Source organism: Choloepus didactylus, chromosome 1 (genome assembly GCF_015220235.1).
Source record: "Choloepus didactylus isolate mChoDid1 chromosome 1, mChoDid1.pri, whole genome shotgun sequence".
NCBI classification, from domain to species: domain Eukaryota; kingdom Metazoa; phylum Chordata; class Mammalia; order Pilosa; family Megalonychidae; genus Choloepus; species Choloepus didactylus.
Genome location: NC_051307.1, coordinates 81329926 through 81474104, shown reverse-complemented (window position 1 = coordinate 81474104; position 144179 = coordinate 81329926). Strand labels below are relative to the sequence as shown.

Genomic DNA, 144179 nt, shown 5'->3' with positions numbered 1-144179 from the left:
ACCTACAGAAGCTCAGAGGGGAGGCCACTGGAACCAGGAGCTGAAAGCAACAAGACCTGGGAATGAAGGAGCAGCAGTCACCAGCCATATGCCTCACTCTCTGACAGAGGAAACCCAGATACCAACAGCCTGTCTTCCCAAGTCCAGGTATCACGCTACTGATGCCTTAATTGGGACATTTTCATGGCCTTAGAACTATGAAGTTGTAAACTAATAAATTCCCATTGTAAAAGCCAATCAGTTTCTGATATATTAAATTCCAGCAGTTTTAGCAAACTGAAACACCTCCCATTCTTAAAATCCCTCTTTGGATCCCAATGTCATAATCAGTAAGTTTCAAACTTCTGGTGTACATAATAATCACCTGGGGAAATTGTTTAAAAAGCAGATTCTTTGGACCTCTTTATCAGAGAGTTGAACTCATTGGACATGAGTTTGGGCTCAAAATCTGAAATGTGCATATTCACCACTATCTAACTTTGATATAACTGGTCCTTGGACTGTATTTTAAGAATGGCTTGAAGAAAAAAGCTGAGATGGTTTGAAACTATATATACTCCAGAAAATCATGTTCTTAAAGTTAATCCATTTCTGTAGGTGTAAGTAGGACCCTTTGATAAGGTTACTATTGTAAGCAGAACCCTTAGATTAGGTTACTTCAGTTAAAGCATGGCCCAGAGTGGGTCTTAGTCCTCTTACTAGAGTCATTTATATGAGAATAAAATTCATACAAAGAGAGAGAAAGCCATGGAAGCAAGAAGCTAAAAGCAAGGAAACCGGAAGAGAAGGGAGAGACCAGCAGATGCCGCCTTGTGCCTTGCCATGTGACAGAGGGATTCCAGCATCGCCTGATGATGCCTTGATTTGGACATTTTTCTCAGCCTAAAAACTGTTAGAATGTAAGCTAATAAATTTCCAATGTTAAAGTCAATGAATTTCATGGTATCTGCTTTGAGCAGCTTAGCAAACTCAAACAAAAGCCAAGCTCAAATTCATAACATTCCTTGTTCTTTTCCAGCTATATACCTTCTACCTTACCCAGCGTCTTATTTTGACTTGGCTGCTATGGCAAATACCACATATTGGTTGGCTTAAACAACAGGAATTTATTGGCTCACAGTTTGGAGGCTAGAAGTCCAACCTCAAGGTATCAGCAGGTCATGCCTTTTCCGAAACCTTCAGTGTTCTGGTGATGATGGTTGCCAGCAATCAATTTCTGCCTCTGTCACATGGCAATCGGTCTCTTTCTGTCTCTTCCTATGACTTCTGTTCCTGGGTTCAAATTTCCTTTGCTTATAAGGATTCTAGTCATATTGGATTAAAGCCCACTCTGATTCAATTTGGCCTCATCCTAATGGGATCTTTGAAGATCCTATTTACAAATCAGTTCACACCCAGGGACTAGGGTTAGGACTTGAACATGTCTTTGTGGTGGACACCCAGTTTTACATTTTACTTTATAATGAAGTAGTCCAATATCCATCTTGTTTCATTACTTGGGGTTCATTCTATTCCATATACTTAGAACAACTTTCTCACTTCATAGGCGTCTTGAACATTGAAAAAGCATTAACTGGGTTAATTAGTTGTTTTTTCTGAGAAGCCTTCCCTGAAACGCCAGAACAGGTTCACTTTGCCTCTTCTGAGACTCCACAGCACACAGTGCATACTATTTTATTGTCCCTTACCATGCTATTATTGTTTACCGTCCTCACTCAAAAATAAACTCATTTTGTACAGGGACTCCTTCTTACTCATCTTAATACCCCTAGCTCCTATCTTAGTGGCTGGCATACAACAGGTACTCAGTAAATATTTTCTGATTGGACATGGACTAATAATAGCCTGGGATAATGCTGCCACACAGAGCCTGCCAAAGGCTTCCAGGCAGATACAGCTGCATTCAGTTCCAGGGAGAGGCTTACCTCTGTGATATGATGTCACCGTATTAATTAAGCTAATACCATTTCAGTATAGCCTCACTGCTGGATTCACCCCACAGGCAGACAAGAGTCGGAAGCCAGGACCTGGATGAGTTTTAGAACCTGCAAAATGTCCACCCACTTTCAAGATTTGCCTCAAGTCTTCACAGAGTTCCTTCTTTCAGTAGACACTGAAGGCCATCTGAATCTCTGAGTAGCCAATATCCCAGCATAAGGAACTCTCAGGAAGGGAAGCTCATGCTGGTGGCTCTGGAAGAGAAGATGATAGGCAAGTAGCCCATAAGCTAAGGCTCAACTCATTACTCACCTCCAGAGGAAGTTTGTGATTGAGCAAACAAATAGAACTCATTGTGTTATTGGGTGAATTAAACAACCGATATGAAAAATTACATTAAATTACATCAACTGCCACCAACACCACACCATCAGAAGGTGAACTCCAAGCATTTCATTTTATTTAGTCACTGAAATAGCCACAGAATTTTCTACATACCTCTTTTCTATTCCCCTTGTAATACTGTAATAGTTTGTTGACAAGCCTATCTGCTCTCTGGAATGCACATTTCTGGATAGCAAACACCATACCTTAGGTTTTTTGTTTGTTTGTTTTGGTGTTTCCAGCTGGGACATTTGTAGATTTTGTGGGGCCTAAAGCTTATACGATTTGGGGGATCTCTTTTAAGAAAAAATACAAGTTAAGTATGAAAGCGAATATTTATTTAGAATTAGAAAATAGATCTCAGCAAGTTATATATTTTTAAGAGTTGTTATATACCACAAAAATCATAAAATTCAGAAAAACAGCATAATATCTCAAATAACTGCCTGACTTTTTTTCCCTACATTTTTTGATTGCATGACCTTTGGTCACCTCTTCATATATAGCAATGCCTTTATAATATAATTTTCTAAAGAGGGAAGGGAAAGATAATTCAGTCATTCCTGTAACACATTTGATTGGAATTTGTTTTTATTATTGATATTGAGATGCTTAAAATGTGACTTCACATACAGATATTTTTGCTGTAGGACACTAACAGTAACACAAAACCCACAATAATTCTATGAAATTCTATTTCAAGCAACTGCCATCAGAAGAGAAAAATAAGTGTGAGACATTTATTATTGTATATGTGGCAGTATCAAATTTATTCCTGTCAGAAAAGAATTTCAATTTTGATCAGGCTTTTGTGGGAACTGAATCTTCCACTTAAAATTTTACACCATGGATGACTGGAAGAATTTTCCACAAATTAGCTTCTGGTTTCCGACATTTCAAACCATGTTTCTCATCTTTACCACATGTTTCAGGTGCTAGGTGATATAAAACATGTTCATACTGCAATTCAACCTCTGGTCCTGCACTTTAGGTCACAATGCCCAGTGAGTTAGCACACTGTATTCCTTGAAACCATGCCTACACCAGGGATGGCTAGCAGTAACTTAACCCTACACAGAAGTCTCTGGGAGCAATGTAAATATATCCCATTAAGCCCAATCTAAATGTAACACCTACACAACCTCAGCTCAGCTGACTCCCAAAACTTCCCACAGATGTTCAACTCAACTCACCATGGGGTGAAGTGTCACAGAAGGGAAGTTTCAGTGGAAAGAGAGTAAAGCCTTAATGGATTGCAATTAAAATATCTTACTGTTTGAAATTTTATACAAATGTACAACCATGTGGCTCATGGTCCATATAAGTGAGGAGCCCTGAAATGTAAGCTGCATTAGTTTCTTGGTAAATCTGCTTCTGGGTTTTAATATGAAGCACAGTGCCATTAAGTCTTCATTAAATAATCATTTAAAAATAATTGGAGTGAGGGAGAAAAGGAGAGAAGAAAAGTAGGGAAAAAGGAAGAAAGAATGAAGAACAGTGAAAAGGAGGGAATAAGGGGGAAAAGGAGGGAGGAAATTTGTTTGAACTAAATTTCAAACTGACTTTCAAGATCCCCGATTGTATGGGTTGCCAATTATTATTTTAAACTACACAGACATGGCTGTTTTTCTCACCATTCCCTCACATATCCTGAGTTTGTCCCACTCTAAACTTCCCTCTGGAATACACATGGCTTGGAAGAATGTAAAAATGTAGTCTGCCTGGTGAGCTCCTAACGTGAAGCTCCCCACTTGAGTTTCATTGACTGCTGTTATCACGTGGGAAATCGGAGAGACATCCTTCTCCAAAGACTTTACCTCTAGACTCATCACCCTTTTATTTCTCCCAGGTCTTAAGATACTTCTTTTACTATGATATCTTATGACACCTCCGTCTGAAATGCATGATTTTCTATAGTTTAGGGAAGTCTTGGGAGGTTTCATATACTATATAATTTATAGTTATGTAGTAAAATAAATTTTAGATTTTTAACTTCATAATTTTCCCAATCTTGGCTTGATACTTTGATACATTTCACTAAAACATTATTGATTTCATCTGCCATTCAAATAGAGATATTATAATACAATTGTGCTGGTTTGGATATATTATGTCCCCCAAAACACCATTATCTTTGATGCAGTCGTGTGTAGGCAGGAAACGTATTGGTGTTGACTGGGTTGCAGACTTTTGATTGGATGTTTCCGTGGAGATGTGGTCACTCAACTGTGGGCAAGATCTTTCACTGGATAATTTCCATGGAGGTGTGGCCCCACCCATTCAACATGGGCCTTGATTAGTTTACTGGAGCACTATATAAGCTCAGACAGAAGGAGCAAGCTTCCTACAACCAAGAGGGACACTTTGAAGAATGCACAGAAGCTGAGAGAGTAGCTGCAGATGAGAGACAGTTTGAAGACAGCCGTTGAAAGAAGAGTCTTGCTCCGGAGGAGCCAAGAGAGGACAAACACCCCAAGAGCAAAAGAGTGACATTTTTGAGGAACTGCAGTCTAGAGAGGAACGTCCTGAGAGAAAGCCATTTTGAAACCAGAACTTGAAGCAGATGTCAGCCACGTGCCTTCCCAGCTAACAGAGGTTTTCCGTACACCATTGGCTGTTATCCAGTGAAGGTACCCTTTGTTGGTGGACACTTCATGGCCTTAAGATTGTAACTGTTTAACCAAATAAACCCCCTTTATAATATCCAATTCATTTCTGGTGTTTTGCATTCTAGCAGCATTAGCAAACTAGAACAACAATCCTTTGGGTTATTTTTCTCTTGTTCCCTTTCCTCATGTGCACCATGATTTTGCCATGTCTAGAGCTGAACTTTTATGCTGAACAACCTTGGTCCTTTTTTATCTGGTCCTTTTATCTCAAGTCTATCCTCCTTGAGAGGATTAGAATTCTTCATAGTGAAGCCATCTGAGACATAACTAGGATGTCTAATGTACTCTGTCCACAGAATTTTTTTTTAACAAATTTATCCATTCTCTGACCTTAAGGCTCTGGAATATATATTCCAAATAATCCTCATCTGATCTTCTTTTCACTCACTTCTAGTACCTTCCAGTTTCTCCAAAATTCCTCTATTGATTTTAAGTTTCCTGCTTCAAGTTCTTTACTTCCTTCCCTTATCTCAGAATTCCAAACTCCTCTAAAATTCAACAAAAAATTCCATCATTCAGGCTTCTCACACTTCTCTGTTTGAATAACATGACCCTCTCTGACCTTCTCAGACAAAATTAGCATGTAACAATTCTCCCAAGCTATCTATAACTGTACTACACTTCAGTCCTCACCATGTAGTCTACCTAATCCACGTATAAATATTGAATACTGGAAGGTGATTTTATATTTGCATTCATTTATACTCTTTTTATTGAAATCAGAGCTCAAAAATATCCTCTTGACCATTTCCCGGCCAATAACTAAACACTCCAAAGATTTGTTTACTTTTTTAAATTGAGGGAATCTCTCATTAAATTTTTGTCATTCTCATTCCTAATATCACAATATTAGGAATCTCTTTCCCTCAAAATAGCAAATTGTCATCTTCTGAGGCTTCATTGAATTAGATGTATTTGATGGTCTGAAGGACACTGAGGAGATAGACTCCCTCTTAAAAAGTCCTTGAATAATTAGCTTCACAAAAAAAAATTGTTCCCTGTTTGCCTTTAGTCATTTGCATTGCATGCCACTAAACTTCAAAGATCCATGGAGGTTGGAGTGGACCTATAAGATCATACAGGGGGCAAGATGGCAGACTGGTGAGCTGTATGTTTTAGTTACTCCTCCAGGAAAGTAGGTAGAAAGCCAGGAACTGCGTGGACTGGACACCACAGAGCAATCTGACTTTGGGCATACTTCATACAACACTCATGAAAACGTGGAACTGCTGAGATCAGCAAAATCTGTAAGTTTTTGCGGCCAGGGGACCCGCGCCCCTCCCTGCCAGGCTCAGTCCCGTGGGAGGAGGGGCTGTCAGCTCCGGGAAGGAGAAGGGAGAACTGCAGTGGCAGCCCTTATCGGAAACTCATTCTACTGATCCAAACTCCAACCATAGATAGACTGAGACCAGACACCAGAGAATCTGAGAGCAGCCAGCCCAGCAGAGAGGAGACAGGCATAGAAAAAAAACAACACGAAAAACTCCAAAATAAAAGCGGAGGATTTTTGGAGTTCTGGTGAACATAGAAAGGGGAAGGGCCCTGAGGCACATATGCAAATCCCGAAGAAAAGCTGATCTCTCTGCCCTGTGGACCTTTCCTTAATGGCCCTGGTTGCTTTGTCTCTTAGCATTTCAATAACCCATTAGATCTCTGAGGAGGGCCCTTATCTTTTCTTTCTTTTTTTTTTTTTTTTTTAATCCTTTTTTCTTTTTCTAAAACAATTACTCTAAGAAGCCCAATACAGAAAGCTTCAAAGACTTGCAGTTTGGGCAGGTCAAGTCAAGAGCAGAACTAGGAGAGCTCTGAGACAAAACGCAATAATCCAGTGGCTGAGAAAATTCACTAAACACCACAACTTCCCAAGAAAAGGGGGGTGTCCACTCACAGCCATCATCCTGGTGGACAGGAAACACTCCTGACCATCGCCAGCCCCATAGCCCAGAACTGCCCCAGACAACCCAGTGTGACGGAAGTGCTTCAAATAACAGGCACACACCACAAAACTGGGCGTGGACATTAGCCTTCCCTGCAACCTCAGCTGATTGCCCCAGAATTGGGAAGGTAGAGCAGTGTGAATTAACAAAGCCCCATTGAGCCATCATTTCAGCAGACTGGGAGCCTCCCTACACAGCCCAGCAGCCCAGAACTGCCCTGAGGGGACGGCACTCACCTGTGACATAGCACAGTCATCCCTCAACAGAGGACCCGGGGTGCACGGCCTGGAAGAGGGGCCCATTTGCAAGTCTCAGGAGCCATACGCCAATACCAAGGACTTGTGGGTCAGTGGCAGAGACAAACTGTGGCAGGACTGAACTGAAGGATTAGACTATTGCAGCAGCTTTAAAACCCTAGGATCACCAGGGAGATTTGAGTGTTAGAGCCACCCCCCCCTCCCTGACTGCCCAGAAACACGCCCCATATACAGGGCAGGCAACACCAACTACACACGCAAGCTTGGTACACCAATTCGACCCCACAAGACTCACTCCCCCACTCACCAAAAAGGCTAAGCAGGGGAGAACGGGCTTGTGGAGAACAGGTGGCTCGTGGATGCCACCTGCTGGTTAGTTAGAGAAAGTGTACTCCACGAAGCTGTAGATCTGATAAATTAGAGATAAGGACTTCAGTTGGTCTACACATCCTAAAAGAACCCTATCAAGTTCAGCAAATGCCACGAGGCCAAAAACAACAGAAAATTATAAAGCATATGAAAAAACCAGATGATATGGATAACCCAAGCCCAAGCACCCAAATCAAAAGATCAGAAGAGACACAGCACCTAGAGCAGCTACTCAAAGAACTAAAGATGAACAATGAGACCATAGTACGGGAGACAAAGGAAATCAAGAAGACCCTAGAAGAGCATAAAGAAGACATTGCAAGACTAAATAAAAAAATGGATGATCTTATGGAAATTAAAGAAACTGTTGACCAAATTAAAAAGATTCTGGACACTCATAGTACAAGACTAGAGGAAGTTGAACAACGAATCAGTGACCTCGAAGATGACAGAATGGAAAATGAAAGCATAAAAGAAAGAATGGGGAAAAAATTGAAAAAATCGAAATGGACCTCAGGGATATGATAGATAATATGAAACGTCCAAATATAAGACTCATTGGTGTCCCAGAAGGGGAAGAAAAGGGTAAAGGTCTAGGAAGAGTATTCAAAGAAATTGTTGGGGAAAACTTCCCAAATCTTCTAAACAACATAAATACACAAATCATAAATGCTCAGCGAACCCCAAATAGAATAAATCCAAATAAACCCACTCCGAGACATATACTGATCACACTGTCAAACACAGAAGAGAAGGAGCAAGTTCTGAAAGCAGCAAGAGAAAAGCAATTCACCACATACAAAGGAAACAGCATCAGACTAAGTAGTGACTACTCAGCAGCCACCATGGAGGCGAGAAGGCAGTGGCACGATATATTTAAAATTCTGAGTGAGAAAAATTTCCAGCCAAGAATACTTTATCCAGCAAAGCTCTCCTTCAAATTTGAGGGAGAGCTTAAATTTTTCACAGACAAACAAATGCTGAGAGAATTTTCTAACAAGAGACCTGCCCTACTGGAGATACTAAAGGGAGCCCTACAGACAGAGAAACAAAGAAAGGACAGAGAGACTTGGAGAAAGGTTCAGTACTAAAGAGATTCGGTATGGGTACAATAAAGGATATTAATAGAGAGAGGGGAAAAATATGACAAACATAAACCAAAGGATAAGATGGCTGATTCAAGAAATGCCTTCACGGTTATAACGTTGAATGTAAATGGATTAAACTCCCCAATTAAAAGATATAGATTCGCAGAATGGATCAAAAAAAATGAACCATCAATATGTTGCATACAAGAGACTCATCTTAGACACAGGGATACAAAGAAACTGAAAGTGAAAGGATGGAAAAAAATATTTCGTGCAAGCTACAGCCAAAAGAAAGCAGGTGTGGCAATATTAATCTCAGATAAAATAGACTTCAAATGCAGGGATGTTTTGAGAGACAAAGAAGGCCACTACATACTAATAAAAGGGGCAATTCAGCAAGAAGAAATAACAATCGTAAATGTCTATGCACCCAATCAAGGTGCCACAAAATACATGAGAGAAACACTGACAAAACTAAAGGAAGCAATTGATGTTTCCACAATAATTGTGGGAGACTTCAACACATCACTCTCTCCTATAGATAGATCAACCAGACAGAAGACCAATAAGGAAATTGAAAACCTAAACAATCTGATAAATGAATTAGATTTAACAGACATATACAGGACATTACATCCCAAATCACCAGGATACACATACTTTTCTAGTGCTCATGGAACTTTCTCCAGAATAGATCATATGCTGGGACATAAAACAAGCCTCAATAAATTTAAAAAGATTGAAATTATTCAAAGCACATTCTCTGACCACAATGGAATACAATTAGAAGTCAATAACCATCAGAGACTTAGAAAATTCACAAATACCTGGAGGTTAAACAACACACTCCTAAACAATCAGTGGGTTAAAGAAGAAATAGCAAGAGAAATTGCTAAATATATAGAGACGAATGAAAATGAGAACACAACATACCAAAACCTATGGGATGCAGCAAAAGCAGTGCTAAGGGGGAAATTTATAGCACTAAACGCATATATTAAAAAGGAAGAAAGAGCCAAAATCAAAGAACTAATGGATCAACTGAAGAAGCTAGAAAATGAACAGCAAACCAATCCTAAACCAAGTACAAGAAAAGAAATAACAAGGATTAAAGCAGAAATAAATGACATAGAGAACAAAAAAACAATAGAGAGGATAAATATCACCAAAAGTTGGTTCTTTGAGAAGATCAACATGATTTACAAGCCCCTAGCTAGACTGACAAAATCAAAAAGAGAGAAGACCTATATAAACAAAATAATGAATGAAAAAGGTGACATAACTGCAGATCCTGAAGAAATTAAAAAAATTATAAGAGGATACTATGAACAACTGTATGGCAACAAACTGGATAATGTAGAGGAAATGGACAATTTCCCGGAAACATATGAACAACCTAGACTGACCAGAGAAGAAATAGAAGACCTCAACCAACCCATCACAAGCAAAGAGATCCAATCAGTCATCAAAAATCTTCCCACAAATAAATGCCCAGGGCCAGATGGCTTCACAGGGGAATTTCTTTCCAGAAAGAACTGACACCAATCTTACTCAAACTCTTTCAAAACATTGAAGAAAATGGAACACTACCTAACTCATTTTATGAAGCTAACATCAATCTAATACCAAAACCAGGCAAAGATGCTACAAAAAAGGAAAACTACCGGCCAATCTCCCTAATGAATATAGATGCAAAAATCCTCAACAAAATACTTGCAAATCGAATCCAAAGACACATTAAAAAAATCATACACCATGACCAAGTGGGGTTTATTCCAGGCATGCAAGGAGGGTTCAACATAAGAAAATCAATCGATGTATTACAACACATTAACAAGTCAAAAGGGAAAAATCAATTGATCATCTCAATAGATGCTGAAAAAGCATTTGACAAAATCCAACATCCCTTTTTGATAAAAACACTTCAAAAGGTAGGAATTGAAGGAAACTTCCTCAACATGATAAAGAGCATATATGAAAAACCCACAGCCAGCATAGTACTCAATGGTGAAAGACTGAAAGCCTTCCCTCTAAGATCAGGAACAAGACAAAGATGCCCGCTGTCACCACTGTTATTCAACATTGTGCTGGAAGTGCTAGCCAGGGCAATCCGGCAAGACAAAGAAATAAAAGACATCCAAATTGGAAAAGAAGAAGTAAAACTGTCATTGTTTGCAGATGATATGATCTTATATCTAGAAAACCCTGAGAAATCGACGATACAGCTACTAGAGCTAATAAACAAATTTAGCAAAGTAGTGGGATACAAGGTTAATGCACATAAGTCAGTAATGTTTCTATATGCTAGAAATGAACAAACTGAAGAGACACTCAAGAAAAAGATACCATTTTCAATTGCAACTAAAAAAATCAAGTACCTAGGAATAAACTTAAGCAAAGATGTAAAAGACCTATACAAAGAAAACTACATAACTCTACTAAAAGAAATAGAAGGGGACCTTAAAAGATGGAAAAATATTCCATGTTCATGGATAGGAAGACTAAATGTCATTAAGATGTCAATTCTACCCAAACTCATCTACAGATTCAATGCAATCCCAATCAAAATTCCAACAACCTACTTTGCAGACTTGGAAAAGCTAGTTATCAAATTTATTTGGAAAGGGAAGATGGCTCGAATTGCTAAAGACACTCTAAAAAAGAAAAACGAAGTGGGAGGACTTATACTCCCTGACTTTGAAGCTTATTATAAAGCCACAGTTGCCAAAACAGCATGGTACTGGCACAAAGATAGACATATAGATCAATGGAATCGAATTGAGAATTCGGAGATAGACCCTCAGATCTATGGCTGACTGATCTTTGATAAGGCCCCCAAAGTCACTGAACTGAGTCATAATGGTCTTTTCAACAAATGGGGCTGCGAGAGTTGGATATCCATATCCAAAAGAATGAAAGAGGACCCCTACCTCACCCCCTACACAAAAATTAACTTAAAATGGACCAAAGATCTCAATATAAAAGAAAGTACCATAAAGCTCCTAGAAGATAATGTAGGAAAACATCTTCAAGACCTTGTATTAGGCGGCCACTTCCTAGACTTTACTCCCAAAGCACAAGCAACAAAAGAGAAAATAGATAAATGGGAACTCCTCAAGCTTAGAAGTTTCTGCACCTCAAAGGAATTTCTCAAAAAGGTAAAGAGGCAGCCAACTCAATGGGAAAAAATTTTTGGAAACCATGTATCTGACAAAAGACTGATATCTTGCATATATAAAGAAATCCTACAACTCAATGACAATAGTACAGTCGGCCCAATTATAAAATGGGCAAAAGATATGAAAAGACAGTTCTCTGAAGAGGAAATACAAATGGCCAAGAAACACATGAAAAAATGTTCAGCTTCACTAGCAATTAGAGAGATGCAAATTAAGACCACAATGAGATACCATCTAACACCGGTTAGAATGGCTGCCATTAAACAAACAGGAAACTACAAATGCTGGAGGGGATGTGGAGAAATTGGAACTCTTATTCATTGTTGGTGGGACTGTATAATGGTTCAGCCACTCTGGAAGTCAGTCTGGCAGTTCCTTAGAAAACTAGATATAGAGCTACCATTCGATCCAGCGATTGCACTTCTCGGTATATACCCGGAAGATCGGAAAGCAGTGACACGAACAGATATCTGCACGCCAATGTTCATAGCAGCATTATTCACAATTGCCAAGAGATGGAAACAACCCAAATGTCCTTCAACAGATGAGTGGATAAATAAAATGTGGTATATACACACGATGGAATACTATGCGGCAGTAAGAAGGAACGATCTGGTGAAACATATGACAACATGGATGAACCTTGAAGACATAATGCTAAGCGAAATAAGCCAGGCACAAAAAGAGAAATATTATATGCTACCACTAATGTGAACTTTGAAAACTGTAAAACAAATGGTTTATAATGTAGAATGTAGGGGAACTAGCAATAGAGAGCAATTAAGGAAGGGAGAACAATAATCCAAGAAGAACAGATAAGCTATTTAATGTTCTGGGGATGCCCAGGAATGACTATGGTCTGTTAATTTCTGATGGATATAGTAGGAGCAAGTTCACAGAAATGTTGCTATATTAGGTAACTTTCTTGGGGTAAAGTAGGAACATGTTGGAAGTTAAGCAGTTATCTTAGGTTAGTTGTCTTTTTCTTACTCCCTTGTTATGGTCTCTTTGAAATGTTCCTTTATTGTATGTTTGTTTTCTTTTTAACTTTTTTTTCATACAATTGATTTAAAAAAGAAGAGAAAGTTAAAAAAAAAAAAAAAATAGAAAGAAAAACAAGGAAAAAAAAAGATGCAGTGCCCCCTTGAGGAGCCTGTGGAGAATGCAGGGGTATTCGCCTACCCCACCTCCATGGTTGCTAACATGACCACAGACAAAGGGGACTGGTGGTTTGATGGGTTGAGCCCTCTACCACAGGTTTTACCCTTGGGAAGACGGTTGCTGCAAAGGAGAGGCTAGGCCTCCCTATGGTTGTGCCTAAGAGCCTCCTCCCGAATGCCTCTTTGTTGCTCAGATGTGGCCCTGTCTCTCTAGCTAAGCCAACTTAAAAGGTGAAATCACTGCGCTCTCTCCTACGTGGGATCAGACACCCAGAGGAGTGAATCTCCCTGGCAACGTGGAATATGACTCCCGGGGAGGAATGTAGACCTGGCATCGTGGGACGGAGAACATCTTCTTGACCAAAAGGGGGATGTGAAAGGAAATGAAATAAGCTTCAGTGGCAGAGAGATTCCAAAAGGAGCCGAGAGGTCACTCTGGTGGGCACTCTTATGCACACTTTAGACAACCCTTTTTAGGTTCTAAAGAATTGGGGTAGCTGGTGGTGGATACCTGAAACTATCAAACTACAACCCAGAACCCATGAATCTCGAAGACAGTTGTATAAAAATGTAGCTTATGAGGGGTGACAATGGGATTGGGAAAGCCATAAGGACCACACTCCACTTTGTCTAGTTTATGGATGGATGAGTAGAAAAATAGGGGAAGGAAACAAACAGACAAAGGTACCCAGTGTTCTTTTTTACTTCAATTGCTCTTTTTCACTCTAATTATTATTCTTGTTATTTTTGTGTGTGTGCTAATGAAGGTGTCAGGGATTGATTTGGCTGATGAATGTACCACTATGTAATGGTACTGTAAACAATCAAAAGTACGATTTGTTTTGTATGACTGCGTGGTATGTGAATATATCTCAATAAAATGAAGATTAAAAAAAAAAAAAAAAAAAAAAGATCATACAGCCCTACAACCCATTTGATGTTATCAAGTGCTAAAACATCCCATGCTTGAAGGAAACTGTGCTATTTTCAAAGATTCTCATTTCACAATTTTAATAACCATTGGGATATTCTTTCCAATAGAAACTGGTATTTGTCTCCTTGTAAGGTCCACCTGTTAGTTCTGGTAGTATGTGCGAGTGCCACCCAGAAATGTCTTTCGCATATTCTTTCAGCAAGTGGTTGAATGCAACTCACCCATCATTTCTAAGTCTTTTCTTTTGCACACAATTACCTCTTGAGCTATTATTCATTTAACAAGATTTGGAGTCCCTTTATTCGTGTTACTCTCCTCTTTTCTTTTAACACACTACAATTTATCTATACCACTTAAAATTTGTACCATCGATAACTATGGATTTGAGGTGAGAAGGAGTAGATTGGAGGAGTAAATTACTTCCATAATTTTAGATACTGTGCATCAATAAATACTTTGAAAAACTGCAAGAGCTGTAGGAGTGTGTGTCCCACCATACCAATTAATTAGGAATTTGTTCAGTGGTATGTTAGTAAATGTTTAACAATCAGTTTTTCAGTAGAGAGCAGGGGAGAGGGAAGGGGAGATATGATTTGCAGCATTTCCAATTTCCATGGTGCAAATACTCCCCTGTAGCTGATTTCAAACTACGAATAAGGCATCTCTGAATGCAGAGCTGTGAAGGGATGCACAGTGTGGCAACATTATATAGTATTTCTACCAAACAGATACAATAAATGTAAATAACCTCATGAGCATAGATAACATAAAAATGTAATAAAATAATTAGGAAGTGAGGCATTTTGAATATTTATTGACTTTTTAATATAATTTATTTAACTTTAAGCTTATATAGTTTAATTTTTAGTAATGGCTATGCTTAACTACTGGCTCACAAAGTTACCAAAAATTTAACAATTGGTTCTAACAAGCTGGGATAAGCCATATCCAGCATACCACTAATTTACTCAAACTAAAATTCTAAAACATTTCATTATAAGTAAACTGTGTACCCTCCCCAACTTTCAGAAATTGTCTAGTTTTATTGTTAAGCTTTGGATTTTTTCCACAGGAGTAAAACATTGTCTATGTATTGTTGTTTAATTTTATCTTGTGAGAGTCAGTCAGTCACTTCACCCTGTCAACAACTCTTTGCATCCTAATTCTGTCATACAACATCTTTGTCATCTTTGTCCTTTCTGGCTTCATGTCATCCACACATTTGATGAACAAGTCTTGTGTCTCTGTATCAAAGACACTGAATTTTTTAAAAAATGCTTGACAGGATAGGGCCAAAGATAGAATCCTTGGCCATGTAAATATAATTCTCCCTCTGTATAAGCAGCAATCCATTAATCAGCACTGATTCAATGAGGTATTTGTCTACCGAATAGCTTTTGCATCCAGTCTAAATTTCTCCTCCTCGTCCATATGACTCTGAAGAGACAATTTATCAAATGCATAACAACTCTAGAGACCCTCACTTCCTTCCTTCTCGTATCAGAGAAAGAGATTACACTCCTATGCTGATCACTTCCTCTAGGATTTATCAATTATGTCTCCTCATTTCTGTCCTTTCAACCTGCCTCTTCTTCTTTCTCCAACCTCCTAGCATATAAGCATGCATTCTAAGCAGTACTTGAAAATCTTTGTTCCTCCATTCTGCTTATTCTCCCATTCTGCGTATTGGATATTTCTATTTTTTCCACTCTCCTTCAGCTTACTGTTCCATCTGCCCCCTTTATTTTCAGTGGATGACCAGTATCATGACCTTGCTCCTACTCAGAGTGATGCATTCAGGCAAAAACTCCACCAATTTGCTGCTTCCCAACATTTAGACTTACTTGCACTTCAACCTGGTGAATTGAAGGTGGATGTTTCTGCCTCCATATTCAGAATTCATCTTGTCTTAAATCCTCAAAGACTTTGTTCCTTCTATTCCAGATCTTATATCATCACCCTCTTCCTCTCAACTGAATATCCTCATCTTTTAAAAGAATCTAGCTTCTTCCCTCTCTTCATAAATAAAACATTCTTCAACCATAGCTCTCCAACTTACTGGCACATTTCCCCCTACTGACTTAACTTCTTCACCTCCTTTGCAATTCTTAATTCTCTGCAATTTACCTTTTGCCTTCACCACTCAGTTGGCCTTAGATAGGTCAACAGGAACCTCATAGTTGCCAGCTCCAAAACAAAACAAAACAAAATTGCATTTCTTACCTTAGAAGAGTTCTCCACAGCTCTTGGCAAGACAAATCATTCCTGTTTCTTTCTTTGATTTTTTTCTTTTATCATTGATTCAGGGACACCTCATTCTCCTAATTTTCCTTCCACATCTTGCACTGCCTTCTCTTTCTCCTTGTCGTATTTCTCCTTCTCATTCACCTCCTGTCTGGGCCTTCTCAGCAATGCCCATAGCATTGTGTACGACTATCAATTCTGCATTCTCAACCCAGACCTGAATCCTGCCTCAACTGCTGATCTCCACACACAATTCACTCTCCTAAAGTGAACATCTAACCTTCTCTCTGTACCCTGTCACCCAAATATGCTCCTCTTCCTGTAATCCCTATTCTGGTCAAATCTACTCACTCACTTGCACAGGCCAAAAATGTTCTGGAAATCTCCCTCTTCCTTTGTCTACATTTGATGTCACCAAACACTCTAGATGTCATTAAGTTCTCATTTCTTAATTCTTTTGTGATATTTTTCTAATTACCTTCCCTTCCTTTGGGCTCTTACTCCTTTAATCCATCCTCCAGCCAGAGTGATCTTTCTAATGGCCCTCCTCTATTAATACCCCACAGTGATATCCAGTTACCTGCAGGATAATCCAAATGCTTCATCACGTAGGCTGCCTACCTCTAAAACTCTCCCCTAATCACAAATTACACTGCTTTTTCTAGAGGGCTGTACTTCAATTATCTCTATTCCTTTACACATTCTTATTTCACTCAGAATAATTTTCTCCATTGTTTAGTGAATGAATCCTCATTCTTCCATATAATAGCTTAAATAAACTCTCATGACCATACTCCCACCCTACCATTTCTTATATGAACTATACTTCCTTATACAGACCCCTATCCAAGTACTTATCACATGCTATTGACAATATGTATTTACCTGCTTGTTTCCATCACTTGATCTCCAGTTCTTAGCATATGGCCTAGCACATCCTAGGTTATCGGTAAATGTTCACTGAATGAATGACTTTCTCTGATTTAATGCTTTATACCTCAGTCAAAGGAAGAAATGAGGAAACTGGCATGATTTATTCTTGGTGAACTGATGCTGGCTTTTTGGGTGCAGTACTTTTTTCCACCATCTATTTTCAAACCAGTATTTCAATATTCAACTCTAGATTAGTACATCAATATTAAAATCATTTGTTTGTGGGATTAACTTTTTTCTTCTCATTTTAATTTTTGAAAAAAGAAATTATAATTTCCAAGCTCCAGACCTTCTGCCCTAGAAATGCTATTATAGGTACAAGTCTCCCATTAACATAAGACTCACCACTGTTGATGAAAGTGTATGTTTATGTGTATGCATGTGTGTGTGTCTGTAAAACCAGGGACAAAAGGGAAGTATCAGTTAGGAATGTTTTAGAGCTATAAGTAACTAAGCCCAATTAGTGAAGACTTTAAAAATAAGAATTGAGGTTTGTTCTATAACAAGAAGTGTGGTGGCAGGTGATTGCTTGCATTCATTCATCTCTTCGATAGTGTCATTAGGGACCCAGGCTCTTTCCTCTTTCTGCTCTGCCATCTTTAACTGTTCTTCCCTTCAAATCTATGTGTGTTCCCTCCGGTAGTAAGATAATTGCTGCACTCCAGGTGTCACAGCTACTTTCCAGGCAGGTGCAATAGGGAAACGGCAACACCTGTATCTATTCCCTTTATAAGAAACAGCTTTCCCAGAATCCTCCCAGATTTCACTGTTTGTTTCATTGGCCGTAACTGAGTTGAGAGATTGTACCTAGACAGCAAGGGACTGGAAAAGTATCTTGCCTTTTTTAGCCTCCATAGTAAGAGAAAAGCAAGGGAGAAGGGGGTAGAAACCAACATCTGTCTGCCTTACTGGGTAAGATCAGGTGTCACTGTCCGAGCACTGCTGTGTTTCCCAGTTTAGTCTTTTTTCTTACATTACTTCATTGCTTTCTTAATTGAAAAGTTTTGACTAAACTCATCCCTACATATTTTGGACATTGTTTCTGCTGTCTTTCCCATTTGTGAAGAATCTGTTTCGAATATTTTTTCTCCCCTGATGTATTCACTTGCATTTTGTAGGCAAAGTCGTTTCCTTCTTTTCCACCCATCTTTCTAATCTCTTTTCGTCCATTTGTATTATTTTGTTTATACCAGTGCTGGTAAATAACTCAAAATTAAATATAATTTGCAAATTTTACTAGCACACTGCTTATTCCCTCTACTATTATCAGTAATACAATGCTAAATAGAAGCAAATCAGAATTCATAATACTGACCTTTGAGTCACCCTAATGGAAACATATTTCACACCAACTGTATACATCCTCATTTTAGAATACTTAACCTCTCTAAACAAAATCTTAAGTCTTTTCATACATAGAATTAAAGAAAATCAGAGCTAAAAAGAGCTTTCAATATTATGTACTCCTACACTCTTCATCTTACTGTTTAGATACCTGAGGCCAAGAAAGTCAAAATTACTAGATAGTGTTTGAGATAATGATAAATAGCCTGATTTTCTGGCCTCCAGTCTGATGTGCCTTCCCCTAGGTTGTGAGCTGTGTGGGTTTTGCATGAGAAACATGTTAGATATTAGGCACATAGGGCTAGTGGAGAAGGAGCCAAGGAGTCAGAACTATAAAGCTGGTCCTAGAAAAGGCAAAGTTCAGGCTGAAAAACACAGAGCAAGCTCAGGCATGATTCAGGCAATCTTGGGCACCAGATCTAATCTGTTAGGATGGGGCACAGCAGTGGGTGAGTCCCAGGAAGCAAGGCAGGTTGCGGTCACGATTCTGGGAGATGTGCCCATATATTGCAGAATCCCCACCAGAAGGCTGAGTTTTGGGCAAGGCTCCAGTTCTTGAAGTGAAGAGTTGACAGGTGCCAGGTGGGGTCCCATACCCCAGGCAGATGCACTGCTGTTCAGAGTGGGGCCCCAGTCCTTGGGAGAGGAAACCTGTCTCAGGACAATGGGTCATAAACCAAGGAGGTGAAATTAGGCAGAAGTAGGATAACATGGCCAGGGCCACTATCAGGGATGGTACTACATTAAGAGCACCACAGGCACCCAGAGTTCACCATGGAATTCAGTGCTTTGGTCTAATAGGCAGCAAAGGATACTTGTAAGGCCATGAAGGAAACCCAGAAGCCATAGCTGAATCTCCAGGCCTCAGGGCTAGGGATCAGTTTTTAATCCAAGGCCTCAAGAAGAACCTCTGGCAGCCATGGCTCATGATGAGAGAGAGGACCAAGTCTGTAGATTTGCAGCACCAGTGAATTCAGTAAGGAGATCAGAGTTTCACACCCTGCAGAACTAGAAAATTTAATATTTGATCTAAAATTATACTGGAGGGAGAGGGTTGTAAGAAGGCATGCCAGGAGCTACAAACCCTAATTAGATAATTCCATGGGAAAAGTTTATCTTGCAGCTTTTTTAAAAAAGGGTCTCAGTAGTAGGTGGTGTTCATGAATTCATTATCTACAATATGTTTACAGATTTGTGTGTCTTAATATAGTTACATTGTTGGTCTGTGTTAATTTTAGATCTTCTGTAGCTGCAGCACTTTAATTCTCTGAGACTTTAAATAAATAGAGACAGCACAGAAACAGCTCTAAGGATAGTAAATGGATAAGAATAAGCCAATTGGAGATGGAGAGAATGTATGGTGGTCAGGTTTCTGCACATTCAATACAACTGGGTCATTAAGGTGACCAAGATCACCAGACCGTGAAACACTGGGTCCAATCATTTCATCTATCTTAATGACCAAAACCAAACAACTGCACAATGATTCAATCAATTGTTCAGTAACTAGCCATTACGACGGCAGAAAAGAAAACAAACTGACAGTATTTTGGTCAGTTCAGTAAAGCTATAAAGTCAAGATTGCTAAGCATATGCTGGTTCCTAATTTTTTTCCTTTTGAGTCCAGATGCATTTCCTTCATTTGGATTACTTAGAAATACTCAACTGTCCAAGTGTGTATTGCCAACCTTGCTCCTTGCCATTAATTTCTGTCTACTTTCCTTTCCTTAATTTATCTTGCTAGTGATGAATTTTTAAAGCAATTGGTACTTCATTTTTAAATGAATGACAAAATGTATCATTCATTTTAATCCATTCTTACTTATTGTCTTTTTAGAAAACCTATTTTCTTCTTTTTCAGTTTCCACTCCCACATTTATATGAGACTTCCAATTTGACTTCCTTCTCTTTGAAAGCATTAACTCAAACACTGGTATAATTTAAGCTTTACATATAAGCAAACTTTTTTTTTTTACATTTACCTAAATATATATTTAGTTTCGATATATCCCTGCTTGTATATTTTTGGATTAGCTATAATACATATCCAAATACTTAGAAAGTCCATTCTAGTTATATCATATTCATATCTTGCAAATGAATTGATCTATTTTTTTCCCTTGACTTCTGCTTAACTCTATATAAAACTTTAATTTTCATATCTTTCTATAGTCTTCAGATTCTCCTGTTTTACCACTGCTTTGCATGCCTTAGCTCTTCTTGGCTGGGTCTACAAAACACTTCACCAACCAAAAATTAAATAGTCAAATAGTCAGTAATTAAAAATTGCAGTTCTTTTTTTTTTTTTTTTTTTTTTTTTGCATGTGCCTGCATTTGGGGAAAAAGGAAAACCAGACAAACTTTTTTATTCTTTACTAATTTCTTTACACTAATGAAATTATCAGAATTCAAAAATGCTTTGACACATATAGGCACAGAAAATGCTTTTGCAATCCTTTTTTCTTGAATAAAAAAGAAAAACTCTTTTGATTGAATAAAGTGTATTATTTTTAAGGCTATGGCTTTCCAAAAAAAAAAAAAGGAAATAGAATCAGAATCATCTCTAACTTTCTAACAATCTGATAACCTCTGAGTGTTGAACTGTTCCTGTGTATGTGAGCACATGAATGTAAGTGTACGGATGCATGTTCTTTTTCCTTGGCTGTTACTGTAGTAGAAGTGGTTATGATAGGGGACTCGCTGCAATAGTTAGAGCACAGAGATGGTGTGTGTTTGCTTCGGGCTGTTCTACAGGAACAGATGGTAGTTGAGGTCAGGTGAGGTCAGGTCCAACTAATTAGGGCAGAGAACTGATTATAAGGCTTAGTGGTGGACAGGTGAGGGTGTGATAGGGATCAAGATAGGCAGCTGCTATTAGGGATACTTGAAGTCAGAAAGACAAAATTCCAGGCAAGCCACTCAGGTAGGTGAATGAGCTCTGGATATATGAGAAAGAGAGGACCTTACACAAAAGATATCCATGATTTGGGCCACTGCCCAGAAGTAGCTTTAACAAACTTGATGGTCCCCAGAGACCTTTTATTTTTAGATCTTCATACTTACTGACTGGCTCTTCTAGATAGAAGAACTCCAGTTAGCATAGTTAACTCAAACCTCTGTCCTTTGTATACTTTTCTTCATATCCATAGCTTAGTCTATATGAACCTAAAGAATCATCTCCATAATTAAAAGAGTTGCCAATCTCCACAACACAGAAAAGCCATGTTTTCTGTCCTGAACTGGGCTGGCTACTCAGAGGTGTCAAAGACTAAAAGTTCCAACAGGTTGAGGTGGGCAAAAATTCTATCCTTCACCAATAGAAGATTAATCTTTAAGGAACTCATCTCTCTAATGTATATGCACCCAGGTGAAGAGCCTTTATGCTTTCCTCCAGATAAAATGTTTTCCATCTGCCTGAGGAAAACCTGGACTTTATGGGAGCTTGTTGTGGAAAAATCAGACAAGACAGAAGATATGACTTTTATCAACTAGTACTCAAGGATTCTCTGTAGAGTTGAAGAATTGTGTAGGAGTTGAGAATTTTATGAAGTTCATACTCATCTCATTCACTGCTGGGGAAAATATTCTGTAGACTTTGAATATATATCCTTGCTATGGTCAGCTAGAGGAAGAAAAAGGAGTACAGGAAGGCTAGTGTAGTAGTTTGGAGCGGTTATCTACTCCAGAAAAGGCCATGCTTTTTTAATCCATTCTTGTGGGTGCAACATTTTAGTTAGGTTGTTTCAATTGGGATATGACCCGCCCAATTCAAGGTAGGTCTTAATCCTTTACTGGAGCCCTTTAAGAGAAGATAAAAAGCAGAAACACAGAGAGAGAGGGCAGACAGAGAAACACCCAGACAAGCAAGAAGGACCCACAGGAGCTGAGACAGAGAGAGCCATTAAAACCAGAACCCAGGAGAGAAGGACCAGCAGACGTCACCATGTGCCTTCCCATGGGACAGAGGGACCCTGGATGCCAGCAGCCTTTCTTCAGAGAAGGTATCCTCCTGCTGATGCCTTAATTTGGACATTTTTCATGGCCTTAGAATTGTAATTGTAACCTAATCCCCATTGTTAAAAGCCAGCCCATTTCTAGTATATTGCATTGCAGCAACTTTAGCAAACCAAATAGCCAGTTTGAAGGCCATTGCAGAATGCAGTCAATTTATAGATTAAAAAAAAAAAAATGAAGCAGGTGCAGGGTTTTCACTTTAATAGAACCATAGATCTTTCTATAATAAAACTTGAAAAATCTTCAATCTACCTTATTAATAGAGTAAAAGGAATATACAATTTAAGGGCAATTTATGATAGATTAAGTAGCCAAATGTAATTTTGCCAGTAATAAAGTTTAATTTCTATTTCTTACCTCCAACAAGCCAAACTATCAGATGAATGAACTTACCCTTTATCATTTACAAAATGATAAAAGCAGGGGCTGCTTGATTGACACTAAATTACAGCTAGAGAGAAAAAGAAACCAACTCTCACATTGTGGCCCTACTTTTCACCTTCAATCTGCCAACTTTTTGAAGATAGGACTGGATTCCTAAGAAAAGGCGAGGATGCTATCTGTATTAGTTATGATTTATTTATGCTGTAGGTAACAGAAACCTGAAAAATAGTGGCATAAACAGAGAAGGCATTCATTTTTCTCACATAACAAAAAGGATGAAGGTAGACAGTCCAAGCTTGTATGGCCATTCAAAGGCACTCTTGGGGACCTAGGATCATTCTGTCTTTCTGCTTCACCATCCCAGCCTGGGACTTCCATCTCTGTGGTCACAAGATGACAGTTACAATTACCTGAATCCTATCCATGTTCCAGGCAGGAAAGAAAGCAAAATGACAAAAGCAAAGGGAAAAAGCAAGCTGTTTTTTATAAAAACTCAACTGTTCCCTTTCAAAGGGCTTTCCAGAAGTCCCTACAGTGTCTTCTGCTTACATCTCACTGGCCAGAACTGAGTCACATGACCACTCCTAGCTGAGGGCAGTTTTCAATAGTATTTTACTGAGCATATCACACCCTTAATAAAATTAGAGTTCTGATGGTTTGGATCAAGAGAAAATGGATGTTCTACCAACAGCTAGCACTGATGCTTTCACTAACTATAGTTAGTGACCACCTACAATATGAAAACATGGCTCCATAGCTCTTAAGAACATTCTGAGGTTCAAATGCTATTTTTTACTGTAATACCCACACCACAGAAAACTTACTCTTCTTCCCTTCTTTTCTTTTCCTCTTTCTTCTCTTCTTCCCATTTTTTTATCAGTTTTCCTCCTGACATCTAATCTTCCTTTCTAGATTTTTATTCTCTTCCAGTTTTACTTCTCTTCCTCTATTCTCCCCTCTATAACACTTACTTTCTTTTACTTTTAGTAAAATCTCTCACTTTCCCCATCCAACTACTTCGATGATCAGTTGCTGTCTCACAAATCATTGCAAAAGTTACTGATTTTAAAAACAGAATAGGCAAAAATTTTCTGTAAGAGGCCAGAGAGGAAACATTTTCAGTTTTGTGGGTCATGTCATCTCTGTTACAGCTACTCAACTTTGCCAGTATAGTACAAATCCATCATAGACAATATGTAAACAAATGGGTATGACTATTTTTCAATAAAATTTTATTTGCAAACAGGTGACAACATGAATTTGGCCCACAGACTGTGGTTTGCCAATCCCTGGCTTAAAACAACAATAATTTATTATTTCTCACAATTCTATGCATTGGCTGACTCAGGAGGGCAGTTCTTTTGTTCCACATGGTATAACTGAAGACACTCATGTGGCTGAACTTAGCTGATAGTTCAACTAGAGATGACCATCCAAGATGACTTTCATCTGTCAGGGCCTCTTTCTGCATAGCTTCTCATTATTCAGTAGTCTGGACTGAGCCCTTTTGCAGCATGGAAGCTGGCTTTCAAGAAGAGTGTTCCAAAACAACAAGTGCTTATCAAACCTCTGCTTGCATCATTCCTCTTAATGTCTCATTTGCCAAAAAATTCACAAGGAAATCCCAGAGTCAGTGTAGGAGAGGACTACACAGGGTGTGAACACTGGGAAGCATGTATTATTGGAGCCACCAATGTAACAGACCCGACAGTCCATCTTCAGGCCCTAAATCACCCATGTCTCTCCTACATTCAGAATATACTTACCTTCTTCCTAGGACCCACAAAATATCATCCAATTTCAGCATCAGGTTCAGGCTTGACATCCAGAATCCTGCCATCTAAATCAGGTTCAGCTGCAAATGTTAACCATTGGGTGTGGTTCCTCGGGTACAAAGACCTGTAGAGTAAAACAGCAAGTTATCTACTCTACACATTTAACATTCAATAGTGAAAAAGAGAAAGTATAACATAATAGACATTGCCTTTCCAAAAATGGCAGTGGGGATAGGGAATTAGGATATACGTAGTTATTACTCCATAGCAATTATGTCTTCTGTTCAGACACATTTCACTTGGAGGAAGGGAATTTTTGTTGTTTTCCTCAGAGTGGTTCCTTAATCTGTTGCTCTCCTCAACTCCTGGGTCTTCTGGGTTCTTGGTTCCACTCTGTGAGTAGGTGTTCATTTTCCATAAGGAATGCTTCACGTTTGCAGCTAAGTAGCTCTCTCAGACTACCTCCTACCCTTAATAAGTTGGTGGCCCAGAGACCTCTTCTTATTTTGACCTATCCTTTTGAGTCTGTGCTGCTATAACTCCTTTAAAATAGCTATGGGCTTTCCATGTATCAAATTTTTAAAATCCACTCCATTAGACCAAAGCACACTCAAAAATCTCTTGAGACAGGTCTATCCCTACTTTGGACTGATAACCAGTGCATTGTGGGGACATACCCTTAAGATTATTAGAAGCAATTTGTCTAGCTGAGAGGGTCTATGAAGCACTTAAATCTCTCAGTAGTCTAAACAAGGGGTCCTATAACCACAACTTTATGTCATATGTACCTTTAGACCTCATTTTACTGGCAGCATCCTAGATTTGACCTTTATCCCCGAGGCCACTTCTTACTTTAATACTTTTTGCCAACTAGAGAGGTTAGAAATTGGAAATAATTATATTGTTAAACCCAGAAAGACCTGAGTTAGAAATATTTCCTCAAAATTCTGCTTGTCATAAACAGTATGACTCTTTAGTTTCTCTCTCTCTCTCTCTGTCTCTCTCTCTCTCTTTCTCTACCTTAAAGCACAAATCAGCACACTCAATATTCTGTCTGGAAATCCCCTTGGATAATTCTGAAGTTTATAAGGTTTGCTATCTTCTAAGTTACCACAGGAGACAATTTCCTTCATTCTTCCACCAATAAGTAACATAGATCCCTTTTCTCCAGTCTCCAACAGCAATATGACTGATTTTCCAGGCCCGCTAACAATCTCCTCACTTTTTAGGTCTCCATCTGATGCCTGGTCTCAAAGCCAGAGCCATATGTTTTCTTTTTTTTTTTTTTTTAAGCAGCACCCCACTTCTAGGTATCCATTTTGATGTCAATTATGTATTGCTACATAACAAGTCACCTCAAGCCCCAGTGACTTAAAACAATTCTGTCGGTTGACTAGGCAGCTGAACAAGCTTCTGCTCCTTATGGTGGCATTGAGGACATGCAAGTGGCTGCATTCAGCTGGAAGCTCAGCTGGGACTGGAATGTCCAAGCTGGTTCTTCAGGGCATCTCTCTGCTTGACTTCTCATTATTCATTAGACAAAATTGAAGTTCTTTATAACATGGCAACTGGCTTCCAAAAGTGAACGTTCCAAAAGGCAAGCCTCAATGTGCACATATTTACCAAATTTCTGCTTGTGTCATGTTTGTTAGTATGTCATTGGCCAAACCATCAGCTAAGCTCAGACTCAGTATGAGAGGGGATTGGAATACCAGGAGGTCCAGGTCCTTGGGAGCCACCAAGTTAATAGTCTACCATGCTATGATGCATAATCCCATTCCAAGTGTTTGCCTTTTTTTTTTTTAATTGGGAGTAAAGAAGCCCTGGAGTGTAACCAAAAAAAAAAGTACACATCTAGCAATGTGGTGGAAACATGAATGTAGACAAAACAACCCCAATGGACTTGCTTTTTAATCACTCAACTTGCCAAGTTCATGTTCTATAGACACAAACTTTCATTTTCATAAAACACATCTTAAGATTAAATGGCATTGTACTGCCAATAAGCTTTATTTAGTTGATTTCCCCATCACAATCAAACTGGCCTATTGTGACTAACTTTACTACAGCCTGTGATAGAGATTTTCCTTCTAACTTTAAAAAATTTTTTTTATTGCTGTCATTGTTTCTATTTCATTTTCCTGCATCGGTTACACTGATGTTCAGCAATTACCCACACGGAAACACAGCTTACTTATGGCATCCTGCTCTTACTTGATTCCTGTCTTGCTAATTTTGGGAAATTGGTTATTTATGAATGATCACTTGATTACAGAAATAACTTGTTTAAGCTTAGAATTGTGTAAAAACTTAGACTATTAAGGTGATCTACATGAGCCTGAATCACTGAGAGAAAAGGGGGATACTCAATCAGCCATCTGGCTATTAAACCTCTAGATATTTGGAAACATAATTGGCTTTTGAATCACATAGAAAAAAGCCTAATGGGTAGCTGTATTTTGAGAGGCTTCTGCCCATCAGACTACTTGCTCCAGATTTAATCCTGAGCCAGGCCTTTCCTGATGAGAATTCCCACTATACTCTGTACCTTCAATGCTGCTTTCATCTTCTATTTATGATGCATTGCTGCTTTGGTGTCCCAGATTCATTTGGATTACCTCTGCCTTGGATTCCTCTGCAGGTTTTTCAAAGTAGAGTCCACCTATGAACATGCATGAAAATTACTTGAAGAGCCATTTAAAAATATAGATCCCCAGGCTATCCCTCAGATCAACTGCATCAGAGTGCTCAGGTTTAAATCCAGGATGCCGCATAACAAGTGTCCATGTTTGCTTCATGCACTTGAAATTTCAAGAACCACTGCTCTAAAGGAAAAGACAGAGATGGGTTTGAGACCTGACATGAATTAAGTAACCTCAAGGTTTGGCTTCCAGGAGAAGGGGCAAGATCTGGTTATAACAATATTCAGAATGGAGAGTTGTCTTGAGGACCTTCTCTTCTCCCTTTCACCCTTGCTCTCTCACATTCTTCAGTAGTTCAGTGGTAATCATTTGGCTAGCTTCCACTAGGAGCTAGGCACTTGGCCTTAAGCCTCACAAAATCCTAGGGTATTAGCAATAGTGTCATCCCCATTTTGCAAGTAAGGATACTGAGGCTTACTGAATTTAAGGAGCTTGTCCAAGATCACAAACCTAGGAAAAGGTAGAACTGGAATTTGAGGTCAAATCTGCTCTATAGTCATTTGCCTATGAAACTAATTCACACCACAGTGGTAGGGGTTGTGGATGATTGAATTATGTGCCCCAGAAAACCTATGTTCTTAATCTTAACCTATGTCCCTATGGGGATAAACCCATTGTAAACAGACCCTCTTAAAGATGTTATTTTTAGTTAAGGTGTGGCCCAGTGGAATGAGATGTATCTTAATCTGAATTACTGGAGGTGTTTTAAAGAGGAGCTGGAAGTCCAGAAGCCAGAAAGAAGGGGATGTTGCCATGTGATGTGAGGCAGGGATTCAAGCCAAGAGACCTAAGGATTACAGCTAGCCAGCAATCAAGATGCTGTGGACCCCAGGAGGAAGCGAGCCTTCCATCCTGTGAAACCATGAGACAATAAACGACTGTTGTAAACCAACCTATTGGGTGGCATTTGTCATAGCAACCTAGCAAGGGAAGACAGAGGAGTTAGGTTAGATGCCTGAACTTTCCTCCATCTGCTCTCTAGCCATCCCTGCTCTCCAGCACCTGCAAGGCCAACACCCCTTTGAATAACATTTCTCTTCACTTTTTAATCCACATCTAGTTTCCTTTATGTGTCTATTTCTTTCAATTCCTTGCACCAAAGGATAAGAGGCTGATGGCCATTCTTTCCTCCACATCAAAGAGACAAAATGCAGCCTCTATGATTACACAATTAGCTAAATATCTTTCTGAAAAAAAAAAAGTATCAGAGATCTTACTGCAGAGCCCTTTCAAAAATGACTCCACTAGAGTAGATTGTAAGCTCTGAGTCTCTTTCAGTCATTGTTCCATCACTAGCACCTAGAAGTGTGCCTGGTACACTGGTAGTCATGAAATATTAATTGAATAAATGGAAGTATATGCTGCATTTTAACATTATAACTCTCATCAGTATCTCAGAAGGTAGGATGGTTAAGATCTGGGTTAAAAGTGTATGGAAGGTAAAAGTTGACCTCTAGATAGTGCAACCCCTGTCCAGTGCATTGACTTGAGTAAACAACACAGCAGCAACTGGGTCCCACAGTGTGATCATGGGATGGAAAATTCCAGTGTTTCACTGGGAATATGTGGCCTAATGTTGGTGGGTGCCTGTTAAATATTAAAGCTAAGCTATGTACTATCTGATAAACTTTTAGCTTCATTAGACAAATATTTATTGAGCACCTGCTATGTGCCAGGCGTATTTCCAGGCACTGAGAATACAGCAGTTGACAAAAACGATCAAAAGCCCTAGCCCCCAAAGAGTATGTATTCTATTTAGGGATAGAAAGGAAACAATGACCATGACTCGGTCTGCTGAACAGAAGAAAACAGGCGAACACAGAGTCAGGTGAATATCGAAGCCACCTTTTTAAGTATTGGAAAAGGGAGAAGAGACCAGCTTAATCCTGAAACGTGAGAAAGTTGCACTGTGCACGGCCCTGTCTGCACCCGGGACCCTGAGCTCCACAGCTCTAGAAAGGACTGCGTTAGGGATGGGCTCTGACTGGGAAAAAAAAAAATGACAGCAGGAAGGGTGTTACCATGGTGATGCTCCCTTGATCTCCCCCCTCCTTTTCTCTGACCATCCCCCTCCTGCTTTGGAGCCTGCATTTCTACACTGAAAAGGAGAAAGGAGAAAGGATGTTTCCTGTTCACTGTGAAGCTTACAGGACAGATCCTGCTGCCTTGAATGCTGCAGAAACTCTGAGCCTTGAGGTCCAGGGACTATGCTTGTGTATTTTGGGGCTGCATGGAACGGGTGGCCTAGGCAGAGAGAGTCCGCTGCTTGCCTACCCTGGGCAAGTGGCAGCATCAGGTGGCACTGTGAGTGAATGCATGTATTTATTCTCTTGAGAAGGACTGGGTTTCCTGCTTCTCCAAATATCTTTTACCCTCTTTCCAAAAAATATCTTGATCCACTCCTGCTTGAAGGACTGGTACATTTTTATTGGTTTCTCACTCTCTATTTCCTCTTAAAAATGTAAATGTTCAAGTTAAATTGCTAAATTCCTAATACATGTGTGTGAATTAATTTCTCAGGTAGATGACCAGAGATTGGAGAATAAGAAAACTGCTAGAGTGGGTAAAAGGTGTATATGGGGTGTGTGTGTGTGGAGGGGGGGAACTGGGAGAAAGAGATGGAAAAGAGAGTAAAAATGCACACAAACACACACACAAGAATACGCCTGCTTAATCTAAGATCAGCTATTCTTGCTTGGGATATCTCCAAGGTGTGAAAGTGAAGCAGTAAATTGTAGGGGTAAGTACTCCAGCTCTAGAGTTGGGTCAACTGGGTTATAAACCTAACTTCATTTCTTATATACCTGCGTGACCTGCTGCAAGTTACTGAATCTCTCTAAGTCTTAGTTTCCTTATTTGTAAAAAAGGGATAATATCTATTTCTTAGGATTATTGAGAGGGTTAAATAAGATGATGTATGTTGAGTGATTGGCACAGTGCCTGGTGCATAGCAAATCAGATTAAAGGGCAGCCAGCTTCAGGGTATGTTTGGGAAGAATCCCAGCTGTAGGAGTGAAGTCAGAGGACCCTAAGGCCCTTCCATCATCTCTGTTGATTTCTTCCTTTGGAAGAGATTAAGAAGGAGGGGTGAGGGGCAGGCAAGACAGGGGAGCTAGCAAGGTCATATGCCATTGCTGGTCATGCTAGCCTGGCCAGAATCTGCAGAGATTTCTCTTTCAAACTGGATGGCACTGAGGCCATTTATCTTACTGCACAGTGACTTTCATCTCCAGCAACTGTTTCTCCAGCCGACACACAACTCAGCATGATTTCTAGTTCCTGTTCAGGCCCAGAACAGGAGGAGGTGTTACAGGTGAGGATGGAGGCACACTGCGTGGGAGAAGCTTTCTTGGTGAAGCCTTCTTGGTGCAGCCCGCCCCATCAGGGCCAGGAAACATTGCCTCTGCGACAAACATAAAGCCCCTCCCCCACAGCCAGCCTTCAGTTTATTCTCTTACTCTTCCTGCCTCCACGCAATACACAGGCACAGGCACATTTCCTCTCGAGTTCTATTTGCAAATCTCATTCACTTTTTTTTGTTCTCAGCGTCATACTTTTGACAGGGAGCATTGGAAAGTAAGAGCAGAATCTGAATTCACTCTTAGAAACAGAAGCAAAGAACCAGCTGCCAGTCTCCCCATCTTCTTGCTTGGGCCTCAAACTTTGTCCCTGGGTGGCAGGTTTCATTCACTTAAGGGCTTCTGTAAACTGGTGGCAACAGAGAGACCCTGGGGCAGCCCCTTTGAGCTAATGAGCAGGAAGAGAGCAGTTAAACCAATAATTCCTCAGCTCATTATCAATGGCAGCTAATAGATTCGTCAGAGCCTTCATTGCAAGCCTTGAATATTAGTTTGAAATTAGCCTGGTTGAATACCCAGGGCAGGAGTATGCATACATGTGCATGCATGAGTTAAAGGGGTTTAAGTGAGTCTTATGAAAAATGCTCTTTTCCCAAAGACTTACCTTCTTCACATACTCCCTGGGTCCCCTCAGCAAGGTACACGGTTTTAACCACATGGTGATACGCAAATCGGGCAGCCAAGCTGGAAACCTGTATGGGGCACTTATTCTTATGCAATTGACTCAATCACTCTAAGTCTGAGTTTCTTTGTCAGTAAAATGTTTGCTAATAGTATCTACCTTAGAGGGTTGCTCAAGGGTTAACTGAAGTAATGAATATAAAGTGCCAGCACAATGCAGGGCACATAATAAATACTTAATAAATGTCAGATGCTATTAATCCTCTCCGTTTTTATAGCACTTAATTATTTTCAAACTACTCTCACATAGTCTCACGTGATTCTTTTAACTACCCCATCAGGTATAAGATGCAGAGCCTGTAGTTTTAGCCTCATTTTTACTATTAGAGAATTGTGTTTGTAAATGATTAAGTGTCATAGCAGTAATTAATGAGAACCCAAGTCTTCTGGCAGATTGCCCCACACCCTTTCCACCACCCTACAGCTGCTTAAAAATTCTGATCAGAAGAACTTTACTATTCACATCAGAAAAGGCAGGAGATCTGAATTACAATGTGTGCTTCTTATCAAATCACAACCTCTTTGTGACTGGTTTTCACACTCATGGTATTGGAGGGCATGTTGCTCAAGGCTCTCCAGAGAAATGGAACCAACAGGATATGTCTTTGTGTGTGTTTACATGTATATATGAGATTTATCATAAGGAATTGGCTGACACGATTATGGGTATTGACAAATCCGAATTCTGTAGGGCAGACCGGAGGCTGGAAATTCTGGTAAGAGTGATGTTGAAGACTCAACTGAGTCAGGATTTCTTAGCTGAAATCAGCAGGTTGGAAACTCAGAGGAGTGTGGAGGACATAGTCTTGAAGCAGAATTCCTTCCGCTTCCCAAAACCCCTGGTTCTTTGCATTTAAGCCCTCCAACTGATGCAAGTTCCATCCACATTATAGAGGGTAATCTCCTTTACTTAAAGTCAACAAATTATAGATGATAATCCCATCTACAACATCTAGGTCAGTGCTCGACTGAAAAACTGGACACCACAACCTAGCCAAGCTGACAGGTAAAATTTACCATGACAGAGGACTCCCAGAGCTGATAATCTGGGATCTTAAACTCTCTCTTAACAATGGAGCTAGGTCTGAGATTTGCAGCAAGGAGAGATGGCTCACTGCTCACTGACCCTCACCCTCTTCCTCCCATGACCCTTAGAATATATTCATTGCCTATATGGTAATTCTTTTTTTGGTGACTATATTATCTTCCTTAGTTGAGTTGAGCTCCAGGAGAGAAGAGGTACTATTTTATTTAATTTTGTTTCCTCTAGAGCAACTAGCACAATACTTCACACATAGTCAGTACTAGATAACTACTTGTGGATTGATGATTTTAATAATTTGGGGATCTCTAATTCAGGCCTAATGCCTGTATCAAAGTCAGACTCATTACCCTATCATGTTTTTTTGCATTCTTATGAGCCTAGACATTTAAATAAGAAAACTGTAACTCAGGGAGCTTTAAATAGTTTTCACAAGAGGGTAGAAGGGGAATAAATTTATGTAAACTAACATATAAAAGAAAAAAATGTGGGCTGCTTCACAGACCCCAGGGAAGAAGAACCAAAAGAAAAGTATACACCAGCATTGGTCTTTCAAGACCTTTGTTAAAAATGAATGTGACCCTGAGACATGTACTACAGATAGAGCAGGGAGGACTCTTCATTCAGGGGGTAGGTGACAATCGTCTCAACTACCTGTTACATGTGAGGCCAGGGATTGCAAGAGCAGACACACTGTCACCCTCCACCAGGGCTCTCTTTACTGCACAGTTGCCCCAAACTCTCATAATGCTTTTGAACACAGTCTTAAGCAGCCAGATTAATGGAAATTGACATGTGAAGTGAAACCTATTTGCTATCCCTGTCCTACGGAGGACTTTTATAGGGAAAGGCAATTATAATGATGGCATTTTCCCCTCTATTTTGTAGACTTGAATTCCAATGCAAGCCATTTAGCATCTTTCATTCAATTCTGGTAACTTTCTCTTAGTTATTGATGGTATCTGTATGTGATGCTATAGACTATGATCATGGATAATTGAGGGACTAGATCATGGTACATGCTACAGCCAACTTTACCTGTCCTCTGAAGTTAAACTCTGTCATTAGAGATGGACATTGAACTTATTAGAAGATCAAATACAAAAATGATAGTCTGCTTGGAGGAATATAAACAGGTATATGTTAAAGCACTATAAATACATAATATAATATGATACCAATTGTTAACTCTTAAATGTTATCAATGCATGCTTATTTTAACCTGGTTCTAGCTTGGGAGGTCTGTAAAACAATTCATCTAGATCTTTTCCTTAGAGACAAAAACATTCTAGGACTCACACTTGGTTTCTGCTTTTCAGTGTGTTGGCTTGTTATCAACGCCTTCATGAGGAACTGCACTTTAATTTGCTTTGCAATCATGCCATCTAACATTTTGGTTGTTCTTCTTACCCTTTAAATTCTCCACATTGGAAAATGGTGATTTTCTAATTCCAAAAGCAGATAGACCCCAAGGTCCTATGTGAAATCCTCTTTCCAAATAGATTTATCTTCATCTAACAAATTTTCTTTACAGAAAAACCATTTTAGAAACCAAGGTCTGAACATCAGCTTTCAACTTAAGTTTGATTACTTACTACTTTTTACTAGTAGTAAGATTGCCAGCTAGGCCTCTGAACATAGACCTACTGCCAAAATGCTTCAAAGGTTACTTAAAAATATGCATTCAAACAGAATACAATTAGAATTTTAAAGAATTTTTAACTTACAATTTTTGAATAACTTCAAACTTACTGAAAAGTTTCAAGAATAATAAAAAGTAACTCATGTATTCCTTTAATCCAAATTTACTAATTAACAATTTGTCACATCTTATTTATCTTTCTCTGTATAATAAATATTATTTTTCCAAACTATTTGAAAGTAAGTGATAGAAATCATGCCCTTTTACCCCTAAATACTTCATTGGGTTTTGCTTAAGAACAAGGACTTGCTCTTACATAAATGGAGTATTTAATTGAGGAAATTTAATATTTACATAACACAATTATCTAATATAAAGTTCATTATCAAATTTTGTCGAGTATACCAATAATCCATTATGTCAATCCCCCTTTTCCTCTCCTCCAATCAGGATCCAATCCAGGATAGTACAGTCCATTGAGTTGTCATATTTCTTTAGTCTCATTTAATCTGGAACCATTTCTCAGCCTTTCATTGTCTCTCATGACATTGACATTTTAGAAGAGTACGGGCCAACAATTTGGAGTGTATCTGATATTTCCTCATGTTTCTATGTAGGTTATGCGTTTCTGGCAGGTCCACTACATAAGAGATGCTGTGTACCTCTTCCCAGTGCATCACCTCAGGAGACGCCCACTGTCAGGTTGCCCCATTGTTGCGATGTTAACTTTGATCACTTGATTGAGGTGGTATTTGTCAGCCTTCTCCATTAAAAAATTACCATTCCCCCTTTGCATTGACAAATTGAGAGATACTTTGAAATTATTTAAATATCCTGTTTCACGTTAAACTTTCGCCTGATCATTACAGAATCCCCTGATGATTCTTGCCAGATGACTCTGAGGATTGCAAAATGGTGATTTTGTAACTCTATCATTCTTTCTACCTTTATGGCTTGACATTTTACTGTAAGGAAGAGCTTTCCCTTCTCCCCTTTTATTTATTTATGTATTTATTTATTACTTATCAACGTGGACTCATGGGTTCTTATATTATTCAATGGATTATAGCACATCATTGAAGTTTTCCCTTTCAGTGCACAAACTGTCACAGATATGATCCAGATTTGATCACAGGGAGCCCTTTCAGGTTGACTCTTGTGTCCTTTTGATACATCCCCATCATTCTTTGATCACTTCCTTACTTTGCAGATTGGCAAGATGTTATAAGCTCACTGGACTTTCTCTGACCCAGCTCTGGAATCAGCCCTTCTCCTTTTTAGTGATAATAGCACTTAGAAACCAAACTTTAGACATATGATTAGATTTTTAAATACACACTTTAAAGGATATTTGTTGTTTTTTTTCTGTTATGTCTGAAGTGCTAGTTTGGGAAAAACTGTCCACAGAGTAAAATATTGGGCAATATATTTTGGAAGATCTAATGTTATAAATCGTAACAAAAATGTAAAGTACTATTGTACTTCTTTTTTAAGTTTACAAGATGCACCATAGTTTTAGTGACAGCTTTTTGGAGGTGGAAGGAGGGTAAAGAATGCTGTGTTCAGTGTTCACATTGATTGTAAGGCATCTACTAATTACAAAAACATCACAGTGTTAAAAATTTGCATCTTAATATCAAGAAAATAAGCAATTTGCCTCAAAGAAGATCACATCATTATAGCTACATGTAGAATCATTCAAATGATTTAGGGAAAGCATTGAATAATATTATAAAAAGCTTTGTTTATTTTTCTTCTTCCTCTTGTTACCCTGAACTATAGATCCTTTTATTTTCACTAGGTTATAATGAATGTTTAGGGGACAGGTCAAATGCTCTATTTTATTTTTTACAGACACATGAAAAATTAGAACAAATCAGAGTCAGATATTTTAATTCTCATTGATTGAGCTTGAAGATACATTATCACTAGAACCATGTTGATTTGTTCCATATGTTCTTATGCACCTAAATGTTAATAGGACAATTATATCATTTCAATGAGTCAGAAAACTAAATGGATATTAATAATGATAGCAAGAATATTTTATATGGATATGACTGGGTACTTAACAAAAACTTTGCAAAGGCAATCTCACCAAGGGTAATAGTGTACTAACTAGTCAGGGGCACCTGCCTGGGTACCAATTCTGGCCCTGCTGCTTACTAGATTTGTACCCTTAAGCAAGTTACTTAACCTCCCTGGGCTTCAGTTTTCTCCTCTATCAAAGGAAGATAATAGAAGCACCTATTTTAAAAGTCACTGTGAGTACTAAATGTGAGAATTCAGGGACAGTGCTTAGACCAGCGCCGGGTACCCAGTAAAATGCTCAATAAATGTTGGTTAATAAAAAGTAGTTCAAAGGCAAATGTCAGCTTCATTCCAGTATCTCACATCAATATTTTCCTTTGTACATCTCTCATCAGACAACTTGGTATTTTTCTTTTATTTAAGATCCCAAGTGGATTCAATAGGAAGCATCTTCTTAAGTTCTCCATCAAGAATATGAGTTAGGAAGCTACGCCACAGGTAGACAAGTGCAACTACCTAGAGTGATTTAGTTATCGAGTTCTTCATTTGACTCGCCACCAGCAGAGAATAGTTTGCCTAACTCCTAATCTTTTCTCATCTACTACTCTCCCTTCTATTGAAAAACCATGGTTCAAATGAGCTGTTTATTCAGAACACTAAAAAAATGATTTGAGCCCTAGATAAGCAAAGGAAAAGAGAAAACACAGAACCGGCAAGTTAAGATTGCCCTATCTCACAGGTTGTGTCTCCTCCCAGAAGACTTTCTCTGTCACAGTCCAGCTCTTAAGCAGTCCTGAGGGTACTTATCCTGAACAATAGCACACAGATGATTAACGACTTAAAGAGAGAAGAGGAAGAGATGACGCCCTTTAACGACTTAAAGAGAGAAGAGGAAGAGATGACGCCCTTTTATCTTCACCATTTCCCACTTAATTCTTCAATTGGCCTTTCTAATTAGAAGGATTTGCTGCTTTATTTTGCCACAGTTGGCTGTGATCTGTGTGTTTTCTGTAGTCTTGGGCCAGATTGTTTGCATCTTAAAAAAATATCTGGGGAATCCCTACTCCTTTGTAGGGTTTATTTCATGCTCTGAGGGTTTTAGAGAACGGAGGTCAAGGATGATACATTAGTGGGCAGAGGAAGGAAGCTGGGATTCCTCCATTTATTTCAGAGCAATTACATCACTCACTCTGGCTGGTGTCCTACAGTGTCATGTGATGCAGTAGATGAAGCAATATGAGTGATCAGACTGTCACAGGTCCCCTACTGTTTTGCCCAGGTCTTGTCCTATGAAGATTTAGCAGCAACACTACTATCTCTTGTGAGGCTCTCATAAGTTCATTCCACTAAATTGGTTTGCCCAAAGGTACACCTAACTAAAAGCTGGAAAAGAAAGGAATTCTTTGTTTGGAAAATAGTGAAGTATGAGTAACAGTGGAAGATAGTTCACTAGGGGTTACACTTCAATGCAGCATTAAACAAACAACAACATTAGCACAGAAAATATAATTATATGATCCTCATAAGAAGCAGTTTGTAGCAATTAACTCTTCAGGGAGGCCTGCTTCCAGTGCGTGCAGGAAGCCTCAGGTGTCTGTACAAAGGGACAAACCCACAAATTGTAAAATTTCCTTAGAACTAGGGAACCAACAGTGTTAGGTTTTGTGTTTTTCTGTACAAGCAGCTCCTCTGCCTCATTTACATTCCCCACCCCAAGGACCTATAGTTGCCTTGTCCCCTCTAGCTACTGGTTTACTGACCATGATCTGTTGTCTGACCTTTTGCTATTAGCACATCTCCCCAGCCCTGGGGTTTTTCATGGCTATTCTTGTTCTACGATTTTTGCCCTTGAGTTCAGCAGCTTACCAAAGATCTAATTCAGCAGCCTGTCGCCGCTGGCTCTTTAATTAGCTCCCAAGGGGCTTTTCTTGAAAGTCCTTCTGGATCATTTTGAAAGGGGGCATTTTCTATATGTAAAGCTCCCCATCAGGAGGTGTAGCTTAAAGCTTGCCTTCCCATCCTAACACAGCCTCTTAATTATGAAAACATGCTACTGGAAGGATCAAGGATGAAATGATTTCTCTATGCATGCCTTCATTTTCTTAACAGATGTGATTTGAACCCCTATTATGTTCAATGCACTGAAAAGGATAGAGTGATGAATATAATTCAGCTCCTGCACAAGAGAACTTACAGTCCAGAGCAGTAGTTCTTAAACTTCCTTGTGCATAAGAATCACCTGGAATGCTTGTTAAAAACCAGATACCCAAGCCCTGTTTCACAGAGATAATGATTCTGTTGGTGTAGAATAGGGCCTAAGAATCCATATTTTTAATAAATACCCAGGAAACTAATGTGAGGATCCAGGAAATACTTTTAGAAACAGTACTCAACAAAAGACACGCCTCAAGTTTTTGTCACCCCCCCCCCCACCCTGTACATAGTCTGGAACCAGTGGAAATAGGCAAAATGTGGACTAGATAATTGGTTTTCCTAAATAAAATGTGGATGTCATGTTGTTGCTGTATTGTTCATTCCTACAAGGATGTTCAAATTCTTTTATGTCCCTTTATCATAGGTATGGGCATTATGTGACTCTATTTTAGAGATGGAAACTGTTACTCAGATATTTGATAGTGGGATCAGGTCTCTAGAAAATAGATTCACCACCTTCACAACTAAACAAGACACTATTCTTTTTCATGTTCAGAAAATACAGTGGGTTCCCTAAGCTTCTGTGTGCTTGGTATTAATCAATCATGCATAAATAAGAAACAACTTGACTTTCTCAGATCCATCAAGTGATGGGTGGGATCCAGGAGTATGAAATTTTTGAAAAGTCTTCAGATAATGATGCTGCTGGGAAACGCTGTTGTGGGGGAGGAATGGGTAGTCAGGCAGGTACAGACGAAGGTGGGATGACTGTTCTAACCTGCTCATCCCACCACCCCTGTGCAAATTGAGTTCAGTGGATTTTGTGTTCCTATTTATTCTTATTATCTTCTGGGATCCTACTCACCCCCTCCTAATCCTTTTCTTTTCTTGTTTTTATTTCTCTTTGAAAATTACTCAGGGCACAATTGATTCATCTGCCTGCTTGGAACAATTGCTCTCTTTCCATATGTTGTTGTCTAAGCCCATTCATCTCTGGTGTGAAATATATGGATCCACTGGCATTATCTAAATTATGCTAGTGCTGGGATGCCCTACTTGGTAGTACAGAAAATTACAGGTAAGATAAATATGCATGTAATAAATAGGCATTAGATGCCTATGTATGAGATATATCCTTTGAAAATCTTAAAAGTAAGTACATTTACTGTCATTCCTTTTCTTTAAACCCCATCTACACCTTCAATTTCAAAATATAATGATGCTTATTTCAAAACAAATTCTTTTGGAAACTAGGATTTTTTTCTGGCTCTCATCCAAGTCAGAGAAATGCTTTGGAGATGGCAGTGTCAAACTCATGTCAGATATCCTAAAATGACAGAGGGAGGCAGTTTTTCTGACTACTGTGTATCTTAGAAAGTCCTTGTTTCCGTCAAATTTTTCATTCAGAAAAACTGTATGGTGCATATACTATGTGAATTATATCTCAATAAATTAAAATAAAGAAAAACACCCAATGGTTGTGTGCACTTTTCTATATGCAGGATGCTAAGATAGGTGGAGGGGCTACTAAGAGAAAGAAAGCACAGCTCCTGGCCCCAAAGTGTGAATGAAACCAAATCACAGAGCTCAGTTCAGTGTCCTGACTCACCATCCAACACATCCTTAGAACAGACTTCAGCTCTCCAAGGAGAACATGCCTGAATGAGTCGGTATCAAGAATGGTACATAAGGTCACTGTGCCAGTTTGAATGTATTATGTACCCCAAAACACCATTATCTTTGATGTAATCTTGTGTGGGCAGATGTATCAGTGTTGATTAGATTGTAATTCTTTGAGTGTTTCAGTGGAGATGCACCCCACCCAACTGTGGGTGATGACTCTGATTGGATAATTTCCATGGAGGTGTTGGCCCGTCCATTCAGGGTGGGTCTAAATTAAATCACTGGAGCCATATAAATGAGCTGACAAACAGAAGGAACTCAGTGCAGCTGAGAGTGACATTCTGAAGAGGAGCTACAGCCAAGAGGGACACTTTGAAGAATGCACAGAAGCTGAGAGGGGAGATGCAGATGAGAGACAGTTTGAAGATGGCCGTTGAAAGCAGACTTTTGCTCCGGAGAAGCTAAGAGAGGACAAATGCCCCAAGTGCAACTAAGAGTGAAATTTTTGAAGAACTGCAGCTTAGAGAGGAACATCCTGGGGAAAAGCCATTTCAAACCAAGAACTTTGGAGCAGACGTCAGCCACATGCCTTCCCAGCTAACAGAGATTTTCCGGACACCATTGACTATCCTCCAGTGAAGGTACCCAATTATTGATGCATTACCTTGGACACTTTATGGCCTTAAGACTGTAGCTGTGTAACCAAATAAACCCCCTTTTATAAAAACCAATTCATTTCTGGTGTTTTGCATTCCGGCAGCATTAGCAAACTAGGACAGTCCCCCTCTCTGAATCACCTGTCAGCCCTTCTAGCCACCATGGGACCCAGAGGAATTCCTTTCCTATTCCACTCTCTTTCCCTCTCCAGCCTGGTTTCAGGGTGGCCCCTGTCAGGAATCTCCTTAATGAGGTATTGGGAGATGGTAATTATGAGAATGGAGATGATGAGGATCAGACAATTAAAATGAGATTTCTGCATTTACTATGTCAGGGTGGGAGAGTGGCATGAAAAGTGGAGACAGTATTCCTATCCCCTTGGGTTTGAAACAGGCACAGTAAAAGTTCCCTGTTGCTATCAGATTGTGTTTAGCTCTGGTTAACACCCTCTTGCCAGTGGAAAGCTTCTTCTACATGTTTTTGTTTCAGGGACTTGAAGTGCTGAAGTATGAGTAGAAGTTTTCAATGGCTCTATCTGTTTGTTTGTTTGTTTGGGGCAGACAAAAATGAAATGCAATTAGTATCCTGGACAAGACAATAGGAAGTACTGTTTGGGTAAAGTAAATGAGCCAGCAAAGATTAGTTTTAGACCAGATATCATTATGGCTTCACTAATCTGAAACTTAAAAAAACACAAACGAATGAACAAAATCAGCAAGCCCTGAAAGATGATTCTTTGGCCAGAGTGAGATATATTTTTTCAGCAGCAAGGGAAAGGCCCTGTAATATGGTGGAGAAGTCTGGAGCTGAAAATTGAGAAAAAGAGGTTCCCATTGATTCTGTGACCTTGTGCAAGTTCTAGAAACTCTCCAGGCTTCAGACTTATTGTCTGAAAACTATATGATGCTTAAGGACTCTTCCATTTCTGCTAACCCATCAGTCTATGAAGAAGGGTAAGAGTGTAACACGGCTCATGAAGCCATTTGGATTGTTGAGTGGGTTTTCTTCTCAAGTCTCATCAAACTTATAGGCTTGCAGTTATTATAGAAAGTTGTACATGCTATTCTAACTCTGAGTTTAAGTGATTCATAAGTTGATGTTATAGTTCTTCCAGCCAGGCATTGTGTTTGGTGTTTCACAAATCAATTTCTCACATATTATTTTACTTAATAATTATCACTACCTTGTGAGGTAAGTATCGTTTTTCAATTTTACAGATTAAAAAAATGAGCCCCAAAGAAATGAAATATTTATACTCCACAGCTAATAAGTGGCATAACTGGGGACTCAAACTGAAATTTTTAGACATTCACATTAGCTCTCTTCTTTGCTATGTCCTGGTTAATGTGGAAAGAGCTATGAAGTCTTGGTGAAAATGTGAGTTGATACATTTTCGTCATTTGTCAACTGAAGTCCTGTATACACCTGTAATAATTTAACTGATTAGCTGCCACCCATCCATGAGAGACACTGGCAGGGAGAGACCTAGGACCATTACTTACTCCAATATATCACTGGGTCAGTACATGGCTAATTATTCTCGCCTTCTGTAGTCAGTATCTTGTAATACCTCATCACTATTTGTAGATTACCCAAACCAGAAACTCCAGTTATACTTGACTTATTTTCTTTCATCTCCCATATCAAATAGGACACTTACTCCTATATTTTCCCTTGGAAATCTGTCTTCCCCACTGTGATGGTTAGGTTCATGTGTCAACTTGGCCAGGTGATGGTATCCAGGTGTCTGGTCAAATAAGCACTCACCTAAGCATTACTACAAGGACTATTGTGGCTGGTTAAAAAGCCAGAGGCTGGTTTATTCTACTCTGATTAGATTCAAAGGCACTACTGACTCCATTTCCAATTATCAACATGGCACTGACAGCCCATGGCATGAGTTGGCAATGGAGATACACAAAATATCACCCTTTGATTCTCCTAATCATACTTTTGTACAAAGCAAGGCTCTGGGTGATAGCGTTTTTGACACCTTAACAAGTTTTGCAGAGTTAAGAGGTGTAATGGTGTTGGCTGGTTGCTTTTAGATACACTGGATAAAGTTATAAGAGAAAGGGACGAGCTAAAGGCTTCAAATTTGAAACTTAGACACTGTATGACAGATGTGAAGGTTTCTATGTGTGCCCTGAAAGAAAATCTTATTTTCTTTGGCCACAGACTTGAAATTTCTGAAAAAAGACCCAGCGTCTCATTGTGTGAGTAGCAGATTTACAACATAAACTAAAATCTGAACCTCTCAGGGTTTCTGCTGTTAAGTAAAGGCATTGATTGGACAAGAATGGGATCCTGAAACTTGGGATGGGGACATATGGATTGATAATAAAGGCAGTGAGGACATTGGAACCCTGGATTCTGCTGAGTCTTTGTTACATACACCTGTAGTGATCTGTCCTGAGGAAACAGCCCCCCCCCCCCCACCAAGTCCAGTCTGCACTAAGAAGACAGCTACTCAACCTCCAACCTGTTTGAGGAAATAGCTTCCTGACATCCAGTCTGCTCTTAGGAGCCTGCCATCCAACCTCCACCTACAGAGAGTAACTCTTCAGTGCCTGCTAAACCTGTAATCACCTCCCCTGAGGAAGCAGCCCTCACTTCTTTGTCTGGAGAGATTAATCTGTTTTCACAAGATGAAACTGCAATGGAATGTCCTGAGGTAAATGGCTTGAGGGATACTTCCAATTTTTTTCATGACCCACCCCCACCACTAGTTTTTGCTTCAAGGCCTATAACTAGACTAAAGTCCCAAAAGACCCCTAAGGGTAAGGTACAAAGTATGACCCATGAGGAAGTATGCTATACTCCAAAAGAATTCTAAGAGTTTTCCAATTTATACAGACAGAAATCAGGGGAATATGTGTGGCAATGTATATTAAGGGTGTGGGATAATGGTGGAAGGAATATAAGTTGGATCAGGCTGAATTTACTGATATGGGCCCACTAAGCAGAGATTCTGCATTCAATGTTGTAGCTCGAGGGGTTAGAAAAGGTGTTTACAGTTTGGGTGGTTGGCTGAAACATGGATTAAAAGGTGACTGTCATTACCTGAGGTTGAAATGCCAGAACTGCCCTGGTACAGTGAGGAGGAGGGGATTCAAAGGCTTAGAGAAATTGGAATATTAGAGTGGATTTATCATGGAAGACCTGCTCACACACCCCTGGAATGTCCAGAGGACACATCTTTTGCCAGGACTGTGAGGAATAAATTTGTGAGACTAGCTCCATTGTCCCTGAAGAGCTTTGTAGTCGCCCTTCTCTGTAGGTCAGATATTACTGTAGGAACTGCTGTCACTGAGCTGGAATCCTTAAACACAATGGGGATAATCAGATTCCGAGTTGGCAGAAGCCACATGGCAGCAGTGAAACACCAAAGACAAGGCACCTGTGGCTACCATAATGGAAAACAGGCTCAAGGCAGCAGTCAATATAACCTGACTCACAGAGACTAATGGCATAGGCTAGTAGATCATGGAATACCTAGTAGCAAAATAGATGGGCAGTCTAATAAATTCTTGTTTGATCTGTATAGGCGGAAGAATTCTAGGTCAAGAGAACAAAAGTCTATCTGGAATCACAAAAACAGTGAGTCATGGCCCCTTCATCAATTCACAGACTTGAGCAATTTACAGATCCAGAACCCCTTGAATAAGGGGAAGGCTGGGTACCCTTGGGGAAGGGCCCTGTTACACTGCCAAAAATTTATACCTTTAGTCTTCCTCCCAGCCTTCCCCAGGAGGACCTACAGCCTTTTACCAAGGTCACTGTACACTGGGGAAAAGGAAATGATCAGATATTTCAGGGATTGTTAGACACTGGTTCAGAAGTGACATTAATTCCAGGAGACCCAAAACATCACTCTGGTCCACCAGTCAGAGCTGGGGCTCATGAAGGTCAGGTGATCAATGGAGTTTTAGCTTAGTTCTGTCTCACAGTGGGTCCAGTGAGTCCCTGGACCCACTTTGTGGTCATTTCCCCAGTTCTGGAATGCATAATTGGAATAGACATACTCAGCAACTGGCAGAATCCTCACATTGGTTCCCTGACTCATAGAGTGAGGGCTATTATGATGGGAAAGGCCAAATGGAAGCCACTAGAACTGCCCCTGCCTAGCAAAATAGTAAACCAGAAGCAATACTGGATTCCTGGAGGGACTGCAGAGATTAATGCCACTCTTAAGGACTTGAAGGATGCAGGGGTGGTGATTCCCACCACATCCCCATTCAACTCTCCTATTTGGCCTGTGCAGAAAACAGATGGGTCTTGGAGGATGACAGTGGATTATTGTAAGCTTAACCAGGTTGTGACCCCAATTTCAGCTGCTATTCCAAATGTAGTATCATTGTTTGAGCAAATCAACCCATCTACTGGTACTTGGCATGCAGCTATTGATCAGGCAAATGCTTTGTTCTCAATAGCTGTTAGTAAGGACCACCAGAAACAGTTTGCATTCAGCTGGCAAGGCCAACAAGTATACATTCACTGTACTACCTCAGGGTATATCACCTCTCCAGCCCTATGTCATAATATTGTCCTCAGGGCTCTTGATTGTTTCTGCCTCCCACAAGATGTCACACTGGTCCATTATATTGATGATATCATGTTGATTGGACCTAATGAGCAAGAAGTAGCAACTATTCTAGATTTGTTCGTAAGGCATTTATGTGTCAGGGGATGGGAGATAAATCCAACAAAAATATAGAGGCCTTCCACCTCAGTAAAATTTCTAGTTTCCAGTGGTGTGGGGCATGTTGAGATATTCCTTCTAAGGTGAAGGATAAGCTGTTGCATCTGACCCCTCCTACAACCAAAAAAGAGGCACAATGCTTAGTTGGATTTTGGAGACAACATATTCCTCATTTGGGTATGCGACTCCAGCCCATTTACTGAGTGACCAGAAAAGCTTCTAGTTTTGATTGGGGACTGGAACAAGATGAGGCTCTGCAACAGGTCCAGGCTGCTGTGCAAGTTGCTCTGCCACTTGGACCATATGATCCAGCTGATCCAATGGTGCTGGAAGTGTCAGTGGCAAATAGAGATGCTGTTTAGATCCTTGGCAGGCTCCTATAGGAGAATCACAATGCAGGCTCTAAGGACTTTAGAGTAAAGCCTTACCGTCCTCTGCAGATAACTACTCTCCATTTGAGAAAAAGCTATTGGCCTGCTATTGGGCCTTAGTAGAGACAGAACACTTAACCATGGGTCACCAAGTTACCATAAAACCTGAGTTACCTATCACGAGCTGAGTGTTGTCTGACCTGCCAAGCCATAAAGTTGGGCATGCATGGCAGCAGTCCATCATAAAATAGAAATGGTATATATGAGATAGAGCTTGAGCGGGTCCTGAAGGCACAAGTAAGTTACATGAGGAAGTGGCCCAAATGCCCATGGTCCCCACTCCTGACACATTACCTTCTCTTTCCCAACCCACAGCTATGGCATCTTGGGGAGTTCCTTACAATCAGTTGACTGAGGAAGAGAAAACTTGGGCCTGGTTTACAGATGGTTCTGCATGATACGCAGGCACCACCCGAAAGTGGACAGCTGCAGCACTGCAGCCCCTTTCTGGGATGTCCCTGAAGGACAGTGCTGAGGGGAAATCCTCCCAGTGGGCAGAACTTTGAGCAGTGCACCGGATTGTTCATTTTGCTTGGAAGGAGAACTGGCCAGAGGTACATTTGTGTACTGATTCATGAGCTGTTGCTAATGGTTTGACTGGATGGTCAGGGACTTGGAAGGAACATGATTGGAAAATTGGTGACAAAGAAGTCTGAAGAAGAGATAAGTGGATAGATCTTTCTGAGTGGGCAAAAAACATGACGATATTTGTGTCCCACGTGAATGCTCACCAGAGGGTGACTTCAGCAGAGGAACACTTTAAAAATCAAGTGGATTAGATGGCCTGTTTGGTGGATACCAATCAGCCTCTTTCCCCAGCCGCTCCTGTCATTGCCCAATGGGCTCATGAACAAAGAGTGGTCATGGTGGTAGGGATGGAGGTTATGCATGAGCTCAGCAACATGGACTTGCACTCACCAAAGCTGACCTGGCCACAGCCACCACTGAGTACCCAATCTGCCAGCAGCAGAGACCCACACTCAGTCCCTAATATGGCACCATTCCCCGAGGTGATCAGCCTGCTACCTGGTGGCAGGTAGATTACATTGGACCACTTCCATCATGGAAGGGGAAGTGATTTGTTCTTACTGGAATAGACACATACTCTGGATATGGGTTTGCTTTCCCTGCACACAATGCTTCTGCCAAAACTACCATCTGTGGACTTATGGAGTGCCTTATCTACTGTCATGGTATTCCACACAGCATTACTTCTGACCAAGGAACCCATTCACAGCAAATGAAGTGAGGAAATGGGCACATGCTCATGTAATTCTCTGGTCTTACCATGTTTCCCATCATCCAGAGACAGCTGGTTTGATAGAATGGTGGAATGGCCTGTAGAAGACTCAATTACAGCTCCAACTAGGTGCCAATACCTTGCAGGTCTAGGACAATGTTCTCCAGGAGGCTGTGTATGCTCTGAATCAGCTTTCACTCTATGGTGCTGTTTCTCCCATAGCCAGGATTCACAGGTCCAGAAATCAAAGGGTGGAAACAAGAGTGGCACCACTCACTATCACACCTAGTGATCCACTAGGAAAATTTTTGCTTCCTATTCCTGTAAGCTGAAGCTCTGCTGGTCTACAAATCTTAGTTCCAAAAGGAGGAGAGCTTCTACCAGGAAACAACAATAATTCTACTGAACTGTAAGTTATGACTGCCACCTGGCCACTTTGGGCTTCTTATGCCTCTGAATCAACAGACAAAAAAGGGGATTACTGTACTGGCTGGGATGATTGATCCTGACTATCAAGGAGAAATAGCACTGCAACTATACAACAGAGGCAAATAAGAGTTTTCCTGGAATACAGGAGATCCCCTAGGGCATCTTTTAGTACTGCTATACACTGTGATTAAAGTCAATGGAAAACTGCAACAACAATCCAATCCAGGCAGGACTCCCAATGACCAAGAAACTTCAGGAATGAAGGTTTGGGTCACCCCAGCAGGCAAAGAAGCATGGCCAGCTGAAGTGCTTGCTGAGGGTGAAGGGAACATGAAATGGGTAGTGGAAGAAGATAGTGATAAGTATGAACTATGACCACGTGACCAATTACAGAAACAAGGACTATGATAGCATGAATATTTCCTCCTTGTTTTGTTATGAGTACATTTGTTTTTGTCTGTAAAGCAAATATCTTTTCTAACATATCCCTTTATCACATGACTTAAGCCATATTGTTCATTTTGCAGTATTTAAGTTAAAGAAAATCATTTTAAGGGTTAATGTCATCCAAGGACGTACACCCTATTCTGGAGAGATTTAGTGCATTTCTGGTTGTACACAGGACAGCTGAGTATTGTTAGGTGAGATATATGTCTCTTATTGTTCTCTACTTAGAGATAAAATATGGTTTAAGGTGATGTGTATAACTGCCAAGTTGACAAAGGGTGGACTGTGATGATCATGTGTCAACTTGGTCAGGTGATGGTGTCGAGGTGTCTGGTCAAGCAAGCACTGGCCTAACCATTACTTCAAGGACATCTGTGGCTGGTTAATAAGTCAGAAGGCTGGTTTATTAAATCATCAGTCAGTTGGCTGCAGCTGTGACTGATGACATCAGTGAAGACTGTGTCTTCCACAATGAGAGAATTCAGTCAGCTGCATTTAATCCAATCAGTTGAAGACTTTTAAGCAAGACAAATAGAGGAACTTCACTTCTTCTTTGGCTAGCCAGTGAAGCATTTCCTGAGGAGTTCATCAAACACCTTCACTGGAGTTGCCAGTTTGCTGCCTGCGCTATAGAATCTGAACTCATGCATCCCCACAGTTACATGAGACACTTTTATAAAATCTTATATTTAGATATCTCTTTGATTCTGTTTCCCTAGAGAACCCTAACTAATACACCCACCCTGTACCATTGCCAATGCTCAGGATCAGCTCATATCAACTGATCTCCCTGAATCAAGCTCTGCTAGTACTAGTCCATTTAAAATGAACCATAAATTATTTTTCAGAATTAGAGCTGTAATTGTGTGACTCCTCTGATTGAAAACATTTAACCATCCCCCCTCCCAGAAAAAAAATAAAACCTCAGATTTAATGGCATGGCATTAACATCCTTCCCAAATCTGCTTTCAAGAAAACTCTTCCAGTTTTTCTGGTTTTACCTCTTCACCCTCCCCAACATTGACCCTACTCTTATGGTCCCAGTTTGCCCAAGGAAAGCAGATATGAAGTGGGAAGAGAAGAAATTAAATGATCCAATTCTAGAAATATCAACATTTAAATGTTTGTTGAAAGATGAAGAAGCAGCCAATGAGGCTGAGAAAGAGAAATCTTGGAGGTAAAAAATCCTGGATTAGCAAGGCAATGATCTGTTGGGAGTCCTGTAGAAAAGATCTGAACACAGCTAAAATGTTCTTGGTATCAAGAGGGTGTAAAAGAATAGAGGACAAGAGAAGAATGGGTCAGAAAATGGCAGGGGCTAAACTGCATGGGAATGGGACCCTCAACGTGGGCAGCTCATGGATCTCAGGGATAGGAAAGGGACAGGAGAAATGTGACTGGATCCCACTTTACCACTGAAGCAGGTTGTACTCTGACTAATATGATATGCATACATAAATTACCCTCAACTGGTGATTCATGCATTCAACAAATACTTCCTGAGTGCTCAGCATATGTCAGGAGCTCAGCTAAGCAATGGTGACCCAGAAATTAACAAGGAAGAGAAAAATGAAAGAAAAAAAAAAAAAAAAAAAAAATCCCAGAATCTTTGTCCTCAAGGAGCACATGACTCAGTGTTTGGAACAGACAAGTAAATAGTTCTCAAATAGTGTAAATACAACAGTGATAAAGGGTAGATAGAACCCTGAAGAACGCCAAGAAGTTTTTCTTCTGGCAGAAGTTGATGTGGAAGCTGATTTTGGAAGCCTTTTCCCCAGTATAACTCTTGGGTTTTGAAAGAGATTGGCTCACATGTAATAAATATCAAGCTTCCTAAATCTGCCAGTATAAGCAGAATTACAGTAACCTAAGTACCCCAATTATAATGGTTCTAAGCCACCTACAAGTTCACTAGGACATCCGTCCATTACCCTCCTTCACTTCATCCTCTCCAGGTAGTGTCCAGGGTGAGGGTGTCTTACTGGTGTCAGTCTGGGCCTCTGCCTCAGTCTGTCTTGATCCAGACTTACTACTTTCCACTTCATCTAATGACCAATGATTGCACCTTTGCTGACCTCCTCTTGTGATCCTGGAACTGCTAACCTTTCTGGTGAATTTTATGACAATTCCACTGGCCTTGAGGCAGGACAGGGATGGGGACCTGGGATGCCCTCATGTATAACACTCTCTTCAAAATACAGAGTACACCCTTCCTTTCACCCCCAGCCTAGCTGAGTCCAGGCTGTGTCTTTGAATAGAACTTTGCCAAAGTTCCTAGTTGGCAGAAGGGAATCACAACCGATAGAGTAACATAGCTGCTCCTGTGTGTAGCTTTTCTTAGAGCTCAAAGGCCAGGTGTACTCTCACAGGTTCCTTAGATGGCTTCTTACCTCTTCCCAAGCCTGTCTCTGAGTTAGAAAACTGCTCAAGTAAGTCTATAACCATTAGAATTTGGTTCCAACAGCCACAAGGCCCAGGGAAAGGAAAAAGCTGGAACTTTGTGTGGTGTTAAGTCTTACTTTCTAAAATCCCATTGTCTATCCAAAGGTCAGTGGCTTACCAGGAGGATCGCCAATGGAAATAACCAATTCCTTTAGAAGAAATATCCCCTTCTACCCACAGGACTATGTATGACCTTATTCTCACATCCCAACAAAGAAACACTTTAGTGAAGATTATAATGATAATAGCATCAAATGTTTATATTTTACTGCCAGCTACTTTTCCAAACACTTGTATTATTAATTCATTTAACCCTCAAAACAATTCATGACCAAGAATGAACAAGTAAAAAAAAAAAAAACACACACACACGATTTCATGAATTATGTATAATTATTTCCCATATTAAACATGTTATGAAATTGAGGCATAGAGTAGTTAAATAACTTGCCCAAGATCACACAACTATTAAGTGGCAGAGCTAATATTCAAATCCAGGCAGTCTGGTTCCAGAGCTCTTGCTGTCATCCAGGACATCATATAGGCTCACATCCAAGAGAATTATCTTTTCTAAACTCTGAGTCAATCAGTTGTTGTTTTAAAATCATGATTTAATTCATATAGTCTATAATTCACCAATTTAAAGTGTACAATTCAGTGGTTTTCAGTATAATCACTGAGTTGTGCAACTGTCCTTACACTCTAATTTTAAAACATTTTCATCACCCTGAAAAGAAGCCTCATATCCCTTAGCAGTTATTTCCCATTCCTGCCTCCTCCCTCCCCTCCCAGCCCCTGGCAACTACCGATTACTTTTTTTACTCAGGCTCAATAGATTTGCCTACTCCAGACATTTCATATAAATGGAATCATACAATCTATGGTCCTCTATAATTGATTTTTCACATAACGTAATGTTTTCAAGTTTCCTCCATGTTGAGCATGTATTGGTGCTTCATTCTTTTTTATTGCCAAACAATATCCTATTATATGGATATACCACAATTTGTTTATCCATTCATTGGCTGATGGACATTTGGATTGTTTCCACTTTGTGGCTATTATGAATAATGCTGTTATGAACATTTATTTACAAGTTTTTGTGTGGATATATGTTTCTATTTCTCTTGGGTTTATACCTTAGGGTGGACTTGCTAGATCATATGGTAATTCTATGTTTAACAGTTTTTTTAAATGGCAACTCCATTTTAATAGTTTTAAATAATACAAAATATAGGCCTTCAAGAACACAGCCTAAGTAGAATGTCCACTGTTTTTCTATAGTTAGTTATCACTTTGAATTTGTTCTTACTGTGGGAAATGAAAATTCAACTTGCAGCTCTTCTTACCAGCTTCTACTACTCAGCTCAATGACTCAGGGGCCAAGAAAACATACTCATTCATACACACACACAAACTTTCACCAGAAATATAAGAATTGCAGACACACTGCAGTCTAAATCCCTATAAAGCAAAAAAAATATCCCTCATTTGCACCATAGCCTGGCCCAGAAGCAGCCATAGTTGAAACAATACTGCTCTGGCTCAGGCCTATATCACATTCTTATCACCAAACCCAGCCTTGGTTTCCCACTGAGAAGCATCTGCATTCAGATGAATGCTTCCTTACAGACTTCTTTCAAAGAAAAATGCTTAGACTCTTGTTTTACATTTCTGTAACTGTGGAGATGTTTAGGTTTTTATAGATGGAGGGACCAGTTTGCCCTAAAAAGCAAGTAAGTTTCCTTCTTTCATAAGCCAGGAAATGACTTCAGCTTTTTCTGATTCCATCAAGGGTTAAAGATGGTTTTTCAGTTTGATTACATTGTAAAAATACCAAAACAAATTTTGTTGAATGGGTTGAAAGTCAACTGTAGTGGCCAAAGAACTAAAATGTGCTAAAAGCATGAAAAAATCAGCATATTAAAAACATAACAAAAATGTTCACATGTAATTAGAAGTGAACAAACCGAACACTCGTCACCTTTTTTTTTTTTTTTTTTCTCTTCTCTATCATATTCCCACTAATTGAGGTCTAAGGGGTTTTGCCTTTGGGACCAAGCCCTACACCCTACCCTGTTCAGCTTCCTTCCTGGAGTCCCTTCCACAAGAACATGCTCTCTCAGTCATTTGATGTGCAAAGTCAATTTTACTACAATAGAAGGAAAACTTGATATATAAATCTATGTATTGATAAGAAGAGCTTTGAGGAAAGTTACCTCTGTAGTCATGTTTTAACGGCTTTATACCCGTGTGCCTCCCACATTATCTGGCTCATTCCCTCCATTTTCTTTAGTCCTTGTCTTCTTTGGTCCTTGTTAGCTGTGGCCTCAGTGCCATGGGTCAGGTTCAGGTCATCATTACTCTCCTCAGAGCCACCTGAACATGGCCCACCTCCACTCCCCACAACCCCAGTTAGTAAGCAGTTGTCTCCAGAGACTTTCCTTAGAATTGAAAAGTACAAGGTTAAAAATGGTCCAGTGGATGTTTAAGATATTTTGCCAAGATGTAGCGTGTCCTGGAGAGAAAAAAAGAATAAAAATTCCTCTCACAAATTTCTAAAGACAAACTGTCCATTTTATACATGAATCCCAAAGTTGAAGCCTCAAATTTCTTAAGAGTTATTGGATGGATGCCATCTGGTCTTGGTGATCTGTCTGCATTTAGCTCATCAAACAAGCTTTGTGTCAGCATCTGTCTTGTGCTGCCAGTTCTTTCCTCCATTCCAGTCAGGTGACTGACATACCTCAGCTAAACTGCCAGTTCTGGGTTATCCATGTCACAGATTTCTTTTCCAGCAAAATATGTAAGAAACTCCTGGGTGGAATAGAACCTTACTTTGGAACTGAGATAGACGAATGGTCCTTTGGTGGCTGGGCCTATTCTTGATGCTTCTTCCTGACAAATTGACTGTCTGACCTACCCCTAGGCCTTCTCTTGTGGCTTCCTCACACTTGCTGGACTGTAAGGATTTCTGTTTATGATACATTTATCTCACAAATTATCATTATGCTCTGTCCTTCCTTTCTGGTATTGAGATTCTAGTCTCCCTCATTACCCAACTGCCGGGCCATTTCCATTTTCTTGTAAAATCATCACTACTTTGATGGTCTGTTTATAATCCTGTGGGCTCTACTTCATTTTCCTTGTTCAAATACCCTGCGTTATCCCTAGTCTCGACTGCTGCTAATGGTGCTACACAACCTAGAACATTTACACAAATTTATCAAGTATTTGACCTCTGCTGTGCATTGAAAGGTACTTGGCCAAGATATGTTTAATTCTACTCCCTTTACATTCAAACAAAATCCATATTGGCTACCACAAGGAAAAGAGATAGATAGAAATAGAAGGGGGGAGGGGAATTTAAGATGATTTAAAAACTGTCAGTGAATCTGTGCAATGAACTATCATTTGATTGAAAAAAATAGAGCTTCTCTAAATCTACCATAATTTAAGTTCACAAAATTAAGTAAATTCAAATATTATTTATGAAAGAGAAATATCCAAGGGAGAGAGGAAGAAGAATAGTTTAAGTCTATCATTGCGTAACAGTTTAATGGTAACAAACTGACTGATTTTGAAGGCATTAGCAAGTCAAGTTTCACAGATGAGGTAGTATCAGTTGTACTTTCAGATAAAGAATTTGAAATGAGACATTTACTCCATCGTGTTCAATGTAGCTGCCCAATCTAGATGTCATGCTAAATAACGAATTTGGGTTTCAAATCATCTTGATTAGTCAGGTATATTGAGAGTCATAAAAAATAATAAAAGGTAAGATTCCTTTATGTTTCAAGAACTGTGTTAAAAGCCTTACATGTGTTATGTAATTTAATCCTAAAAATAGCATTGTTATAACTATTTTAGAGATAGGAACCCTGATGCCTGGATAAATTGATTACTACATTCAAGTTCATCCAGCTGTTAAAAGCTAAAGGAGTGATTCCAACACAGGCTACCTGACTCCAAAGCAGTGCACTTAACCACTGATCACATCAAGAGAATTCCATGATTGCTCTTTCTCTTTATTCTTCATATTCATACATTATGTGTTCTGGCCATAACATTCAAATGAATCAGCACTGAATGAAAACTACAGGGTTGATTCATTTGGACTGGGCTGATTATGCCAATGGAGGAAGAAAAAACAACTGTATAAATATGTCTTTACCCAAGATGTTATTCTTTGGTACAGAGAATAACATCTTGGGGTTCAAATAATGCCCCCCACAAAAGACATGCTCAAGTCTTAATCTGCATTCCTGTGGGTGTGAACCCATTTGTAAATAGAGCCTATGAAAATGTCATTATTAGTTAAAGTATGGACTCAATTGTGAATAGGATCTTCGAAGATCCTGTTTAGATGAGGTCAGTTTGAATCAGGGTGGGACGTAATCCAAAGGCTCATGAGGCGAGGAAATCTAGACAGAGAACTGAGCAAGAGAAGTAGAATCTAGAAGAAGAAGGCATGGAACAGAGGCAGGTGCAAGCCATGGAACTCCAAGCGTTGTGGCAAGCCAACCACTAGCACACTACAGGCTCTGGGAGAAAGCACAGCCTGTCGAGAGCTTGATTTTGGACTTCTAACCTGCAAGACTGTGTGACAGGAAATCACCACTGTTTAAGCCACCCCTCAAGTGGTATTTGCCATAAGAGCCTGGCAAACTAAGACGGTACCTTTACTAACTACCAGCATTGGGAGGACTGGCTAGTTATGCGTATATATTTCCAGATTTCTGAAGGAACGTGTCACCCCAAAACTTCACAAGCCACAATGTGGGCAAAAAAATTTCTATGACATATCAATACTGTCTTCTTAAAAGGTAGGCATGCCATTTTGTAATACTTCCTAGCATGCTTCACGATAACTATTACGTGTTCAATGTACATGTTTAGTGTGCCTGTTTGGTAGATGTTTGGTACATGTTTAGTGTATTTGTTTTCAGTTGAATTTCCCCTGGTAGGTTCTCTCTTTCCTTTAATAGTTTATGACCAGGACTCTTGTCCATTTGACTTCTTCTGCTTTCCTTTTCCTCTGTTTTCCTTTAAAAAAATATTACTCATCTGTCTCTTAGGCACCCCCAGCTCCCACCCTCACTGTGTTTCCTCCTCATTCTTTTCTTCAAGTTACACAGATTCTTTTTCTTGCTTTCTTTTTCTGTTGCTCTATTCTCAACATAAACTCCATAATTGGTAGGAGTCACTCCATTAAAAATAGATCATTAATTCCATTCTAAAATCTGCCTTTTAGTTGCATTCAACTATTTTTTTTCCTGGTGTAATTCTGACTTCCCTGCTCACCTGTTGCACTAACCCCTCTTGTTGCCCAGGTCTCCTTCTGTTTATCATGTTTACATAAAGCCTTCGTTCATCTGTCCCTGAGTGCCTAAGCTATCCCTTCTTTGGTAGCAGATCCATCTGCATCCCTGCTGCCCTGTCCATATGTAACTCCCATAGCCATACCTGCCTGTCCCTCCAGCCATCTTACATGTTTTCTCTAAGTGGTCCCCCATCCCAGATGACCTTTTTCTCTAGCTGCCCCTTTTCCCTTGTCTACCAGAGAATAACACTGACAGACGATATCCATTTACAATCACTTCACAACAGGCATGATTTGTTTCAGAACATTTGGAGGATGGAGATAGGCTGTTGGATACGGCTGTCTAAGGAAGACCATATTCCTGACATAAATTCAGAGGAGGCTCTTGACCCCTGATCTCTTGTCCACTTCTCTCAGCATTTATATTATTAACACAGAACCATTTATTTTTCAATATGGTACTCTCACATGGAATTGATGCATACAATTACCTGCTACATTTCAAGACTCAGGATTAAGTTTTATGTGCAAATGTAAATCATTTTAAAAAGCAGGATAAATACTTCTTTCTCTGAGAATCATGCCACTAATTATATTATAAAGATGTTCTTCTATGAGGTTGATCCCTTTGTATAATGCATATGGAAGGATTGAAGTGAAAAGATTGGTCAAACTCAGTTTCTATTGCATCGTTACCAGTGGTTTCTGACCTGCTCACACCAGCATCTCCAGGGATACAGTGGATTTCAACTGCTGCATCACCAACCTGTTGCCAAGGAAACGAGAGGGCAAAAAAACTCTCAATGACATTCAATTTCAAGGCAGTCAAGACACCCCTGAAAGGAATTTCAACAGTTCTAGAAATAGGCTTCTAATTACGAATTCTAAACCATCTCCTCTTACAACAGGTTATGCTGTCTGTTTAGTTAACAGTCTTCCAGTATTATGTTTACCAAGGCATGTATTCCAGATGTCAAAATATCAAGAAAGCTTTCTGGAGGAAAGAAAGGCATAGGGGAAAAATGGGAGCAAAAGAAAGAGAGGCTAGAGGAAGAGAAGTGGTTAAAAGGTATAACAAATTTGTAAGGCTGAAGTACTAATTCCTAGCCTAAGTAAGGCTGGCACAAATGTTAGTCTATATGTGTCAGATTTTAAATGCATTTGTGAATATTTGTATGAGAGCAGGGTAAAAAATTCTATACACATGCATATATAGAAAGCATGAGACTTGGTCCAACATTTGTGTTTTTTGATACCAAATTCAGGTATGTGATAACACAGAGCAGAACTTCTGAGCCGCTGATTTACATGAGAGGTTCCCTTTTCCCTTCCAAAACAGTGTATTTAATTCTCCATATTTGTTTCATTAGTGCTTGTGACTTTCAAGTGTGTAAAGGTTTAGCTATGATGTTAGGTTTGGAGACACATAAGTGGTTGGGTAGAAGAGTGTGCAGATGTGTAAGATATATCTTTGTGAGCACATTGATGGGTCTGCCAGTGTGGCAGCTGCTGGCTCTTAATGCCCTGCCCAGAAAGTTCCTTTGGCCTTTCTTCAGTGATTTACCCTGAGTTTCCAAACAGTTCCTTTCTTTTTTACTACCCTTCCCCTTCCCCACCACTCTCATGTTTCCTCCTTGTGGAATTTCAGGTTCTTTCAAATTGCTGAAACTCAGAAGAATGTTCTCTGATGGAATTACCTATTAAATACCCTAGACCAGGGCTTCTCAAACTTTCAAGTACATATGAATCATCCAGATTCTGATTTGGTAGGTCTGGGTCCCCAGTAAGCTCTCAGGTAATGCTAAGGTTGCTAGTTTAAAATCCTAGATTACAAATCCCCTGGAGGCAGCAGCTGATTCTGATTAAGGTCTAACACAGTGTCTGACAGGCTTGTAGGCAGTTGATACATCTTTGTTGCATGAAATTAACCTGATGATATCTATTTTCCCCTGGAAAGAACTATGAAAAGTTTAGACTTTTCCAGAAACTCAAGGTCCAACAGCACTGCAGACTCGACTTTTTTGCCAGAGATTAGCTAACTGGTCACCACATCTATTTCATTCTCTTTCTGGGCACAGATCGTAACTCCATTTCTCAGTTGCCCTTGCAGTTAAGTGTGACCATTTGAATGAGTTATAGCCAATGGAATGTGAACAGAAGTGATACGTATGTGCCTTCCCCACTGTCTACTTCCCTTTCTCCCAGTAACCACTAGGCTGAGGAGATGCTGTAGTATAGAAGAAAGGAGTCTGGGTACTTGAAACTTTCTTGGGGGAGGATCTGCCCACGCATCAGAGTCCCCCATTTTAAACTTTGCATGAATTAGAAATGTTTATCGTCTTTGAATCTTTACAAATTTTTTTTGTTAAAGCAGCTAGAATTAGCTCATTTTTATATCTCTCATACCTTTTATCTCATTATATTACAATTGTCTGTAACTCACACTGGAATGTGAACTTTCAAAGGTATTAAATTTTTTTTTCTGTCATCCCATTGCCTATTAAAGGGACTGACACACTGAGGGAAACCAGTGCAAATTTCTTACATAAATTAGTAAATGAAGATGGTTTTATTATATAGTCATTCAATCAATTCAATCATTGAGCACTTGCTATAAATATCATTTCACTCTCCTGCCCCATAAAAGAGAGAACTGTAGAAAGAATCAAGCTAACTGAATTATGCTTATGAGGGTGAATGGACACTGAGCACAATCGAATGGAAAATTATGCCCTCAATAGGTGTTAAGGGAAACATGCACACGCACAAGAAACATACATTATATGTAGCAAAATCTGGCTATATAATCTATCTTTTATTTAGGTTTATACTTGATATTACCATGATAGACTTTAATACTTTTATCCACAATTGTCACAATAATTTCTAAAAAGTAAACATTATCTTATTTTACAAATGGGAAAATCAAGTCTCAGAGAAGATAGGTGAATTGTCTTATTTTAACTCACATCCGTCTGATTTCAAATCCCAGTTTTTTTCCCCACCTCATCACATCAGGTAGACTTTGAAGCAAAATATTTGAAAACAGAATTATCTTGGAATATTCAGGACTTATGGTTGTTGTAAGTACCTTGGGGAACTTTACAAGCAACTACACCAAACAGACACATCGTCCCTCTTTCCTCCCTCCATGAGAAGCAGTGATGCCGGATGTATGAAATTATTTGGCGGTAGCATGGAGGGGTATGGGGCGCTACATAAGGATCATCATGTGCTTGCTGAAACCGGCAGGAATGAAATCATTTGTTCCCTTATCATTATGGGAAGTGACAACCATGATGGCCATTACCACATTATAACTTGGACAAGGTGTTGGGAAACAAAACCATGCATCTCCTTACCCCCAAACCTCTGCTTTTCCATGGAGCAAGCCCTTCTTATACCTGAAGATGTAGGTCAGACATTTTCAGAGCCCATAAAAAGAACAGGACTTTTGGTCCTTTTATATTTCTTTGGGTTGATCTTTAAAACTCTACAATCAGGGTACAGGTATCTCAGTGCATTTTTTTAATGTATCTAGTTGCATGTATTATAAAAAAAACAATGTCTCCCAAATTTCCAAATCTAGCTTTATCATTTAAAAAAAAAAATTCTGAACTACCCATTTAGAAATATTTCCTGCCTGAAGTCTATCTTAAATATCCCATGTGTTTTTCACCTGCTATACTATGTCTCTTCTTGAAAGCTAATCCAACCAGTTCTTCAAGCACTATTCTTTCCTTTTTCTAATTGCAACAACATTCACAATTAACATCACATAGTTTATCTGTATTATTCCCAAACTGTTTTGTGTGTGTAAATCTTGTTGCCTTAATCAGATTGTAAGAGCAGGGAATGTGTTTGCTACTATATGTAAACTCCTTGAGGGCAGGGCTAATACCGTTTTAAGCCCTTGTAGCTTCTACAGCACTTCCACGTTTACTAATTGCTCATTAATATCTGCCGAAATGAAATACACTTCTTTTGAAGTCCTATATTGCCTGCTACAGTGTTGGGTCTATAGCAAACTACTACTAAACTGAAACTCCAATACATAGAGTGGCATATTCATCATTGTGTCCTTAGCTCCTAGGACAGTTAAATAAATAAATGAATGCTATGAATGTTTATGCATAGTTTGCCTGTATTTATCTTCCATTTCTCCATGTCTACAAAGGAAATAAAAAAGACCCAAGCTTCTTAAATTCTAAGCACATATGACTCACCTGGAAATCTTGTTAAGAAGCAGATTCTGTATCAGAAGATCAGGGGTAGGGGCTGATTCAGTAAGTGTAGGTGGGGCATATCTAACTAGATCCTAGGTGTTACCTTGGTGATTTACAGATCATATTTTCAGTAGCAAGGATACAGGAAAACCCATGAAACATCCAGGACTCTTACATTTAAATTGAACCCTACCACTGAACATTAGGACATACTTTTCATAAAACATGTTTAAAGATCCTTACTTTCCAGAAGTCTTTGTATACATAAAGATGAGATTTATTTTAGCTATTGACACACCATCACCAATATACAATCATCCAGATCTACTAAATAAGCATTGATCAAATCTAATTCTGCTTTAGTATAAGGGCTGATGAGATTATAGCCATAAATATAAGGGTAAAGCCCAAGAGGCTGACATCTAAAGAACAAATACTGATATTAACACAAAATGTGGGTAAATGACAAAGGAGTAATAATATTAACGCCAGGAGAAATTTTTCAGATTACCAATGGAAATGAAGATTTCTGACTATTGGAAGAGAAAACAGAAATTTCTAGTGCTGCATGAGAGATCAGCTCATTATTCAATTTTGAATTTGTCTTAGTGCTGATACAATATATCAAAGGATATAAAACTAACTGAATTGAATTAAAGACTTAAGACCAAGAAGAACTTAAATGTAATATTCAGCTGTAATCATACTATAGAGTAGATAATATATTTAAAATATATCTTGATTTTCAAATATTTTATTTCAGGTGTAAAGGTCTTTAACCCACTATAACCAGCATTCAGAGAAGTGTATTTATTAGCTGTCATTGACCACCTTTTATGCCTTCTTTTAAAATAATCGTTTCTTATTAAGATCACTATCTGTACCCTAAATATTTTTAAATGTTAATTGGCAAGCTCCATACTATGTAAACCATAAGTAAGGTAGATAATAATAGGTTTTACTGATTATTAAGCAGTGCTGTGCCATACAGTCAAAAGTCTAAGTGCTCCAATCAGTCATGAAAGGAACTGATTTTTTCATTTGTTGTTACTGCAGTAGATGCCATAGTAATCATCATTATTGCTGCTATTCTGTAGAAAGGCATCCATTTTAGAAGCTCTGAGTACCATTTTCAGAATGAGTAATCAAATGTACTCTACTCATTTGCACACATCATAGAGCATTTTGTATCTATTCAGGTAGTACTTTGATATTGAGCCCCATGCATGCAACTTTACTCTGTGTTCAAGATGTAAATATGCCTTGAATGTGTCTGAACAGAGTTTAGTGGATAGCTGAGTAGAATGGAATTTAGGAGATGATACAAACTAGAAATGTCAGCCTCCTTTGCATCTCAGATGCCTTTCTCTGTCTCTAACTCTCATTCTGGTCTTGATCTTTCCAAACTTCACTGTACCATTAATGAATCTTGAGATAAGGGCAGAGGAATTGTAGAGAAGGAGTAGGAAAGAGAGCACTGGAGTGACAGGAGGGATGGTAACAAAAAGAAAAGTAAACTGAGAAGAAGCAAGAGGTAGGGAAATCCAGGTTTACAGAGAGGGACATCTTGTCTCTGGAGATGCAGGGTAGGGGAAAGAATGGCACCTGGATAAGGAAAAGGGATAAACACTGTCTTAATGTGCCTCAAAAATTTCAAAACAGAAAAGCAAGCAAGCAAACAAACAAACAAACAAAAAAACCAGAATGGCAGTTTTTAGTCACTTACACTCACTTTAATCTCCAAAACAAGTTCTTTGGAGATTTCAGTATTTGGATTACTGTCATTATCCCTGACACTGCTCCTTTCCTAATTCTGACGATTTCAATATCCACAAAGATGATTCTTCTAATTCCCTCATCTCAAATCCTTGACCCCTTCTCAGTTTCAAGAATCTCACTCTCAGACCACCATCACCACTGCTTTTATCTTTGCAGCTCACCTCTAGAACTTTGACCATAACAATCCTTGGTTGTCAAATAGATCATGTCAATTTTTCATTGTCCCTCACCACTTTCAAGTCCATACTCCCCTCCTACAGCTTAAATTTCTTGGTCCATCATTAGAATGGATACACACTCAACTTGTTTGCTCCTGTCTTTCTTTGTCATGACACCTTAACCAAATGGTATCACTGCTTAATTTTAATCTACATCAACTTCTTATCTGCACTCCTGCTGCTAAATATGACTGGACAAAAGCACACAAATTGCTGATTACTGTCCTTAAGCAGGTCTGGAAAGCTGCCTATAATTCCCTGCTCTGTTCACTCTCAAGGTCTCTTAGATGTTTATTTCATTCCTTCAACTCCTTCTCAAACCACCAACACCTTCCCTTCCCCTCATTCTCAATCCCAGCTGCTGACCTTGCTTTCCAGTTCTCTGAGAAAACAGAATTAATCAGATGAGAACTTCCACAAGATTCCACCAATATGTTGAACAAATCTATTAAAACATGCATCCGTATATACTTTTCTTTTTTTAGCTATGATCCATATTCAAGAGGAGGGTTAGCCTTTTGTCACTTTTCTGTGCGTGTGTACTTGACACAAATATTTTAGCTAATTATTTCTATTTGTCTTGCTTGTACATATCTTGGTTAGCCTTATAGAGAACAGTGAAAACTATTTCTAACTGGTGATTTGAGGTTTTTATTTCTTCTGTTTTTAAGATTATGTGAAGGAATGAACATTTAATTTTTCTCTCCTGCATGCTATATCATGTATTTTAAAACCTTCATACAGTATGAATAGAAAACCCAAATATTAGAAACTTGCTAATAAGACAGTACTAACTAGTTAATTATGTGTTGAATGAATAATGGTATGTTAGATAAAAATATCTATTAGTTTGAAATCAGTGTCCATTCAATAAACATATGTTGAGCATCTATTTTGTATTAAGTGGTAGAAATAAGAGAAAAATAAGACATGGCCCTGCTATTGAGGAGCTTACAGCTTAGTGTTGTGATTCTTAGCATTTAGTATAGAACAATCACCTTGGGAACTTTGGAGATGCTGAGACTGCACTCAGAAAAAATCTGATGCAGTAGGAACTGGAAAGGGGCCAGGAATCCACTTATTTAATAAGCTTCGGTTTGGATTTGCCAAACTTGACAAAATGCAATATACGGTACCAGAAATGGGTTGGCTTTTCAATGGGGATTTATTAGCTTACAAGGTTACAGTTCTTAGGCTGTGAAAATGTCCAAATCAAGGCATGAACAGGACAATACCTGGACTACAAAGACAGACTGTCGGCATCCGGGACACCACTGTCACATAGGAAAGCAATGGCATGTTTGCTGGGCTCTCCTTTCTCTTCCAGGTTTCATTGTTTCTAGCTTCTGGCTTCAGTGGCTTCCTCGTCTGAGCTTCTGCATGTTTCTCTCTTTTCGCTTCAGTCTCTGTTAGCTTCTCTGAGGCTTTTATTCTGTGACCTCTCTGTTCCTTATTCTCTTATAAAGGACTCCATTAAGAGGATTAAGACCCATCTTAAATGAGATGGGTCACATCTCAATTGAAATAACATGATCAAAAGGTCCCACACACAATAGGTCTACACCTACAGGAATGTGTTAGTGGATCTTTTCTGAGCACAATCTTTTCTGGGATACAAACAGCTTCAAACCATCACAGCATCTCAGGGAAGTCTGATTCAAGTGGTCCTGTGACCTTGCTTTGAGAAATGCAGGTCTAACAAGATAAACAGATGTATGAGCAGACTAATTATAAAATATAGTGTGCAATATAGCAAAGATACAACAGTAGAGGCCCACCAACTCTCATTGTCTGGAGAAGTCAGGAATAGTTCCCATTGGAGTGGGGCCTTGAAAAATGCATGGATTTATCAGGTGAAGAAGAGGAGGAAGATCATTCCAGAGGTTGTGCAAAGAAAGGTGTTATAGTGTGTTGGTGGCATTCAGAGAGTGGCATGAGGTTCAGTGTGAATGAAAAAAAGCCAGTGTATGGAATGCAGAAACAGAAAGTGAGGCCAGAAAGCAGGGTTGGATCTCAGTCTGAATTTATATATCTTAAACTATAAGCACTGGGAAACCAAAAGAGATTTTTAAGCGGGAGACAGCAATAATAGCATTAAGTTTCTGAGCCAAATCTCTCTCATTGCACTGTAAAGGATTGACTGGAGAGAAAAGAGACTAGTAATTGGGAGAAGACACAGAACTTTGCAATAATCCATGAAATGATGATTACATTAGTGTCAGTGTAGATGAAAGAACAGGAGGGATTTGGGGGACATATCTGATGCAAAATCTAAAAGATATTAGGGTAAGGGAAGGGTTGTGAGGAAAAAAAATGTCACAAATGATATCAGATTTTCTAGTCTAGGCATTAAGTAGGTCCAGAATATTGTAGATCCAGAATAATGAAAATGGAACAGTTGGGAGTGAGGTGAATTGAGAGGAATCAATCATTAATCCCACTTTGAGCATGGTTAGTTTGAAATATTTGGAGAAAATCTTGGTAGACATATACAGTAGGTGATCAACTATGTAGATCAGAACATCTGAACTCCAAAATGGCACCACCATCCACCCAGTTGCTCAACCAAAAAATTATGAATGATTATTGATTCCTCCATTTTTTTCAACTTCTACATGATATCCAGCATCAAGTCCTATTGCTTACACTCAAATATACATAAAATCTACCCACTTCTATCTACATCTACTCCCATCAGCTAGCCCAGTTACCACCATTTTTCATAAGAATGTCATTAGCCTCTTAACTGATCACTAATTCCATTCGTGCCTTCCTCCAATCAATTTTATTCTTAGCAGCAAGAGTAACAGTAAAATGTGAATCAGACCATACCTATCCTTTGCTTTAAATAATTCAATGACTTCCAAATCCACGTAGAATAAAATTATTTCTCAGGGATCCTGCATCATCTAGCTGCTGTGTTTCTCTCCAAAATAATCTCACGTGACTCTCTCCCTAGTTCATTTTCATCCAGTCACAAAGTTCAGCAAGAATTTTCCACCTAATGAACTTAGCTCATGCTATTTCCTTCTCCTAGAATAGTCTTCCTCTGATTTCAGCAAGGCTGGTTCTTTCTCATCACTCAGTTTCCATCCAAATGTCACTTCCTCCAAGAGTCCAACCTGATCATCTTATGTAGTAGTAGTTTTCCTATATTCTCACTCTCATCTCCTTGTTTGTTTCTTTCATGGAAATCATCATGATCTATAATTATTTTTATTCATTTATATGTTTGCTGATTTTTTTTGTCTATCTTTCCACTAGATTTTAATCTCTCTGAAGTCAGAGACCATGTCTTTCTTACATATTCTTGAATTCCCTGCTCCTAGTTTAATGTTTACAAGATAGTACATTCTCATTAGATATTTACTGAATGCATAAATGAATGAATGACTTATTGCCAAGAAGATGTAGAGATAGAATCACCAGCCTATTATTAGTAGCTAAAGGCCCAGAAGTGAGCGAGGTAAAGAAAAGATACTTTAGGTTGAGGAGAGGACCATGGACAATAATTTGTAGAAGTAGAACCTTTATGTTTAAGGAGCAGAGAGAAGACAAGGAGTCTGGTAATGAGAGAGGAAAAGCCATTAGTGGCTTAAGGAAAGAGATTGAAGACCCAGAAAAAAGGGAGGGTGTACAAAAATGCTGTGTCTTCCAGTGGATTCTCAGCACAATGTCTAGTATTTAGTAGGCACTCAAAAACTATTTGTCAGTCTATGAGATGAAAGTTGAAAGGAAAAGGGAATTAGTTCAACAGCAGGAAATCAAGAAAGATAAGGTTCTAGTAATTAAGCAGCTACTGGCCACTTTAGTAGGAACATTCACCTTTTAACATTTACTCATTATGCTTTTTTCTATTACTTGCCTCCCTTGCTAGAATGCACACTCCATGAAGTCAGGAAATGTTTCTTATGTTCATTGGTGAATATCAAGCTCACAGAACAATTCTTGAACAAATTAAAAAAGACGAGTATTGGATTTTTTTGATACCTCAGGTTATATGCAAAAAAAATTGCTTTTTTAGAATGTTTAGTTCTTTTCTGTGTCCAGATAATGAAAGTATTACTGTACTATCAAATCAACCCATTGTTCTACCAGTGAATCAACTGGACATTAAGTAGTTCTAAGACTTGTTCTCAATCATCTCTACAGATTTACTATGCAATCTGGAGATAGGTTTAAATGTCAGTAGCAATTATATATTGCTCAATCTGTTCAATGGAAGTCAGTCATTCAAATCTTTTTATGCAACAACAATAACAAAAACTAGAAGGCTTGGTTTTGTCTTTATCATTGTAGCACACAGCCCTTCCCACTCACTGAAGCTATGGTAGAGAACACGTTATCCCATGAGGGATTCAGTTAAGAGCTAAGAGAGTATGAACTTCTCTGCAGATCAAGAGTCCGCCGACTGAGAAATCTGCAAACATCTTTTCTAACCAATGGGACTTGTCACATAACTGACAGATTATTGCACAAAATAATTTATTCCTTTTATAACTTAGACTATGCCACAAAGGCTTTAACTTTTTTCTTCATTTATTTTTCTCAAGCTTTTCTGAGAAACCAATCTGTTTTAATTTCCTGAATTCAGTAGAGAAACACAAAATTGGTACTTTTTCATGTTTCTGGTGCCTGAACACTTGTATAATTCTTCTGAATATATTTTTGAGCTGATATTCTTTACTAAATCTAAAACTGGAAAGTTTAAAATGGGCTAACATTTATATATTTCTTGATAGTGTGGAAAATACTACAGGCCAACTAGACCAAGATAGTGTGGGATAGTAAAGGGGAGGGAAGACAAGCGCATTGGATAATGTGGGGCAAGGTCAAGGAAAATGATTGGAAGAGAAAGTATTAGAAATTTAGGTAACGTACTGGGGGAGAAATAACTGCCTGTGTGATATATGTGCATGGAAGTTGAAAATTTTAACACTAAAAATTCATACATCTTATTTTTTATAACAGTTTTATGGCATATACTTAGATGTCAAAAAATTATCACTGTAAGTAGGACCAGAGTAAAAAAGATGTCAATATCAGTCCATGAGTACATTGAGACCGTGGAGTAGAGGAGCAATATGCTGTGACTATTCTATGTTGATTGGTCTGCTGCTGTTTCCATGGCAATCCACATACAGCTCAGGCATTCTCTCTCTCCTATCCTGCTTTACTTCCATTACCTAGCAAAGAATGCCAAGATTAATCAACATACGTGCTTAGTGAATGTAGTATGGTACTTTGTTTTCTTGGCTGTAGAATACTTACAATCTATATCATACACTTTCAAAGCATCAAAGAAACCACTTTGTCATATAGTTGGGAAAAATGACCTTTATTGAGTTGGTTTCTTAGACATACCATACAGATTTAGGAAAATAATGGGTGTGTGCTTTAATGTGGGAAGAGTCAACCCACGAGGGTTTATTCAAATTTCTTTTTTACATATATTTGGATTTCACATGTAGAATGAACACATTCATCTTAGGTGTGTTTGGCATCTGAACAATTATTTTAAACTAAAACTAGCCTTCCATATTGTAAATGTGAAACGTAATAATCACTACTCTTCTGCAACTTGAACCAGGAAGATATTTTTTTTCCAGATAGTTTGTTTCCACTGTTCTCTTCTCTAAATGCACCTCAAAATTTCTGAGTTCTTACTGTAGTGGGATTTGCTGCTGTAGTGGAATTGGCATCTGCTATCCATTCACTCAGCTTTTGAGAATAGAACTGGTTTATCTTTGGGAGGATTATTCCATCCACACTCTGAGGCCAGGTGCTTTGGGGCAGCTCCAGGGGTAGGTGGAGTTTAACCTAGGTCTAGCCATCGGTGCCTAAAAGTCCCCTGGTGATTGGATCAAGGATGCACATAGGGTCAAGGCCAAGCAGGAGCCAGATCCAAAGAGAGTTAATTCTGGAACTTTTGCCCGAGTAACCAGAAAAGAGGCAGGCTTCATCGTGTGGACTTGGGTTCAGGAGGATGTGAGCCCGGAGCAGCCTGAGGTCACCAGGCAGAGAAAACCTGCCTGGGAACAAAGCCACAAGGAGGACAGCAGAGACAAGAGGAGAGAGAGCTGTAAAATAGGAATCAAAATAGCGCTTTCCTCACAGAATGCTATGAGAGTTAAATGAATTAATAATATAAAGCACTTAAACATATAGAGGCACTTGGCATATAGAAAATACTCAATAAATGTTAGCTATTATTACTATTAACACTGTTTAAACCCCTGGGTCAACCCACACCTGAGTCATGCCTTATTTATCCCTGATCTTTTCAGTTACATAAACCAAAAATTTCCCCTCTCCACCCTGCTTGATTTGTCAGTCTGAATAGTTTTAATTGGTTTTCTGTTACCTGTAACTGAATAAGTCCTAATCAAATATGTATATATATACACACATATACACATATATATATATTTAGAAAGTAGTACATAGTAATCTAGAATTTGTACTCTTTGACTCAGCTATTCTATTTATAGGCATATATCTGAAAAGTGGATGAAGTTTATGCACAAAGACAATCATTGTAATATCATTTATACTAATGAAAAAATCCAAACACCTGAAATGTCCAACAATACAGGAAAGGTTAAGAATTTTAAGGCTTATCTAAGTAATCACATATTATATTGTCATTAAAATGATGTCCATTAAACATTTTTAATGTCTGGGCTTATGATGTTATGTTAAAGTTTTTTAAAAAAAGAATACAGAGGATCTATTTATAGTATATCTACAAACAGTACAATCTCAAATACACTAAATACATAAAAAGAAGACTAAAAGGAACAACACAGAGAATAGTAACTCTTATCTCTGATTCTTAGGACTGTGGGTAATTTGAATAGTTTTCTTTTCACTTTTCTATAGTTTTAAATTATGTATGATATGTAATTATTGAGACAGGTTAGACATAGAAAAAACATCTTGCAGACCCTGAAGCACCTCCAGGACCTGATGCAGGGGGAGGGAAAGACTGCCCGATTAGTTCAGAGGCTTGATAGATTAATTTACAATCCTTAATTTGAATATATATACAGTCTAACCCAATAGCTCACTTATAATCCTTAATTTACATGTTTACTAACCAATCACAATGAACCAATATCTCAAACCCCCCCTCCCTTTGTTTAATCTAATAAAAACCCATGTGTCATACAACCTGGGGCACAGCTCTCTCTTGAGCATGCCTGCACTCACCCCTTGAGCATGTACTTTTTTTCTCCTCAATAAACTTTTATCATTTGCTTATACCTGCTTGTCTCATCCTTTAATTCATTCTCATAATGAGACATCAAGCCTGGAATGGGGCTCCAGTGACAAAGGAGCTCTGGCAACATTTAGCATTTAAAATTATTTTTCACTACCTATATATTTATAGAATTTTATATACTCCAAAAAATAGACTTACTAATATTGTGAACATACTTAGAAAAAGGAATTTAGAAAAACATAGAAATATAAAGATCTTAGAAATGTTCTCTGATTCTCTCAGTTTTAAAGATGAGGAAGCTGAGACTTAGAAGTTATATCTTACTCAACATCTCAGTATTTGGCAGATAATTGAAGACTCAGAAGATATGGCTGTGAATCATTTTTCAGATATTCATTTTATTATAACACATTTTTTTCTACATGTGGCAGAGAGCATGGACACAGATCTAAATTTGCATCTGGTTTCCATAGTAACTGATTTTTGGCTTTTAACATTAATACCACCTGTTGTCCTATAGACAAACCTCCAAATAACATTTAACATTGCAGATTGCAGAGGAGGAAAATGACGCATGCATCCATCTACAAATAGCATTTTCCTACTGTCCTGTTTCTCACTGATATTTAGTACACACTATCATATATTTAAAATAACCTCCTCACCATGTCTTCACATACACAGCTGTTATTACCTGAATTTTAAAATATTAAATCCTTACTTTCACACGTCTATGCTAATACAGCTCTCACAGCCAGACATAACTGAACATTACATATAGAGCTATGCCACAGATTTCATTTGATATTTGAAGATTCTCAAAATTACCACATAGTTAAAACTCCTTCACACAGCTTTCTGGTTTTCTACACTTGCACAAGAACCACACACACAGAGTCACACTTCTAAATATATCAAGTTATTTTAGAAATTGTGCAAACCCTTTTTCTCTGATTCATTTTTAGGCTTTCTTACTTGCAAGCAAACCAGCTGTTGGGGAAGACATAGGGGTATTCCTTAATTACAATGATTTCTCATTGCTCTGATTTAAAGATCCTAGATTATGATAAGAGGATTCCCCTACCCCCACCCTTCTCCAGCAAGATTTCCTTTGCAAATTCAAAAGAATTTTCAGAAACTAGTTTATTTGGGCTTTATCATCCCTTGGATATATGTGATTAAACCCTTAAGGTAAGAAAAGACTCAAATGAATTTTGAAAGAAAATATGAACAGCTGTTCAAAATGGTTTATAGCATATATAGTGAAAGAATGTGGCTCACAGTCTAAAATAATCCACTGAAACAGAAACATTTCAGCTAGATAATTGAGTGGATGTCTTATTTTTTGACTATTTGCTGCTCAACACTTTGTTTTTCCTACCAGGGAGTTAACCCAGCTTTCTGTCCACCCAGTATCTAAGTCAGGAATTCTGAGTAGCAAATCAAGTTCTGTCTGGCAGTCTCAACTTGTGATGTTCATGTTACTTTTTAAAAGAATGATTTCCCTCTTCATTCTGCTTTTCTCTCCTCTTTATCTCTTTATTGTAAGACAGTGGAAATGAGATAAGCTTTGAAAATAACAGGACTAGTTTGAACCCTAGTTCCACCACCCATTAGCTAAATGACCTCATGCTTCTCTGCAGAAACACTTGTCTCACATAGTAAAGTGAGGATGAAATGCGATAAGGCATATTTACCAGGCTTGACACTCGCATACTTTATTTCCCTGCCCCTTCCCCCCTTCCAAGATTTTCCACGATCCTCAATTATAGGTTGGAGTAGTCGCCTCCTGGTAGCACTCAGAAACTCAGTATCCTCCCTCCCACACAGCTGGTTCCAGGGCTTCATCCTCAGCGCCACTTGTTTTTTTACTAACCATAGGGGTGGAAGCAGCAGCAGCAGGAGTGACCCCCAAGCTTGAGGGAAAGGCAAAATATAGCCTCCCTATGAAAAGAAATGCTATTCCAAAAGTATGGTAGACTATGACTTCTAGATCCCTGATGAGAACCAGTCAAAAGAGGATGAAAGGAGATAGTATTTGCATGGTGCCCAGCACACAATAAATGCTCAGTGAGTGTTATCCATTTCCATAAATTATTTTTTGGAAGGATTGGCTAAACAGGCCAATAAGGAAACCACTGGCTGTTTAAGATGTTCAGTATTAAATGAACTGATAATGATGATGATGATGAACATGAAACCAATTTCTGGTTAAATAGGAATTTGCTGGGATGAAATTTCAGATGAAATGTGAAGGATAGGCTGTCTCACTCCTCTCAAGACCATGTAGTAGGCTAAATTAAGCCTAGACATAAACCACAATATAGACATTTATGGCACCCTCAGCTGAAGTCAGCATGGAATGATCCCCAAATTCTTTCTCCCCGAATTTTAGAAATATGATTCTGAGACAATAATTTCTAATGCTAACAAAAATAAGAGATGAAGTTCTGAATTTTTCATGATAGTCTTAGGTGCAAGACTGTTAACGTTACTATTAAAATGAGAATTTAAAAAACACCCAAAAGATAAAAGAAAATACTGTATTGCTGGTTTGAAAGTTGTAAAGATCAAAGTTGCTCCTTCTACCAAATCCTCCCATTGCAATCCAAAGGAATATTTGTGATGAGTAAAATGCCTTGATAACATTGTAAAGATCAGAAAAGCCAAACAGATCACCTAAATCAGGTGGCCATAGCATAAGTTTAGGGAGAGTCTATGAATCCTGTGAAATTATGTGCCAGATATGTGTATGTATGATGGATGACTTTCTGGAATGCTAGAAAACTGAAGGCAGAGACCATGACTTTGACTTTGCTTTCTCCCTAAATAAGGATGTGGCTGAGCTGATGCCATGTGATGCAAGAAGAAAAGACCAGCTCTTTGCAAAAATTTCCTTGACTGAAAGTTCATATGTGGTGACGCAAGTCCTGAGTATAAAAGGGAAATGACACAGCAAGAACCCCTCCCCCCCCATCAGGTCAGATCCTAACTTATGCAAATGGTGTCATCAGCTCCCTATTAGGAACCTGGGCCCAAGGGAAGTTTACACTGAGATAAACTGCATCTGCTCCTGTTCTGTGTGGCTGCCTCACTTCCAAAAATATTTTGTATTTTTGGATAAATAAATTAGAAATTCAATCTAGCTTTGTAGAGCATGTCTGCATATGTGTTGTTGCTCCTTGCTAATCTATAATATTGCAGCATGCATAAATCTGAGAAGAGGCTCCAGACTTTTATTAGATTTTTCAAAGGATCCATAATCCTAAGTGGTTAAGAACCACCAAGCTAGAAGAATAATTTTATAGATTTGGGAAGTGAAGTCTCGGGGAAGTTAAGGGTTTCCCAAGGACAGTTCCAGAACCAGGACTAGAAAAGATTTCTATCCATGCTCGGTTCACCACTTTTGCCACTGAACCCTAGTGGAAACCAAGTACTTTAAGAGCCTCAGGGATAATCAGGGGAACTAATGTCTCCATTATACTCCTTTAAATCAGGATCCAGAGTAATTCCATAGTTTGTGTCTCTCCTTTCTCTTAATTTGGTTTCAGAGAGAACATGATGAACCAGGGCAAACATAACTAGGTAACAGAGCCAAGGCACCAAGCACTCATTAGACCTTAGAAGGAGGTATAAGTATATGGATGGTATATAGTAGATCTTCTGTTTTTACTTGGTGCATGGACCACAGGCATAAAATCTAACATGTTTTGCTGTCTAGATACTTTACTGGAAAAACCATTGCTCTAATCACCATGAGGCAGGAGCCAGCAGAAGCTTTGGCATCTCCCTCTCGGTTTTAGCTGCACCATGGAATGGATTTGGTGGTTAAAACTCTTCTGGTAGATTGGTGCTGTCATCTCCAACAGGCTTTTCATTTTTATCTCTAATGGAATTGACCCACAGAGACTGTTCCCAGGGGTATTCCAGGGTAGGTCACTTTTCACACTGACAGAAATTTTCACTAAAACAGCATCAGCCCAAAGGTTCTTTCAGGCCTCTCCTTCTTCCCTTTTCCTGCTTTTGATCTTAGTTCACTCCATATCTGTTTCCCTCCCCTTATCTCACCACCTTTTTCTGTTTTGGTCCATCTTTCTGGCTTCCTTCTGCTACCCATCTTTCCTCACAGGTTAAATGGATATCTAACTGGGGTGACTAAATCACATATTTTGATAAAGAACTTATTGAACTATTCATCAGCATGGCAACAAAAAGGGCTTTCTGGGATATAAGGATATATAAAACTTGCTCTTCTAAAACCACACAAATGGCCCATTTAGGGCAGTGTTCATGTTTTACAGAGTAACAGCAGGATGTTTATAGAAACACATGGCAGCTCTCTATGAAATCAAATTCTAGTGGGCAAAATATGCTCTGAGCACTGTCAACTTCCCTTTCATGACTCATTCCAACAGTAATAGCACATAGCATTTATTGAGCACCTACTATATGCCAGGCACTGCACAACATATTGTAAGTGTATTTACTCATTTAAATATCACAATTATATAAAGTAGTTGCCATTATCATTCCCATTTTACAGATGAAGAAACAGATTCAGAGCGTTTAAGTACGTACACTTAAACCCTCTGTATTTGAATAGACAGAGCCCTATTATAACACAGGCAGTGCTGCCTCCATAGCCAATTTAACTATTACGCACGTTACATGAGTACATTTAAGACACTTGAGCACACACGTGCCAAAAGTTCCAGCTTTAACCACCTCTTGGTGTTAACAAACTCTATATTATTACCATAGGATATGTTGTTTCTATGTGCCTCTCAGGAAAAGAGTGCTTTCAAATTTAATAATCTAATTAATTTATGTTAGCATTTGGTGAATGAGCCCACATTCATTTCATTCACTTACTCTTTGATTAAATTTCAAATATGTTTCATATCAATTTCTGCCATTCCATCCACATCTCCCCCTGAATTTTTAGATTAAGCATTTTCTTAGGCAAAAACATTTCTCTATTTCTTCTTATTTTATTTGTCCTTCTGTTAACCCATTAAAAACCTCATCCATTCATCCATCATTCATTTATTCATTAAATGAAAATTTAGCAAATACTTATGATATAAAAGACATTGTCTTACACTAAATCAGATTAAAAATAATGGAGTCTCTGGCCCTAAGGAATTTATAGTATAATAGGGAGGGTAATTCAAACTCAGCCTCTTGGAGTATAATGCTTATTTCAAGTCATCTGAGTCATTTGCAGTGTTTGGTTGCTAATGCTATTTGGTTTAATTCAAACAATGGTTATTTCCATTACTTGTTCTGATGGTGCCCGAATTCATGTTGTGCTGTTAGCAGGTACAGCAAACTGAAAGGATCTTTAGGGAAGAGGGGACAATGATTACCAGATTAGTTTTCTAATATTCGGAGAGCCCAGCACACAGATTGGGATATTAGTCTTGCTTTTACGTGTCAAGGCTCATCTTCTAAAATTGCTGCTCATTTACACTGTTTTATATCACCCTTTTATAGTTACCTTCAGTTTGATAGAACTACTTACTTTCCCTCCTCTATCATTTCACAGAAGCCCAGAGGTATATTCTCTGGAGCAACTGAGCCAGAAATACTCAGGATTCAATGGCACACACTACAAAAAAGAGGGGCATTACGTAAAAGTTTGCATACAGACTGATTAGACTCCCAGCTGCGCCCACCCACCCCCCTCAAATTGTAGAAGGTAAAATTCAACCCCCATCAATAATACTCCCAGGCAGGGAAGGGAGTGGCAGATTCTTCTCTGTGGAAATTGAACTAACCCAGAGAGAAGAGCTACAGATTCTGACTTGGGGGTTCAATAAAAACCTTGCTGCCCAAAAGATCATCCTCCAGGGAAACCCACCAGCAGCAAACTGCCCATGTGCACTGAGTTTCCAATCAGCTTTTTAGTGCCATTCTCTTAAATGGGAAGAGATGGTCAATGATCACCAGCTTCTGGGGAAAGTTTCCAATGTGAAACTTGAGAAAGAGACAATAAAGAGATTCTATTAATATCTGAAAAATTGTCATTAGTATCCTCGAGAAATAAGAGATTGTATTTTCACATAAAAATTACATTATTAAAAAGGCAATCAGAAAAGAAAGAGCTCTTAGACATTAAAGGTAACACAGCAGGAATAAAAATGTCCAATACAAGAACTGGAAGACAAGCTTGAAGAAATTCTGAGAGATTGGAGCAAAGTACAAAGAATTGGACAATAGAAGGGAAAATAGAAATTGGAAGATAACTCCAGGAGACCCAAAATGTAATTAGTAGGAGCTCCAGAAAAAGAAAACAAGAGATGATGAAGGACAGTTTATCAAAGAAGTAATACCAGAATGTTTTCTACTGCTAAAAGACATGAATCTCAAGCCCACTGAATCTGCAGCACAGTAACTGGGAAAACAAAACAAAACAAAACACAAGACTCCCTCATGGAAATTCCAAATATTAGGAGTAAAGACAAGATCCAAGCACCCAGAGAGAAAAAAACAGGCCACATAGAATTATCAGGAATAAGATTCAGCTTCAGACTTCTTAGCAGCCCCATGCAAGAATCTAAATGATAACAGGGTGATCTGCCTTCAAAGTTTTGAGTGAAAACGTTTGGCCTAGAATTCTTTCCCAAGTCAAACTAGCCAGCAAGTGTGGAGGGAGATTAAAAAGCTTTTTCATGAAGACACTGGAAGCTGTGCTTCACCAAAATGGGTGACAAAACCAAGAATGAGGGAGATGTGGAATCCACAAGACAAGGATTCAATAGGTTAGAAGAAAAGACAATCCTTTTGATAATTGGGAAGGGAAAGCCCAAGGCGGGTGGTTTGCCGCAGAGCCAGGCAGCAACAAATCTGACTGGCATGGGACAGAGGGTTCCAGGAGGTGCATCACCAGAAAAAAAATAAACTGCTGGAATATCTGACAGGTTTGAGCATGTAGAAAATTGAAAGATGCTTTATAGAGCCATTGGAGAATGTGGGAAGACTTAGCCAGAGGACTTCTTAGCATACGGAAAAAAATATACCAGGAAATTTATACCTTCAGGATAAAAAAAGTTACAGAAGGAAGAAAATGTGGTAACAGTTCAGTATTTGGCTCAGCAGCAAGCAATATTCATAGAGTCTTCATAATGAAAACACTAAATATGGACATGAGAGGCAAATCATGTCCCTGAATAAGAAAATTAGATTTTATAAAGATGACACATTTCCCAAATTGATCTATAAATGAAATATCATCCTAATCAAAATGCTAGAGCGGTTTTGAAATGGAACTTTGTACCCCTTTGACTTTGTAATGCCATTTCTTTGCTTTATTTCTACAAACTATTACATGTACAGCAGTATTTGTTGTAACATTGTTTATTATAGCAAAAGATTTATAGAGACCCAAATGTGATAGGAAATGACCTCCAAGATATATTTTTAATGACAAAAAGCAAAGTACAGGACAGTATATAGAGTATACTAACACTTGTGGAATAAAAAGGAAAATTATGAGTTTATGTGTGTTTGTGTGCATTTGCATGTATTTGGACATGTACACACACAAATATATATAAAAGTATTTGCTTACTTTTACATAAAATATCCCTGGACACTGATAACATTGGATTTTCTAGGGATGGAATGGATGAATAGCTGGGTGACAAGAGTGGGATAGGGACTTCTCATTTATACCCTTTTGGAACTCTTGAGTTTTGAACCATATAACCATAATTCAATAAATAAATCAAAATATTAAAATATTAAAAGAAAACCAGCCAATATATAAAGAACTTTTCATAATTGGTTTTGGGACTCTCTGAGTTGGCTAATTCTTTAGTAACCAATATTGCCAATACATAACATTCCCTGATAAATTTCTCAAGCAGAATTCACATGTCTATCCTTCCATAGCATTGTGAGCATAATTCTGTTATAGCATTTATCACATTGTTTTATAGTTAGCTCTTTCTATTTCTGTCTCTCCTACTAGAGTGTAAGGGCCTCCCTGGGATAGATATTCATAGATTCATTCATTCATTCACTCATTGACTAAGTGCTCTGAGGAGGTGTTTATTCATCCTAATATCTTATTATGATGAATTCAGTGCATGGCTTTTTAATGGATGTGTGAATAAATGAATAAATTAATTCAGAAAGTCATCATATGATTCAGGATATTAGCTCCTTAAAATCAGTTTTGTCCATAATCCTAAGGACTTTCAGAAAATCTTAACTAAAGAGAATTTCTATCTTTTCTTGCCTCCAAAGTTAAGCTGCAATTATGTTGAATACACTTGCCTAATCTCTTATGAAGAAAATCCTTAATTCATCTACAGAAAGATTAAACATATTCATTCAGACACAAAAGGGACCCTAAGATTCCTTCAAATGTTATTTTATTGCCTTCTTTCCTGGTATATTTGCATATTTACAAATACCATAATTGCATCAAACAGAATGGATAGGCATAAAGAATTAATATTTCTAGTGTAAAATTTTTTACAATTACAAAACATCACGCATCTCGTGGGCAGTCTCCCACAAAGCCCTGGGAAGTAGAAGACGTTGGTGGAGAGAGAGTGAAAGCAGCATGGACAATTGAATTCTACCAGGTCATACAATATGTCAGCAGCACAGTCAGATTTAACCCAAACAAATCTGTGTTCTCAGGTCACTGTTGTGTATATTTCATCCCTCAAGTTAAATGCTGAGAGTGATGAGATTATAAATAAATACTGGTAAACTCTGACCCAAATGGCTCTGATAAGAGGGGCCATGGTATTAGAAGAACTGAGTCAGGTCTTACCTATTGGCTGACTACCTTCCTGCATGACAACGGGCAAATTGCTTGAAAAACAACTATGTGTGGCTTTTCAAAGCATTCTTAGAGTCCATGAAAAAGATTTGCCAAGACCAAACTTTCTGGGGGAATCAAATTGTCTCATAACTCCCTTTGAATATCTCTGGAATAACCACTGCATCTTACTGCATTTTAAGGAAATCGCATAACCACTTTCCTCCTCTGTGAGAGCCTCCGGAGAAGGATCTATATCATCTTTCTTTTTTGTTCCAAGTGTTTAGCCTAGTGCTAAACATATTATAGTACTTAATATATATGCAGACAAAAGAATATAGTTCCTGTTCACAGTCAGTGTGATATAGTAGAAAGTGGTTCTATCCTTGGTTTTTCCCTTGAACAGCTGGTTCAGCTAAGACAATAGATTGGACCCCAGTATATTCTTCTATAAAATAAGTGGGTAAACTGGCAACTTGTAATACAATTTTCAGTTCTAAAGTTCTGTGATTTTATGTAAGCGTGAGAATTGGAGTTCAAGAGGGAGGCAGGGCGATGACAGATCCAAAAAGAAATAAAACATATAATACAACAGAAAACATCCATTAAATTCTTGCCATGCACCTAGAACCATACTAAGAAAACTCTTTACACTCATTTTCTTGTTTGATCCTCACAAAAACTCTGTGACCTAGAAGCTACTGCTATCACAATTTTATGCATGGAGAAACTGAGGTGCAGAAAGGTGGGTAATTTGAACAAGTTTATAGCACTAAACTGATGAAGGAGTTGGGGCTTTTCATTCAGTCACAACCCTATTTGGACTCTACATAATTACAGGCCCAGGAAGTTGGCTGTGTTTTATAGTAATCTGAAGTAGCATGTGGATACCAATGACAAATTAATATCATCATTCATTTCTTATCAGGGAACCTAATTTGTGAAACTATATAATATTCTTCCTTTCCCTGTTTTCTAGGACTTTGGAATGGCATAAATATTCAATCCTTCAGTTCTTTTTACCAGACTCATTGAATGAGATATGGGAGACTCTGGGTGGGTTTAGTCAAATCTAGGTAGATCTATATTCAGAATGGTTGAGTTCAGTATAAACCTTTCCATAAAACACAGCTTTCTTTTAAACTTATCAGTAGTGTTAGACATAATCAGCTTCCGAAATCTTTACTTGCGACAAAGCTTTACATAGCCTTCAAATCATCATGACATTTATGGGTCCTACCATTCCACCAATCCACCACTATTGGAAGAACTACCTAGCTTTGGGGTTTTTAAGGATACCAAGAAACACAGGCATGGTCCCTGCTTTCAAGGAACTTATACCCAATAACACTTACACAGGAGTATGCAGTCAACACATGCACATTGATTGAAAGGGAGATTATTCTATGAAATGGCAGACCTGGAATTCAAATACAGGTCTCTTTTAGCTAGAGTTGGCTTCCTAGCAACTATACTATATACATTTTCCTGTTTGAAAAATGTCGTTGATAACAAGGACTGTATTATCTGTTTTGTTGTAACTGTCATGCACAGATCAGCACCCAGGGAGTGTTAATGGTAGTATGGAATAAAGCATCAAACTAAAACAGATATTAAAGAGAATCGATAGTCCCTTACATGACACGCTGAGAAGAGCATGGCATCATTTCTGTGATATTCTTGCAAAGCATATCATGAGGAAGCATCAGGCAGACCCAGGATGAGTTTCATTCTTAAGACCTGTGGTGTCCCATAGAACTTTCTTCAGTGATGAAAATGTCATATACTTCTGATGTCACATTCAGTAGCCACTATTCACATGTGTCTGTTGAACACTTGAGGTGTGGCTAGTGTGAATGAGGAACTGAGTTTTAAATTTTATTAAATTTTAGTTAATTTTTAATTAAATAACCACACATGGCTAGTGGATACCATTTTAGACAGCACAACTATAGACTCTCAATTATATGTTGAGGGTATGAGGAAAAGAGTGAACCATTCACAGATTGGAATAGACTAAAGAGACCTGACAACTAAATGCAACAAGTTCCTGGACAGCATACTGGACCAGAGGAAAAAGAGTCATTGTTGGGACAACTGGCAAAATTTGAATAGGGTCTATGTTTTGGACAGAATGTAATACCATTGATTTTCTGACTTAGAAGTTTGTATGAAGCCTATATAGGAAAATGTCCTTGTTTTGGATAATTTGGAGGATATAGGGATGATGGAGCATCACATTTATAGTGTGTTCTCAAATGATTTAGAAAAACACTAATGATAATGGAAAAAATACATAAATATGTACTCTCTCTACACATATATACATTTATATATATTTATAAAGAGATTAAGCACATACCGTAAACTTAACAGTTGGGAAATCTGAGTGAGGTGGATATGATTGTTCTTTGACTGTGTGTCAAGTTTGAAATTATTTCAAAATTAATTATTTTTAAAAGAATTAATATTAAGAAAAGTCCTTTGTATTTTTGCATTTGATTCAATTAATAGCCTTTAGTCAACAACATTCATTCACTCATTAGGTAAGCATTTATTAAGTATCTAGTTTGTGCATTACACTTATCCTAACTATATTAGAATAATATTATAATTCTATGCCCTTAAGAAATGTGTAGTCTACCTAAGTAATAAAACATGTTTACAACCACTACAATAAACAGAATGTGAAAAATATTAAAAGAAAAGGGCAATAAAGAACAATATAAATTTATATTACATAAAGGGTGATTCTGTGTTATATACAGGGAAAGTTTATTTGAGAAATTTTATCTGAGCCTCAAAGGATTAGAAAGACTTTTAAAAGTGAAGATGGTGGAATAGGTTATTTCTGTCAGTGAAAATTATATCCCGAAAGAAATTTCAGGAAAAACCTAAGCCAAAACAGTGGTAAAGCTCAAATCCCTTATGTAATAGCCTCATGGGTAGTTATGCACCCTGAACTTCTAGAGATAGAAAAGTCATTACCTTCTCTTGACAGTCCATTCAGTCAGATGGATTTATTCCTTAGAAAATTCTTCCTTATTCGAAACCAAAATCTGTCTCTATGCATTCACCCCCGTTGATCCTACTTCTTTCTTTTGGGGACTTGAAGAACAAATCTGATCCCTTTTCCTCTTTGACAACCTCATAACAGCCATTTGCACACTTTAAAACACCAAATCTTCTTTTCTCCAAGCTAAATAACATAAATACCCACTTTTGTGAGTCCTCACATGATCTCAGTCATAGTCCTCTGAATATGCACAGATTTTTCTATATCTTTCTTAAAGTGTGGTGAGTCTAAATGATCCCAACATGCATTGGCTCTTGCTTTCAAGACAAGATACATCTACAACTGGACCCCAAGTCCATAGCTGCTTTTGGAGAAGTCCACAGCATGCTGCTGGCTTACACTGAGCTTTGATGACTAAAAGCTCTCCTGCTTAGGCTGACTCTGATTCTCATCTCCCACATTACTGATGGATACTTGGTTTTGGGAACTCCAGTGTGGGAACTTACACTTTATCATTATTACATGCTGTTGCGGTTTGCTAATGCTGCCTTTTCACAAAATGCCAGAAATGGATTGGCTTTTATAAAGAGGGTTTATTTGGTTACAAAGTTACAGTCTTAAGGCCATAAAGTGTCCAAGGTAAGTCATCAACAATTGGGTACCTTCACTGGAGGATGGCCAGTGGCATCTGGAAATCTCAGTTAGCTGGGAAAGCACGTGGCTGGCATCTGCTCCAAAGTTCTGGTTTCAAAATGGCTTTCTCCCAGGATGTTCCTCTCTAGGCTGCAGCTCCTCAAAAAATATCACTCTTAGTTGCTCTTGGGGCATTTGTTCTCTCTTAGCTTCTCTGGAGCAAAAGTCTGCTTTCCAAGGCTGTCTCCAAAATGTCTCTGTAAGCTGAAGCTCCTCTCTCAGCTCCTGTGCATTCTTCAAAGTGTCCCTCTTGGCTGTAGCAAGCTCACTCCTTCTGTCTGAGCTTTTATAGGGCTCCAGTGAACTAATCAAGGCCCATGCTGAATGGGCGGGGCCATGCCTCCATGGAAATTATCTAATCAGAGTCATCACCCACAGTTGGATGGGTCACATATCCATGGAAACACTCAGTCAAATAATTACAATCTAATCAACACTAAAACATCTGCCCACACAAGATTACATCAAATATAATGGCATTTGGGGGGACATAATATATTCAAACTGGCACACATGCATTTTCTGGAGTCCAGCAATCAGTTTAGTTTGTGGAGATTCTTTTGGGTCCTGATATGACATCCAAAATATTTTGTCTCCCTCACAGCTTTATGTCATTTTTAATTATAATGAGATTAGTTGCAAGGTAGTTACTACTAAAATTCAATTGTAATAATTACCTTAAAAATTAATTAGAAAATGATTAATGTTGAGATAAATCATGAAAGACATTAAAGTACAGGATTATAAAAATGACTGAAAAGATATAGGCATATATGAAGAGAAAGAGAGAGAGAAAGAAAGAGAGACAACCCATTGAAGAGAAACATAAATTAAGCAATTGATAAAATATGGGAGAACAGGGATTTTGCGTATGTATCACTTGTGATTACGCCAGAGAGAAATTCAGGCATAATTTCTCATGAAATGTAATGCATTTAAGAGCAAGAGTTGTTTTACATGATCCTATTTGATAAGATACTGGAACATGCCATCAAAAGTAGGTGTTCTTGAGCTATTATAAATAAGATCTTAAATCTGCTGCTTAAAATTGTCAATAATTCCTCCATCACCTAAAGAAAAAATCCATAGTATGGCACATAATTCCCTTTACATCTGGCCCAGGCTTTTACATCTTACCAGTAGACTAGATTCTAAATAAAAGAGTGACTTACAGTTTCCAGAACACATCATGCTTTGTGTGCTTCCACACATTTGCACATATTTTTCCCTGTGTCTAGGACTCTCTTCTTCCTTCATTTGATAAAGCCTTAGCTCAAGGCTTAGTTAAGGCACAATTTACTCTACAAAGTTTCTATGTTCTCTTCCCTCAATCTCTATCTGTCGTCATGCCTATCTATTTGCACATATGTCTGACATAGGACTACTCTTATAATATTGTAATTACCTCTTTGTCTCTATTTATGAGCTCCTGCAGGGAGGCTAACAGAGTGTCTGGGATAAAGTAGATAATCAATGTGTGATGAATGAATGAATGAATGAATGAATATAGAGTATCAGTCTGGAATCGGGTTATTGTATTAGTTAGGACTCTTTGGTTGCCAGAGAAAGAAACCAACCCAGTTAGTTTAAGCATAAAAAGTGGGAAGGATACAGATTTTTAGAGATAGAGGCATGTCTTTCAGAGAACTCAAGAAAGGGAGAGAACCGACCCCAGGAGCAAATGAAAGTAGGAGCTAGAAAGGAATCAGCATTTTCACTCACTTTTATTCCTTTTTTTTTTTTTTTTCCTCCAAATCATCTGCTTTGTTCTCTCTGGCTGCAGAATAGTTTTTTCTTTCCCATGACCGCTTATTCATTTACATGTACACTTCTAGCCACATGCCACATTTTAATTCTAAATTTCTATGAAGGGAATCTGATTTATCCAGGTAGAGTCAGACGAAACCCATTGTCCAATCAGCCAAGACCAGGAAGTGTGTGTGTGGGGGGGGGGCGGGTAGCATGAAACAAATATGGCTGTTGGTGGGAGGTTCATCTCTGTGCATTGGGCTGGGTAAGTGGATTCTTGCACAAGGGGGACTGGTTCCAGAACTGAGTGGACATTCAAATTTCATCTACTACAGGCTATCAAATCTGCCAAAGAAAGCAGGGAATTGCTGCAAGTAGAGGAGGTTCAGTCAAAAATTTTGAATGTTACAAAAAGAAATTCTTTGGGGGTTTTATGCAGAAGCAGCAACAAAAGTTGCCTTTGTTGCCTTTGTAGTCCACAGCAGGCCTATCTCAAACAGTCACTCGTTAGCTCAGATTATTGATTATATGTGGAGAAGGCTAGAGTACAAAGCTACGTGCAAGGGGGAGGAGCATCTTTGTGTGAAACCTCATGATTAAGCTCTTGAAAATCTGCATTTTATACCACTGGTGAATTTTTTCTGAATTTTCATTCCTAATGTTCTATATTAAAAACAATTCAATTAATTTTACTTGATAGTATGTTGAAAGAATAGTGAGCAATTCATCTTACTGAAGCATAGAGTCTGTGAAGGGAGCACTGGAATGTAAAAGTTCCAAAGGTAGTCAAGAAAACTAAGTTCATAATCATTGGTTTATTTGAAAGAAATTGAGAAATGTTGAAAATTGTTGCTACAGGAAATAGCAAGATTAAACCTACATTTTAAGATAACCCAGTAATGGTATAAAGAATGATTGGATTGGAGGATTATGAGCTTGAAGGATGATGTATTTGAGTAGAAGAGATAAAAACCTGCAATAAAATAGTGGCAGAAGAAATAGATACAGAGACTGGGATATGGTATATACCCTTTTTGAATTATGATCCATTTAAAAATTTTGTGAAAATTATGGCCTTTCTCGCCATAAAATATAGGTGATTCACAGACTTCTTAAAACCCATTCATGCACTCCAAGTTCTTAACCCCTGGATTAGAGAAACATTGCACAAAAAGAATAGATAGAATTTTGAAACAAATTGGATGTAGAGGTGAGGGAGTTTGCATGAAAGATAATATGAAGGTTAAAAACTTTGTTGACTAGAAAACTTGTGTAGCCATAAACAGAAATGGGGAAGAAATTGGAAGTCAAATAGAAAAGCAAGACTTACTACTTGGGGTGGTGTGAAGAAGGTAATGTGCTTGGTTTTAAATACTTTGTGTCTGAGATTCTTGTAGGACAGCCATGAAAAGATGGGGAGGAGACCTATATTTTGTGAGCATCTACTATGTGCTAAGTAGTTAATGTTTTCTAACTCACTGAGTGATCACCTGAACTTGAAGGAAGCATTTTCTTCATTTTACAGATGAGGCATCTGAAGCTCTGAGACTAAGTAAATTGCTCAGGGCCATCTGTTCATTAAGCAGCACAGTGACACTTTGAACCGATGTCTGTTCAACTTGAAACCTGGGCTCTTCTGATGTCCCATACTGCCTCCTTGCTGGCAGCTGCAAAGGCCAGGCTATAGCTTCAGGTTGCCATTTTAATCAGTGTCAAACAGTTTCGAGTTGAATTGTTCTCTAAATGTTTCTGTTTGTCTTGCCTGTATATCAAGGTTATAAATTCTTTATGGGTTGAGATGGCATCATAAATGTCTCTTGCCTCCTTTCACAGCACTACATGCAGCTGTGGACACAGGACAAGACTCAGTGAATACTTAGATTGATCAATGATTCTGGTCCCTGGTGATAATTGCATGGCATCTTCATGTTGAGGTTGTAATCTTCTTGAATCTTTCATTTGGAGTCCTTCATGTCCTGGGGTACAGGGACTAAGTAGCAGGTAAAATGAAGTTTGTAAAAACAGTAGCAAAACAACCAGTTTCATCTTCCCAACCTACTATCTCCCAGTCTCTGAACCTCTGCTCTTCTGTACATCCTACAGAACCATTGTCAGGAATGCTAATGTGCTATGCTTGTCCATGCTTCACTGGAGACTTTAAAGTTACACTGACAGTGCTACCATGAAGGATCTTCACCATTCATTCATGTAAGATTTCATTAAATAACGCAGCCATGGCCAACCTGCATAATGACACTTGACCAATGCAAGCATGCTGATCTCATGTCTCTGTCCAGAAATAAATGTGCCTACTACATAAGGTAAGGAATCAGAGAAGTGATCTGCAGAGATCATCAGACACAAGAGAGAATTGTCAAGGTCTGAGCATGCTTTTCCAAGAATACAAGCAATTCAGAATAGCCAGATGGACGATTTTTTTTTCTGCCATTCTAAAGAGTATAATGCTACCATTATTAGTAAGTACCATTTAATTGTCTTAGCTACTATTTTGTGTCCTTGCTAGGTGCTTTTGTGTGTGTATTTGTGTATAGATGGTCTTTTCACTTTATTTTTTTAAATTCAGTTTCATTGATACATATTCATATACCATACAATTATCTATGGTGTACAATCAGCTATTCACAGTACCATCATATAGTTATGCATCCATCACCCCAATCTATTTTTGAACATTTTCCTTACACCAGAAAGAATCAGAATCAGAATAAAAAATAAAAGTAAAATAGAACACCCAAATCATACCCCACCTCCCTCCCTATTTTTCACTTAGCTTTTGTCCCCATTTTTCTACTCATCCATCCATACACTGGATAAAAGGAGTGTGATCCACAAGGTTTACACAATCACAGTCACCCCTTATAAGCTACATGGTTATACAATCATCTTCAGGAGTCCAGGCTACTGGGTTGGAGTTTGATAGCTTCAGGTATTTACCTCTAGCTATTCCAATACATTAAAACCTAAAAAGTGTTATCTATATAGTGCATAAGAATGTCCCCCAGAGTGACCTCTCAACTCCATTTGAAATCTCTCAGCCACTGAAGCTTTATTTCGTTTCATTTCACATCCCCCTTTTGGTCAAGAAGATATTCTCAATCCCATGATGCCGGGTCCAGATTCATCCCCAGGAGTCATATCCTGTGTTGCCAGGGAGATTTACACCCCTGGGAGTCAGGTCCCATGTAGGGGGGAGGGCAGTGAGATCACCTGCCAAAGTGACTTAGAGAGAGAGATTGGGCCACATCTGGCAACAAAGAGACACACAGGGGGATACTCTTAGGCAAAATTAGAAGTAGATTTAGCCTCTCCTTTGCAGTAACAAAATTCATAGGTGCAAGCCCAAAGACAAGGAGGGCTCAGCATATCAAGCCGTCAGTCCCCAGTGTTTGTAAGAACATCAGGAACAGTCCAGGTGAGGAAGTCCAACACCTGCATCCTCCCCCAGCTCCTCGGTGGGGGGGGAGGGGGGGTGTATATATATTTTAATTCTCTGCCCAAATTTCTTTGGGATGTGTTGCTATTTCACTCTAACCTATACAGACCTACCATATCTCACTTCCTATTCAGAGTTCCATGTAACTGTGGTGTTTGAACAAACTGACTGTAGAAGTTATACCAAATAAACATCTTTTCCCTTAGTCTCATATGGAAGTTGAAGTTTTAACACACAGTCAGTTTCAACCTCATGGAAGTTGAAGTTTTAACACACAGTCAGTTTCAACCTTTACCCTTTGGCCCAATTTGCCCTAGTCTTAACCAGATCTGCTTCATTCATATCTCTAATTGAAGTCTGGGCTCTTTTTCAGCTTTTTTTTTTATTTTAACAGTTTCCATATGCGTTAATACTGACATTCATATCTGCCGAGCTCTAACTCTGAGTTTCAAGTGCCAGGCAGATACCCGGTGTTCCAGAGACCAATCAGATTATATACAAAGGGTTCAACACCTCAGAGTTTGGAGATAGCCATTACAATTCAGGAATAGATTCGACTGCTGTAAGAGCTTACAATCTAGGGACCATTACAATAATCGTTTCTCTGTTAGGCTGTGCTCTAAGATTCAATTCTGAGTTTACATATTGTAATTAGTCCATATTGGTGAGGCATTATAGTGTTTACCTTTGTTTCTGGCGTACTTCACTCAAAATGCTGTCTGCAGGATCCATTCACCTTGTTGCATGTCTCATAACTTCACTCCTTCTCGTAGTTACTCAATATATTTTCCATTGTTTGCATACACCACAGTTCACCACTCTGTTTCTCAGTGTACCCTTAGGCCACCTCCACCCACTACAAATCATGAATACTGCCTCCATAAATGCCAATGTGCAAATGTCCATTCATGTCTCTGCTCTCAGATCTTGCAGGCACATATCCCATAATGAGGTTGCAGGACCTTATGGCTCCCACATACTTAGCTTCTTGTGGAACCACCATACTGACCTCCAGAAAGACTAAACCATTCTGCCTATTCATCAACAGTAGATAGGTACATCCCTCTCTCCATGTTTTCTACAGCACTTTTACCTCTATTTATATTTTCCTACAATTTTATAGAGATATATTCACATACCATAAAATTATCCACAGTGTACAATCAGTTGTTCACGGTATCATCATATAGTTGTACATTTATCACCACAGTCAGCACTTGAACATACTGATTACTGTGAGAGAGTGTTTGTTTTTTTGTTTTTTTGTTTTTTTTTTTTTCGGTGAATAATAAAAAAGATAATAAAAAGAAAAATAAAATGTCATACAATAGAATATAATAGTAAGGACAGAAAACAACACCGCTACCAAGAATCCCATATCCCTCTCTTATATCCCCCTCTCATATACATTTAACTTTGGTATATTGTCTTTGTTTCATTTAATGGAAGCATATTACAATGTTACTGTTGACCATAGACTCCAGTTTGCCTTGATTATGTTTTTTCCCCAATACCATCCCTTTTTCAACACTCTAAATGGTTGACATTCATTTGTTCTCCCACATGTGAGAACATTTCTGTATTTGTACATTTAGCAACAGTCATTGGCCACTCCAATTTTTGCCAAGTTATTCAGTACCAGTCTTCATCATCTATCTTTACCTCTGGTGTCATACATTCCCCTATCCCACTTCTTTCAGCTTTACTCACAGATATCTTTGTTCAGTGTACTTAAAATATTGTGCTACCATCACACAGTATTATGCTGTCTATTTCTGGAGCTATACAATCAATCTGGCTGAACATTCTGTAGTCCTTCAGCATCAAATGCCTGATCTCTACCCTCTTTCTATCTCTTGGTGGTCTGTGTTATCAACATTTAACTCTCAAAGTTTGCTCATTAATGTTAGTTCATATTAGTGAGACTATACAGTATTTTTCCTTTTATTTCTGGCTAACTTCACTCAACATAATGTCCTCAAGGTTCATCCATGTTCCATATCTTTGTTCTGTCTTACAGCTGCATAATATTCCATCATATGTATATACCACAGTTTATTTATCCACTCGTCCGTTGATGGACATTTGGGCTGCTTCCATCTCTTGGCAATCATGAATAATGCTGCAATAAACATCGGTTTACAAATGTCCGTTTGCATCTTAACTTTCAGTTCCTTTGAGTATATACCTAGCAATAGAATAGCTGGGTCATATGGCAAATCTATACTTAGCTACCTGAGGAACCTCCACATTGTCTTCCAGAGTGGTTGCGCCATTCTGCATTCCCACCAGCAATGAATAAGTGTGCCTCTTTCTCCACATCCTCTCCAGCACTTGTAATTTTCTGTTTTTTGGATAATGGCCATTCTGGTAGGTGTGAGATGATATCTCATTGTGGTTTTGATTTGCATTTCCCTAATAGCCAGTGAAGTTGAGCATTGTTTCATATATTTTTGAGCCAGTTGTATTTCCTCTTCAGAAAAGTGTCTGTTCATGTCTTTTGCCCATTTTTAAATTGGGTTGTTTGTTTTCTGTTGTTGAGTTGTAGGATCGCTTTATGTATTTGGGATATTAAACCCTTACCTGATATGTGGTTTCCAAATATTGTCTCCCATTGTGTAGGCTGCCTTTTTACTTTTCTAACAAAGTCCTCTGATGTACAAAAGTGTTTGATTTTGAGAGATCCCATTTGTCTATTTGTTCTTTGGTTGTTTCTGCTTTGGGTGTAAGGTCTAGGAAACTACCTCCTATCACAAGATCTTTAAGATATTGCCCTACATTTTCTTCTAAGAGTCTTATGGTCTTAGCACTTATGTTTAGGTCTTTGATCCATTTTGAGTTAATTTTTGTATAAGGTGTGAGACAGGGGTCCTCTTTCGTTCTTTCAGAAAAGGATATCCAGTTCTCCAAGCACCATTTATTGAAGAGGCTGCTCTGTCCAAGTTGCTTTGGCTTGACTGCCTTATCAAAGATCAATTGTCTGTAGATGCAAGGGTCTATTTCTGAGCACTCAATTCAATTCCATTGGTTGGTATCTCTGTCCTTATGCCAGTACCATGCTGTTTTGAGCACTGTAGCTTTGTAATATGCTTCAAAGTCAGGTAGTATGAGACCTCCCACTTTGTTCCTCTTTCTCAACATATTTTTGGCTATTCAGGGCACCTTGCACTTCCAAATAAATTTGGTTATTGGTTTTTCTATTTCTTTGGGATTTTAATTGGTATTGCATTGAATCTATAAATCAGTTTAGGTAGAGTTGACATCTTAATTATATTTAGTCTTCCAATCCGTGAACACAGTATGTTCTTCCATTTTTTTAGGTCCTGTTCAATTTCTTTTGGCAGTTTCTTGTAGTTTTCTTTATATAGGTTTTTTTGTGGCCTTTGTTAAGTTTATTCCTAAATACTTGATTCTTTTGGTTGCTATTGTAAATGGGATTTTTTTTTAATTTAATCCTCTTGTTGCACATTACTTGTGTATAAGAACACTACAAATTTTTGCGTGTTGATCTTGTAGCCTGCCACTTTGCTGTATTCATTGATTAGTTCTAATAGCTTTGCTGTAGATTTTTGTGGATTTTCTACGTATAGAATGTCATCTGCAAACAGTGAAAGTTTTACTTCTTCCTCTCCAATATGGATGCCTTTTATTTATTTTTCTTGCCTAATTGCTCTAGCTAGAACTCCCAGCACAATGGTGAATAACAGTGGTGACATTGGGCAACCTTGTCTTGTTCCTGATCTTAGAAGGAAAGCTTTCAGTATCTCCTCATTGAGTATGATGTTAGCTGTAGGTTTTTCATATATTGCCTTTATCATACTGAGAAAATTCCCCTCTATTCCTATCCTTTTAAATGTTTTCATCCAGAAAGAATGTTGAGTTTTGTCAAATGCCTTTTCTGCCTCAATTGAGATGATCAGGTAGTTCTTCTGCTTTGATTTATTGATGTAGTGTATTACATTAATTGATTTTCTTGTGTTGAACCAGCCTTGCATACCTGGAATAAACCCCACCTGGTTGTGGTGTATAATTCTTTTAATTGCTGCTGGATTCAATTTGCAAGTATTTTGTTGAGGATTTCTTCATCTATATTCCTTAAAGAGATTGGTCTATAATTTTCTTTTTTTGTAGTATCTTTGTCTGATTTTGGTATTAGGGTGATGTTGGCTTCATAGAATTAGTTGGGTAGCTTTCCCTCCTCTTCAATTTTTTTGATGAGTCTGAGCAGAATTGGTACTAATTCTTCCTTGGTAGAATTCACATGTGAAGCCATCTGGTCCTAGGCTTTTCTTTTTTGGGAGCTTTTTGATGACTTATTTGATTTCTTTGCTTGTGATTGGTTTGTTGAGGTCATCTATTTCTTTTTGGATCATTGTTGGTTGTTTATACTTTTCTAGGAAGTTGTCTATTTTGTGTAAGTTGTCTAGTTTATTAGCATATAGTTGCCCATAGTATCTTCTCATTATCTCCTTTATTTCTGCAGAGTCAGTAATTATGTTTCCTTTCCCTTTCTGATTGCATTTATTTACATCCATTCTCTCTCTTTCTATTTTTTTTTTTTTTTGTTAGCCTAGCTAGGGGTCCACCAATTTTGTTGATTTTCCTGAAGAACCAGCTTCTGGTTTTGTTGATTCTCTCTATTGTTTTCCTGCTTTCAGTTTCATTTATTTCTGTTCTACTCTTTGTTATTTCTTTCCTTTTGTTTGCTTTGGGGTTAGTTTGCTGTTCTTTCTCTAGTTTCTCCAAGTGGACAGTTAATTCCTCAATTTTTGCTCTCTCTTCTCTTTTAATATAGGCCTTTAGGGTGATACATTTCCCTCTCAGCATCGCCTTTGCTGCATCCCATAGGTTTTGATATGTTGTGTTTTCATTGTCATTTGCCTTGAGGTGTTTACTAATTTCTCTTGTAATTTCTTCCTTTACCCACTGGTTTTCTAAGAGTGTGTTGTTTAGTCTCCATATAGCTTTGAATTTTACAATCTTCTGCCTGTTATTTATTTCCAACTTCATTTTGCTATAATCCAAGAAAGTGCTTTTTATAGTATCAATATTTTTAAAGTTGTTGGAGCTTTCTTTGTGATCCAACATGTGGACTATCCTAGAGAATGTTCCATAAGCACTTGAGAAAAACATGTATACTGATGTTGTGGGGTGTAGTGTTCTATAAATGTCTGTCAAGTCTAGTTTATTTATCATACAATTCAACATCTCTGTTTCCTTATTGATCCTCTGTCTAGATGTTCTGTCCATTGACGAGAGTGATGTACTGAAGTCTTCAACTATTATTGTGGAGTTATCTACTTCTCCTTTCAGTGTTCTCAGTGTTTGCCTCATGAATTTTAGGGCACTCTGGCTTGGTGCATAAATGTTTATGATTGTTATGTCTTCTTGATGAATTGACCCTTTTATTAATATATAGTGTCCTTCTTTGTCTCTTTTAATTGTTTTACTTTTGAAGTCTACTTTGTCTGATATTAATATAGCTACTCTCCTTTTTTTTCTGGTTACTGTTTGCATAAAATATCTTTTTCAAGCCTTTTACTTTCAGCCTATTTTTGCCCTTGTGTCTAAAGTGAGTTTCTTGTAGACAGCATATTGAGGGGTCCTATTTTTTAATCCATTCTGCCAGTCTGTGTCTTTTTATTGGGGAGTTTAATCCATTGACATTTAGTGTTATTACTGTAAGGGCAGTACTTTCTTTTACCATTTTGTCTTTTGGATTTTATATGTCATGTCTCATTTTTTCCTCTATTTTTACCCTTCCTGATTATCTTCATTTCTACACTCTTCTCCAAACCTCTTTCCCTTTTTTTCCTATCAGACTGTGGCACTCCCTTTAGTATTTCTTGTAGCACAGGTCTCTTATTCACAAACTCTCTCAGTGTCTGTTTGTCTGAAAATATTTGAATTTCTCACTCATTTTTGAAGGACAGTTTTGCTGGATATAGAATTCTTGGTTGGCAGTTCTTCTGTTGCGGTATCTTAAATATATCATACCACTGTCCTCTTGCATCCATGGCTTCTGCAGAGAAATCTGTACATGGTCTTATTGAGCTTCCCTTGTATGTGATGGATTGCTTTTCTCTTGCTGCTTTCAAAATTCTCTCTTTGTCTTTGACATTGGACAAATGGTGGTCTATCCAAAGGGACAAGATAAAGATCAAGAAAACATCAATGAAGAAGACAAGACTTTGGAAATACTGGACAAAGGCATTTTAAAAAATGATCCTTGATATGTTTTAGGAGATTAAAGTAAACATAGACAAAAAATTGAAAGAGAACAAGAAAATGATGAATAAACAATTTGAGAATTTCAATAGAGAGGAAGATATTTTAAAAAAGAACCAAACAGAAAGAATGAGTTGAAGGCCACAATAACTGAAATGTAAAATTCCCTACAGGCTTTCAATAGCAGACTGGAGCTTGCAGAGGCAAAAAACTGTGAATGTGAAGACAAGACAATTGAAATTATTCAGGATGATTAGCAGAAAGAAAAAAGAATGAAAACATGAATAGAGCTTGAGAGACATGGGGGACACAATGAAATTACCAATATATGCATTTATGGCATCTCAAAATGGGAAGGAAAAGAGAGAGCCAAAAGGAATATTCAGAGAAATAATATACAGAAAACTTTCCAAATATAATGAAAGACATGAATATATACATTCAAGAAGACAAGTGTACCACAAACACAAAGTTCTCAAAGGGAATTTTGCTCAAAAACAGGGTAGTCAAAATGCTGAATGTTAAGGACAAGGAGAGAGTTCTGAAAGCTGTAGAGAAAAGCACCACGCTATGTACAGGAATGTCCCAATAAGATCAAGTGCTAATGTCTCAGTAACAGCCACAGAGGTAAGAAGGCAGTGGAACAAAATATTTAAATTGCTAAAAGAAAACAATTGCCAACCAAGAATTTTATTACTGGCAAGACTGTCTTTTCTAAAGTTAGGGAAAGCTTAAGACATCCCCAAATAAACACAAGCTCAGGGAGTTCATCACCATTAGACCTGCTCCTGCTAGCAATGCAAAGGTAGTTCTTCAGAAAGGAAAAGACATCAGACAATGGAACAAAATGGCATAAAGAAAAAAAAGGTGTTCAGTAAACTTAATCATATAGGTAATTATAAGTTCCAATACTACTGTATTGAATTTTTTAGTATGTAATATTAATTTTTAGTTCTTATAGATCCTAAAATGCATTATAAACCTATGGTTTGGGGCATACAATGCATAAAGATATAATTTATAACAAGTACAACAAAAAGATGGGGTTATGGAGAAGTGTAGAAACAGTGTTTATGTATGCTATTGAAATTAAATTGGTATCAAATCAAATATTTATGTTATATATTTAGGATGCTAAATATAAACCCAATGGTAACTACAAAGGAAATACCTGAAAAACATATACTGAAAGAAATGAGTAGGTACTCAAAATGGTACAATACAAAAAATCAAATAATTATGAATGAAGACATTAATGGAAGAATAGAGGTTAAAAAAAAAAAAGAGTTATAAGACCTACAAAGACCAAATTGCAAAATGGCAAAAGAAAGTCCTGCATTACCAATAGTTACCTTAAATGTAAATGGGTTAAACACTTCAGTCAAAAGACAGAGAATGGCAGAATGGATAAAAAAGCATGACCCAAATCTATGCTGTTTGTAAGAGACTCACCTTACATTCAAAGACGTAAGTAGGCTGAAAGTGAAAGAATGGAAAAAGTATACCATGCAAATAATAATGAAAAGAGAACCAGGATAATTATACTAATATTAGATAAAATAGACTTTAATCTAAAACCTCTTACAAAGGAAAAAGAAGGTCACTATATAATGATATAAACAATGAGAAGACTGAGACAACCACTGGGTCAAAGAATAAATCACAAGATAAATTTAACTTGAGGCAAATGATAATAAAAACACAAAACAGCAAAAATCATGAATGCAGAAAAGGCAGTGCTGAGAAGGAAATTTATACCTCTAAATGCTTATAGTATAAAAGAAAAAAGATCTCATATCATATTTCTAACCTCAAAACTGGAGGATCTAGTAAAAGAAGAGTAAGCTAAACTCAAAGTGAGCAGAGGGAAGGAAATAACAAAGATTAGAGCAAATACAAATGAAATAGAGAATTTTTAAAAAGCAATAATTTTTTAGATAAACAATGAAATAGAAAATTGCTTCTATGAAATGATCAATAAAATTAACAATCCTTTAGCTAGACTGGCAAAGAAATAGAGAGAATGCAAGCAATCAAAATAAAAATTAAAAGGGGGGCATTTCTACTGACCCCACATAAATAAAAAAATATAAGAGGATACTATGAAGAATTGTATGCCAACAAATTAGATAAACAAGATGAATAGACAAATTCCAAGAAACACACAAACTACCTAAAGTTGTGCAAGAAGAGATACAAGATCTCAGCAGACCAATAAAAAGTAAATATATTGAAACAGTAATAAAAACTTTCCAACAAAGAAAATCCGAGGAACAGATAGTTTGACTAATGAATGTTACCAAACATTCCAAGAAGAATTAACACCAATCCTGCTCAACTCTTCCAAAAATTTGAAGAGGAAGGAACACTTCCTATCTCATTCTATAAGGCTAACAACATCCTAAAAATAAAATCAGATAACAACATAACAAGAAAAAAAATGGAATGAACATAGATGCAAATATCCTCAACAAAAAATACAGCAAACCAAATCCAACAGCACATTAAAATAATTATACACCACAGTTGAGTGTGATTTGTCTCAGGTATGCAAGGGTGGTTCAACATAAGAAAATCAATTAATGTAATACAACACATTAATAGGATGAATGAGGAAAAGCATGATCATTACAAGTGATAGAGCAAATGCATTTGACAAAATCCAGCATCTCTTCTTCATAAAAACATTCAGAATACTAGGAACAGAAGGAAACTTCCTCAACATGAAAAAGGGCATGAATGAAGGCCTCAGTTCACATCATACACAGTGGTGAAAGACTGAAAGTTTTCCCTCTAAGATTGGAAACAATTCAAGTATGCTCACTGTTGGCACAGCTATTCAACATCATACTGGAAGTTTTAGTCAAAGGAATTAGGCCAGAAAATGAAAATAAATATCCCCAAATTGGAAAGGAAGAGGTAAACCATTCCGTATTTTGCAAATGACATGATACTATATAGAGAAAATACTCAAAAATCCACAACAAAGCTACTAGAGCTAATTAATAAATTCAACAAAGTGGCAAGATATAAGACCAACATAAAAAATTCAATAGAGTTACTGTACACTAGTAATGAACAATCTGAAAAGGAAATCCAGAAAAAATTCCATTTACAAAGCAACTAAAAGAATGAATATATAAGAATAAATGTATCCAGGTATATAAAGGACTTGAAAATAGAAAACTACAAAACATTGCTAAAAGAAACCAAAAGACCTAAATAAATAGGAGGACATTCCATGTTCATGGATTGTAAGACTTAATTGCTAAGATGTCAATTCTACATATAACCATTACAGATTCAACACAATCCTAATCAAAACTCCAACAGCCTTCTTTGCAGAAATGGACTAGCCAATCATCAAATTTATATGATAGTGTAGAGGCTCAGAATAGCCAAAACCATGTTGAAAAAGCAAAAAATGAAGTTAAAGGGCCCACACTTCCTGATTTTAAAACTTATTACAAAGCTACAGTAATCAAGGACTGCTATTGGCACAAGGACAGATATATAGACAAATGAAATCAAATTAACAGCTCAGAAATAGATCCACACATCTATGTCCAATTGATTTTTGACAAGGGGGCCATTTGACCTAGTAGGGAAAGAGCAATCTCTTCAACCTCAATGGTGTTGGGACAACTGAATATCCATATGCAAAAGAATGAAGGAGTATCCCTATTTTACACCATATACAAAAATTAGGTCAAAATCAATCAAAGATTCAAATATAAAAACCCAAAGTATAAAACTGCTACAAGAAAACATAGGGAAGCATCTTTAGGACCTTGTGTTAGGCAAAGGTTTCTTAGATTTTACACTAATAGCATGTACAATGCAAGTAAAAATAGATAAATGGTACTTCATCAAAATTTAAAACTATGTGCATCAAAAGATTTCATCATGAAAGTAAAAAAGACAATGTATGGAATAGGGGAAATATTTGGAAACCACATATCTGATAAGGTTTAATATCCAGAATATATAAAGAAGACCTACAACTCTACAACAAAAAGATAAACAATCCAATTAAAAAATAAGCAAAAGACTGGAATAGGGATTTCTCCAAAGAAGATATAAAAATGGCCAATATGCACATGAAAAGATGTTTAACATCATTAGCCATTAGGGAAATGAAAATCAAAACTACAATGAAGTACCATTGCCACCCACTAGAATGGCTATTTAAAAATGGAAAGTAGTAAATATTGGAGAGGATATAGAGAAATAGGAACACTTGTTCATTGCTTATGAGAAAACATTTTGGCAGTTCCTCAAAAAGTTCAGTATAGAAATACCATATGACCTGCATTCCCACCTCTAGGTATATACCAAAAGTAATTGAAAGCAGGGACTCAAACAGATATTTTAATGGTATTCATAGTGGCATTATTCACAATTGCTGAAAGGTGGAAGCAACCCAAGAGGTGAATGGGTAAAAATATGTGGTATATACATAAAATGGAATATTATTCAGCCATAAAAAGAATGAAGTTCTGAATCATATGATAAAATGATAGAACCTCAAAGACATGTTGAGTCAAATAAGCTGGAAACAAAAGGACAAATATTTTATGATCTCACTTATATGAAATAATTACAATAAGGAAATTCATTGAGTCAGAAACTGGAATACCAGTTACCAGGGGCTGCGGTGAGGGTGAGGAATGGGGAGTTAATGCTCAATTGGTACAGTGTTTCTTTTTGGGGTAAGGGAATAGTTTTGGTAATGGAAGGTGGTGATGGTAGCACAACATTATGAATAAATAGTTAACTCCACTTAATTATATATTAGAATGTGATTAAAAGAGGAAATTTTAGGTTTTATATGTTACTAGAAAAAAATTTTAATCAGAAGGCTGTGTAATACAAACCACTGAACCCTAATGTAAACTATGGTCTATAAGTAAAAGTGTAATTGTAATAATAGTTTCATCAATAGTAACAAAGTAACCACAGTAATGCACATTGTCAATAATAGGTAAAACTGTGTTTGTGAAGGAAGTTATATGGGAACTCTGCATGTTCTATCTGATTTTTCTATAAACCTATAACTTGTCTAAATGAAGACTGGATAAATGAATCACTGAATGAATGACTGCATGCAAAGACTTCCTCATATGTAGAAAACACGGGTGCATCATAAGCTACATGTACCAAAGTATGGCACATAATCCGTCTTTCATATTGACAGTATACCATCATTAGATCGTCCTTGTTTGCCAGGCTGCTATGACAAATACCACACAAGGGGTTGACTTAAACAATGAGAATCTATTGGATCATGGTTCTGAGGCTAGAAGTTCAAAATCAAGTTATCGTCAAGGTTTGCTTTCTCGTGGAAGACGGTAGCATTCTGGTGCTGGTGCCAGCCATCCTTGGTGTTTCTTGGCTTGTACCTCTGCTTCGCATCATGTGGTGATGTCCTCTCCTTTCTGACTTCTGTGACTTCCGGCTTCTCTTTATAAGGACTCCAGTAAGTCAGACTAAGGCCCACCCTGGTTCAGTTTCCCACACCTCAACTAAAAAGAACATTTTCAGAGTTCCCATTTATGAGTTCACACCCACAGGGACATAGATTAAGATTAAGAAGATGTGTTTATTGGGATATATAATTCAATTTACTGCAGGAAGTGTTTGTAAATAGTAAATGTCTTTCTACTAGCAGAGACATATTAGGCTTTTGGCAAGTATTTACAAACTTAGAATCTCGTTATCAAATCCTTTTCTGCCCAAATGGCTTGCTGAAGCTTGACTGTGGGCAGAAAGTTCAAGAGGAGAGGATGGGATAGGCTTGCCATCCTAGAATTCCAAGAAGAATCAGGAGCAGATGCCCAGCCTGTGCCCCCCTATTGTTATTCACTAAAGAAGGGCCCCACCCTGTCTCTCTAGCTAAGCCAACTTGAAAGGTGAAATCACTGCCCTCCCCCCTACGTGGGATCAGACACCCAGGGGAGTGAATCTCCCTGGCAACATGGAATATGACTCCCGGGGAGGAATGTAGACCTGGCATCATGGGACGGAGAACATCTTCTTGACCAAAAGGGGGATGTGAAAGGAAATGAAATAAGCTTCAGTGGCAGAGAGATTCCAAAACGAGCCAAGAGGTCACTCTGGTGGGCACTCTTACGCACACTTTAGACAACCCTTTTTAGGTTCTAAAGAATTGGGGTAGCTGGTGGTGGATACCTGAAACTATCAAACTACAACCCAGAACCCATGAATCTCGAAGACAGTTGTATAAAAATGTAGCTTATGAGGGGTGACAATGGGATAGGGAAAGCCATAAGGACCACACTCCACTTTGTCTAGTTTATGGATGGATAAGTAGAAAAATAGGGGAAGGAAACAAACAGACAAAGGTACCCAGTGTTCTTTTTTACTTCAATTGCTCTTTTTCACTCTAATTATTATTCTTGTTATTTTTGTGTGTGTGCTAATGAAGGTGTCAGGGATTGATTTGGGTGATGAATGTACCACTATGTAGTGGTACTGTAAACAATCGAAAGTACGATTTGTTTTGTATGACTGCGTGGTATGTGAATATATCTCAATAAAATGAAGATTAAAAAAAAAAAAAAAAAAAAAAAGAAGGGCCCCAAACTGTAGCTGGCCCTGAAAGGATCAGAAGTCCCAGAGGCCAGGAGTTGGCTCTCAAGACGTAGTGCTGAAAGCATAACCCTGATCTAGTCCACTGCTGAGGGCCATGTTGAAGCAAAGAGAGCTTCTGTCAAGAACAACTCACAGCAGCAGAAATCAGCTATGGGGGTTCACCAAGGAATGGTTGAGGACATTATATACTTGAGATCTTCCTTCTCATCTTAATCTAGCAAACCAGCAAAATTTAGAGTTTATAATCCACTACCATTCTCCTCCCTAATAAAAGACAATGACATCATGTACTGAATAAATTAGAGAGACCAGGGAAAGGAAGATCATTTTTATCATGGTTTGTTTGCAACCCCAATCATATTCCAATACCTTCAGTGGGTAGTAAGCAACAAGCAGAGACTACTCAAGGATTGCCGACTGTTCAAATTTTCATTTTCTTCTCTTTCTTGGCCCATAGATAAACTAAATTCCCTACTAGATTAAATGTCCTAGCCTCCTTTGCATTAGTTCTCACTAACAGTATGTGAATGGAAAGGATATGTGCCATTTCAGGGCAAGGCATTCTAGGAAGATATGCTTTCTCCATACTCTCTCTCCCCATCTTTATCCAGCCAATGGAAGATGAGATGGTAGAGCCATGATATGAAAGAAGCCTGAGTACCTGAGTCAACAAGAAAGACAGCTGCTGATAAGGAATAGTAATCTTGGATTTTTGGGTGAACAAGAAATAAGTTTTTATTGTGTGGCACCAATTTGCAATATGGCTCTGTTTATTGCAAAAGCCTCGCTCATCTTAACTAATGCAGGCCCCCAAATCAGATGGTCACCTGGACTTCTGATAAAAGATGATTGAGCAAAATTCAGGAAGAAGACAAGATCCCTAGGTAAAAAGGACCAGCCTCTGTGACTGCATTTAATAATATCATACATGCCATGGAAGGAAGTCATCATCAACAAGAGATATTCTCAAAAGTATTATCTCCCCTCCCCATGAATGATTTAAAGATTTTTTCTGGTGTCAACAGGGTTCTGGGAGTAAGTTCATAAAAGAATCACTCAGAGTAAGATAAGAATATGTAACAGGGTGAGATGAAATTCACCAAAGCAAAATTGTTCAAGGATGAGCAGAAAATTGAGTTTCTAAGGCTACAAACTTGAGAATCAGATCTTAGATTTGAAAGGGAAAGCAAAAACATGAGGAGTTTTCAACCTAGTCAAGCTAAATCTTATGTTGCTGCCTCCAGCAAATTGATCATTTGTTGGAGAAGAGGATGTTATACCAGAAAAATTTATTGCTAGCTGTATGGCAATTTCTGGTCCTTTAAGGTAGATTGGATAAGGGTGTCAAATTCCTTTAACTATCCCAAACAATCAAATTCTACTTGTAAATCTCAGCAGTAACTTGCCTTAGGGTTTGGAGCATGGAATAAAGGGCTGACCTTACAGGATTTAGTAAAATCATCATGACTAAATTATAACAATATCATCTAAGGGGTTTGTACTAGTTAGGGTTCTCTAGGGAAATAGAATCAACAAGAAATATCTATAAATATAAGATTTATAAAAGTGTCTCATGCAACTGTGGGTATGCACAAGTCCAAATTCCATAGGGCAGGCAGCAAACTGGCAACTCCAATGAAGATGTTCTATGAACTCTTCAGGTAGTGAACGGGCAACTTTGATGAATGTGTTCAATGAGCTCCTCAGGAAATGAACTGGCAACTTCGATGAACTCCTCAGGAAATGCTTTGCTGGTTAGCTGAAGAAGAAGTGAAGGTTCTCTATCTGTCTCCCTTAAAAGTCTTCAACTGATTGGATTAAATCCAGCTGACTGCATTCTCTCATTGTGGAAGACATGCCCTTTGTTGACATCATCAGTCACAGCTGCAGCCAATTGACTGATGATTCAATAAACCAGCCTTCTAATTTATTAACCAGCCACAAATGTCCTTGCAGTAATGGTTAGGCCAGTGCTTGCTTGATCAGACACCTGGACACCATCACCTGGCCAAGTTGACACATTAACCTAACCGTCATAGGGTTTTTCCAATTTGGGATTCCCAGAATCAGAATAAATCCTCAGAAGAATCAATGGAAATGGGAGCTAATGAGCTATTTGGGGCATTTCAAAATGTTCTAATAGAATCCATATATCTTTAAGATAAAATGTTGCAATGAGTACTTAAAACACATAATTTGATTTGGCTGGAAATACATTAAATATGAAAGAAATTCTGGTTACGTTGTGTTGATCAACCATTTTAGATGACAAATTAAAATAGACTAGAAAAATAATAATTATTTAATAAATATTAGACCAAACCTTTTAAAACATGGGACCAGTATTAAAAGAATAATAACAAAGGACTTTTTGATAAGGAAAATGGTTAGCCAGAGTCAAAATCAGAATAGGATTGAGGCATTCAGCTCTCACTTTTGAACCAAAGGAAATACAAGAATGTCCTTAGCATTGACTACTCTGAACACCTCATTTTACTCACCTCTGAAATGGAGGTAATAGCTCACTTGATATTGGTCTTTGTCTGTTTTGTGGACACACTAATATAATTAGTAAGAAAGCATATAAAAAATGTAGCAATCAGGAAGGATGGAGCAGGTTAGGGAGAGAGAAAGAGATTTTGTGTGTGTGTGTAAATTCATTGTAATAATAGGAGACAGACGAAACTAAATCGGTATGCCCTCTCCCCTTGTGGAAATAAACAAAAACCTCCCAAAAGAGAACAAACTATTATTATTCAGAGTTTCCTATGGTTGCTTTTATTTGGCAGACACTCACAGACAGGCAAACGAGTGGGAAAGCTTTATGATGAAAACAGGGAAGGCTCCAGGTATGTTCTTATTGGAGGCTGTTGGCATGGGGAACCTTCAGGCTAACTAGGAGAAGGGCATCTTACATGATTGGTCTGGGGAATATATTTGGCTTTCTCTGGTTGGTCCTGAGTTGGAATTTGGAGCAAAAATTAGGGAAATTAGCAGTCATTGATCAAGTTCTGAACCTTCTGGCTGATGGCTGCAGAGGTTGTGGTTTGCTTCCTGCATTCTGTTGTCATATGTGGTCTGACCATTGTCCATTTGTATATTCAATCTCTCATCCCACACACCCATGCATACTGGCCCAGTGTTAGGTCAGGAGTATCACTTTTTTCTCCACCTTCTACCATCTCTTGTTTCTACACCCTCCCTACTTCTTGGTACCAGCCCTTTAAACACAATTCCCCCAGCTTGGTGTGTCCTGTACCTTCACTCCAATTATGTAAACTTTATCTTCACATCAAGGATAATTTAAAACCCTATTGCTATCATTAAGTTTACTTGGACAAAGCTTGCTTCCAATAATTTTACTTTTTGCTAAACTCCTGCTTCATTTAGAATGCGTGCCATATAATTGAATACTTGATTATAAAATGTGTTTAATTGGTTTTCAATAATTTGTGCATGTTAATCTTATCTCCCCAACCAGGTTATAAATTTGAAGGCTGGTGTCCCAGCTTATGATATCTCTTATATTTCACAACACTTTGCAATGCTAAGTCCATGTAATAAATGCTCAGAAGATAGTTAATTGAATATTTTCTTTACATTCTATCCAATTAAGATGATAAAAGGGAACTAATAATTTATTCCATCACCATTCCAGGTGCTGATTTCATCCCCAATCATCTCAATTTTCCTGGAATTGGAAGATTTTACATATTAAATTTCCAGGATCTAGAAGAAGGGCATCTCTCACATCAAGTGAAAAGAAGGAAGGACTCTAATAATGTCTTTAAACTTCCAAGCCCTGTATATCTGTGACCCTTCTGAACAATTCATGAGATACATATTGGGTTGCTCAACAAGAAGGATGTAGGTTCTAGGGGTCAGGAGAAAATAAAAGAGTCAAATGGCTCTGAACATCGCTGGGAGCTGTCCAAGCTGTTGTGGACGAAATGGGAATTCATGTGAAGTGCTATATGAGTATGGACATTTTTCTAATGAGAATTCTCCACATATTTCTGAGAGGACTTCAGATAAATTAAGAATAGCAGCTAGAGTAGAATCAAAGAAAAGAAGTTATGACTATCCTTTCATTCAAAACCCAAACATGGATACAAATAATGCATATGTTGGTGTGTGGACAATCTAACCATGTGTCCATCCACGCACGTGAAGCTATTCCATGACGCAGGTGGAGGAAAGGCAGTGGTGTGCTGTAATGGCTTCTACTGGCTCAGGAGAGCCAAACGTTCAATTTTTGGAAATTTTGCTATCCACTTGTTAAAAATATAGCTTATTGAAATCATACATGTCAGGAATATTTGCACCACAGAAATGAGCAAATCTACAAATCAGGGCTTTTCTTTTCAGAACATACTACTGGTAGAAGAGTAGGGTCATCCATCTTCCTATCCATAGAGAATCATCAAGAAGAAAAGGGTGATCTGACTATCCTGCATTTAATAACTTCCATAAAGAGTCCCTGAGAGTCAGAATTATAAGATGTTAGAGTTGGATAAGACCTAAAGTTCAGAAATGGGAAGTGACTTGCCCAAGATCATGTAGCTGGCCTGATCACAAAAGAAGCCTGAAGAATATCCAGGTTTTCTCACCCACACCCATTACTTTCTGGAAATACAATGTATGATTACTTAAGATGATCTAGTCTCCTCCCTCCTTCCCTTCACGTCAAGGAAAGCACCTGCTGGTAAGCCCAGATTGCTCTCTTGTGTCAGAGCCCAGCTCATAAAATGCTATTAAGTGAATTACTGATGACCTAATTCCCAGCTGCAGGACACATTCCATTAGAAGCAGGCTGACTGCCAAGTAGTGTCAGTGATGACTGCAGGGCAGGAGTGATGGAAACCACCCTGTCTTGGTTGCCAGGCCTCTGAGAGTGCAGTTCATAGTGGAGCAAGCACTCATTCCTCACCAGTCCTAGGTCTTTTTCTGGGAACTGAAATCATCAGCTTCAAAGAGAGCTTTCTTGAAATAGCAAGGATCACCGTTATAGAAGTAACTGGAGGTAGTGCTTCCTCTACCATAAATGTCCAGAATCATCATCAAATTTGATCATTGTCATCCAATGCAACAACTTGCAAATGTTTTTTGTTTGTTTGTTTGTTTTTTGCCATCCGTGTTGTCCCTTCTTTCTTGCTTGCCTTTATTGTCAATCTGTCTATCCCTCCTAATTCTGTATGCTTCATTTTCTTAAAGCACAGTAAGTTCTTATAAGAGTAGAAACAATATGGTATATTTATTTTTAATTCACCTCTATACTTCACAAATAAGAAGAATTGGATGATTATTTGTGAATAAAAAGCCAAATATAAATCAAAATAGGAGAAGTCCTATGTGGGGCATTTTATAGCTGATATCTACCACTCTCAGAATTGGTACAAAGGTTAAATAAGATGAAGCACTTTGTAAGCTGTAAAGAAACAATATATATGTAAAATTACTGTTAGTTGTTAAAGGAAAAAAATGCAAAGGTATTTAAATCCCAAAGAACTTTGTATTCAGTTAGCCTTTATAGGCATAAGAACTGGTATAGCAAAACAAACAATGGACTAGGAGTCAGAAAACCTGGGTTCTAATGTTAGCTTCATCTCTAATTGAATCCAATGTTAAACTCACCCACCCTCTCCTGTCCCCTGCTTTCTCATTTGTGAAATGAAAATGTGGACCAGATGATCCACAGATCCTTTCCAGTTATTAAAAGTTCTATTTTAAATCAAGATGAGAGAAGAGAGAAGGGTTCTAAACTATTCATTAAGTGCTAAAGACACCCTGTTCTTTGTAGTTCTTTCTCTTAATCTCATTTCTCAACTTCTTTATTTTTTTTTCCCTCATCATCTTTCTGTTATTTATGACTCCTTTTCTCCTTCATGTGTTTGTTTTGTCTTCCTTACGTCTGCTTCAAGCTATTAGTTATGCCAAGTGAACACTCATTAAACTACCAAATTTACTTCTAGGATCTGTCATGCCATAATTAATGTCACCACACAAGAAAAATACTACCTAAGTGCATTTTGACCATGTTTGGATGAATATGGCACTCATGTATCCGTGGTTGTTTATTTGAAGTTAAGGAAGCCAGGAGGCTTTATTCAATTATCCAGAAATTTGGCAGCATGGCCCTAAATAAAGCAAGAAGCCAAGGATTCCACCATTACCCATGTATCCATGGGAACTTAAAAAATTTAATGAAATAAGTAGATTTTTTGCATTCTGCGTTTTAAAGTTTTTCTTTTTTTTTTTTTCATCCCAAACTTTCTAATGTTCTGCTACATTGCCAAAGCTCTGGGGTGTTGTTTTATTGTAGATATTTTCCTCAATCTACCTTGAGCAAGCTCTTGAAAAGAAATCTTTAGAAACAAATACCTCTGGGCAAAACAAGAAGACGGTGGGCGCTGGGGGAACCTGTGAGGCTGGAGAGAGATATTTGTAGAGCAATTGAATTGTTGGAAAAACTGCAAAGGAATGGAGAAGTACCACCACAAAAACTTCAGGCTTTACAAAGAGTCCTTTAAAGTGAGTTCTGCGATGCTGTAAGAGAGGGATATGAACACATCTATGAAACTGTGGACATCAGTAGCAGTCCTGAAGTGAGAGCTAATGCAACTGCAAAGGCTACAGTCGCTGCGTTTGCTGCCAGTGAAGGACATTCTCATCCTCGAGTGGTTGAGCTACCAAAAACAGAAGAGGGCCTTGGATTCAATATTATGAGAGGGAAAGAACAAAACTCTCCGATCTATATATCTCGAATAATTCCAGGCGGTATTGCTGATAGACATGGGGGCCTCAAATGAGACCACCTCTTTCTGTTAATGGAGTGAGCGTTGAAGGAGAACATCATGAAAAAGCCGTAGGTTAAATTAGTAGTATGATATACACCCAAAGTCTTAGAAGAAATGGAGTCACAATTTGAAAAAATGACATCAGCAAAACGCAGGCAACAGACTCAATGCAGTTCAAAACTTTATACTCCATTTTGCTTTTAGCTAGAGAAGGTTTACTTGTGACCTACCAGGGCCACAATGTCAGTGATTATAAAAAACAAAAACTTCCCATGAAATTCTCCATGTTATTTTATAAATACCTATTTTAACATCAAAAAAAAAAAACAAAAAAACAAAACAAATACCTCAATGACAAAAGAAACTACCGTGGCAAACTAGACTAAAACAACACATATGGTTTTCCTTTTCTCTCCTTTCTAAGAAGTGATTGTCATCCTTTAATAGCTTTACTTCTTGATGTCTTCCATCCAATGGCTCAAAACTAAGAATGAACCTTTGGTTTCCATGTTCTTTAATCCTGAATTCTTCCTAATTTTGGAATGAAAACTAACAGGCTATTAACAAAACAACTTGCACTAAACTCAGGCCATAAGTGATAAGTATTTCAAAAATGTCTCAATATTTGTGTTTCTATTACTTGACTCTTCACTCCTAGATAGCATGCCTCTGCAAAGGAATTCTGGCTGGCACAAATACCTTTTTTATGTCAATCTTCTCAACTATCTTGTTTCTCAGTGTCCTTCAGACTTAATATGGTTCTTAATTCACCCGAACCCATACACTTTTTAAAGCAATGTTTCTCATTGTTCTAGCCCCTAGGTCTATCTTTCATTGAAACTATTAAACATTGAACCTCTAAGACCAAAATATTGTGGTTTAGCAAATGGTAAAAATGGAATAAAGACCCAGCTAAGACCAACACAAATTATAAATTGCACAAATAAAAATAATGTCATCAAGAGAAAAATATAGGAAAATTAGTTCACTATGTCACTTGTCAGACAATTTTACAGAAATGGCATTTTATATCAAAAAGGCAATTTGTTAAATTTGTTTTTCTAGTCTATCATTACAGATCTTTTCCCTGTCCTCAGACTAGCCCCAGAGTCAATTAATATAAACTATCCCTTCCTTTCCTGTTTTCTAATTAATTTCACCAGCACTATTGGTCAATTGTGAACATACCTGCCTCACTAATCGAGTGTAAGTGCCTTGAAGACAAAGGAAGTACTCATTTTATGCATACTTCCCTCATAGTAGACCTCAGAAAGTGCTTATTACATTAAATTGGTTTCACTTTGTAAGACTGGCAGGCACTCTGATGGCTTATAATGGCTTTTTACCCACCCACCCCCCCCAAGACTTCCTTTTTGATGCATACTCCACGTGACCTGCAGTTCTCTAGGGCAGTAAGAAAGGTTCAAGCCATATAACAGAAAGTCGAGATCCCACCAGAGTTCTGGAGGTTACAGCCGGCGATCAGCAGAGACACCTGGTTAATAGTTTCAAGAAGCGGGAAGGTCCTTTCATGGAGGTTTCTGCGATCTGTCCTCTCTGTCTGCAATCCATTCTCTCCGAGGATTCAGTCTTCCCGCCACATTTAACATTCACCAAGTCAAACTGACATCATCTGAACCCTCCTACAATTCAGGCTCAGCATATATTTTGCCCAACCACCTCCTCTTCCCTCCCCCATCCTCTTGCTAGAGATTCAGCCAATAAATAGCAGGTAATTCAGAGACCAAAGGTTTCAGAACTCACATTTCTAGAGTTTTTATTTAATTATTTCGAGGGGAAGAGGGTGGAGAGTGAAAAATAGAGGTGTGCCCTCTCCTACAAGCCACAATGAGCCTTTAACACTTGAGACACTGGGAGAAGTGAAAACTCACCCCAGTTTCTTGGAAATGAAACTGAGCAGCACTATCTTCTGAGAGTCAACAACGAAAGAGGTTCCTTGGGGAATTCTGTCCCTGACATTCTGAAATCAGAGACGAGTCTTTGGAAGGTATTTCTCACGCGTGGAATAAACACCCCTCTGCCCTCTGCAGCCTCCTCTGATTTCTCCTGTGAGCGTGAGGTGACTGAGTAATTCAATGTGACTTTAATTTTCCCGGTTTCCAGTCCTTGAACACCAGCTAGTTCTCCTCCTCCATTCTCCCTACTTCAGTTTCCTCCCCTCCTCTTTACTTTCCCTTCCCCCACTTTCCTTCGTTTAAATACAAACGCTCTGGTTTCCCTCCTGCTCCGGAGCCGCCATTGACATCAAATACGGTCTCCATGGAAACCAGAAGGCGCGGTTGTCCCCTGCAGCCCCAGCGCCTGGATTCCCACGTGGAGGTTTAGCAGAGTCTGGGGGAGCTGCAAAGAAACCATTCCTGTACCAAAATGAACCTGATGAAGAGTAAAGGGCTTTTAGGCAGAGAGGGTATAAGCTGAGGTATTAAACAGAAGGGTTTAAAGTGAGATTGTATCTGGATTTTGGTTTCAGCCCAGGAGCCCTCAGAGAAGAAAGAGTCCAAGAAATCCCAGATCCCTCCCACCCTCATTTCTCATCTACCAAATAGAACTCAGCCTAATTCAGGGATTATTTAGGGGATGCAGTTTCAGTGTTGAGCTACAATGAAGCAGCTACCACACCCGACATAAGCAAAACACTCTTCCCTGAAAGCATTTAAGATGGATAAGAGAACCAACACTATTGCCCACCTTGTGTGCCTAGACATCTGACACATATTACTTCATTTTATCCTCCCAAAGATGGCATTATGACCCTGGTTTTACAGACAAGGAAACAGGCTCAGAGGTGTTAATTTCCTCTTCCAAGCTGGAACTTGGTATGGCAGGAATTTGAACCCAGATCTGTAATCTCCACAGTCTTTACTCTTTTCTACTTAAACAGCCTAAGCTTCCTGGCCCTATACTTTGTTTCATAAAGAATTTACTGCAAGGGAATCTCTCCCACTTCCTCATTGGAAATAAATAACCATCATGACTACTGGTCACAAAAAAGACTGGAGTAGGCACCCAAGAAAACTAGGCTGGGTCACAGTTGCTCTGGAAATGACTGATTTGGGGAAAGTAGCAAAGGTACCTCCTTGCCATGACAGTGCCAAGAGTGGTTTCATGTGTACTCTCAGCGAAGTTCTTAGAAGGTGAGGGTGAGAGGATGATGTATAGGTACTCTGTCCAGTCTCATGTAAAGTCTTGGAGAAAACTTGGGGCTTCCAAAGTAGCTGTATCTTGATGGAATCTCTATTTCCCCTCTCTTCTTTGAGATATTACATCCTAATTCTGCTTTGACTCTTTTCCTTAGCATATTAAAGAACCTTGTATTAGTTTCCTAATGATGCTGTAATGACTTACCACAAACTCAGTGGCTTATAACAACACAAATTTGTTATTTTACAGTTCTAGGGATCAGAAGTCTGTCTCGCTGGACTAAAATCAAAATGTTGGCAGGGCTGCATTCTTTCAGCAAGTTGTATGGGAGAATCCATTCCTTTCCTTTTCCAGATCTTAAAAATTGCCCACATTCTTTGACTAATGACTTCTTCCATCTACAAACCAACAATAACTTCACTCTAATCTCTGTTGTGGTAGGCATGTCTCCTCTGGTTCTGACCCTCCTGCCTCCTTATAAGGACCTTTATGATAACATTGGGCCCACCTCGATAATTCAGGATAATCGCTCCATCTTGCTTCAAGACCTTAATTTAATCACATGTACAAAGTCCTTTTTGCCAGTAAGGTGACATATTCACTGGTCTGGGGGTTTAGGATGTGGACATCTTTGAGGGCCAATATTCTTCCTACCCAAATTTCCATGTCATTTCTACCTTGAAAAGAGCAACAACAATGCTTTTTGAACCTTTGGTCCCTCTTAAGCTATCACCCATTTAGTCTCTTACCCATAATTGGCAAGGGTGTTTTTTGTTTGTTTGTTGTTTGTTTTGTTCTTTGCAATTTTTTTAAACAAAAAGTCTATACTTAGCATCTCTATTTCCTTATCTTGCATTTACTTGGCTCCCCACTACAATTTGGCCCCTCTCCCCTCCATGATATAAAAACTGTCCCATCAAAGTCCAAAGTTACCTTCAAATTGCCAATTTCGGTCAACACTTACAAGTCTATTCTACCTCTATTTGTCAGCAGCCTTTAACTTTATTAAATACTTTTTTTTTTACATGAAACTCTGTCTTTCCTTGGATTCCAATATAATACCGCTCCTTTCCCTCCCTCCTCTCCTACATCTATGACTACTTCTCAGTCTTTTTTTGTGGATGTCTCTTCATCTCCCTGTCCCTTAAACACCAGTGTTTTTAGAGCCTTGATACTTAAGACGTGGTCACCAAATTTGTGGAATCAGCATCACCTGCAACTTGTTAGAAATAATGAATATTGGGCCCCACCCCAGATCTCCTGAATAAGAATTTGCATTTTAACAAAACCCCCAGTTGACTTGTACACACACTAAAGTCTGAGAAACACTGGTTTACAGTTCTGACCTTTAATACACTTCCTGGAAGATCTGTTCTCCTGCTCTAGCTCTAGTCCAAATTTATATCTTCAGCCGAGATCACTCTTCAAGGTTTGACTTACATAGTTATCCGTCAGACATCTTCCTCTAGATGTCCCAAAGGCACTTCAAACTCACCCCATTCATCATCTTGAACCCCCTGCCCTGTTCCCTGTTATGGTGAACAATACCTCCTTCACCCAAATACCTAAGCCAAAACACAAATACCCATTCTTTTCCTCATTCCTATATCCAAACAATCATTTTATTACCTCAGTTCTCAGAAATATCTTCTCACATCTCCAAATCTCCTGACTGATATATGTCATGGTCTTATTACCTATCATCTCTTAACCAGTCTCAGCCCCTCAACAATCACCACTCCCAGGTATTTGAAAGGTTTCTGGAAAAAAAAAAATGATAAAATGAAAACACAACTTGGTCAAAGCATTCTCTGGTTTTAAAATCTCCCTATCACTTTCAGAATAATGTCCAAACTTGTTAGCCTGGTGACAAAGGCCCCCTTGATTTGGTCCCTGACTCCCTTTCTTGCCTCTTTCTCATCTTTCTTCCCTTTTCCCATACATGTTCTGAACTGTATGTATCGTTTGTACCATATGGTTCCATATATCTTTAGCTCGTGTAATTCCTGCTGCTTGATACGCTCTTCTCAACTTTGCAACTGACAGATTCTTAGTAAATCCTGATGCTGGAGGCATTCTAATCTCGCCTCACCTGCAGCAGACAGGAGCATTATCTCCCTTATACATGCTTATGCTTTGTCCCATGATAGCCTCTATTTTAGGTGTTTTGACACTGTAACTGCATGTCTCCCCACCAAAAGCTCACTAAAATAGTGATTTTTCCTTTATTGTTATCTTTCTATCCCTACAACTTAGCATAGGGCTCACTAAATGTTTTATGAATTAATGAATGAAATAGCCAATCAATTGATCAAACAGTTGTCAATGAGGCAGGCACCAGGTCTCAAATTATAGCTGTATAAAAGTAGGAATGCCAGGAATCATTCAACCCACTCAACACACTCCAGTAATGAATTGGAAGGGATCAAGCTAATGCTTTTAGGGGTGCCTGGGTAACCAAGTAAATACCACCATGTAATGATACTTTTTCTTGTTTTGATTATCTCCTCAATTAGCTGGAAGACTAAAGAACTGAAGTATAAATATGACTATTGCAATATGATTATAATTTAGCTGTTTAAATTTAAATGTTAATTCAATGTAATGTAAGAATATAATGAATTTATAGTTACATATTTTAAGAAATTGGTGGGTTTCTTATGCTTGGGCATCCCAGCCTTTGGACGTCTGGACACACTTAATAGGAGTGGGATGCTTGCTGCAAAAATGGAGGGTCCAGTGGCTCTCTCTTTGGATCAGGGGCACACCCTAGTTTATGAAGCCACCATGTTATCTGCTGAGACTCTCTCTCCAAGGAAAGTGCTCTTCTCCCATTTTGGACGGGGAAGTTTTCTGTTTCAGTGGGGAGTTTCAAGCTGCCATGGCAACCTCTAGCATTTTTTCCATTCTTCATGTATGCTATTCTACCAGCAGAGGTGGAAAGCTATAATCCTTTCTCCTTCCTTCATCCATCTCCTTTTACTTCTTCAGTGGGTCTAGGAAGCACAGAGGTTAGCACTAAATCCCACTTGTAATTCTCCATACCTTGTGAGTCTGGCTTCCAATCCTATCTCTGGAATTTCATTGTTAGCCCTTAATGAGAATAACACATAGTCCTACTCAGGGCTTCACTATTCTCCAGGAAAGCCAAATAAGAGCTCAAGTTCTAGGCTAAGGTGGTGAGAAACTAATTGGGCAAAAGCCAGACACTAAAGTGGGCTGACAGATATGTACAATCCATTTCAATTTAGAAGTTATGGAGTTGTAGAAGACCATAGAACAGGAGTTCTCAAACATATCTACACATTAGAATGACCTGAGGGGCTTTTTAAAGCCCAGATACCCTACCCTAGATTGTACTGAATTGCAGTGGAGCCAGACAGGTTCTGTGTGGCCAGCACCAGAAAGCCAGGGCTGAAAATGAAAATAAGATGCCTGGTATGAAGCTCTAGGAGAGACAGAAATGAAATCAAGGGATTTTATAGTAGCCAAAGCCTGGTGGGAAAAGCTGACATAGGGTGCCAGGAAAGAGAGAAAAGGAATGGATTGTTGCATCAATATGATGATGTCAAGACTCATTTATTTAATTTTTTGTATAAATCAAAAGGACCTTGTACTTCTTACAAAGAGTAGGTGCTCAAAAATACTTATGTTGAATGAAGTACTCAAGAATCAGTCTTTAAAGGATGATATTGACTGTTTTAAAACTTCAAATTTTGTGTGAGACCAAAGGAAGATATGTTTATTTGGTGCAAAACCTGTATTTTCTGTAGCACACCAGATAATTTAACTTGCATGGTCAGTTTACTCAAACACCATAAATACATGGAACTTTGAATAGGGTGTGTGATTTAGTTGGTTTGTACAGGTTAGCGTGAAACCCTGATACATCCCAGAGTAATCTGAGCAGTGAATAAAAATGTATTTGAAAAGCTCCTTTGAAGGACTGGTGGAAAATGTGGAAATATTAAACTTCCCCACCTGAGGAATTACGGATGTTCTCACAAGCATTGGGTACTACCAATTTAGAAGGACAGGCCCTCAATCTTGGGGTTTGTCTTATGAAGCTTGTTACTGCAAAGGAGAGGCTAAGCCTACTTATAATTGTGCCTAAGAGTCACCTCCATAGAACTTCTTTTGTTGCTCAGATGTGGCCTCTCTCTCTAAGCCAACTCTACAGGTAAACTCACTGCCCTCCGCCCTATGTGGGACATGACTCCCAGGAGGTATAAATCTCCCTGGAAATGTGGGATATGACTCCCAGGGATGAGCCTCGACCTGGCATCATGGGACTGAGAAAAACTTCTTGACCAAAGGGGGGAAGAGAAATGAAACAAAATAAAGTTTCAGTGTCTGAGAAATTTCAAATGGAGTCAAGAGGTCATTCTCATGTATTCTATAGATATCCCTTTTTAGTTCTTAGCGTATGGGAATAGCTAGAAGGAAATGCCTGAAAATGTTGAACTGCAACCCAGTAGCCTTGGTTTTTGTAGATGATTGTATAACTATGTAGCTTACATGGTGTGACTGTGCAATTGTGAAAACTTTGTGGCTCACACTCCCTTTATCCAGTGTATGGACAGATGAGTAGAAAAATGGGAACAAAAAGTAAATAAATAGGGGGTTGGGGGATGGGATGTTTTGGGGATCTTCTTTACTTATATTTTTATTCTTCTTTATGGAGTAATGAAAATGTTTAAAAAAATTGATTTTGGTGATGAATGCACAACTGTATGATGGTACTGTGAACAACTGATTGTACTTTGTGGATAATTGCAGGGTATGTGAATATATCTCAATAAAACTGGATTTAAAAAAAAAAAGAATCAGTCTTTAAGGTGCCATGACCTTTTAAGGTGCCATAACCCTGGCCACACCATAATGGTGTAGCCAGGGTTATGGGTTTAAAACATTTTCTGAAAATGCCAAAACCCCAACCCTAATCCTTGACTGGTAGGGATGAGATGCCACCACACATTCTTTTTAATACCAGATTATCCACTAATGGGGGAAATATGACTAGATCTGGGTTGCTATTTTTGACATCTGTGGTCAATGTTGACTTTCCTCTATTCCCCTCTCCCCCTTTTTATATATCAAGAATATCATTAGTAGCTGGAGGTATAAATGGGCTGATAATTCTATACCAGATCATATACAATCATTCCCAACTTTAAATTCATTCAATCATGCAACGATTATTTGTTTTGAGCAAGGAACTGTACTAAACATTTGGGGATACGGTGATAATTAAGTATATGTATTATGGGTATATTGTAGTTTTACAACATATTTTTAAGGAGGAGGTAGCTTACACTGATGCATCTAAATATGGACATTTACGGAGGCTAATTGATGGGCTGAGAAGATTCCAGGAGGTGATATATGTCAAGAACTGTTATAGGTTCCAAGATGTTACCCTACTTGTAAGTTAACAAGTTAACTTGTCAGTTTTATGTATTCTGGCAGGAGACATGAGACTCCTGGTTCAGAAACAAAGGACTTTATTAGTGACAGCAGGTAGCATGAAATTCATGTTCATGCCAGTTCCTCATATCTCATAAGTTTCATGGAGATGAATGCTGTGAGTGCAGCTGGCTTTTGTCACAGCTGAGGAATCCTGAGTTTAGGACACCTTAATCCACTATGAGCTTCAATCAAATCCATCTAACCTTTGCTCTGGAGGGAGATATTATCTTTATTATACAATGAACATGTCCTCTGCTTTAGAGGAAGACACTATCTTTTATCTTCCAAGGCTGTTTGCTTATACAAACATACTTGAAAAGATAGTCTAGAGGAAAAACTTATCAGTAGGTCTGCTTGCTAGATGTGCAGAAATGCAAGAGATCCATGGAGAACTGTCTTCCAATAGTCAAATGGGAAAGGTTAGCATAACTTACATGCATGAAGAAGAGGGAGACATCTAAATGAAAGAGATTGAAAGGAGGAGTAAATTAAGAAAAGTAAATTCCAAAGAATAAAACTAACACAGCTAGGATAAGAAATTTTGGGTCCAATTAAATAAGAGAAGGAGCTAGAGAAAAGCAGGTAGACAGGTTGACCTATGCTCAAATCAAGGAGAGAGAATAATTCAAAACATTCCAGAGAGAAATAGAGAAGATCTTAACAAGTCTTAGGGAATAGAGAGGTCATCTGAAAGTGCATCTTCAGGTTGCAGTGGCAACTTGAAAGGATCTTTTTCCTTCCAAAATCATGTTGCTAAGAAACAGTACCTAGTGAATCTAAGGATAAATCAGTATAAAGGTAAAAAGAAAACCCAAGTTTATCTTACATGGGTTTACAAAAATGTACACTAAAACTACAATGCTCTACTTGTAATGTACTGACTTAGTAAATGGGGGTGGAGGATGTTATAAAATAACTTATGACAAGAATTTTTCTGGGGAAATGTTTCTTCAAACTGTGACTCAGGGATCATCTTTCCATCTTGGGGGAGCACCATCACTTAGGGTCTCTCCAAGCTGAAAACAAAAGAAGCTAGCAGGGAACCTGCTAGAAAACAATGTACAAGAGGTTTATATATGGGAGAAGTGGGATACTAATCCAAAAGCAAGTTCAGAAAAAGACATCAAGGGAGAGAAGAGGTGCAGGTCAAGGGCATGCTTGGAAATTGCAAAACATGGTGCACTGGGTCAGGACATACTAGTCACTCAGGGTAATCGCCCTCAAAATCAGGTAGGGAAGAGTCACCTGGGGCTTGTTTTTCTGTCGCTGACAGCTCACTGGCCTAGGGAAGGGTGAGAATACAGAATCTCACTTCCTCTACCCCAGCTATCCAGATGAGAACTGTTAGCTGGCTGTTTTCCTGAAGCCCAGTGTTCTGGTTACCTCAGCTACCTGTGTGGATGCACCTATTCATTTGCTCTAATCATGGGTGGTTCTGCCCTTCAGTGAAATTTTGCTTATATTTCCTCCATGGTCAGAGTGCCACAAGGCCAGTAGAAAAGTAAGGAAATACAGTGAGCCAGGAGATCATCTTTGCTGAAGAAAGAACTTCCCTTTTATCCTTGGTTGGAGGCTACAGAAAAGTTAGACTCAGATTAAGTGGTGGGCATAATGCACCTGCAGGAGCCATCAGTCTCTTGAAGATTCTCTTGACTTGGACTGATGCTCTATACCCAAATTCATCACTTGGGTAAAGGGCTGTGTGGTTGCTTAAGATTCAAATATGCAACAGAATCTTGAGGAAATTCTTTGCCCCCTAGCATACTGGTTTTAAGTATTCTCTAATCCCTATCCAACTTCCAACCTCCCATGACTATTCTCCAGATACAGGGATTCAATGTTTGTCCATTTATTTGTTTAATAGCCTCACTTCATATCCCAGTTTTAAATTGAGAACCCAGAGCTGTTTAAATTCCCCCATTATCCTAGTTAAATCCCAGAGCTTTCAAGAACCATGAGGAAGGCTGTGTGCACTTGGACCTGGCAATTTAACTGAAATTACACATGTGCGTCAATGAAAAAAGAATGCATTGATGGCTAAAAGTGTTGCTCATTATGTTTCCTCAATCCTTTATACTCTTTCTCCAAAAATCATTCTGTTGATTTCTTGGCTATCTAAACGGCATTATTATTCTAGTCCCAAGGAGTTCTGGACATTCTGAATGAATAATTTGTTGGCATGACCAGAATGGGGGAAGGAGGCCCAAGAAATATTCTTGAGTCTAACAGAGAGCACTGGGGCACATGGAATGTGACACAGTTTGGGTCATCTTTGCAAAAGGTGTCTCTCTGCTGCAAAGGATAAACTCCCAAATCTCAGTGACTTTATAAAATGACATATGGCTGGGTGTAGGGGATGTTCTGTTTAGAAGGCCACCTTAGAAGTACTTCTTATAGGGGCCCAGACCCTATCTGTCTTGGAGTACCCCCTTCTTCTAGAAGCTCAGATTTCTTTCCATTCTATCAATAGATGAGGGAGAGACAGTAGTGGATCATGAGCCAGGCTGGAAAATGGCATCAGTCTCTTCTGACCATGTTCCATTGGCCATCACTCACCCCATACCCTCACCCAATGGGGGTGAGGGAAGGTTGAGAAATGTAATCTAGCTGAATGCCCAGAAAGAACAGGACTGATTTTGGTACCACCATCCAGTTGCTGCAATCAGCTAGTCCTTAAATTAAGAATGCAGTTAAAGCCTTCTTACTTTGGATCCTCAGCATTCACAAATTATTGCCAAGCACCTTCTCCTCTGTCTTTCTTGGTGAAGCTGTTGCCCAAGAAGCCTCTGCATTGCTTAGAGATCTTGTGGCCAACTCTCCTTTCTATCCACCTCTACCTCTCTCCCTCAACCCACATGGTAATGGTGTTGCTGGTGACAGTGAAATGTTACTTGGGGTAGATGGGGGCAAGTACCAGTTACGAAATGTTGCTTAGAACACTGAATTTATAGTTCACCACTGTCCGCTTTCCAACTTCTTCCACATCCACAGTATTCCAGAGCTAATTTCTTCCTGTTTGCATAGCCTGCTGGCCTAAGTTTATTTTGAACACGAGTGACCACCCTCAGTGTTTCCTGGCACTCATCCTATGGGCAAGATTGCATGCCAATTTGAGGATATAAAATAGGTTTAAAAATAGTGCTTTTGTTCCCAGCCCTGTCTTTCAAGAAAATAGGTATATGGATATTCTTGTGTGAAATAAAATTCGTGCCTATCCCCTGCACCCAGCTTCCCCTTCATGTTTAATTACTTCCTTCCTCCCACTGTTTTCCAGACTATCTGAATTGTATCAGTCTCAGGCATATGGGAAAGTGGGTACCACCGGATGGCTATTGTCAGTCAGGAAATAGCTACCATTCAAACACTGTTTGCTAATGATCATATTTGATGTGATAAAATGGATGTGAATATGAAGTTTGAACTATCTTGGCACCATCTCAGTTTTTTAAAAAACAGGCCTAAAAAATGACAGGTTTGCATAAAACTCTTTCTTTCTATTTTCTGTGATTCTGACATATTCACATTCCACTAAATAAGAGTGAACACCACCATCCACCCACTCACCAGGCATTCACTTTATATATAGCTATAGATATTCAATGCAAAACAAAGGGAAAAAAAAGGATTCATGTAACATAGAATTTGTGGTGGGGATTTGAGGAGAGTAGAGGCTAACATTTTTGTATTAAATTTTCAGTCTTGGTCTTGGTTCTATAAAATGCTCTTGGTTAAGGCACTACGCATCCTTGTATTTCAGCTTCTTGTGTATTCATTCATTCACTCATGCATTCAATATTTACTGTGTACCCCTGGAATACCTGGGACTGTGCTAGGTTATGGAAATTCAGAGTGGAATGGTATGGTTCTTGCAAAAGGAGGTCAAAGTTTTGTTGGTGCTGTTATAGAAGTATATTATATCTAGGAAAGGGGAGAGGGAGAAAAGGCTTCATAGCCTAGATGTTTCTTCAAAGATTAGTTATTACCCAGACAGAAGCTTTATCCTACTTGCCTTTGTATTAAGTGCTCACCAGGAGCCAGGCACTTTTTGGGGACCTACAAATGTAATGAGACCTAAGCCTGCAGAGATTGTTGGGATTTAGATTTTAGAAGGCCTTATATACTGTGCATAGATTTTGGCCATCATGTCTAAAGTCTTTTTGAGTAGAGAGTCACAGGATCAGTTTCTCAGAACTGCTTTCTTCTTCACCATCATGGTGTGGAACACAAAAGGATTACATAGATTGAGAGGTTATGCCACCATCTGGCAACCCTTTCATTTATTCACTGTCAGGTCCTTAACTTTATGCAATGAGATATTTCTAGACATTTTTGTAAATGGTTGGGGTCATTCAGTTCTATTTGTGTTCTCAGCCTGAACACATTCCATGTTTCAATCATGGTGAGAAAAAGCATTATTCTTGGCTTAAAGTTCTCTTCTCCATTTCCTTCCACTCTTTGGATATTGTGAAGTTCCCAAAATCAAAGTGCTTGAAGCTTAATTTGAGGGGTCTCAGAGGTACAACCTCTAGAAAAGATATAAGGGGTCACAGCACATGCCTTGGGTTCTCTGTGGACATCAAAACACAAAACATGAACAGGAAAGACATGGTGGCCCCTTGAGTTTCATGCTTTCAAGACTGTAGGGCTATCATTTTAAACAGGATACACTTGCCTCCAAGTTCAGGCTATAACTCACTGTCCCCAACCACTGACCACCAACCACTCTCATTTCAGGAAAATTCTAGCCTAACAGTCACCTAATTCTGACCTAGGTAAGGTTAGCCATCAGGAAAGATATGTTTTCTTATGAAACAATTTGAATACAGTAGTGTCTTGTGACCCGCTAAGAAAGCCAAAGTCCTTCTCCCTGACCTGCCACATCTACTCAGAGGCCCCAGTAGTACTGGGAGAAATTCAAGCTCAAAAGACAGCCTAGCACTGACGTCTTCTGAAATTGTCCAGGGAAGGCTCATGCTTTGCCCATAAATCCCGTAGAAATATTGGGCCTGGGGTATCTTCCTTATCATAGTCCCCCCTGTGGGTGTTCTGGACCACACCAATGAAAACAGTCTGAGCATTGGGTTCCCTCTTGGTGAGATATTGAGATCTGCTTGTCTCAGCAGCTGTCAGATAATCTGTAGCCAAGTACACCAGTGTCTAACACCCAGAAAGTCCCATAGAGCCATGTTTGGGTAGTCTTCCTCCATACAGTATCCTGTGGATGGGTGGGTGGAGCAAAATTTTAGGAAAAGTGCTCAGTTTCTAGTTAAATGGAGAGTTCATTTAGAAATTGTAGCCCGCATCAGTCCCAGGTAGACTTAAATGACAATTCTTATGTTTAAAGCTCCCTTAGGGAAATGTTCTCTGAACTAGGTCTCCAGCCTCAGGGTATATGCAGATGGCCTCTCACTAACACCACAGACACTTGTAACATCACAGACACTAGGGAAGGTGACTTGTCCTACAGCAATCCAGTTCTATTCTTGTCCAAATACCTGCCCCACAATGCTTAGACATTAAGAATAATGACTTAAGTGTTAATTGCTTTGAGGACGCTAACAACCTCAACATGAGGGCCTCTGAAACATCCCATTTGCCTTCAGCATTTACCGAGCTCATGAAACCTGGTATTGTGAAGCATCACAGTGGCATTCCCTACTTAAAGTTACAGGCTTTCTCACTGGCACCAGAGAAGCACTCTCCACCCACCCCAAACTCAACTTTCTATAATTATTTCTCTCAAAAATAGGAGGAAAGGTTTCCTTAAGAGCAGTGGTAGGGAGTTATGACAAATTGCAAACTGCGCCCCTCCCACAACTACATTTACTATGTCAGCCAGAGTCTATGGCTCTCTCTTTAGAAATGAGGTCATCCTTTTAAAGAAATCTATATCAAGAGGCATGGATTTGTGGATCATGTTTCATGACCCTCTTGGGGAAACCAATTAGTGTCAACAGACTGGTGTGCCTTACAAACACTGAATTAGTCACTACCCTGCTGCTCTATTAGCCAAAGAATGTGTCTTTAGTGCTTCTAATTCAGGTCACCTGATGCCTGCTATTTTCTAATCTTAATCACAGATTGCAGTTTAATCTGGCATCCCAAGCATTTAAGATGGGTTTCTTTCTCTCTTCCTGAATCACTATGTTGGCACAGTAGTCCCATCTAGAATTAGGTGAGAGTGATACGAAGAAAAAATGCTTGGTTTGAATCTGTTTGTGCTCATATGCCTGCGATGTAACGTAGCTGCCGTCAGACTCATTTGTTTACACTATCACAAATGAAGCCCTTATTTAACAATGGTATCCACCCTCTACTGGCCCAGCTCAGGCTTCTGACTGCCACTCCTAAGCCAAAGCTCCTTGCAACCTCCTTAACTGATGTCCAGGGACTGCTCTTGGAGTTACAGTTATCTAAAAGATTCTATAAAGGAAAGTCCTTGGTGCAGATGAAGAGATGGGTCCACTCTATTAAAGACCAGACAATTGAAGGGCCTAGGTCCTAGTGTCAGCAACCTGAAAGTCGCTCTCCTGGTTATCTGGAAAGAATTGTGGCTCAACAAGATTCCTGGGAGCCTCCACAGTGTCTTTCATGGCAACCCAGCAACTCCAAGGCTTTTATCCCTTTATGCCCACATTTTTCTTGTTGTTCAACCAATAATTATTCAACATGCACTAGATGGTAGGCATTGTTCTAGGCCATTGTTTCCTAAACTTCAGCTTGGGTCAGAATCACTTGGTTGGCTTTATGAGGCACAGATTGCCAGCATTCCACTGTCAGAATTTGTTTCAGTAGATTTGTGACAGGACCCAAGAATCTGATTTATAACAAGTTTCCAGGTGATGACCATACTGCTGGTCTGGGGACCACAGATTGAGAACCACTCTTCTAGTTACTATAAATACACAATTTAAAAAAAGAGGAAAATCTTGAAAATTATATTCTTTTCTGTCACAGTAAGAAACTTGGTGGCTCATTAAAACTGGAATTCAACAACTCAAATCATTAGCACAGGAAAATTGGCTTCTTTCCTTAGTGCAGGATAGACTGTATCTTCATAAAACATAATTGCTTGGTCTCCATTCCCCGGTAGCTGACATGATCAAATGGGTCAAATTACTCTTTAAAATATTGTAGAGAATAAAACAGGCACAATCTTCATTTTAAAACAGGTAAACATTCACTTCGTTTTACATGAGGTTTAGGAAGAATTCTCTTGTGAAGGATGGATTGTAGGAAGCAAGACCAAAGGTAGGAAAACCAGTTAGGGGACAATGGTAATAAGCTTGGGGGGAAAATGAGTTAATACAATAGTATTGGGGTAGATAAAAGAGTAGTTATAGAATTAGAAGCAACAGGATTTAGAATCTAGAATGTGGTGTGAAAATGAGGATGATATCTACCATTCAGTAAAATTGGTAACACATGAAGCAAAACAGGATTGGGAAAAAGAAAAACGAGTTCAATTTAAACATCTTGAGTTTGAGGTTCCTTAGGACTTCCAGATGGGAAAGGTCTGCTTCTAAAGAAGTAGAGATCAGGGGTGAGTTCTAGGCTGTAGATAAAGGTTTGTGAGCCACACCTTATACATGGCAGTATCAGAATATGGTAGCAGAGGAAATATCCAGGATTAGAAAGCCAAGGTCAGAATCTGTGGCACATCAATATTAAATGGGTGGACAAAAAAAGAGATGCCTGCAGAGAAGACTGAAAAGGAATATCAAAGAAGGAGAACCAGAAGGGAGAAATGTTCCAGAAGCCAAAGGGGAAGCTCTTTTAAAAGAGAAAGTATCCATTGTGTTTATTGCCACAGAGACGCCCAACAAGATGAAAATTGAAAAGAGTTCATTAGATTTGGCAGTTAGGTCATCTAAGAGCTTCATTCAAGTGTTAGGACAGACATTTAATTTCAGTGGAATGAAGAGTGAGAGAAGTTATGAAAGTAATGGAAGTGAGTATACAATATTCTTTTGAATAGCTTGATTGTGAAGTGAAGGACATAGGGGTTGTGGTTTTTAGAGAAAATAAAAGTGTTTATACGTTAAGGGGAAGAATCTAGATAAAGGAGATGAAGAGGTTAAAACATAGGAGACAGAGAGAGAGGGGGAATGAGAAAGCCTAAGTACTTAGATGTATGAATTCTGTTTGAGCAGTGATACCAGACAAAGGTGGTGAATTTTCTGCCTGATGTGCTCAAATAACCAATTCCCAAGACACTGGGATTTCAAAGACAGAAAGAGTTTATTGCTAGGCATGAAGCTGGAGATCATACAGCCTATTGGCCCAAAAATCTTTCTCTCTGAACTGCAGCAATTCTGATAGTTTTATAATATCAAAAGAATAGAAGGTTTTAGGATAATGAACACAATAGCTCCAGATGATGTAAGTAGAGATGATCTAATTATTGAGCATGCACAGATTGGTTACATGCTTAGTCACAGAATGTATGTAGGAAAACGGTGGCCTTACTATGATGATGGGACTGATTTTTAGTATTATAATGAGATATAAGTCACTTATAGGTTAAAGTCTAATACTGCTCATGTCAGGCAGGCCCATTTTGATTAGATCCAGTTTTGGTTATCAAGATAACTTTGGAATTGGGGTGGGTTAGTTCTGGGCTGACCCAAGGCCTTTTATTAATGGACACTACAGGCTGTCTTTAATGATCACAAGACTCCAAAGTTGAAAAACAGGGTAAAATGGATATAAGGGAGGATCAGTCACAAGGGAATAAGATAAAGGCTACGCAGTCATCATCAGAGATCAAGGCAGTTGGATTACAGTTCAGAGATTTCAGGTATTTCCTCTGTCTACTCTAATATACCAGAAAGTAAAAAGGAAATATCTACATAATGATTCAGTAATCATAATCATCACTTAAATCCTAACTTCTTGGTTATAGCAGGAAGTATTTCTCTTCCTTTTAATTGGAATAAACAGAGGTAAGGTTGAGTGCACGAATTGTCTGTCTGTGGAATGAGGGAGTCCTGAAATGATAGTCTCTAACTGTTATTTTTTTTAACTTTTCAAAAAGTTTATTAGGATGAATAATTGTTTTTGGAGGAGTAGGAATTTGGAAGAAAGCATTAGTTACTTGGCATTTCTCACAATTGGCTACACAGCTCTGACTGTTTTAATATTAGGCCACCAGTATTTATTTTGGAGTTCAATTAAGGTGGCTTCCCATCCTTTATGAATAGTTCCAAATGTATTGTGGGCCTGTTGGTCCAGTTTTTTTTTTTTTTTTTTTTTAAATTAAGATTTATTCACACACCATACAGTGATCCAAGTATACAATCAATTGATCATATTACTATCATATAGTTCATTTATCACCCCGATCTATTTTTTGAACATTTTCCTTGTACCATAAAAAGTGAAAATAAGAATAAAATAATAAGAGTTAAAAAAAAAAAAACACACCCAAATCATCCCCCCTCCCTGCCTTATTTTTAATTTAGTTTTTTGCCCCAATTTTTCTACTCATCCATCCACACACTGGGTAAAGGGGAGTATGATCCACATGGCTTTCACAATGACATTGTCACCCCTTGTAGGCTACATTGTTATAAAATTGTCTTCAAGATTCAAGGCAACCAGGTTGTAGTTTGATAGTTTCAGATATTTACCACTAGATATTTCAGTTCATTAAAACCTAAAAAGAGTTATCTGTATAGTGCGCAAGAGTGCCCACCAGAGTGACCGCTCAGCTCCTTTTGGAATCTCTCAGCCACTGAAACTTTATTTTATTTCATTTCACATCCCCCTTTTGGTCAAGAAGATGTTCTCCATCCCACAATGCCGGGTCTAGATTCTTCCCCTGGAATCATATTCCACATTGCCAGGGAGATTTACACCCCTGGGTATCAAGTCCCATTGGGGGGGAGGGCAGTGATTTCACCTTTCAAGTTGGCTTAGCTAGAGAGAGAGGGCCACATCTGAGCAACAAAGATGCATTCAGGGGGAGACTCTTAGGTATAATTTTAAGCAGGTTTAGCCTCTCCTTTGCAGAAACAGGTTCTTAAGGGCAAATCCCATGATAGAGGGTTCGGCACATCAACTCACCAGTCCTCAATGTTTGTGAGAACATCAGCAACCATCCGGGTGAGGAAGCCCAAAACCTCTACATTTTCCCCCAGCTCCTCAGGGGGGTTCTGCATATTTTTTTCATTTTTTTTTTCTAATTAACTATTAACTGTATCAAAAAATTAAAAAAAAAGACAATAAAAAAACATTTAAAACAAAACCAAAACAAAGGAATAAGAAAAAACAAATAACCTAAAATAAGTACATTACTTCCAACATGTTCCTACTCTACCCCAAGAAAATATACAGACTATAACCCAGTGAAGGAATAAAAAAGACAAATAACCTAAGATAACAACATGTTTGTGAACTTGTTTCTACCATACCCACCAGAAATTAACAAAACATAGTCATTCCTGAGCATTCCCAGAACATTTACTCAAGATAACTTATCTGTTTTTATTAGGTTATCATTCCCCCTTCACTAATTGCTATCTATTGCTAGATCTCCTACATTTTACATTATAAACCATTTATTTTACATTTTTCAATGTTCACATTAGTGGTAGCATATAATATTTCTCTTTTTGTGCCTGGCTTATTTCACTCAGCATTATGTCTTCAAGGTTCATCCATGTTGTCATGTTTCACATCATTCCTTCTTACTGCTGCGTAGTATTCTGTCATGTGTATATACCTGTTGAAGGACATTTGGGTTGTTTCCATCTCTTGACAATTGTGAATAATGCTGCTATGAACATTGGCATACAGATATCTGTTTGTGTCACTGCTTTCAAATCTTCCGGGTATATACTGAGAAATACAATTGCTGGATTGAGGGGTAACTCTATATCTACTTTTCTAAGGAACTGCAAGACTGTCTTCCAGAGTAGCTGAACCATTATACAGTCCCACCAACAATGAATAAGAGTTCCAATTTCTCCACATCCTCTCCAGCATTTGTAGTTTCCTGTTTGTTTAATGGCAGCCATTCTAATTGGTGTGAGATGGTATCTCATTGTGGTCTTAATTTGAGTCTCCCTAATAGCTAGTGAAGTTGAACATTTCTTTATGTGTTTTCTGGCCATTTGTATTGCTCTTCAGATAACTATCTTTTTACATCTTTTGCCAATTTTATAAATTGGGCTGTCTGTACTATTGTCGTTGAGTTGTAGGGATTTCTTTATTTTCACAAGATATCAGTCTTTTGTCAGATACATGGTTTCCAAATATTTTTTTTCCCATTGAGTTGGCTGCCTCTTCACCTTTTTGACAAATTCCTTTGAGGTACAGAAGCTTCTAAGTTTGAGGAGTTCCCATTTATCTATTTTTTCCTTTGTTGCTTGTGCTTTGGGTGTAAGGTCTAGGAAGTGACTACCTAATACAAGGTCTTGAAGATGTTTCCCTACATTATCTTCTAGGAGTTTTATGGTACTGTCTCTTATGTTGAGGTCTTTAATCCATTTTGAGTTAATTTTTGTGTAGGGTGTGAGGTAAGGGTCCTCTTTCATTCTTTTGGATATGGATATCCAACTTTCCCAGCCCATTTGTTGAAAAGACTGTTATGTCCCAGTTCAGTGAATTTGGGGCCTTATCAAAGATCAGTTGACCATAGATCTGGGAGTCTATCTCCAAATATTCAATTCAATTCCATTGAGCAATATGTCTATCTTTGTGCCAGCACCATGCTGTTTTAATTACTGTGGCTTTATAATAAGCTTCAAAGTTAGGGAGTGTAAGTTCTCCTGCTTTGTTTTTACTTTTTTAGAATGATTTTAGCAATTTGAGGCATCTTCCCTTTCCAAATAAATTTGATAATTAGCTTTTCCAAGTCTGTGAAGTAGGTTCTTGGAATTTTTTATAGTGATTGCATTGAATCTGTAGATGAGTTTGGGTAGAATTGACATCTTAATGACATTTATCCTTCCTATCCATGAACATGGAATATTTTTACATCTTTTTAGATCCTTTTCTATTTCTTTTAGTAAAGTTATATTGTTTTCTTTGTATAGGTCTTTTACGTCTTTGGTTAAGTTTTTTCCTAGGTATTTGATTTTTTTATTTGCTATTGAAAATGATATCTTTTTCTTGAGTGGCTATTCAGTTCAGTCATTTCTAGAGTATAGGAACATTACTGACTTATGTGTATTAATCTTGTATCCTGCTATTTTGCTAAATTTGTTTATTAGCTCTAGTAGCTGTGCCATTGATTTCTCAGGGTTTTCCAGATATAAGATCATGTTTGCAAATAATGACAGTTTTAGTTCTTCCTTTCCAATTTGGACGCCTTTTATTTCTTTGTCTTGCCAGAATGCGCTGACTAGTACTTCTTGCACAATGTTGAATAACTGTGGTGACAGCAGGCATCCTTGTCTCATTCCTGACTTTAAAGTGAAGACTTTCAATCTCTTGCCATTGAGTACTATGCTGGCTGTTGGTTTTTCATATATGCTCTTTACCATATTGAGGAAGTTGCCTTCAATTCCTACTTTTTGAAGTGTTTTTATCAAGAAGAGATGTTGGATTTTTTTGAATTTTTTTTCAGCATCTATTGAGATGATCATTTGATACCTCCCTTTTGATTTGTTAATGTTTTATAATACATTGATTTTCTTATGTCGAACTATCCTTGCATGCCTGGAATGATCCCCGCTTGGTCATGGTGTATGATTTTTTTAATGTGTCTTTGGATTTGATTTGCAAGTATTTTGTTGAGGATTTTTGTGTCTATATTCATTAGGGAGATGGGCCTGCAGTTTTCTTGTAGCAACTTAACCTGGTTTTGGTATTAGAGTGATGTTAGCCTCATAAAATGTTAGGTAGTGTTCCATTTTCTTCAATGTTTTGAAAGAGTTTAAGTAAGATTGGTGTCAGTTCTCTTTGGAAAGTTTGGTAGAATTGCCCTGTGAAGCCATCTGGCCCTGGGCATTTATCTGTGGGAAGCTTTTTGATGACTGATTGGTTCTCTTTGCGTGTTATTGATTGGTTGAGGTCTTCTATTTCTTCTCTGGTCAGTCTGGGTTGTTCGTGTGTTTCCAGGAAATTCTCCATTTTCTCTACATTATCTAGTTGGTTGGTGTAGTATCCTCTTATACTTTTTTAAATTTCTTGAGGATCTGCAGTAATGTCACCTCTCTTGTTCATTATTTTGTTTATTTGGGTCTTCTTTCTTTTTAATTTGTCAATCTAGCTAGGGGTTTGTCAATCTTGTTGAACTCAAAAAACGAACTTTTGGTGTATTTATTCTCTCTACTGTTTTTTTGTTCTCTATGTCATTTATTTCTGCTTTAATCCTTGTTATTTCTTTTCTTCTACTTGGTTTAGGATTAGTTTGCTATTCATTTTCTAGCTTCTTCAGTTGCTCCATTAGTTCTTTGGTTTTAGATCTTTCTTCTTGTTTAATGTATGCATGTAGAACTATAAATTTCCCCCTCAGTACTGATTTTGCTGCATCCCATGGGTTTTGTGTTCTCATTTTCATTCATCTCTATATATTTAACAATTTCTCTTGCTATTTCTTCTTTAACCCACTGGTTGTTTAGGAGTGTGTTGTTTAACCTCCAGGTATCTGTGAAGTTTCTAAGTCTCTGATGGTTATGGACTTCTAATTGTATTCCATTGTGATCAGAGAATGTGCTTTGAATAATTTCAATCTTTTTTTTTTAATTTATTGAGGCTTGTTTTATGGCCCAGCAAATAATCTATTCCAGAGAAAGTCTCATAGGCACTAGAGAAGAATGTGTATCCTGGTGATTTGTGATGTAATGTTCTATATATGTCTGTTAATTCAAATTCATTTATTAGATTGTTCAGGTTTTCAATTTCCTTATTTGTCTTATGTCTGGTTGATCTATCTGTAGGAGAGAGTGATGTATTGAAGTCTCCACAATTATTGTGGAAACATGTATTGCTTCCTTTAGTTTTGCCAATGTTTGTCTCATGTATTTTAGGGCACCTTGATTGGGTGCATAAACATTTATGATTTTTATTTCTTCCTGTTGTATTTCCCCTTTTATTAATATGTAGTGGCCTTCTTTGTCTCTCATAACATTCTTGCATTTAAAGTCTATTTTATCTGAGATTAATATTGCTACTCCTGCTTTCTTTCGGCTGTAGCTTCATGAAATATTTTTTCCATCCTTTCACTTTCAATTTCTTTGTGTCCTTGTGTCTAAGATGAGTCTCTTGTATGCAATATGTTGATGGTTCATATTTTTTAATCCATTCTGCCAATCTATATCTTTTAATTGGGGAGTTTAATCCATTTACATTCAATGTTATTACTCTGAAGGCATCTCCTGAGTCAGCCATTCTATCCTTTGGTTTATGTTTGTCAAATATACGCCCCCCCCCCTTTAATGTCCTTTAATGTACCCTTACTGAATCTCTTTAGTACCGAACCTTTCTCCATGTCTCTCTCTCCTTTCTTTGTTTCTCTGTTGGTAGGGATCCTTTAGTATCTGAAGTAGGGCAGGTCTTTTGTTAGCAAATTCTCTCAGCATTTGTATGTCTGTGAAAAATTTAAGCTCTCCCTCAAATTTAAAGGAGAGCTTTGCTGGATAAAGAATTCTTGGTTGGCAATTTTTCTCTTTCAGAATTTTAAGTGTGTCATGCCACTGCCTTCTCGCCTTCATGGTGGCCGCTGAGTAGTCACTGTTTAGGCTTATGCTATTTCCCTCGTAAGTGGTGAATTGCTTCTCTTTTGCTGCTTTCCAGACTTGCTCCTTCTTTTCAGCATTTGACAGTCTGATCAGAATATGTCTTGGAGTGGGTTTATTTGGATTTATTGTGTTTGGGGTTCGTTGGGCATCTATCATTGTGTATTTATGTTGTTTAGAAGGTTTGGGAAGTTTTCCCCAATGATGTCTTTGAATACTCTTTGTAGACCTTTACGCTTCTCTTCCCCTTCTGGAACACCAATGATTCTTATATTTGCATGCTTTATGTTATCTGTTATATCCCTGAGATCCATTTTGATTTTTGAAAAATTTTTCCCCCATTCTTTCTTTTGTTCTTTCCCTTTCTGTTCTGTCCTCTTTGAACTCTCTGATTCACTGCTCAGCTTCCTCTAACCTATTACTGTGAGTATCCAGAATCTTTTTAACTTGATCAACAATTTCTTTTACTTCCATAAGATGCTCTATTTTTTTTATTTACTCTTGCAAATTCTTCTTTCTTCTCTTCTAGGGTCTTCCACATGTCCTTTATATCCCATGCCATGATCTTGTTGTTTGTCATTAATTCTTTGGTTAATTGTTCCAAGTACTTTGTCTCCTCTGATCTTTTGATTTGGGTGTTTGGTTTGGGTTATCCATATCTTTTGGTTTCTTCAAATGCTTTAAAATTTTCTGTTGTTTTTGGCCTCTTGGCATTTACTTATCTCGATAGCTTTCTTTTAGAATATGCAGACTTATTTGCTAGTGGTCCCAAAGATACTAAATGGTAAAGCTGGGATTTAAACAAGGTGGTTTGACTCCAGAACTCGTACTTATAATCAATTCTGTAGGCAGTCTCCCCACTGAGGTTTTAGATCTTAGAGTTGCTCTAGGTCAGTAGCTGTTAACCTTGACTGCACCTCAAAAATCAAACAAGTCACACCCAAGTATCAGAATATCTGGAAGTGGGATTTGGGATCAGTACTTTTAAAAGCTCCCCAGGTGATTCTAATGTGCAGCCAAGATTGATAAACACTGGTCTAGAACTAAGTGAAGCAGCAGTGAAGGTCAATATTATCATATTGATGGATAAACCAAGGTGGAGGAAATCCAAGATCAGAACACTAACAGAAAAATGCTGCCAACCAGGTAGGATCTAGTAGAAATTCAGAATCCGTAAGGACAACTAGGTGGTATACAGATTAAGAATGAAAGTTAGGCAAAAATCAAGATGCTAAATTCTCTAGAGAACAGTGATGACAATTAATGCCCAACTTCCATCCTCTGCCCCTGACTATAGATTAAAACTACTCTAAAATATTGAATGATCTGCCTCAGGAAAACCGGGTTCTCTCTAAGTCATGTCACACTCCAGAATAAAGCTCTCTTCAATTTGGTACTGGGGTAAGGGTGAGTGGAACATGTACCTAGCTGCTTGCTCCACCTGTGTGCCCTAAAATGAAGCCTAATAATAAAAGGCTCACACCTGTACCTAGAGCTCAAATGCCCTGATAAGGAAACAAGCCTAAATACCTGCATAAGGAACCCATGTCAGCTGACCTAATCCTTATCAATATTAATAACCAACTATGGATTAACAAAAGATGTATTTCATTGAAACGAAGATGATATCAATTGTAGAACACATTCTGTATAAACTACGAATGAAAAATACAAAGCACTGCCAATTAAACTAACACACTGTTGATTCTAAGATGTATCCTGGTTTCAGAGATATTAAAATCTGAAAAAAAAGAATGAGCATCTTAGAATTGATGAAACCAAAATTGGAGAGAAACCAGTAGCACAAAAGAGAAGAATCATGCTAAACAAAACCACTGACCTTAAAATAAACAGAAATAATTCATAACTTGAAAATATTTTATTTAGTATGCTCAGAGAGATTTAAAAAGATATTGATTCTGTAAAGTAAAGATAAGCAGTGATATCAAATAAAGAAATCTAAGTGTAAGAAAGACTTTTTGGAAATTTACAGTGTGATTGACAGGTTTTTGAAATCCATTAAAGGACTATAATAAGCAGTTAAAGAAATTTCCCAGAATGTAAAGCAACATATTATAAAAGGATAGAAAATACAATAGGAAAGTTGAAAGGAGATCACTGCAGGATACTAAAGCTCATCTAATGAGTGTTCTACAATAAGGAAATAGAGAAAATGGAAGGGAAGAATACATTTTAAAGTAATGGAATATTATTGAGGTAGAATCCAAGTCTTCAGATTCAAGACCAGCAGAATGTCAAGAAGGGTGAATGAAAAATTCAAACTTCAAGGATAGAGAAAAAAAATCCTAAAAGTTTTCAAGAAAAGGAGGGGCGGCATTACTAATAAAGGAATAATAAATGCATTACCACCCTACCTCTAGTCAATATGATTGGATATTAAAAGGCAATGCAGCCTTCAAACATATACAGAAAAAAATATATAAGCATAGTATATTTTATACCCAGTAAATAATCAACAAAGTATGAGGGCAAAGTCCCAATATTTTTAGGCATGCTCAGACACCTTACCTTTCATATGCCATTTCTGGAAAAAAAAAAAATGTTATTTGTGGAGCCCTACAGCAAACTGAAAGAGAATCTAAGAAACAGTAGGACATGGGCTTCTATAACTAAGGGTTTAAACCAGGAGGGAAAAATTCCAGATGACTGCTGAGAACTAAGGCTGGAAAGCAATGGAGCTAAGTAAGAACACATAGAAGACTATGAACAAAGGTATTTTCAAGAAGAAAAAGGATTCTCTATAACAAACTGTATAATTAGGAAATTTATGGATAAAGTAAAGTTTTACCATTCTTTTGAGAACAATGAAAACATGAAAAACTATTAGAAATTCCAGAAAAAAATATGAAAGCCATAGTATATATATGAAGCAAACTAAAATGTGGCATGATTTAGACCAATTGATAGAAAGGAAGAAGAGCTTCCGCTAGAGATTCTTCTTCTAGAGGCTCTGGCTTATTGACCCAAGAAAACATTTACCTCTCCACAGGTTCGTTCACACTGCATTGTTCTTAAGTGAATAACACTTATACAATTTTTTGAATTTCAATTTTTACAGTCAACTCCATAAACAAAACTAGTATAATTGGCACTAGTTTTTTACTTTACATGGTAAAGTCAAGAAATACTGCCTATAATGGATATATATTTAAAATAGAACATTAAATCTACCATTTTGAACTATGGCAGTAACTGGTAGGAGAGTGTGCCGGTGTGTATATTTATGTCCCCCAGAAAAAGCCATACTCTTTAATACATTTTTGTGGGGGCAGACATATTAGTGTGGATTGGGTTGGAACTTATTGGTTCAGAGTCCATGGAGATGTGACCCACCCAACTGTAGGTGATAACTCCGACTGGATAATTTCCATGGAGGTGTGGCCCCATCCATTCAGCATGGACCTTGTTTAGTTTACTGGAGCACTATATAAGCTCAGACAAAAGAAGCTCATAGGGAGCTGGAGCTAAGACAGACATTTTGAAGACGGCCATTGGAAGCTGATGCAGACATTTTGGAACACAACCTGGGAGCAAGCAGATGCCAGCCACGTGCCTTCACAGCTAACAGAGGTTTTCTGGATGCCATTGGCCATCCTCCAGTGAAGGTACCCTTTGTTTATGGATACTTTATGGCCTTAAGACGGTAACGGTGTAACCAAATAAACCCCCTTTTATAAAAGCCAATCCATTTCTGGTGTTTTGCATTCCAGCAGCATTAGCAAACTAGAGCAGAGAGCTAAAAAAATTTTATTAAAATGAGTATGAGGAGGGGAGGAAATAGGATAATATAAATGGGCTAAATACTAACTGTTTAAAGTTGTTAAATAAAGTAACAGATATAAGAGTATTATTTAGAGTAACAGAGCATGTCAATTGGAGATTTAATAATAAAAATGTCAAAAATGAGTTACTTCTTGGGAGTGAAACTTTGAGAAAGGGAAAGAGCATTTTCTTTTTTAATGTCATACCTATTATGGTTCATGGATTTTTACTACCACAGCTTTTATTATAAAAAAAAATTAACAGTCAAGATGATAGTAAAAACAGGAGGCTACAAAAGTGAAATCACCCTTCTAGAGAGGCAATGTCCATGTTCCCACAGCTATAAGGAAAGACTTGACTGATGTGGAGATACCCTATAAGCCTCATTATAACCAGTATCTTACACATCCTCTCCATTGTCACATTATTTTGTTATCCACTACCAATAAAATAGAATTGGTTTTTATTTCTTTTTCCCTCCCCCCTAGTGGGGGCTCTAATGAGCAGCACAATGGCCAAAAGAAAAGTTACTGCAAGAAGGAAAAAGAACAATCTAAAGACCCCACAAGTCCTCTGACCTGAAAACAAGTCCCTGAATAATTTGGAGCAAACTGTTCTAGGCAATGCATGAGCACCACAATTCAGAGCCCCTCACACAATTGGAAGGGTGGACTCCTTCATGAATGTGGTAGAGCTTTAATAAGGCCTATAGCATAATGAAGCTAATTTTAAGGTCAGGGCTAGGGTAGATTTACTGTAAAACTGCATCAATTCTAATAAAGTTCCAATAGCCAGGTCTGGGACAAAACATAAAAGGTGAGTCACGGGCTCAGTGTATCACAGGCAGAGTTCAAAAGTGTCTTCATGCCTGAGGTTTAAGTGAGAATAGTAAGTAAATTCAAAATGATATTTTCAGCTGAGTCATGGGTAATCTCTGATTCAGACACTCGTATTGAACAAGCACCAAATGCCTCTCACATCATATCTGACTGTTTAGTGATCAACTGAGTGGAATGTTATATGAAAGAACAAGAAATCCTACTGGCTAATATACGAATGCAGACAGGGAAAGCTTACCTTCCCATCTGCTGCCTCTGGCACTCATTAGTCACACTGGCATTTAGGAAATGGCAGGCAGGTGTGAGAGTTGGTGAGAAATTGAAGCTATAGAAGAGGAGGAAAAAGACAGGAAGGGTTTTCCCTAAACAATCATGACACGTGCTATGGAGAAGGAAAGAGGGGAAGGTGTTCCAGGCCCAGTGATGACTCTTCCACTGAACAAGCCTATATTTTGGAGAAACCTTTAGCCTTGATAGCTGTGCATTCCTTTGAAAATTTTATGTATACAGAGTCTTGTGCTCAGAAAAATGAGCACAAGCTTATACATCTAAAATTTACACACTAGGTCTGGGGGTCTCTGGCCACCTCAAAAAGTTTTTTAAATTACCAGGAGTCCATAAACCTATTTATCCCCTTGCCTATAACAAATTTGCCTGACTCAATATGTTTGTCTTTAGGGGTAGAGTCACCAGTAGGGCATATATAATTTGGGGGTTATTTTTTTACGGATCATCTTCATTCTCTTACCTGGTCACCTTGTAGCCAGAAGCATGAATGATGGCTAATGAGTGTTATGGGCACAGTATTTCTGAGGCTAAATAATATGCTAGCAGTGCTAGCACTAGTAAGACTAGTGACTCATAGTATTCTAAGCACCTTAAAAACATTAATTCATTTATACCTCACAACAATACTACTATCATCTCCACAAAGAAATTGAAATACAGACTGTTGAGATGATTTGTCCAGTGTCCCCAGGCTAGTAAGTGGCAGAACCAGTATTTGAACTGAAGTTAAGAGTAAAGCCTCATCCCTGGAATCATTAAAATAAAGCTTTTAGGCTTCCCAAACATCTTCAGTTCATGATACTCGTGCAAATTTCAGAACAAGCGAGTTGTCCCCCACCCACCAGTTAAGGCACTTGTTCAACTTTACCCCATACTTTAAATCAAATTATATAGAGATACTCACTCTCAAAAACACACATATACATAAAACCAAATGCTGCCAAACTCCTTCACTTTACACACTTATTTTTCACCAATATCCATTTTCCATGCCTTCTCAATCATTCTGACAAGCTGACCAATAAAAACACTCAGAACATTTCCACCTGACAAAAACAATTTGACAATACCCAAGTAAGCTGAAAAGATTCAGACTCCTCCCATTGAGAATCCATATTCAGTGGAAATGTGTTATATCACACTAACCATAGGTAAAAGATACAAAGAAGCATATTTTTTCCCCGTGAATTTATGGAAAACCTTAGGCTAGGGTTTCCAAATATCCTCAACAACAACAAAAAATGGAGAAAATTGAAGGAAAAAAACAGTGAGAAAAAAGTTAATTTTAAAATATGTATTTCTATTTCAATAAGAAATTTGTTTTTTGCCTCTTCTATATTTAGATTTCTTGAAATGGTTCTCCTCTCTTTGTTCCCAAGGCTAATACAAAGCTGTAAATATTAGACATCACTGTTCCAAAAATCCATTGACATTCTACCAGCCCACTCCATCAAGGGAAGTTGTGTGTCCTGCCACCATCTGACTGAGATCCACCACCCCTGTCTCACTTAGAGCCTCTTCCCCCATCTCCTCTTCCACCAGAGTCCCAGCCTCTTTCCCATCTCAATTCCCAAGAAAAAAGGAAAAAATAAAAACTACTAATGTTCTTACATTGGAGAAAGTATCCTTTGGATGAGAGGTGCCCTACCACCACCTCAGCTACTACACAATTTTTTACATTGCACACATCTTTGCCATCCCAATAAGCAAAATTTGCATTTGGATTGTTTAATGCATGCCCAGAGCAGTCCCCAAGGACAATGGGGAGGAACTTGTTGCTTGACCTAGAGAGCTGCCCAGAGGAATCCCTCCTAACCAGAGTCTTTGCTAAATTCCTGCCTCCATCCCAGACCCAGAGGAGGAAAATGGATAGGAACTTTAGACTAACTCTTTGGTCTCTGCTGCTAACCATTAATGATTCAGAATTTTTAGGTCTAATATCAGAGCTCCCTACTATTAAAAGAATGGACATTTATGTCTAGTTCTAATTTTCTATTTCCTGACAAGAAACCAAAACAACCAGACTGTCTGAGTTAATACCAGACCCCTGAAAATCTTACTCCAGGCTAAAGTGGCAAAATTTTCTATATTAATTGTTGGAGTTTGTACAATTTAATACTGTAAGGAAAAGAAAATGCTAGTGTATTTACGATAAGGGAGTGCAAACTATGAAGACTGAATTTGGAGCCAGTTGACTATTTCCTAATCTCAGAACTGCCACTATCTTGGTGATTGCTACTTCCCTGGGTCTGAATTTTCTCATCCCATTTTACAATTAAAGAGAGGGACTAGATAATCTCTAATATTCTTTCCATCTCTGAGACTACATGGTTGCATGTAGAAGAATAATTTCTTAAATTCTTTCATATTGAGAGCTGAAATGTTGGCAGTGTAGGGTAAAAGAGGATTTCACAAAGGAGTTATTTAATGAACAAAATACAAGTGGGCATGGTTGTGACTGGAGGTTTAGCTGACAGCATTTGGAAGATAGACTTAGTAGTTGAATAATGCATAGCTGTAGCAGATTTGATTCAATTATAGCTCCAATACCCAGATTCCCTTATACCAAAATGAAATAGTTATGCTCATTATAATAAAATGTGTCACAGTGCAGGAGACAACACAAGACAGTGATATTTGAAGACAGATCAAAAGGGACACCCCTTGAATCCCAGGGTCAAAATTTCGTGAGGAGAAATTGATACCATACTCAAAGTTGTGGCAACAGGAATTCATCCCAAGAAGCCAGTGATCTTTCTTTTTGGCAGGGTGAATAATGGGAAAAGGGAAGACAAAAAGGGAGGGAGGGGCTGTTTCATCCTAATGGACTGATTAGGAAAAGAGAGAGATGAGGAGGGGAGATTCTGAGCTCCAAACCCTTGACTAGAGGAACCAATATTCTCATCCCCTGCCCCCAAACCCCCACCATTTCATAGCCTCATTTATTTCCTAAAATGTGGCACTTCAAAAACTGAGATTTAACCTGTAATCCACAAAAATCAGAATGTTTCAATTGAAATCTTCTTTGTCCGTTTCTTCTAAATTAGTCATCTTCCTGACTCTTCGTACCACCTGAATCAAAAGAGAACTTGAATCAGAGAATCTAATGTTATCCTGAATAATATATAAACCCTAGTTTAACATGTTGAAATATGTATTGTATTTCAAGGAATGCCCTATATAAATTAAGAGAGAGCTGATTGAAATAGCATAATGAATGTATTGCAGTTTTTAAAGAGTGTATACGGAACTCTCCTCCATATAACAATCGATAGGATGGATTGGCTGGCTTCCTCTGAACAGAATAATTGGATTGTTTAATTAATCGTTTTCACAGTTGATAAAATGATCTCTTGGGGCACCATTGTTTGTAGACTCTTCAGCTGGATTTTTAGTTAAAATTCATATTTCTATACCTCACTTCTCCTATCTAAACTCATTGAAAGGAAAGATCATATTTTATACCTATTTTTATTGCCCAAAGGGCCCTGAACCTAGCAGTAATAGGTGCTTCATTGTCAGAGGAGTACTTGGATTGGCTGGCCTAGAAATGATATAACAATCCCCAAAGTTTGATATTATTACTGTGATTATTCTTTGATTGGTTTTGTTCATTCATTTTGAAGTGTGTGTATCAAACTTTTGGAATTGCTCTAATGAACAGGTGAGAATCATTTCTAGTCAATATTTCCTATTTGTATATTTGTATACCAGTAGACAGGAGCAAAGTCCTTGAAAATATTCTCTTCAGTAATGCTTTTTTCTTTATCAAAACACTCAGCAAATATATTTCTGCAGATATTGCCAATATAAACCTAAATTCATGTGTTCAAATAAATAAGATATAAATTAGCAATACCAAAATTAACTATGTTTACTAAAACATAGCTAATTTATTTGCTCCCAAGTCCAGAGGGTTATAAAACAAATAATGAACAAGTGTTTACTCAACTTTTAATGTAGAACAGTAATTTCAAACAGTATTTAAGAGCAGTGGACATTTTAAAAAGAAAATGTTAAAGGGATTCCCTTTAAACAAAATTGATAAATACATTTTATTAACATGAAATTATTTCATAAGATCACATTTGTAACAATAACTTATAAATTCCATTAATGAGAATAAGAATTTTTATGAACACAAAGAGTTTATATTAGTCACTATGGAATCTTATTCTCAACAACAGATTTTATTTCTAATTTTTATTTTGGATATGAGGTAGTAGGAAAAAAATCTGTTTCACAAGGCTAAGAAGTAATAAAAACAACAGGTTTTTAAAAGATTGCTTCTGCTTCATAAAGATATTTCTCAATAAATCCATGCAGAAACTTAAAAGAGAAGCAGAGTGGAAGATCTTTTACCCAGAAGTATAAACATGAAATCATCCAAACAATAGAATTATCCTAAAATGATGTTAATGATTATGCACACTTAATAATTGTACTATTAAAAGCGTTAGTTAGAAAGTATGGTACATACTGATGGTGTGATTCTGCAATTGACCTCTCAGTGAGGAGGGCCCAATCAAACATAATTCAACAGGATGGTCCAAATCAGGAATGGATGATTCAAAAATTACTCTCTCATAAGCAGTGAAAATCACTTGCATATAACAGAACCAAAAGTCATTTACCTCTATGGAGGAGGTAGTCTTCTTGTGCAACTAAAGGGTAGGCACAAAAAGGAAAGCTAAAGCAGAAACAAGCACATAACATGCTCCGACTTTACAGATACTGATGTAAATGGTTTTGCTGCACCCCCATATAAAGACCAAGGATTTCTTTGCAAATTGATATTCCACTAAAAAACCTATTGCGTGATACTTTTTGTAGTTACTAAGGAAATGAATGGACATCACAAATTCTGATTTTTGGTGGGAGAATTGATAAGCAGAAGAATCTATTATATTCCCATTACTAAATGTTAAGATTTAATGTATTATGTAAAGTTTTCTGATTTCAAAAATTCCCAGATGTTTTTGATGGATGTATAAGGATAACAGTTTCTTCATGTGTTTTTTAACCGATTTACTTGACTTATTTATATTAACTAACAGATTTTCTAAGACACATATGCTTTTAAAACTCATTTATTTCTTAACATACCTTATGTCCTATATAATATTTTATGAGTTAAAAAGTCATTAGCTATGGCTCTTGGCTCCTCTGGGATAGAAGTGGGGGTGTTGGGGGTTTACGGAGATAATAGAAAAGCATTACTTTATTGGCACCACTGTAATCCACCCTTGGTTTCATCTGGCTGTGGAAAAAATTTAGTGCTGACTCCTCTCCTCAATTGCTTTGTGGATTGCTTGAACAACCCCTCCTCTCAATATCTGGAGATCTCCCACATGAAGTTCCTTTGACAGCACAAATGCACCTCCCCAAGCTGATTAATTTATTCCTCCACTGGACCTAGACCTCCATTGGCTGAGGTCTCCTAGCTCTTCCAAACCACCTTCTTGAGCAGTGTTTAAGGCAACTGCAAGCAAGTTCCTCTCACAGCATCCACATCGGCTCCATGAGAAGCACTCACGCATCTTGGTACACCAAATTCTGTTCCCACCTTAGCTCCAGACACAATTTCTTACTCAAAACTCAAGCAGATGTCAGACAGAAGTTCACTACTCATCAAACTACAGCACAGTCACTTAAGCTCTTTGAGAGGTCCCACTGAAGTCTTTCACACCTGTGAAGTGATAGTGAAGCCCCTGACCCCCTCCCCGCTCCTCCCCTTGAGTAGGGTGAAAGTGGTGGATTCACATCACTTGAATATCTTTCTAGGAAAACCTTGCTCAAATACCCAACTTCCTTTCTCCAGGTTTTTATTTCCCTCTTTATAACCTAAAGGTAAGTGGTCAGCTAAGGGTCATATAACTAGTATTTTCAGTCATCCTTTGCAATCCTATGAAGATCGTTCTTTGCCTCACTTTGATCTGTGAATTTGGAATTTGCTACCTATTGTTTTCTCCCTAGCATTTTGGAGCCTTACTCCCAAAATTGAGTTTAAGAGTTTCATTAGAACATCTTGCTATGTATAAAGGTCTTTTCTATAATGAATTCCAAATCTACAAATAATACCTAACATTTTCCAAACTCACTTGTTTATGCACAAGTGACTTCTAAACCATGAGTACAGCATGTACCAAACATACATACCTGAGCCCTGCTTGTCCTTTCAATGAGCTCTGTAGACATGTGCTACAGATATGAAGAAATGAGTTTTTTAAAAGACTAACATGAAGAGTTTTCCTAATCCATAACATGTTACAAAAAGTTCAAATATGTGCACAGTGATGATAGGAAAAGCCTTATTCTGAGGGCTGCATAAAATCCAGCTCATCTGACACATAAATAATGGGTTGTGTTCTCCAATGTATTAATGTATAGAACATGTTTGAGTCTGTATAGTATTATTTACTATAGGATTGCACTTTTAACAGTTAAAAATGCATGTAGAGAATGAAATTATAATCAGACATTTGTGTAACAAGATACAGAGGAGAGAAAAGAATGACTCCTTGTTACTTTTATTTAACCATATATATGTATATATAAAAAGTCTTCCAAGCTCTCTTTCTTGCATTTCTATTATCAACATAGAGTATTTACTATGTGTGGTATAGTCCTTACCATCTCTAAAAATTGAAATCTGTGATGTTTCTGGAAATTAATAGCTATGTGTATTGATATAAAAAGAAGCAGCATACCATTTTTTTTAGACTTGTGATTTGCCTGTTTGACAAATGCGCCTACCCCCATGCTTACCTCCAGATCCCATGCAATGCGGAACTATTTACATGAGTTGGAAAAGATGAACAGTTGAAGCAAAGCTGAACAATTCCAAAGACAGTTTGTTAAAGGGAGAGGAGGGGTGGTGAGAAGCCAGCATCTTGGAAAAAGCCTTCCCTCCAAGTATCTATTCTAGACATAGACCATCAATTAGTTTTTCACTTAGATTCAAAACTTCAAATCCCATTTTTTAAATACTTTGGTGTGAATTAGTTTAATTGGATACCTACGTAGATGCAATGAACTGCACTTTGAATCTGGAAGTCAGTGCAACTTGGAAAGCAGGGGCTATTTGGCGTTTCAGGCCTTGGCAGTGGATGGCAAGGGACCTGGGTGCAGAATCCCAGTGGGCACCTTGGAAGAGCCAAACGACATGAAGATTTTTGGAAAATGGAGAGGGATCAGAAAAAAATGAGGTAGGAGAGATGTTCAAGATTTTCTCATTTGAGAAAATATTAAGACCCTAAAGAAGGCCCTGAAAGTCACTTGACTTAAATGCTCTAGGTTGCCGATATCCAATCCTCCAAGTGATCCCTAGATACGAGGAATAGAGTAGAAAACTGAGATTCTAGTCTCTCCTTTTCCCATCAGCATTATGTCTGATGTTCCAATGCTCAATCTTTCTCCACTAGGAGTAAAAGTAAAGGGAGAAGTCCTGATATATATATGCGTACCAGTAGGCAAACCCCTCCTTTAATTCAGTTCTCCTCTCTGCAACTACTCCCACTTATTTTGGCTCATTGTTATATTCTTGGACTTCACTGTTCATTATATTTTACTGAAACAATTTCCCCAAAGGATTTATATATTTTTCCTCTATCTAAGCCATTACACATCTACCCCACTGGATTAGAGTCAGAGTTAAAAAAAAAAAAAAACAACTATTCAATCAATTGATCAGCAGGCATGTGTTATTGTTACATTAGTGAGATAATTTATCCTCTCAGCTCAAGAGTTCGCTTTCAAATCTTTCCCTCTGCAATGAAAAGAGAGGAAGAGAGAAAGAAAAGAAAGAAAGAAAGAAAGAAAGAAAGGAAGGAAGGAAGGAAGGAAGGAAGGAAGAAAGGAAAGAAGAAAGGAAGAAAGAAAGAAAAAGAAAAAAAAGAGAGATTAAGCATCATCAAAATTTGCAGCAATCTTGAGACTAAAAATTTGAGAGGTATTGGAGATTGTGGGGGCTACTGTGTGTTGTGACATTAGCTCCCTGTAAAGCTAATTATAGCATCACACCTACTCCCACCCCACCTCCCTGACCTCCACTGACACCTATACATAAATCACAACTTTTTCTCAAGCTTTCATCTATTCAATCATATAAGTAACCTTGAAAATAAATTAACATGCTGATTTACTGGGGATATAAAAGAAATCAAGTATGAAATAATCTTTGCAAATCTGCAGATAAGGTGTGCAAGTATGTGTCTGCGTGTGTAAGTGATAGTGGTGGCAGGGGTGGTAGCACTGTGTATATGTTTGTTGCTTTTTTCACTTAACATAAAAGCATCAAGGACAAAAGAAGAAAGTAAATTTGACTCCTGGGAAACACAGCAATCCTGGAAAATATGAGTGAGGCAAATGCAAATTTGATAGGCTAAATAGATTTTTCCAGGTTTAACGATGTTAAAAGACCATACAAACGGCTGATAGAGCATTTTTATCTTGCCTGTCCCTGCAGAAACTTAACATGCAAATAGATAATGCAGGATAAACCTCTCAGGAAGAAAAAAAAAGGAGAGAGAGAAGAAAAAGAAGAAGAACCTCAATACCTAATTTCCACCTCAAAAGAAAGGAAATGGCCAGACAGTGATTTCTCTTTCATCTTATGTGTATTATTTATTGCTGAACAACTTAGGCAAAAATAGAAAAATACTGAGTGGTGGTGAGAAGGAGAAGGGGCCTGGCTTGTATTGAGTGTCTGCAGTGTGCCAGTTACTGCAATGGCATTTCCAAGCGTGTTGTCCTTTATTCTGAAATTACTAGGCTGATAAAGAGTGTGAGTGATTTCACAAACTATGTACACGCAATAACAATCTGGATGTGACATTAGCCGTGAAAGCCTTTACGACTGTAACATTTAACACCGAGGGCAGGTCCTATGTGGCTAATTAACAACTGGGATCATTCTGACACTGTGGGTAAGCACCTTCCTGCAGCTGACAGAGATTATCCTGGGTCATACATGCTCTCTCACACCACACATTAAATCTTTGCAAGAACACATCATTTCCACCTTTGAAACATTTACATTTATTGAAAATCAACATAGTAATAATGCTTCTCTCAAAGGTAACCAATCCTAAACTTACTTTCATCTTACTCCTATACTTTCTACTATTCAGGTGGAATTTCTCGTCTTTCTTGTTTTGTGCTATTAGATATTAAGTTTAAGAATTTAGTCATGCAGAGCTTAAAGTGGGGCTGGAAAAGCAGAGTTTATGTTAAGACACAGAGCTTAATGGAACATTCTCAGAAGGATGGAAACTGACTGAGTCTTATGGATACTGAATATAACAAAAAAAGGGGAGACACAGGAAGTACATTTATATTGTTTAAATCAAGGAAAGCCTCTAACCTAACAAACTAGGAGTTTTTCCTCCTGATTTAAAAGCATGGAACAAAGTAGTGCTTCAATTAGTTTGTAGAGGTATATGAGAAATTGTATTTCAACTCGATGAAAGGGTAGATGGGAAAAGAAATTTAAGGGATTAAGGGGATAAAGCAAGCCATCCCTTTAATCTTAATGCCAATATAGTCCTTTATCTTTTCTTGTCAATTCACGCTAACCATAGAATAAAAGTTGAAAATAAAAATGAAATTTGGAGATGCAGTTCAGACTAGTCATAGCACAAGGAGCTGACAGCACTTA

The 144179-nt window shown here is 38.2% G+C and overlaps 1 pseudogene; it reads left to right on the top strand.

The window, feature by feature from the left end:
- Positions 1–32013: 32013 nt before the first annotated feature.
- On the top strand, positions 32014–106497 carry LOC119517174 (annotated as a pseudogene).
- The last annotated feature ends 37682 nt before the right edge of the window (positions 106498–144179 follow it).